At 43.4% G+C, this 120,008-nt stretch overlaps 3 protein-coding genes across 5 annotated transcripts; 2 read left to right on the forward strand and 1 right to left on the reverse strand.

Annotated features, from left to right (window-relative positions):
• The first annotated feature begins 2,230 nt into the window (after positions 1 to 2,230).
• On the forward strand, positions 2,231 to 5,773 carry LOC130132259 (chymotrypsin-like elastase family member 2A). The gene is made up of 7 exons (XM_056301757.1): positions 2,231 to 2,270; positions 2,673 to 2,761; positions 4,003 to 4,100; positions 4,220 to 4,348; positions 4,639 to 4,775; positions 4,924 to 5,069; positions 5,591 to 5,773. Exons 1-7 carry the CDS (start codon positions 2,231 to 2,233, stop codon positions 5,771 to 5,773), a joined length of 822 nt encoding a protein of 273 aa, XP_056157732.1.
• Positions 5,774 to 23,452: 17,679 nt separating this feature from the next.
• On the reverse strand, positions 23,453 to 90,913 carry dnai1.2 (dynein, axonemal, intermediate chain 1, paralog 2). The gene is made up of 20 exons (XM_056301759.1): positions 90,905 to 90,913; positions 90,692 to 90,757; positions 90,182 to 90,280; positions 89,761 to 89,841; positions 86,446 to 86,569; positions 85,936 to 85,991; positions 85,489 to 85,644; positions 84,786 to 84,845; positions 84,532 to 84,660; positions 83,025 to 83,109; positions 82,824 to 82,941; positions 82,556 to 82,599; positions 82,148 to 82,398; positions 77,254 to 77,343; positions 74,984 to 75,071; positions 73,459 to 73,538; positions 63,382 to 63,530; positions 53,641 to 53,740; positions 39,911 to 40,093; positions 23,453 to 24,797 (listed from the first exon to the last, which is right to left on the reverse strand). The coding sequence occupies exons 1-20, from the start codon at positions 90,911 to 90,913 to the stop codon at positions 24,687 to 24,689; spliced, it is 2,079 nt and encodes a 692-aa protein (XP_056157734.1). The 3' UTR covers positions 23,453 to 24,686.
• A 778-nt stretch (positions 90,914 to 91,691) lies between these two features.
• fam219aa (family with sequence similarity 219 member Aa) lies at positions 91,692 to 110,792 on the forward strand. Of its 3 annotated transcripts, none has more exons than XM_056275003.1 (6): positions 91,692 to 91,751; positions 97,884 to 97,983; positions 107,758 to 107,851; positions 108,977 to 109,057; positions 109,934 to 109,988; positions 110,504 to 110,792. In XM_056275003.1, exons 1-6 carry the CDS (start codon positions 91,692 to 91,694, stop codon positions 110,660 to 110,662), a joined length of 549 nt encoding a protein of 182 aa, XP_056130978.1. In that variant the 3' UTR covers positions 110,663 to 110,792. The 3 variants fall into 3 exon arrangements, with proteins under 3 accessions (XP_056130978.1, XP_056130979.1, XP_056130980.1); XM_056275004.1 differs by having other exon boundaries at positions 110,507 to 110,792; XM_056275005.1 differs by having other exon boundaries at positions 91,692 to 91,718; positions 110,507 to 110,792.
• The last annotated feature ends 9,216 nt before the right edge of the window (positions 110,793 to 120,008 follow it).

A 120,008-nucleotide genomic window follows, 5' to 3' on the forward strand; every position in this document is an offset into this window, starting at 1 on the left:
TGTGAGAAATGAAAAGACTGGTTTCATCTGCAAACACTTAGGGCTTAAAAGGTCAGCGATATCACTAATTAAATAAGAGACGAAAGAAGGCCCGAGATAGACCCTTAAGGAACTCCGCTGAGCAGCTTAGCTGTATTTGAACTACTATCTTTAATTTGAATAAACTGTTTTCTGTTGGTAATATACTAGATTATATGCTTTGGCTTGAAAACAATATTAGTATAATTTTTCCAGTACAATTTCATGATTTGCAGTATTAAATACTTCTGACAAATCAAGAAAGCACAAGCATATTCCTTGTTATCAAGAGCAGCAGTGACAATCTTATCACTAACCAAAGCCAAGAAGGTAGAATGATTTTTCCTAAGACCATTATGATGGTTAAACAATATGTCTTTTGAGTCTAAATGGTAGAGAACTCTTTTATATACTATCTTTAGCAGGATTTTTGAAAAACAAAATAAAATTCAAATGGTCTATAGTTGTTAAAATAATTTGGAATATTGTCTTTAAACACAGGACTAACCTTTGCTATTTTTAATTCAGTAAGCACTATACAAGTAGCTAAAGATAATGAAAAAAGGAAGAAAGTGGATTTAATATGGATCTAATATGTCATCTGCTTGATAAGGGTAGCAGTAGTATGGTCATGTCCAGCAGAGGAGTTTTTCAAGCTGTCTATAATGCTGGATGGTTCTTGAGCATTAGTAGGTTTTGGTCACTCTTGTAAGCTGACTATTCAACTCATCATACTTGATAGTAGACAAACATTTTACCCAATAAGAATAATTCATCATCATCATCAATATTATCTTCTTCTTTATCTTCTTCTTCTACCATCTCTTGTTCTGAAAAGGTCAACCAACAATAAAGAAGTGGCAGGATTTCAAAAAGTGTATTGTTTATACTCCTCCAAATTTGCTCAAACAGCATATAAACAGATTTACACAAAGCAACAAAATAGGAAATAACCTGATTTGATGTACAGGTATGTCACACGTCATAGAAAATTGCATGGCCATTTCTGTATTCAATAGGAACATCTCAGAATATTTATCTGTCTCAGCCAGAACTCTGCAAACTCAGCAGCACCTGTTTCTTTCCCCAAAATCAGCATACATGTATGTCTGTACATACAGTATCTGCAAATATTTAACCTTGAGAACACATTTGGACAATGTTTTGAGGCCATGGCAACCTTACTGAACTACCTCAGATTTCTATTCAGCAATTCTGCAAGTCAAGTCAATTTTATTTGTATAGCCCAATATCACAAATTACAGATTAGCCTCAGGGGACTTTACATCAACACAACATCCTGTCCTTAGACCCTTGCATAGGACAAGGGACAAAAACATAGGAAGTAATAATCCCGTATATCACTTCAAATTTTGACCATAAATGAATTGTAGAATACATAGCTGAGCATCAACTTTGTCTCTAGAATATATCCCAGAATGGAAATTTAAAACCCAAATTAAGTTAAGTGCCATTGAGAGTGTCTTGACAGGCTGTCTCACAGTGTAGTTTGGCAATCTGACTGCTCAGAGCTGCAGACCGCTGCAAAGGACCGTAAAGACAGCAGCAAAAATCACTGGCATGGAACCACCACAACCTCATAATATTTACACCACTCTCTGCAAAAGGAAAACCCAATACATCATTAAGGACATCAGCCACCCTTCTCATGTTCTGTTCTCTCTCCTTCCACCTAGAAAATGTTACCGGAGCATCAAATCACACACCACCCATCTCAGTAATAGTTTCTTTCCACAGGCAGTCTCAGGTTGCTGAACAGCTAACACACCCATATGCACCTTACATTGTTGTGTTATCGTGTACTGTATATTGTGTATATCCTATATAAATTCATGTGTACATATTCTATGTTGGGTTTTTTTTGGATGGCATGTCATTGTGTTCTTTGTCCTTGAGTCCCTTGTGTTACAGCCGAGAGAGCCAGAGCACAAGAATTGCATTGTATTTTAATACACATGACAACAAAGTTGAACTTACATTTGAACTTGCAGTCCCATGCACCTGTGCATAACCCATATTATCTCATAGTCTCACCCTGGTCTTTGGGGGAGTTTTTTTTTTCTTTTAGCTAAGCAGGACAATTTTTTTTCTTTTTTGGGCCAATTGGACAAGTTTTACTTATCAGCTCTAGAGAGACGGTCTCTATAAAGAGAACGTTACCACACAGTATTGAAGCAGCGACAGCAGCAACATGGCTTCAATCATTCTGGTCCTGGCTCTCATCGCAAGCGGTAAGATCTTTTCAAACCGTCTCCCTGTATATCAAGACGGCAGAAAGTTTTATGAAATACTTGCATTAAGTCAACAAAAGCTGAGCAGCATAACAAAAGGTTATTACAACATGAGTTTGCTTTGGCATTGAGCACCTATCATACAGTACCATCCTCAGTGATTTTTGTCACATATCATCTCAAAACAGGATCATACTCTCAGATTTCAGACTGCCTCAACAGAATTTTTAGTGAAATCTGCATAGCAACATGAAGTCCAGAAGTTGTGCACGTGATAGGCTTTATCATCTCAACTCAAAATGTATTGTAATCCTGAACCTTTATTTTTAATATACCCTTAAAGGAGTCAACATTTTGACACATCATATAATCATAAAGTGTGTCTCCTCTGTGTCTTTGCAGCCTATGGCTGTGGCGTCCCTCCTATTGAACCTGACGTGACCAGGGTAGTGAATGGCGAGGAGGCTCGTCCTAACAGCTGGCCCTGGCAGGTACTAACATGTGACTGGCTGACTGGCTCGGGTCTGCTGGGCTACACAGGCTGCCTACTGTCTGCTTGTTCATTACCTTAGCTTTAGCAATCGAGACATCCCAGACATTTACAAACATACCAATCTGTTATCATCCATATTGAAAGTGTATTTTATATCTAGTGTGTTTAATCACGAAAAAGATAATCTTTATGCTGCTCCCTTTATTTAGTCCTGTGTGTTTCATGTCATTAAAGCTGTAGACATTACAAGTACGGTGCTTTTTTTTTTTTGAGCACACTTGAGTTGTGAAATACAGTTAAGCTTAGTATACTGTTTTAGTAAGATGTATAGATTTTCTTTTTATATATACACACACACACATACACACACACACACACACACACATATATATATATATATGTGTGTGTGTGTGGGTATGAGGAGTTTGCATGTTCTCCCCGTGTCTGCGTGCTGTGTGGGTTTCCTGTGGGGGCTCCAGTTTCCTCCTAGAGTCCAAAGACATGTAGGTCAGGTGAATCAGCCGTACTAAATAGTCTCTAGGTGTGAATGTGTCAGCCCTGTGATGGCCTGGTGGCCTGTCCAGGGTGTTTCCCCGCCTCCTGCCCAATGACTGCTGGGATAGGCTCCAGCATCCCGCGACCCCATTTGGGATAAGCGGCTTGGATAATGGATAATGGATATATATCTATATCTATCTATCTATCTATCTATCTATCTATCTATCTATCTATCTATCTATCTATCTATCTATCTATCTATCTATCTATCTATCTATCTATCTATCTATCTATCTATCTATCTATCTATCTATCTATCTATCTATATATAAAATCAAGTGAGTCAAGTAAATTCTTTATGAGACAGTACAAGCCTGTTTCATGCTTTATTGACAGCTGATGATTGCTTATGGCATGAAACAGGCTTGTACTGTCTCATAAAGAATTTACTTGACTCACTGGATTATTTTGCTCCTTATTTGTTGAGCACTTTCCCTACTGTTGAGTGTCTCTTTTAACAAAGTTATGTGTGTGCGTGTGTGTGTGTGTGTGTGTGTGTGTATATATTCTATTTACATTCATCATTCATATATTTATGCTTTATTTTTGTATGCCTTTCTACATGGTTTTACTGAAGATGATGCATTTCCACCATTCAAGATGATGAAATCTTATATATTCATATACAAAAGTAATGACAGAGAGAGGATGTAAGTGTGTTTTCCTCCCTGTCTGCTGTAGATTTCACTGCAGTACAAGAGGGATGGTGCCTGGAGACACACCTGCGGTGGATCTCTCATCAGTACAAACTGGGTTATGACTGCTGCTCACTGCATAAAGTTAGTAATTAGCACATCGTTGTGCCACCTTTTTATGTAAATGAGCTTTACAAAGATATAGAAATATACCTGTATTAAATTGATATTCATATCAAATCCTTGATTACCTTTCTATGTAGCATGAAGTTGGATTATCGTGTCGTTGTGGGCAAACACAACCTGGAGGTGGCTGAGTCCAGTGCCAAGGCCTTCCAGACATTAAAGATCATCGTGCACAGACACTACAACCCCGTACTGCTGTCCATCGGGTAAGCCCCTCACAGATAAGAGGCCAAATCTGAGTGGTTGGAGTTTAGAGGGAAGTCATTTCATTCGCACCATTTTTCACGCCATCATTCTTAAAACTGGTATTTGAAAAAAAATGTTCAACTTTGTGAAATCCATTAACGAAGTTGTGAAATCTGATGATGATTTCTTTCGTGAGCCTGCATCACATTCTTGTCTCTCAAGCATGAATCGGTGATATAACAATAATGAAGAGCAGTACCATAACTACAGTAAAAAGGCAAGAACTGACAGTGTATTTCTGTATGTTCAGTAACGACATTGCCATGATCAAGTTGGCGGGGCATGTGACCTTGAGTGACCAGGTCCAACTGGCCTGTATTCCAGGCCCTGACACCATCCTGCCTCACAACTACCCCTGCTACATCACTGGCTGGGGCAGACTCTCCAGTAAGCTTACCAAAAAAAGGCGATGGTCATACTTTTAAAACCAGCGTGCATGATCAACCAGATTACCTTGACTGAAAATATTGCATCATTTTATTTTGTGAAGGAGAGACATGAAACAGAGGTGTGTGCGTCTGTGTGTGTGTTACAGCTGGGGGCCCCACCTCTGCCACTCTCCAGCAGGCTCTGTTGCCCGTTGTGGACCACAAAACATGCACCCAGAGTGACTGGTGGGGTGTGTCTATCCGTCGATCAATGATGTGTGCTGGAGGAGACGGTGTGGTTGGAGGCTGCAATGTAAGTACAGCCGGGCTTATCGATAGGAGGTAAACCCTTACTCCGTCACACCTGACTATTTATCAAAAAGCTGCCGTGGCTTTTTACAGTAGACAAATAATAAATAATTGTTTGTGCTAGGGCATCCGGATAGCATAGTGGTCTGTTCTGTTGCCCACCGACACGGGGATCGGTGGTTCAAATCCCCGTGTTACCTCCGGCTTGGTCAGGCGTCCCTACAGACACAATTGGCCGTGTCTGCGGGTGGGAAAAAATTTTTAAAAAAGAAAGAAAGAAAAGAAATTGTCTGTGCTATAGCACAAAACATAAAGCAATATTGGCTTTGTGTGTAAAATGTACCTTTAGAGGGCAGCGTAAAAACCGCCTTTGATTTCTGGCAATAACCTAAATTGATACCTACCGTATTACAACATAGGACCGGGATAAACCGGATCATTAGCTTGAAACCTCAGTGTAGTTATATAAGCGAGTTATATAACACAGGAAGCACATAACAAGGCGTGATACTGTTACTGTCTCAGGGGGATTCTGGAGGCCCTTTGAATTGTAAGAATGCAGAGGGGGTCTGGGAGGTCCACGGCATTGCCAGCTTCGTCTCTGGCTTGGGATGCAACTATGTCAAGAAGCCCACCGTCTTTACCCGTGTGTCCGACTATAATGAATGGATCGATGAGGTAATGGGTTCAGTTTTTCCCTCCCAATGAATGCTTCTCTATCACTTTTAACAATTCCTGGTCCTAAGTTCTTGCTGTATCATTGCGTATGTTGTGTTGATTGGGATACCTCTGTTGAGTTGATGTTTGTGAGATCTACAAGCTGTTGTTTCTGGAAAGATGAACATGTGCTTAAGAAGCATTTCTATTTGCTATGCAGTGTGGACATGATAAATGGTGGATATTAAAGCAACTGTATTCCTTTATTTTTCAGACTATGATGAGCAACTGAGACGTCAGCTGATCAAATAAAAAAAAAAAGGTCCATCAGACGAATGTGTTTGGACTCATTTCTTGTTAAAGTGTATGAGTGGAAATTCATGTGAATCAGCTAGTTTTACATTTAAAACATGTTAATTCAATGACATTTTAAATAACATGGACATTATAAGTGATCCTTGTTATAACAGCTAGCCCTAAAACTCTTAACAGTTGCATAAGTTGTAGATATTTTGATGGAGATCGCAATGTAGGTATGGAAATAAAGCACACATTAGCAGAAATCTAAATTTCCCCTACTGCATCTCATTATGAAAAATGCATCGCTTGTGTCACCCCCCCCCCCCCCCACACACACACACACCGAAAGCCCTCATAATTTTCTACGAGAACAAAAATGAATTCAAACATTTGTTTGGTGGGGAACTCTGCAAAAAGCTGGAAAGTTATAAAATAAATATTGAACTAATCAAGTGGGAAAGAACATTAAAATTAGTATTGTACCTGCTGTATTTCTCTGAGATGAAGAGAAGACTAAATAAGCAGAACACAAGCATAATCTCAACTTACTGTATCTTTGTCCATAATTTGCTAAAAAAAATCACAAGCTTGAAATAGATAAAACAGATACAGCTCCAAATGAACCAATATCATGTGTTTAATTGCTCTCTAAAAGTAGCCAAAGACCTAGTTTAATACATTGCAATACATAAGAGTGCAGCACAGGAAAATATTGATGTTCTGCGTTGCTGGGGGTCAGAATTGGAATAATGAGGCCATTGGTATTTTCGTCTTGTCAGGGACAGCCAGAAGTTTATCTAATCAACAGTTTATTTGTTGGATTACAAAAAGGGCCCTTTTCAAACTGGTAAAGAAAAGAGAAAGGGGGATGTTTTGAATTTGAAGACACTTGCATGCTTGAATGTAGTTCCTCAAACTTTGCACACAGTCGATGTGCACCATGGGCTCCTCAGATGGTCCCTTGCTCGACAACCAGAGTGCTGCACTAACCACACTGCCTGATGCCTGGGCTCTGACCTGTGACTCTGCCCCTTTCCAGTAGTAACAGAACGACTGACAGGTCAGCTGACCATGTTAATATAAAAGCCGTTCCATTTGCCAAGCATTTGGATATTGTTACAGGAACTGCGTGACAACTTGGAAATTCAAATATAAATAGGAGCCTCGATTTACCATTTTCATATGTGACCTGACATTGACATGGTGACAGGGGAGAACGTAGCTAGGCAGCATCGGATGGTGGTATGTAGGATGACTTTGGAGACCAAGAAGAGGAAGAGAGTGAAGGCAGAGCCAAGGATCAAATGGTGGAAGTTGAAGAAGGAAGACTGTTGTGTGGAGCTCAGGGAGGAGTTAAGACAGGCACTGGGTGGTAGTGAAGAGTTGCTGGATGGCTGGGCAACCACTGCAGAAATAGTGAGGGAGACAGCTAGGAAGGTACTTGGTGTGTCATCAGGACAGAGGAACGAAGACAAGGAGACTTGCGAGTGGGACGAGGAAGTACAACAAAGTATACAGAGGGAGAGGTTGGCAAAGAAGAAGTGTGATAGTGAGAGAGATGAAGAAAGTAGACAGGAGTACAAGGAGATGCAGTGTAAAGCAAAGAGAGAGGTGGCGAAGGCAAAGGAAAAGGCATATGGTGAGTTGTATGAGAGGTTAGACACTAAGGAAGGAGAAAAGGACTTGTACCGATTGGCTAGACAGAGGGACCGAGCTGGGAAGGATGTGCAGCAGCTAAGGGTGATAAAGGATAGAGATGGAAATGTGCTGACAAGTGAGGAGAGTGTGTTGAGAAGGCGGAAGGAATACTTTGAGGGGCTGATGAATGAAGGAAAAAGGGAGAGAGAAGGTTGGATGATGTAGGGATAGTGAATCAGGATGTGCGGTGGATTAGCGAGGAGGAAGTGAGGGCAGCTATGAAGAGGATGAAGAGTGGAAAGGCGGTTGGTCCTGATGACATACCTGTGGAGGCATGGAGATGTTTAAGAGAGGTGCAGTGGAGTTTTTAACTAGATTGTTTAACACAATCTTGGAAAGTGAGAGGATGCCTGAGGAGTGGAGAGGAAGCATACTGGTACCGATTTTCAAGGACAAGGGCGATGTGCAGAACTGTAACAACTACAGAGGTATAAAGTTGATCAGCCACAGCATTAAGATATGGGAAAGAGTAATAGAAGCTAGGTTAGGAGGAGAGGTGACAATTAGCGGGCAGCAGTATGGTTTCATGCCATGAAAGAGCACCACAGATGTGATGTTTGCTTTGAGAATGTTGATAGAGAAGTATAGAGAAGGCCAGAAGGAGTTACACTTTGTCTTTGTGGATTTAGAGAAAGCTTACGACAGGGTGCCGAGAGAGAAGGTATGGTATTGTATGAGGAAGTCGGGAGTTGCAGGGAACCATGTAGGCATGGTGCAGGATATGTATGAGGGAAGTGTGACAATGGTGAGGTGTGCGGTTGGAATGACAGATGGGTTCAAGGTGGAGGTGAGATTACATCAAGGATCAGCTCTGAGCCCTTTCTTGTTTGCAATGGTGATGGACAGGTTGATGGACAAGATCAGGCAGGAGTTTCCATGGACTGTGATCTTTGCGGAGGACATTGTGATCTGTAGTGAGAGTAGGGTGGAGGTTGAGGGGAGCCTGGAGAGGTGGAGGTATACACTGGAGAAAAGAGGAATGAAAGTCAGTAGGAGCAAGACAGAATACATATACGTGAAAGAGAGGGAGGACAGTGGAATCATGAGGATGCAAGAAGTAGAGGTGATGAAGGCGTATGAGTTTAAATACTTGGGGTCGACTGTCCAATGTAACGGGGAGTGCAGAAGAGAGGTGAAGAAGAGAGTGCAGGCAGGGTGGAGTGGGTGGAGAAGAGTGTCAGGAGTGATTTGCGACAGAAGGGTACCAGCAAGAGTTAAAGGGAAAGTTTACAAGATGGTTGTGAGACCAGCTATGTTATATGGTTTGGTGACAGTGGCACTGACGAAAAGACAGGAGGCGGAGCTGGAGGGGGCAGAGTTGAATATGCTAAGATTTTCACCGGGAATGACGAGGAAGGACAGGATTAGGAACGAGTATATCAGAGGGACAGCTCAGGTTGGACGGTTTGGAGACAAAGCAAGAGAGGCAAGTTTGAGATGGTTTGGACATGTGTGGAGGAGAGATGCTGGGTATACTGGGAGAAGGATGCTGAATATGGAGCTGCCAGGGAAGAGGAAAAGAGGAAGGCCAAAGAGGAGGTTTATGGATGTGGTGAGGGAGGACATGCAGGTGGCTGGTGTGACAGAGGAAGATGCAGAGGACAGGAAGAAATGGAAACAGATGATCCGCTGTTGCGACCCCTAACGGGAGCAGCTGAAAATAGTATTAGTGGTATTAGTGCATTTCTACTCTTCCCTCCCATTCCACGTTTCAAATAAACATGCATTTAGCTCAAAATGGTAAAATGGTAAATGGACTGCATTTTATATAGCAATTTTCTAGTCGACTGATCACTCAAAGCGATTTATTTTTACAATGTATGCCTCACATTCACCCATTTATGCAAACACCGATGAAGTCATTGAAACTCATCCATAGCTTCACTCTTTCGCCATCTGACAAGGGCTTCTTTGCCCTTGTCAGATGGCGAAACAGCAGAGGAGACCTTGAGAGAGGACTCCTGTGTAGACGTGGTTTGGTAAAAAGGCTCTACTGTCGATGTATTTTTCCTTTGAGGTCAGGATAGCGGCTCTGGCACCTCGGGCGGGTGTACGTGCCATATTTGTCTTTGTGCGTGGTGTAAGTTGAAATCCTTCATGGCTGATTTTGTATACAGGCACACTAAACACATACATACATAGGTTTACCTTTGAATTCCGTAAAAAGATGTTTGGATATTGGACCACATCTGAATCCTAGAACGAGCAGCGGTGGTGGGCGGGGCGCAAGGCCTGTGATATTTGCATATTCATCCTGAATTTCTCAATAACGGAGAAAGAGTAGATGTACTTCCAGCCCCATTTCAGAGTTGTTTTTTTTTTACCTTTTATTTGGGAAAACCATGTTAAACAATATGTTAATCATCTCAGAGTAGTTTAAATGTTAAAGCATGTCTGCAGGGGTACATTTAAAGAAGTCATCAAACCTACAATCAAATGTTATAAAATACACATTTGTTCTACAGTGAATATACTGCGAAATGAACATTCATCACTACATATGCAAGATTGTTTCAGATTTGGACTCATCTAAATGATAAAGGATAACTACAGTAAGTGGTCTTTGTTTTATATTTGCATTAGCTGACATTGAATATCTAAACTCATTTCCCACCCTCTACTTTGGAGTACGGCCACAACAGTACTTCACTGAATGTGTCCTTTGAATAGTGTTGAAGAAAATCTCTTAGCAATAACCTTCATAAAACCAAAATGGTGGAAAAAAAAACAAGCTGCTGGACATATAGGTGGTCCCCATGGCAAAGTTGAAGATCTGTGTAACCCGGGTGTGTGTTTTAAGTTTAAGATCCATCCATTGGTGGCCTTACACAATTTACGTTTTGGGGAAAATAACAAATTTGCTATTTACAGTTTTGAACTATATTTCCAAAAAACAAAACAAAAACATACATTGCTGTAGAAGATGGATTTGCATATTATGGGAAAATAGTAGAAAACTATCATCAAACTGAAGAAAGTTGTGAACACTAGGCTAACTAGCAAAACATATTTACGATCAGTTTCAGAGGTGGTTTATTTTCCTTCTTTTGAGAGAAGCTGCTAATGATCCCGGTAGACATCCAGCAATTGAGCTAAGCTAGGCTAAACTAGCCTTTCAACAGACCTTCAAACTGCACACAAAGACATAAAAACTGTTTGTCAGACTATGGAATTAGGATACATATAGTAAAACCCCCAGAAACCAAACTACCCTTTTAAATGACTTCATGACCACTTTGATTTTGGGGTAAACGATGTCCATCTTATGCTTTAACTCTAAATAAGAAGGCTTTTAACTCTAAATAAGAAGGCTGCCCATTTACATTTAAATTAAAACAGCTGCTAGCACAAATCTTTACAGAGGCCCTCCCTCATACCCCTTGTGGTGTTTTCTGTGTTATAATCTAAAGGCATAGAAGAGATAGAGAACCAGGCAGCAGACTGCAACGTTGACACTGCACGCAGACAGTACGAAGACTGCAATGTTTCCCCCACTATAGACTATTCAAGGAAATAACAAACGAACAACTGAATGACATAAGATTACATAAGTGACCTTCATCGTGTTTGATGGATAGAGAAGTCACCATAGGGAGCCATCAATGTGCACCAAAGAAATCTCAATTCAGAGCAGCCTCGTGGTCTTTTTCATTCAACAACTTAATCTCTTGGTGCTGCAAGTCAACGTGGTCAGTCCTAGATGTCCCCACTATTGCTCCATCAGTACGTGTCTTTACAGTTAAAAGCATGTGGTGGTCAAGGCATAGGACATGACAGGCGTAGAGGCTAAGCAGTAGCATCTTGGAAAGCGCCCCCACAGACGGCTGTGCAGCAGTCTCAGCTCTGAAATGGACCATGTACAGTATAAGAGGATCTGGTCGTAGAGGATAGTAGCGTCCTTGCTGCACCCGGCTGCAGCTTGTTGCCAGAAATCCTGACAGAAACGCATCAAGAGCTGCTTGGACATCGTATCTAGACCGGCACTTGAGACAGACATTACTTTTGAAATTATTTTGTTTTTTGATCTTGTACTTACTGGCAAGCTAGCACCTTTGCATCTTGCCAGTTGACATTATTACTTGACATGCATGTTACTTAACATCTGAAAATCACCAAAAGTCAAATGAATGGATGAATTACATACTATGGATTTTTTAAATTCATCTTTAAGATTTTGATTGTGCACTGAGTTGCAAATACAAAAAGGTGAAGACAACACAAACAAGACACAACATCAAGACAAATTACTCAATACTAAGAAAAAGAACTGACAGAAATGAAAGGTGTAGACTTATACGAAAACAGGAGAGGTCCATAGAAGGTAGATGTGAAACATCCATCCATCCATTGTCTCAACCGATTATCCCGCTCTCAGGGTTGCGGGGATACTGGAGCCTTTAAACAGTATCATTGTGTTTAAGCATATGTGTAATAGAGGATTATGTGTATCAAGCAGTATATGTGTGAATGTGGGTATGCTGTGGATGGGTGTGTTTGTGTGTGGGGTTTGTGATGTAGAGGAGAAGCCCTCACACCAGAGTCCATATCAGGAATCAGTAACAATTTATTGTCGTTTCTTTCATGTACTTGCGTACACAAAAGAAACGAAATTCCATTTTCCTCAGCCCACAGCAGTGCGACACAAAAGACAAAAACACACATCCCAAATTTCCCAAAAACACCACTAAAAATATGTAAAATCAGAGAGAACAAAGGCAAAAAACAAAACAAAAACAAACACAAACAGTTAACAACACAGTCCACTCAGTGCAACACAGTCCAAAAAAACTCCATCGTCCAGAGAATGAACACCAGCCAGGATGACTGTCGGAACCGCCGGTCTGCATGGGCTAGGAGTTAGCTTAGCCTGCCCCGCTTCCCCATCCTGTCAGACCCCCCTCGGTGTTTCCTCCTTGGTCACAGCTCCGGGCAGGGCCGTGGTCCCTGGGCCCACCGGACGCAGCAGACCAGGCTCTCCAAGCCAGACACCTTCGACACACCTCCCCGCATATAGCAGGCATCCCAGCACAGAGGCAGCATAGTCTGTAAATTCCTTTATCAAATGATAAAAACGGGACAATTCACCGATGGTGTGAGTAAACAGCAGTAGGTACATCTTTACTAGAGGAATAAAAGCATGTAGAGGGCTGTTTGGCTTGGCGAGAAAGGACCATTGTGACCAACCATTGTGACGCACAATGGTTGGTCTGAAATAGAAGGCCAGGTCAGTGAGTCTACAAACTTATCAAAGGAAAAGGTTAAAGATTTGTTTAATGTCTCAGTGTGCTTTAACGAGGCCCATTAACTCTGGAAATAGAGAGGGCCAGCTAGGCTGTGCTCTGGCGGTGACATTACAATCTCCCCCGAGAGTGCATCTTCATCAGGATGCAAACTGGAAGTCCAACTGGAAGTCATTAAACTGGAAGTCCGGCGAAGTGCTTTGATTGTTCCGTTATACAACACCCCTTAACCCATCCCCTCTGCAGCAGAAGCCCTGTCTGATCACATCCACGCACTGCTCCTCTCCAGCATGCTTGGTATCACCGCTGACATCCTCCGGCACGGCTCCTCCTCCCTCTCTGCTATTGGAGAACTCTCGCACCGGCAGCAGACAGCCCCGTCTGCCCTTCAGCCCGGTGTGTAGTGCAACAGAGCAGATAGTGGAGGAGGGAGAGATAAAGGGAGAAAGAGGAGAAACAAAGACGGCAGCACCGCCGTGGATTGCTGGAAAAGGAATTCGTTGCCATACAAACATTGGCGCCACATCCGATGTTGGAGGAAGACTGAATCACACACCGGAATCTCCTCAGATCTGCGGGGTAAGTGGGGAACTTGGAGCAAAGGGAATAGAAATGTCTGGTTGTGTTCATTGTGCATTGTGGATGCTCGGTAAAACACACTTTATGATTTGAAGTTATTCTTTTTGGAAAAAAAAACTCTGTGCACTATTAGTTTTGCAAGCTATTATTCCACAAGGGCTGAAAAACAGTTTTGGGGTTTTGCGTCCTGAGACCCGTAGGGACACCTCTAGGATATTCTATATTTTGAATACTGTTTCTCCCTTATCCCCGAGGAACCAAAGGGCAGGAGCTCTATGATCACCTCACACTAAAGTGGATGTGTTGGGTAGAGGACTACACAGAATCAAATGCTCTGTACCCTAACTGAAGCCAGCCGACATGTTCTCCTGGCAGCCAAGTGTGCCAGAATGAATCCTGTACAATGGGAGTTTGACCAAGCTGCTCTCTCTCGCTCTCTTTCTCACACAGACACAAGCAGGTGTAGGGCCAGGCGCCGACACAAAACAATGGATACATACACACACACACACACACACACACACAGAAGCACAGTGCAGCTCGACAGAATATGGGACGTTGTCCTGTAAACCTTGGGGGAAATCGGAAGTCCATCTGTTCCATAACAGTTCTGCCAGATTCAGGAAATCGATTGTGTGCATATGCATGGCACGCTTGACTGCCAGTCCTACAGCCTCGGGCAGAGCAACCAAAATTATTTCCTTTTATTTGGTTTTAAATCTTGTAAAACAGAGAGAGAGAGAGAGAGAGAGAGAGAGAGAGAGAGAGAGAGAGAGAGAGAGAGAGAGTGAGAGTGAGTGAGTGAGTGAGTGTGTGTGTGTGTGTGTGTGTGTGTGTGTGTGTGAATGATTCATTCAGGATAAAGCCGAGTGCTTGACTAAGGCTGTGGAGGAGTTGGGACTGCGTTGTCACAGGAAGTGGCAGTGCTCATGCCACTAACAAGGCAACAGGATTCAGCAGCAAACTTGAGATTCAAGTAGCAGGGCAAATCTGTGTCACTCAAAGAGAGGGAAGGGGACTCAAAAGTATGGGGGGGTATCATTTGCACAGCGTACGATGCTAATACAACCATCAAAATCAAAAGACTCGACTATTTCTTCAAAAACAGAATTTTTACATCCCAATTCAAACCTCAAAGGAAACCCCAACTTAAGTATTTTTATAAGGAAATTTTATTTGAGTGTAGGGTGATGTTTTGAGTCCATAAGTTTGATCATGGTCATGATGATTTCATGGCCGATTTTCAATTTGTCCATTTTATGGAAGGAAAAACCCACTTGATTGGTAGCTTTAATGTGGACATACTATGAATTCAAAAAATAATTAGATGAACACTATGCAAGAGTGATCAATTTGCAAATTTAAGTTTATTTATCTAAAAAAGGGACATTTCACATGAACATTACGTAAAAGTGCCAAATCAAGCCACGACGGTTTATTTTAATCTGTAGCCACTGGGCAGGTTGATAAAAACATTAATAATAATAAGTAACTATTTCCCTCATGTAGAGAAATTTCGTTTTAATTGTTGACATTACAGTTGCAACTATAACATACAGGAATACGCTAATTCATCAAGAACATTTGGAATAAAACTCACGGTATTGTGCATTCACTTCAGCGTATGGTTTGTGTGCGTCATTAAGGCATGGCTGGACTGCAGGAGTGCCAGGCATACGTAACCCCCCTTCTCCGCTGCCCCAGTGCGCTGGTCGAGCGAGCTAGAGGGCGAATGAAGAGAGGGAGCGGCGATAACGAGAACAAATGTTTTTCGAAGATTTTTAATCCCCGCAACCGTGAGAGGTTCAAATCATACAGTCATAGCTGTGCACAAACAAACCAAAAAAATTAAATAAATAAAAAATAGGCTAACAGGTCCTGTATTAGCCTAATAGGTCCTGAGATTAGCTGCGGGCACACACACACGCACGCGCAGCCAAACACAAACTGCAAAAGTGTGTGTGTGCGTGTGTGTGCGCAAAATGTAAAAAGTCTTGAAGTTCCGATGAGAAACTCAGGATTAAATGAGACATATTCATTCCATCAGAGCCATTAGGCCGACGTTACACATGAAACCTTTTCATTGTGGAGTTAGAAAACAACGAGACAGGAGACGTGAGAGTAGACGTAGTCGAGGTAGTTTACTAGCTCCAACTTTGCATGTCATACGTTCGACAACGACACTGAACTGACTGTGAACCGGAGGCGGAAGTGCATTATCCGACCCCTCGCCTCTTCCCTTAAAGGTACACCGTCCTCTTAGGTGAATGTCTCTCGATATATAGATGTGGGTCACCACACAGGCCCCCCCAGAGTTCACCTAAACAAAACAATGCAAAACAGCAAAAGTGCAAGTCATGAACATAAAAATAGACTCTACAACAGAACAGTCAATGACATAGTGCAAAGTCACGGGGAAAACAGGTGACGAGTCGGAGGGCGGACCCTGCGGCCATAACGGCTGCGCTTCACAGGAGGGGAAACAGATGGGGCCGAAACCCGGGCCATAGGTGGGGCCGAAGCAGGAACAGAGGCAGGTGCCGGGGCCGACCTAGGAGGGCGCCCCCGCCGCGGGGGTAGGGCCAATTGCATTGGCTCCCCAATGTCCAAGTGAGCGGGCTTGAGACGGTCTATAGCGACCCGCTCCGGCCTGCCCCCCATGTCCACCACAAAGTTCTTATCCCCCGCCTCCAGGACGCGGAAGGGCCCGTCGTATGGGGGCTGCAGCGGGGACCGATGGCTGTCGTGCCTAATGAAGACGTACCTCGCCGATGGCAGATCCTTGGGGACGTAGGACCGGTAGAGGCAGTGTTGAGACATCGGAACGGGAGCGAAGGCACCGGCAGCGCTCCGGGACGCACTGAGGTGAGAGGCGGCCGACCAGGGAGCCGTAGCATCCGGAAGAAACTCCCCCGGAACCCGCAGGGGCTGGCCATACACCAGCTCAGCGGAGGAGGTCTGGAGGTCTTCCTTCGGGGCCGAACGCAGGCCGAGCATGACCCACGGGAGCCGGTCCATCCAGTCGCAGCCAGTGAGGCTTGCCCGCAGAGCGGCTTTCATGTCCCGATGGAACCGCTCACAAAGTCCGTTGCTCTGCGGGTTGTACGCCGTAGTGCGGTGGATCTTCATCCCCAGGTGCTCAGCGACCGCCGTCCAGAGCTCCGAGGTAAACTGGGAGCCCCGGTCGCTCGTGATGTCACCAGGCGTGCCGAAACGGGCCAACCAGCAGCCGATGAACGCCCGCGCTACCTCTGCTGCCGTCGTGGAGGACAAGGGAATAGCCTCTGGCCACCTGGTGGCCCTGTCCACAATAGTGAGGAGGAACGTATAACCACGGGAGGGGGGCAGGGGACCCACCAGGTCAACATTGACGGGGTCAAACCGCCTCTCTGGAACCACAAACGGCGCCAAAGGGGCCTTGGTATGGCGGTGCACCTTGGCGCGTTGGCACGCCACACACGAGCCGGCCCAGGCTCTAACATCCTTACGGAGCCCAGGCCAAACAAACTTGACGCTCACCAGCTTGGTCGAGGCCTTCACTCCCGGGTGGGAAAGGCCATGGACGGTGTCGAAAACTCGGCGCCGCCAGGAAGTAGGCACCAGGGGGCGCGGTTGACCGGTGGAGATGTCACAGAGGAGGGTGGTGTTGGCCGCGTCGAACGTCACTTCCTCCAGCCGTAGCGCCGTAGGGGTCGACCGGTAGTCTTGAACGGTCGCGTCCTTGGCTTGGTCCGCTGCCATAGCGGCGTAGTCGAGTCCCAAGTGAACGGCGTTAACAACTGCCCGTGAAAGGCAGTCGGCGACGAAGTTATCCTTGCCCGACACGTGTTGTATGTCCGTGGTAAACTCGGAAACCGCCGCGAGATGGCGCTGCTGACGCCCAGACCACGGTTCTGAGGTTTTGGCCATACAGAACGTCAGCGGTTTGTGGTCCACGAAAGCGGTGAACTGTCGGCCCTCCAATAGGAACCTAAAGAGTCTGGTTGCGAGGAAGAGACCCAGTAGTTCCCTATCAAAGGTGCTGTATTTGCGCTCGCTCTCACGGAGTTGTTTACTGAAGAACGCCAACGGCTGCCAGCCCCCCTCCACCCACTGCTCACACACGGCCCCCACGGCGTAGTCGGAGGCATCCGTTGTAAGGGCTATGGGGGCGGCAGGCGACGGGTGAGCTAGCAGCGCAGCGTTGGCCAGCGCGGTCTTGGCGGCCACAAAAGCCTCGTCCATCCCCGAAGACCAGTCCAGCTCGTCCTTAGACTTCTTACCCCGCAGGGCCTCATACAGGGGACGCATGATGTGGGCGGCACGGGGCAGGAAACGGTTATAAAAGTTCACCATGCCCAGGAATTCCTGCAGCGACTGTACAGTGCGGGGGCGGGGGAACATGGTGACAGCCTCAACCCTGGCAGGGAGGGGAACGGCCCCCTGTGGAGTGATGTGGTGCCCGAGGAAGGTGATGGACGACTCCCCGAACTGACACTTAGCTGGGTTGATGATGAGGCCGTGTTCGCTGAGCCTGTCGAACAGCTGTGTGAGGTGCGTCATGTGTTCCTCCGCCGACGCGCTGGCCACGAGGATGTCGTCTAAGTACACAAACAAAAATGGCATGTCGCGGAGCACAGAATCCATAAGGCGCTGAAACGTCTGCGCCGCCCCTTTAAGGCCGAAAGGCATACGTAAAAACTCAAAGAGCCCAAAGGGTGTGATGACAGCCGTCTTTGGGACATCCAGTGGGTGGATCGGCACTTGGTGATACCCGCGCACTAAGTCGATTTTGGAATAGATGGCAGCGCCCGCCAGGTGGGTAGAGAAATCTTGTATGTGCGGTATGGGGTACCGGTCGGGGGTCGTGGCATTGTTTAGGCGACGGTAGTCCCCGCACGGGCGCCAACCCCCGTCGGCCTTAGTAACCATGTGAAGAGGGGAAGCCCACGGGCTGTCAGAACGGCGGACAATGCCGAGGCGCTCCATAGTCGAAAACTCCTCCCTGGCTATTGCGAACTTGACCGAGTCGAGGCGTCGGGCCCGGGCGTAAACTGGGGGGCCCACTGTGGTGATATGATGTTCCACGCCGTGCTTGGCCACCGCCGAGGAGAAGGTGGGTGTGGTGAGCTCGGGGAAATTTGCGAGCAGGCGTTGGTATGGATCCCCGGTGGAGAGTGTGTTAGTGAGGCACAGCGCTCCAGCGCCCCCAAGCGTGCAGGGGTATGACGCAAAAGAGACGGCATCAATCACGCGACAGTTTTTAACATCCACCAGCAGGTTGAAAGCACAGAGGAAATCCGCACCTAGGAGCGGGGTGGATACAGCAGCCATCACAAAGTCCCAGCCGAAACGTCGGCCGCCAAAACAGACGTCCACATGTCTGATACCGTACGTCCGAATGGACGTGCCGTTGGCGGCGTCCATCTGGGGGCCGTGACTGTCGGTCATCGTGTCCACAGCTTGTGCTGGTAGTATGCTGCGTTGAGCGCCAGAGTCAACCAGCAGCCGCCGGCCCGACAAGGAGTCTCTGATGAACAACAGCTTGCAGTCACGGCCGGCGCCCATAGCCGTTAACGAGCGCCGGCCTTGGCGTTTCCCTGAACCCTGTAACTGCAGGGTTTGCGACACCGTTTTGCTTTTGCCCCAAACCTGGCATGGTAATAACAGAGCCCGTCGTCAGGTTGGCGGCGGGCTGTCACCGCAGCCGCGGTGTCCATATAGTCGTACACAGGTGGTGGTGGGGCGGTCTGGTGGGGTAGCAGGGCATGCACAAACTGTTGCCGGTTGGCCAGGAAAACCCTGTCTGCTTCAGCAGCCAGAGAACGGTAGTCCTTGGAGGCGGCGAGAGGAGAACTGGCCAGTGCTGTGCGTACAGGTGCGTGGAGCTGCCTCAGAAAAATGTGTGTGAAAAGAAAGGCCGGATCAGCCGATCCGAGCACAGACAGCATTTTTTCCATTAACTCAGACGGTTTGCCGTCGCCGAGGCCATTCGGGGACAGTAAACGGTCTGCCTTCTCCAGCTCCGACAGTTCAAATAGTTTCAGGAGGAATGTCTTTATAGCATCGTACTTGCCAGCAGCTGGCGGAGCTTCCAACAGCGTCATTGCTCGCGCCGTTGTCGATGCGTCTAACGCCGCCACTACGTGGAAGTACTGCGTTGCATCCTGCGTTATCCCTCTCAGCTGGAACTGGGCTTCCACATGTTGAAACCACGGCCGTGGATTATGCTGCCAAAAGTCGGGTAGCTTCACAGTAGCGGTGTAAATGCTAGCGTTAGCAATAGCCATGTTGTTAGCACCGGCGTCGTCGTTGTCAGACATACTCGTATTAGTAGTTCGATCACGTCGGGGTCACCAATGTGGAGTTAGAAAACAACGAGACAGGAGACGTGAGAGTAGACGTAGTCGAGGTAGTTTACTAGCTCCAACTTTGCATGTCATACGTTCGACAACGACACTGAACTGACTGTGAACCGGAAGCGGAAGTGCATTATCTGACCCCTCGCCTCTTCCCTTAAAGGTACACCGTCCTCTTAGGTGAATGTCTCTCGATATATAGATGTGGGTCACCACATCATGCAACTTGGTTGCATCTATGAGTTGTGAGTTGTGCAACTAAACAGTTACATTAAATGCAATCAAAGCTACGTGCAACAGCCAATGAGATTAGTCAGAATGAATGTAATACTAATGAGTAATGAGTTATTATCCCCGTCAGGCGGTAGCCTGGGAGGGGATATTGCGTTTGGTCATGTGTGTGTGTGCATGTGTCTGTCTGTCTGTCCACGGCTAATCTCGCATACTACTGGGCCGATCAGCCTACAATTTTTTTTTTGCACAGTTATGACTGTATGATGAATAACCTCTCATGGTTGTGGTGATTCAAAACCTTTGAAAAATGTCTGTTCTCGCTATCGCGGCTCCCTCTCTTCACTCACTCTAGCTTGCTCGACCAACGCTGCTCTCTGTCGCTGCCCGATCTAAGTCAACCGTGCGCATGCGCGACTCACATCTATGGTTGACTTCGATCGGGCAGCGACAGTGTCAAAACATCACGTATTCGGGTACGAGTCTTGAAAGTAAACAAGAAGTCGATCATATTTCGTTAAGTCAGCAAATCATTCGCTGTTGATCTCAGCAGAAAAGAACTGGAGGAACACTGGATGAACCCAAAACAATAACCTTACTCTTTACTTTCATAATAACAACGTTGGATAAACTGTTTACGCTCGCGCATGCGTGACTCACATCTACGGTTGACTCAGATCGGGCAGCGACATGATCAAAATGTATTAAAAGAATTTTGATAATCCAAAGAATGCTAAAGTTATAAACGAACAACTTTCTCTACGTTGCAGTCAAAACAGGAAGTGTTGCTTATTCTTGTCGCCGTCCGATCCGAGTCAACCATAGACTCAGCAGACTGGCCATACGTCATATTCATAGTTTCCAGCTGCTAACTACCACCTCAGATAGTCACACAGGTTTAGAGGGATCCGTTTGAAATACAGGCCACATAATGTTACAGACCACAAGAAGAATGCTTCTGTGTCTGTGTTTTTAAAGAATTCATTCCTAATTGTTCTGTTTCCTTTTTTACATTGCAGGCATTGGAGAGCATATGGTCCTTCGGGCAGTCCAAGTCTTCTGGGGGTTGTGCACACCACCTTGGTGTCAAATTTGTCAGAAAAAAATGCAGCTAGGCTAACTTTGGGAATGGCAGTTTCTCACTTGTAAGAATCTGGAAAGGAAATCAGAATTTTGGAAGGTATCAACCTTTGTGTTTGCAATGGAACACACAAACAGACATCTCTTGCACAACCCCTGTCTGATCTAGAGATTTATAAAGAGACAAAATGAAGCGCTGAGCAAACAGCAAATTAAAGCAACCTTCTTGGAGTTCAAGTGAATATTTTGCCTTCTGGTGGGGAGGACATCTGTGTAACATAAAGACTTAGAAGCAGTGCGGTAAATGCAACAGATCCAATGAATTATTGTTGAACCATGACTTCTGTTTTTTTTTTTCTGAAACGTTTTACAGAAAGGCATGGATGATAATCTGAGTCGTCCTTGTTTCCCAATATTGGAATAAGGTTTTCATGGAACTCTTGTAAAATGTGGTGTTGCTGGTTATATTGATTGTATCCAAGCTAACCAAAGCTGACGAATCTGGGGTGCATCTTCCATTATGGAATTTGAGGAGAGAGCGACAGGAGTGTCCATAGCTGCATTAGTGGCAATAGCCTGCAACACATTTGTTGCCATTCTCCTTCTTCTCCTTTTTCTTATTCTCTATCAGGTCTGCAAGGTGCCCTCCAGCCAAGAGATGCTGCCAGTGCTGGCTCCCAATGCAGGACAAATCCAGCAAAAAAAAGAGCACAAATATCTATTGAACTCCTGACTGAGGAACAATGATCCAAATCTAGTGAGCGAAGATTGTCTCAGATCAGTCTGCCAGAAGAGTGAGGAAGAGAGTGAGGATAAAGGAAACAGTAAGACTAACTGCTTGGATCCAAATCCGGCAGTCATACCAACATGTACCCTGGCTCTGCCAAATGATTAAAGCTAAGCAGGTATGGGCTTGGCCAGTACTTGGATGGGAAACCTCCCGGGAAAAACTGAGTTGCTGCCGGAGTGGTGTTGGTGGGCTAGTAGAGGCCAGTCTTCCCTCTGGTCCTAATCAAAACAACAAATATCAAATCCCAATGCCCCAGTGCAGTGACGGGGACACTGTGCTGTAGGACATGCCGTCCTTTGGCTGAGATGTTAAACAGAGGTCCTGACTCACTGTGGTCATTAAAGATCTCATGGCACTTATTGCAAATAGTAGGGGGTTCCCTGGTGTCCTGGCAAAATTCAAAACCTGGCTCTCTCCATTTAATTGGCTCAATGATTCCTCCCTCTCCACCTCAAGCTGATGTATGGTGAGCATTCTGGCAAAAAATGGCTGCCGTGCATCACCCAGGTGGGTGCTACACATTGGTGGTGGTTGAAGTGAGTTATCCTCCTTCAATGTGAAGCGCTTTGGGTGTCTAGAAAAGTGTGATATAAGTTTAATGATTATTATTATTATTATTATTATAAATCTAGAGAATCGTTCCAGGTAGGTTTAACAAACATCAGAAATGGCAGTGTGTCAGAAAGGTAGCGAATGTGGCGTGGTGACATGACTGCTTTCACATCATCTTCACTTTCTCAACTGGTCCTTGTACTACTGTGTGAGAGTGTACAGAAGGATGCAGACGACTGTGCACTTTTTTCCAACACACACATCCTAAGAAAAAAAACCATGGCCACACGAAAGAATGAGAGGTAAATTTGAAGAGAAAGAAGCGGCGTCTGGGTAGCGTATCAGTGTATTCCATTGCCTACCAACACGGGGCTTGCCGGTTCGAATCCCTGTGTTACCTCCGGCTTGGTCGGACGTCCCTACAGACACAATTGGCCATGTCTGTGGGTGGGAAGCCGGATGTGGGTATGTATCCTGGTCGTTGCACTAGCGCCTCCTCTAGTCGTTCGAGGCACCTGTTTGGGGCGGGGGGAATAGCGTGGTCCTCCCACACACTACGTCCCCCTGGCAAAACTCCTCACTGTCAGGTAAAAAGAAGCAGCTGGTGACTCCACATGTATAGGAGGAGGCATGTGGTAGTCTGCAGCCCTCCCCGGATCGGCAGAGGGAGTGGAGCAGCGACCAGGATGGCTCGGAAGAGTGGGGTAACTGGCCGGATACAATTGGGGAGAAAAGGGGTGGGGGGGGAATTGAAAAAAAATTTTGAAGAGAAAGAAAAGGGAATGTTCAGTTTGCAAAGCTTGGTTGGCCTGTTGTTTGAGGGTGCTTCTAAATATAACCTCTTACTGATAGTCCTGGCAACAACAAAAAAAGAAAGAAAGAAAATAAAATCAGTCTGTTGCTGGGAGCAGTAACCTAGGGCTGCATGGAGTGTGTGTTTCAGTCACTCATAAAAACCAGTGCTCTATGAAGCACAGCGCCTTGCTGAGGGTGTTACATAAAGACTCGAGAGGCTTTGCTGAGCTGTGTGTACTCTTCAGTGCAGCCCTCACCCTCGTATCTATCTGCTTGTGGCACGTCACTGATGGCACACTCATTCTGAGTGAATGAGTCAACATCCACACCGAGCAGCAAGTTCACGGGATTTTACAAGCCCCCCAAATTAAGATACTTATAATTTGCTTTGTCATAATGATTAAGTAAAACATGAACAGTGCTGCTGCCTTCTCCTCATCTCCGCCCCGTATTTAGGTAGCGTTCTCATTAAGAATGACTAACCATGAATGTAGGAGTCCAGCATTTCCTCTCAAGGACACAGAGTTGCTGCTGAATTGAACTTGTGACACTTGGGTTAAGGGAGCTCTCTGACTGCTACATTAAAATCTCAGGCCTGGTTTACATAACAAAACATGTCACAATGTTAACCTACAAATTAAATTTAAAAAAAAAACGATGTTTTGAAAAATACAAAATACGGCACTTCACCAAACCCCGCAAAATATTTCCGGTTTCTGTAGTATTGTTGACATTGTTATAGCTGTATTCCCACTATTGTTACCCAGAGGCTACAACCATTTGTCATTGTGTGTGCATAAGAAATGATGTGGTTAAGATTCCCTCCAACTAAACTTGGTGAGATGAAGAAATGACTCACAGTTGAGCAGCAGAGTGCGAGACATTAGAGGGCGCAGAGCTGTCTCTGACAGAAAAACAGGACATTAGGGCAGGGTTTGATTCCAGTCGAGCCACAAAACACAGGGGGCACTTTGCTGAAGGACAAGACCATTAATAATGTCAGAGAGAAAAGGAAAAACAAGAAGAATGAAGATGGGGGAAAAAGTGATTAAAATCAAAATAGGGTATCAAAAGACTCTCTGCTCATTACTGGATGGGACCCGGGACTGTGTATGCTAGCCAAGATTAGTTGTCTGGATAGTGATCCATAAATGACCAATCATTTACTGGAGATGTGCAATGCTACTTTCATGCTAAGCATAACAGACATATGTGTATATATATATATAGATATAGATATTTCCTTGCTTAATGACTTGTGTATAGACGTATCTACTGCATCAATTTATTTGAAAACCATTGAAAATAAATACCGAACAAATAGTAACACTTGTGAACGGGCATTGTTGTCAGCAGCCATGTTAGTCATTCTTAGATGAGCCTGGCTCTGGTTTCCTCAACAGATTTAGAAGCTTCTCCATCTTGGCTACTTCCACTTCTGGACCCTTGGGCAGCTCCTGACCCTTCTTTCCCTACACACACACACACACACACACACACACACACACACACACACACACACACACACACACACACACACACACACACACACAGACACGATCAGAAATCACCTGACCTTATGCTCAGACAGCAGACTGCAACCCCAGCAGGCAGGAGGTAAACACTGCAACATGAAAAGTATAGCAACACAAGCAGAATAATGTATTCAATGGTGTGTGTGTTATCTCCCAATAAGACTATGTGCTTCTAATAAATGGAATCCATTACCAAATTTGAACCAAAAGCAAACACCAAATTCAAGATCTCAGAATCAGAATCATGTTTATTGGCCATGTAGGTTTGCACATACAAGGAATTTGACTCCGGTTTCGTGGCTCTCTCAGTGTACTTAACATAGAAAAACAACACTACAACAAAACAATCTTCAGATATATACAAAGAATTGACTTATACAGGCAAAATAAGAGGGGATAAAGTGCAATGACGCAGAGAATATATCATAGATGCTGAAATAGATGTTTGCAGGTTACTTACATACATGTCCGAGGTAGATGGACATGACAGAGTGTACCAGTATACATACAATGTACAGTACAGTATATACAAAATGGTTGGATTTACTTGACAGTGTTAAGCATTCATTTGAATGACAGCCCATGGAAAGAAACTGTTTTTATATCTGGTTGTTTTGGGGTACAGTGCTCTGTAGTGCCTACCAGAGGGGAGGAGTTGGAACAGGTTGTGACCAGGGTGTGATGTGTCTGCAGTGATGTTGCCTGCCCATTTCCTGACTCTGGAGGTATGCAAGTCCTGAATGGGAGGGCAGGTTGGCATCAATGATTTTCTCTGTAGACCTAACTGTCCGTTAGAGTCTGTCTCTGCTCTGTTTGGTGGCTGAACCAAACCAGACAATCATGGATGTGCATCTCCAAAACTCTAGGGTATGGATGTGTTCTTGTTACTGACTACAAACATGGCAAGAATAAAGGATTCTGTTAAAAACATGAAATCTTTCAAGGGTAGTGGCGACTCTTCAGTTTTAGTGGGTACAGGGAATTACCAGATCCAGACAGAAAGCTGCATGCACAAAGTGTATGAGCAGCAAATTGCTTTGTAACACAACATCTCTGCTTTGATGTCTGGCCCGCTAAGCCAGTCACACTTTACTATGACCCAGACAGAATTTGCAGCATTTTAGTTTTGTTTTCTGTGCCCACTGTTGATATTTTTGTTTCTTAGGTATATACATTTCTAGTAACATAAAAAAAATGTATTTTAGAATGTATTTTAGAAATGTTGTCCACTTTAAATATGTCAAATCAAGATGGGGGCACTTCAGCATCTGTGAAAACTTAGAGGGAGCGTACAATAGCTACGGAGTTTACAGTTTTTATTATTTCACAATCTCTCTTTAAAGTGTAATTACAATCAATATACTTTAAATACTTTAAATAGCCTCTCGTAAATCAGTGTTTCTCCCACACAATCTCTTTGCTAAGGTGGTGTCTCCTTGGGGCCCAAGAGGGTGGTGGTGGTGGGGGGATCGTCACCTTGTTGTGGTGGAGAAGCTTGTGTGTACCAGTGATCCCACGAGCTATGCTGTCCGGAGCTTGGCTCCTGGTAGGATCACCCAAGGCAAACAGGTCAAGGGGGAGGTTTCAGATGAAGTGCGATTCAACAAAGACCTCAATGGCAGATCTAGTGGTAGACAATGCCAGTGAAGGCGCACAAAGGCTGCAACAGAGGGTGGTCTCCAATCGTGTAGGTTCTCCATGCCATTGGACTCTGGCCACCCCCTGCCAAGAACCTTGTGGTGGCTGCAGGTGCATCAGCCACTCCACATAAAAAGCTGTCATGCGCAGGTGTCCTCCCACAAACATACCCACAAGGACCTAGGAGGAGGACAGTCATACTCGACCCCGAGTGACCGCTGATGATGAGTGATCAGTGTGCAGTCTCTGTTTCTCATTTTTTTGTATCATACAAACATCAACAAATATATGTATAAAAGTAAAAATCTTAGGGGAAAAAAACCTGTGACCCGTATTCTGATGCATCACAGGTGAAGCTGCTGGAGGCGCTGCTGTGATCAGGGTTTCGATTAAAGTGCACGTTGCAGAGCTTTACTTTGAAAAAGCAGATGTTATTTTTGACTGTTTTTTTCTCAGCCATCTTTAGTAAAAAAAAAAAAAGAGTCATAATTACCATCGTAGTTAGGTCACTGCACGTGACTAATACTCTCGCATAGTCAGACCTCTGTTTAGTTTTACACGGAGGTCTGCCTACACGACATGTGTGACAACTGGCCTACTTATGTTGCCTATTGGCTTAGCTGACATGGCTTGCTCAAAAGTCTTGAATGCACACCAACAGGGAATCGAAAATGAAAAGAAATGTTAATGACGTGAATGATGTTAAAAAAATACCCTTCCCAGTCTACTACTTATGGTACCACAAACATTTTATTGAAAGAAGAAATAATCCCAAATGCAAAACAGGAATATTAATAAGGCAAAAATTTGTTTCATTTTAATTTAATGTCTCCCTCCCTCTTGCGTGTTTGTGTGCGTGTACGCATGTGTGTCAGTGTCAGTGTTGGAGGTAACGCGTTACAGTAATATGTTACATTTAGGCAGTAACGGAGTAATATAACGCGTTACTGATACAATATCGGTAATATTATTACAGTTACTGTGCCCATGTAACGCGTTACCATCTTCTATTTCATGAGTTTCTGAACGAAATGCCACTTCCGCAGTCAGCGTCAACACCAGTCAGCACGAGATGCTATCAGCACAAAACAAGCTCATGGAAAGAAAGCACAGGATGTGGTTCTGAAGGCAGATAGAAACCTTTTCAGTCACATGATCCTGGTGGCTGAAAGCAGGAAGGTGAATCTGAAGGATGTCCTTGCCTACCCATTGGGCCCACTACCATGGGTACTGGCAAATGCTGATGGGTCCTTACGAAAAACAAACAAGGCTGCACTTGCCAGAGAGCTTGAAAAGAATGTATCTCCTGCAGAAGACATCCCAATCCCATCTACTTCCATCATTGATGGGATGAGCCTGGTCCAAAAAATGAATGGCAACAACAAAACCTTTGCACAGGTGGCAGAGTCAGCCTTGACCCAGGTCCTCCATGAGGGAGCACAGAGTGGGAGGATTGATGTTGTTTTTGATGTCTATCACCAGACTTCGATCAAAGATGCTGAACGACTGAACCGGGGTGGAGACATCACTCTCCAGTACAAGAATCTTGCAGGGGGACACCACGTCCAGCAGTGGAGAAAATTTCTGTGCAGTTCCTCCAACAAGACCAGTCTCATCAAGTTTCTGGTGGAAGAGTGGAAACTCCCACGATACAGAGCTATGCTGCATGGCAAGGTGTTGTACATGACCTGTGAGGAAACCTGCTACAAGTTGACAGAAGATGGGTGTGAGGAAGCAGCAGAACTGCACTCCACACATGAAGAAGCTGACACCCGTCTGCTCCTGCATGCATTGCATGCAGCAAATGCGGGCTCAAAGTCAGTTATCATCACAGCTGAGGACACTGATGTCATGGTGCTTTGTCTTGGCTTCCAGAAGGACATCACCTGTCCCATCTACCAGAAGTGTGGGACTCAGAACCGCACACGGTTTGTCGACATCACCAAACTGGCAAGTTCACTTGGAGACAGCATCTGTGACAGCCTAATTGGCTTACATGCCTTCACAGGCTGCGACACTGTCAGTGCATTCGCTGGTCAAGGGAAGCTGAATGCCCTGAAGATAGTGAGAAAGCACACTTCCTGCCAAGAGACTTTTAGTCAACTGGGACAGACATGGAATGTGAGTGATGAGCTGTTCCAGAAAATTGAGCAGTTCACCTGTCGGATGTATGTTGCTAATAGCAGCACTGCTGAGGTGAACAAACTGCGTTACCAGCTCTTCTGCACCAAAAGGGGAGAGGTTGAGTCCAGCCAGCTGCCACCATGTAGAGACTGTCTCTTTATGCATGTTCAACGAGCCAACTATCAGGCAGCAATATGGAAGTGCTGTCTGCAGGCTAACCCTGTGGTGCCAAGCCCTACTGAGTATGGATGGACAGACGATGAAGGCAAGCTGGCCATTTACTGGATGCGCTCCCCACCTGCACCAGATGTGGTCTTGGAAATGCTAACATGCAAGTGTGTGCATTCATGCAAAATGCCAAGCTGCATGTGCCTGTCAAATGGACTTCCATGCACAGACATGTGCAGGTTACAGACCTGCAGTAACCAAAAACAGCAGGATGGTCCAGAACTGGACTTTGAACTTGGGGAGTCAGATGATGAGAGAAACGAGCAGTTTGATGAATGACAGTGTGATGATTCTGATGGTATTACTGTGGTAGTAGTCTATTGATGCACAGGATGTTGATTCTGGACTTGGTTACCCAGAGCTTGATAACAATAATGTAACCATATTCACATATTCCCATTACCCTACCCATTACCATTACATATACCCACTAATGATATGGGATTACATGTATCATTGACTAAGTATATGTAAATGTCAATGTTGTTTAAAATATTAAAATAGTTCATTACCTCACTATGGTATTCCTTTTTATCATGTATTTTGATTGTGTATTTAAACAAATGTATAGAGACCATTTGTGACCTAACTGGCTTTGGTCTAGTTCTCATTTAAAGCTCACAATCACCTCACACAATGAAATAGTATGGGTATATTATACATTTCCTGAATCTTTACAGTCCTGTGAGTATTCCAGTGTTTGTGTTTTGTGTCCCTGATATTCCTAGATGCCACAGGGCTAAAAGAAAGTATATAGTTTAGGCGAAAATTGCAGAAAGATGTGTGTTATTGACGGGTTGAAGAGCTCAAGTGACCTCTATATTTGTGAGAAATATCCACAACAGGGCTTGAATGAAAGCTAAGAAGGTCCCCTTTAAAATGATACCAAAGACAATATTATAGAACATTATAAAATGTCCTGACCATGAGGCTAAACCAGGATATGCACCAGCGTCTAAAATGCAATTTAGTTTAGCGGGTGGTTAACTTCATGAGCTGATAACTGTGATACAGCTGCCACTCAGGAATGGTTATCATACCAAAATATCATCTACAGACATGGATCCTTTCAAAAATTATAAGTAAGTTTTGCCACCTTGAGTGTACCGAAATATCGTCTGGCCCATGGACTACTGATGCTAGAGCGCCGTGCGCATGTCTTGTTGATATAAATTCTATTGTCACTGAAGAATACTGTTCCTGAAGAAGCGCGCAATGGCGACGACAGCAGAGCCCGAGTCGACTTTTTCAAAACGGATATACTCCCACTACTTTCAGTTTGTCCGAGCAAAAGAGAAGAACATCACTGTAAAGTGCACTTTATGTATTGCCGATCAGGAGCCATCTACTGCTAGAAATAGCACAAGCAACCTGAAGAAGCATCTAGAGAGAGTGCACAGTAACGTGAAGGTAAAGAGAGTTGCTACTAACCACTGGCGTAACATAGTTATTATGGGCCCTGGTGCAGGCAACCCTCGTAGACCCCCCCCCCCGTCTCTCTCTCACACACACACACACACACACACACACACACACACACACACACACACACACACACACACACACACACCACCACCACCACCACCACCACCATAGGTGGGTTTAGTAAGTAATTTTAGTAATTTATTTGTATAGCACCTTTCACAGATATACAATCACAAAGTGCTTCACAGCATAAAATATAACAAATAAAATAGAAATATCAAAGTAACAGACAAAGTTTACACAGATTAGTTATTGTAAAGGTCAGTACGTCAAAGATTGGCTACACTTCAGAACCACGGAGAGCGGACGCACCACGGACAGAGTTCGGAAACCTAAACAGACGGTCTCTAAATCAAATCAATTGACAAGGCAATGAAACAAGTCAACAAAGCAACTAGGCTGTAATATAGCTAATAGCCTTGTCATTCGACAGTAACAGGGGAGCACACATCAGACTCAAAACCTGGTAGATTGCATGGTTTGGCACGCACGCAGCACACATTGCAGCGTTCCTTTTTTTCCTTGCTCTCCTTCTTTTTACATCCACTTTTATGTGTGTAACTCATGCTTGCTTGCTTGATTGTATTTGTCTAACATTACTTAGGTAGGCTAGATAGGTAAATGATATTGCACGCGCTAAACAAGCTATCATCACATGTTCAAAACAGACACGCACGTAACATTGGACTAGGACAATGCACGCAGAAATATTGACGCCCCCCAGCGACGGGCCCTGATGCCATTGCACCGGCTGCACCACCTATATTTATGCCAGTGCTACTAACGACCGCAAGCAGAGTGACCGGGAGGATGGCGCGAGTACATCGAAACAACTAAAGCTGGATTTTTCCAGACCCGAGTCAAAGTTGGTGGACCCAGGAGAAGTGCGAAGGCTGGTGGCGGAGTATGTCGTGGAGGACATGCTGCCTCTTGCTACGGTGGAATCACCAGCGTTCCGAAAACTTGCATCCATGATCCCTGTCAGATCAACTCACAAGGTAAAAACCCTGACATTAGCTAGCTAACGTAACGTTAGCTAGCTAGTCCCCCTAATGCATTGCTAAATAAGTCCTAATAAACATAGCCTAACGTTAGCTTAACTAGCTAGCTAGCTAGCTAGCTAGCTAATGTCACCCTTAATATTCGGACTTGGCTAAAATCAACTAGCTAACGTTAGCTAACCTAGCTGGCTAGCTAGAAGAGGGGATGAACTACTAGCTAACAACTAAAGGGATTGCAAACTGGTGTAAAACGGTAGCTAGCTAGCTAACGTTAGCTTACTCTAATGTAACCAAACGTTCATGCTGTTTCCAAAGAAGTGGGAGTTGGGTTGAGGTGAGGAAGTTGCTAACGTTAGTTGGCTAACTTGCCCCAACCAACACAGCGTGCAATGGAACTAGCCTTGTTGTGCTAGGCTAGCCAATGTTAGCTAGCTAACTGTAGCTGAAGGCACGGAGTTCTTGGGAAACAAACAAAAAGGGTAACGTGTAGTGTTTGCCATCTTCTTATTTTCCAGCATGTACTACCAGATCAAAAAACCTTTGCCAATGATTTGGACAAGGCCTATGCAGCGATGGAAAAACAGCTGAAGAATAAATTAGATGCCCAGGACTGTGTCAGCAACAGCTGATATATGGAGCAGCAATAACAAGAGTTTCCTGGGAGTGACTGTTCACTGGATCGATGAAGGTACAGTCAATGTATTTGGTTGTGATGAGATTTGCCCTTCCCCCTCTCCCACAGAGTTTTGAGCATCTTTTTGATGGAAAAGAGCTCTATAAATACTATACTGGTATTATTATTGTTGTTATATTATTATTAATATTTATGTTGATTGACAGGTTCATTGGTAAATAGCCTACTGTAGATAGTGATGTAGATACACAGCACGCATGTGAGTCAGTTCAACTAGACATTCAGGAGAGCAGTCACATGTTTGGTGTACAAGATGACTGGATTATTTTGATAAAGCAAACTCAACTATCTCTCCGTTTCTTATGACAGGTACCCTTACAACGAGAAAAGGCAGCTATAGCTTGTAGAAGATTCAGGGGCCGACACACGTATGATGCAATTGCAGCAGAGCTGGAGGACATTTTTTCCTAATATGGACTGACCAACAACAAAGTGACTGCATGTGTGACAGACAATGGGAGTAATTTTGTAAAAGCGTTCAAGGAGTTTCAACAGCAGCAAGCGCAGTCTGAGTCTGATGAGGAGGAGATGGAGGAAGGTGGTGAGGTGACCTTTACAGACCTGCACAGTGTGCTCTCCACCACCAATGAAAATGCTGAAAACAATACATGTGAACTGCCTCCCCACTTTAGATGTGCAGCCCATACACTAAATCTAATTGCAAACAATGAGGTAGATAAATGGCTGTTATCTAATTCAGAATCCAAGGCTGTGTATCGTAGTGCTACAGGCAAATGTTCTGCACTATGGACAAAGGCCAGCCGCTCTACAATAGCATCTGAGTACCTGGAAGAGGTCAGCAGTAAAAAGTTGATTGTTCCTACTGTAACCAGGTGGAACTCATTCTATGAGGGTTACCCTCACCTACCATGTAGGGTTACCCTCACCTACCGCTTAGGGTTACCCTCACCTAACGTTTACCCGTACCTTCACCCGAACACCTACAGCTCAGGCGGAACTTCTCCTTACTGGGTGACGTCATTCTCATACTGGGATGAGGCTGTGTATCGTAGTGCTACAGGCAAATGTTCTGCACTATGGACAAAGGCCAGCCGCTCTACAATAGCATCAGAGTACCTGGAAGAGGTCAGCAGTAAAAAGCTGATTGTTCCTACTGTAACCAGGTGGAACTCATTCTATGAGGCATATGCCCGCATTACAGAAATGCCCCTCACTGTCATCAATTGCCTCTGCACAAAGCTTCAGATTAAATGTATGAACGACAGGGAGGACCAGTTTCTAAAAGAATACTATTCTATAATGAGACCTTTCACAGCTGCTTTAGACATTTTGCAGGGCGAGGAGAATTCTTTTTATGGAACACTTCAGCCAACATTAGAAATTCTTATGGCCAAAACCCTCGCAATTAAACATGGCCTATCGCAGATGACCAGTGGACTGCCAGACATCATTGTGACTGCAATCAAAAGTCGGTTTGCAACAACTCTTGACTCCAAGGAGGCTTTGCTGGCTGCTGTCTCGCTCCCCAAGTTTAGGCTCCGCTGGTTGAAAGAGGAAACGAGAAAAGACAACATTAAGCTGCTGCTCTTTACGGAGTGCCGCTCCTTTACAGAAGAACCAGCAGCCCTGACGCCTAATCCTCATCCACCTGTTGCTGCCTCCAATGAGGATGACTTTTTTTCCTTTGACGCAGAGGCCAAGGAAACCAGTGCAGCTATGTCAGTGGAAACAGAGGTGGTGGACTATCTCAAATCTGATCCTGTGATGGAAAGCCTGCACAAGTTTCCACGAATTAAAAAAGTGGCACTCCGATATAACACCGCAACACCATCCAGTGCACCAGTGGAAAGACTTTTCAGTCTTGGGGGACTTGTTCTCACTCCAAAGAGAAACCGTCTCAGTGAAGCACGCTTTCAGCGCCTACTCCTGCTGCGTTTTAACAAGTTCTTTAGCAGTATGTAGTAAAGCCTTAGGTCAAGGCTAATTGCCTTCTATAGTTTATGTTTATTTATCATTTATTATTACTCTCAGCCTTTATAAGGCTGTATGTTTCCCTTGCTTGTACTGCAGGTCTACCCTGTTTGGCTGTAGTGTTTTTTTTTGTTGCTGAAATAATAGCCTACACTACAAGCTATGCACTTGTTTATTTAATGAAGTTGAGGTTATGTATTATTTTTTTCTTCATCCAGGACTGAAATGAACCATATTTTATAATTAATGAATGATACACTAATATTTGTTGCTGTTGGTCCCATACTATTTCAGGGATGGAAAAAATGAATTCCCTTCTGGTGGCTGTATGTTTAGTGACACTCTAACATGAAGTTGTTGAAGTCCAAGCAATTAAAAAAAGCATAGAAAAATATATTTTGTGTCTTGTCATGTATTTGTTTGTTGTGATGTAATTCTGTGTAATCAGATCCAGTTAATCCGAGCTTCTGTGCTTCCATTATTCGCCATGAAAGAAGTAGTATGTGCTTTGATTTTTTAATGCCTAGGTTTTGGTGTTTAGGTTGGTGAAAGTAACTCAAAGTAATATGTAATCAGTAACTAATTACTATACACAAAGTAATGTAGTGTAACTTATTACTTTTAAATGAAAGTAACTAGTAATATGTAATACATTCAATTTTGGAAGTAATTTGCCCAACTCTGTTCAGTGTTACACACAGTGTTGGGGAGTAACGGAATACATGTAACGGCGTTACGTATTTAGAATACAAAATATGAGTAACTGTATTCAAATACAGTTACAATTTAAATGTATGGTATTCAGAATACAGTTACATTCTTGAAATTAATGGATTACTTAATTTTTGGTTCTTTGGTGCCATTCTTATTTTAAGAGGATTGCGACACAAAATGCAATGAAAGTGATACCTAAACGTTAGTTCAACAGTAAATTCAGTAAAACAGTATGCTACATTTTCATCTTTGTCGAAGGTTTTTCATTCTAACAGCTATGGAAATAAAGGAAAGTACATGGAAAAGTTCTCTTCATTCTTTTTTTTTACCAGATTAAAAAAAATCATAGATCTTTTGTGTTTACATACTCTTCTAGCCTTTGTTAATATATATATGGTGCATTCAGCCAGTTGATACAGTAGAAGAAACAGAATAGTCTACTCAAGTAAGTATTGTGTGAATGCTAGTTATACTGTTACACAAAATGTAAAAAAATATTAAAGTAATCCAAAGTATTTAGAATATGTTACTCCCATTGAGTAATCTAACAGAATACGTTACAAATTATATTTCATGACATGTATTCTGTAATCTGTAGCGGAATACATTTTAAAAGTAACCCTCCCAACACTGGTTACACATATGCAATCTCATTGTTCTCATCTCGCCAGAGAAAAGATGAAAATATTAAATTCAAGGCAGAGGGGGAACTTTGCGCTCTAATTCAGCAGAATTTCTGAGGAGCTCTTGTTGGAGTTCTGCACGTGTCGATTCAATGTGGGCCTTGTGACTCAGCCTGCCATTTGGTTTCTTTTGTCTGTAGCTCTATCCATTGCCCTGTGTTTACAGTAACGCCACATCCCGTCCACTATCATCATCAGGGGCAACAGAGGGGGCATCCACGAGTCATCAAGACTTAGGATCCTAAAGGAGCCATGACCTAAAACTAATTGTTTTATTTAAGCATTCCATCCACTGTGCACAAGGCTAATTGTTAACTTTTCCAGAGTGATATGGAAGTAATGCTTAATTTCTCTATTTTTCTAGTGTTGTTAATTCTAAAGCAGTTTATCCAATTAGGACAACACTTGACTCCTTGTTGCTAATTGCTAACTTGTCAAATGAGAGGGGACAAGTGAAATAGCAGCTGCTAATGAGCTGCTGAGTAGAGGAGCAAAACAATGCAATCTTTATGCTATTATAATTTCGATAATTAAGTTCCGGGTCAGAACCATGCAGCCAATTAATCACTTGATCTGTTTGTACTGAAGTGGAAGAACAAGTATCAGACACAAATTATGCAAAAGTACAGAAATGCACAATTGCTACAGTTTAAATGGTTTTGGAAAATATTACAGCCAGAAAACAAGAGATTTTCCATCTCTGCTTATATCACATTAGAGTAGCAACTGTGGGGCTTGTATATACTGTCTGGCTGCAAAGACACAACACAACTAATACAGAGCTGTGTAGGCTTGGACTTATCTGTATTTTACAATGTTACAATTTCATTTAGCAGATGCTTTTATCTAAAGTGACCATCTAGTCAGGAGACAACAATGCAAGTAAGTGCCAAAAAAACAGGCTCAAGTCCAATAGGACATAGGTGTCAATAGGCAGTGCACAAAGGCAATGCATAGGGTGCATTGAAGTATTACAAAAAAATTAATACCATCAGGTGTGGAGGAGTTCGTGAAAAAGCTGGGTCTTTAGCTTCTTCTTAAAGATGAAGAGGGACTCAGCGGATTTAATGGTATTTGGTAACTTGTTCCACTACCGGGGAACTACAGAAAAGGAGTCTAGTGACTTAGGGCCCTGTTGTGGTGGAAGTGCCAGGTGCTTTTCATTGGTAGAGTGTAGTGAGTGGGACTGAGTGTAGCCCTGAATGAGGGAGTTCAGGTAGGCAGGAGCCGTTTTAGTTGCTGTTTTGTAAGTGAGCATCAAGGTTTTGAATTTAATATGGGCAGCAACCGGGAGCCCGTGGAGGGATACGAACAGCGGAGTGACATGGGCTGTTTTGGCTTGGTTGAAGACCAGACATGCCACCACATTCTGGATCATTTGCAGAGGTTTGAAAGTGCATGCAGGGAGACTTGCCAGTAAGGAGTTACAGTAGTAAATGCGTGATATTACAAAAGCCTGTACCAGGAGTTGTGCTGCATGCTCAGACAGGTAGGGTCTAATTTTCATGATGTTGAAAATGGTAAATCGGCACATCTGAGCAATCGAGGTCACATAAACTTTAAAGGTTAGTTGGTCATCAATCATGACACCCAGGTTTCGGGCAGACTTTGTGGGCATGAGTTAGGTTGATCCGAGGCTGGGATGACAAGGAGCTCAGTCTCAGATAGGTTAAGCTGAAGGAGGCATTCTTTCATCCATGCAGCGATATCAGCAAGGCATGATGATATCTGTGCCAAGACTGAGGTCAACTGGCAGGAATGATAGGAAAAGCTGGGTATCATCAGCATAGCAGTGGTATGAGAAACCATGGGAGCGGATGATTGCACTAAGGTGACGTATATCGAGAAGAGAAGGGGACCGAGCTCTGACCCTTGAGGCACCCCTGTGGATAAGCCGCGTGGGTTGGACACTTCTCTCCTCCAAGATACTCTAAAAGATCTCTCAGAGAGGTAGGACATGAACCAGCACAGGGCAGATCCTGAGATACCAAATTCAGTGAGTGTGAAGAGGAGGATTTGGTGGTTAACTGTGTCAAAGGCAGCTGACAGATCTAGCAGCAATAAAGCTGAAGACTGACGAGTAGCTCTAGCCAAACACAGTGATTCCATTACAGACAGGAGTGCAGTCTCGGTAGAGTGACCCTGCTTAAGGCCAGACTGATTCTGATCATACAGATTGTTCTCAGAAAGGAATTCAGAGACTTGGTTAAAGACCATGCGCTCAAGTATTTTTGGTAGAAAAGGTAGTAGTGAAACCAGTCTGTAGATTTCAACATGGGCTGGGTTGAGTGTATATTTTTTGAGCAGCGGGGTGACCTGAGCTTGCTTAAATGCAGTGGGGAACACACCCGTTGTAAGTGAGGAGTTGATGATGTGTGTGACTGTGGGGGAAATGGTCTGAAGGAGGTTGGATGGTATTGGGTCTGGTGGACAGGTAGTAGGACAAGAGTCCAGTAGAAGCTTGGAGACTTCCTCCTCGGTCAGGGGGGAGAATGAGGTGAGTGAGGCACTGTTAGCTGGCAGCAGCAGACAGAGTTGGTCAGGATCAGAGAACTAGCTACTGGTGGCAGAAACCTTATCAATAAAGTATGAGGCGAACATGTTTGCAGTGAGCAGATGGAGGTCGCAGGAGGAGGCGGATTGAGGAGTGAGTTAAAAGCAGAAATTTTTTTTGGAGCATCAGTAACGCCACAGATCTTGTTCTGATAGTAAATGGCCTTAGCTGTTTTTAAGCTGGAGTAGAATGATGCTAGGAGACACTGATAGTCACTGAGGTCAGTTGACTGGTTTTATACCATTTCTCTCTGCTGCTCTGAGCCTCGTCCTTTACTCTCTGATGACCGCAGTGAGCCATGGACTAGGAGGGGTGTTACGAGCAGGTTTGGATGCTAGAGGACAGAGATTGTTATGAGAGGAGGCTAGTGAGGAACAGAGTGTGTCTGTAGCTTCGTTGACAGGGAGCAAAGAGAATTCATTATCAGGAGGCATGGAAGTCAAGACCTCATTGGAAAGTTGGGTCGGTGTAAGGGACCAGATGTTTCAGCAGAAGCAGAGCATTTGTGGAGGAATGTGAGGATGTTCTAGTAAGGAGGCCATGAATTGAATAAAGAAGTGGTCTGACAGACGTAGGGGGGTGACAGTCAGATTTGCTATGGAGCAGTTCCGAGTCAACATCAGATCAAGAGTATTGCCCGCTTTGTGTGTGGGAGTGGTGGGGACCTGTTTGAGGTCAAAAGAGGACAGAAGAGACAGGATGTCTGATGCTTGGGTTCTATCAGTATTGATATTCATGTCTCCAATGAGAATCAGTCGTGTGTCATCATCAGGAATGGCTGAGAGTAACATGTTTAGTTCGACTACAAAGTTCCCCAGTTGACACCCTGGTGGGTGGTATATGACAACCACAAATAGCTTAATAGGAGCAGTAACCATGATTGCATGGTATTCAAAGGAGCAGTTGTTGCTTAGCGGAGAAAGCGTAATGACTTTCCAGTCTTTGGAAATTAGGACAACTGTACCGCCTCCACGCCCAACAGAACGGGGTGTGTGTGAGAAAGCAGAGTCAACAGAGAGTGTGGCCGGTGTGGCAGTGTTTTCTGTAAGTATCCAGGTTTCAGTCAGGGCTAGTACCTGAATGCCTGACAGATTAGCAAGTGCTTGGATAAATTCTGTTTTATTTACAGCTGACTGGCAATTCCATAAGTCAAAAGTAAAGGTGGAGTGAGTAGAGGAGGCTTTCCTGAATGAATAGAGGTTCTCAGGGTTGCATTGTCTGCGACAGATGCGATTTTTTTCAATAACCCTGAATGACAGGGATGTCTTTGTAGCACATAGTAGGTGAGGCAGGCAACAAGAGAAAATAGTAGAAAAGGGAATTACCAGTCAGTGTCATTGCTCAGTGGACTCACACATCTAGACTCGCAGGTCTTTACCCAAGTCGGTCTTAACACAATGAGGGCTGAAATGAGAAGATATTCTCATTGCCAATAGCCTTCTCTACTGATGAAAATTTAGTCTTGACCAAAGACACAGAAAAACCACATTCAGACTTCTTTCCATTCTCAATAAGTGTAGAGTCGACTCATTTTCCATTGTGGAAACATGTCCCTCAGCAGATAATAATGTCCACAAACAGCTGAAGTAGGCTATGCACTGCACTTGATGAAAACCACACTCGCTGGTATGATGATAGGTAACAAAGATTCATTTCAGCCTTCCTTGTATAGTTAAAAAAAATCGAGTCATCTCAGATTTAAAACATGGAAAATGTAAATGTTAGGCTTAGGATCATTTTAAATTTTTCTAACATTACACATGCTTGTGAACACAAACACTCTTCTAAGTGGCTGAACACGAAGAAGTTGGAGTCAAAACTGGTTCATCTGTCATTGAAGAATGATTGAAATGATTTAGCCTCAAGTACAGACAACCTTGATTTTTTGCATAAACCTTTTTGGCACAAGTTTCTTTCTTTTGGGCCAGGAAAAAGGCCATTTAGGCCCATACTTGAGCCAGACCAACAGATCTTTGATCACTACATCAAATGCTTACCTTAGGTGTCTTGCGAAGGTTAGGGGAGAGCTTGAGGCTGGTGACATAGCCCTTGTCATCCCCCACTATGAGGATGGGATAAACAGGGTTGAACTCGATGTGAGTCAGTTTGGTCTTCTTGGCCACCACCAGCTGCTGACAGATGGCCTTGTATTTGTTGATGCTCAGGTCAAAAACATGAACCTAAGAGAAGATGAAGGACCAAAAAGCTTTGCATGAGTTGGCTTAAGATCCCTGTTAACTGGTTTCTAGTTCTGTCCTCTCAGCGTCTGACTTCATATTTTGGAACTTTAGCTCTTCAACAACATACACAGAAGCCATGTCAAAAATATATTCAAAATTGGCCTAGTATATCAAGCAGTGTTTTTAGGTGGTTCAGATTTAGAAATAAGCTACAGACCAGCAAAAACCAAACAGACTATTACAGCTGCTCTGTAACTCTGCTGGTTGCATTGTACACTGTGTGTGTTTGTCTCCTGTAGTGTGAGAAAGAAAATGGCGTAACACTGGCCTCTGCAGGGATGCAAGTCTGACCATCTGGTTTGACAAAGTGTGTTCTCACTAATTCAGTGTGTTCAATCGTGTGTGTGTGTGTGCGCACATGTCCATGTGCACAAACATGTGTTTGTGTCTTGGCATCTATTAGGACAAAATTAACTGCATATTATCCAGAGAGAACCAAATCACAGATATTTTGGTTTTAAGCCAAAATCCATTTTAGGCAGAGAGTAGGCAACAAATGAAATCCCAGAGTGTTTTTAATTAGTTAAGCCTACCCTACTCATTTTACAAGAAATATGATTTTGCCTGGGCTGCTGCGTCTCTATATGCAGCACTATGCAGCACTGTATAGTGCCATTTGCACACTGTTGCGTACTGTTTTCAATATCATGCGAACATCTTTAGCAAATTTCTTCTGCTTTACAGATGCCTAGGCTTTCTGGCCCACTGAAAATTGGTCTCACCAAAAAGGAGTCTAGATAGTCAAATTTCACGTTATTACTCCTGTCTGTGCTCCTGACCGAGCCATAGTAAGAAGATATGGAGTTGGTCCTTGGGTGCTGCACGGTGGCTGCCCACTGCTCCTAGCTACATGGCTGCCCACTGCTTCCAGTGTGTGTGTTGGGATGGGTAAAATGCAGAAAATGCATTTCCCCACAAGCATTAATTTTCCCATGGGGATTATTCAAGTACATCTATCTATCATCTCAGCAGAAGTCATCAGCCACCACCACCACCACCAGCATCTGGACTCCACGAGGGGATTCATTATGCTGCTGCTGCTCAGGGCTGATGCCCCTTGATTAGAAATCTCCTCGTTGAGTCGAAGCACCAAAGACTTTCTTGACATGTATTTATTTCTGCTAAATCATCCATTATAATAAATAATTATCTTTACTTCGTTCACTGTCTCTCCTGACTGGAATAAGTTATGGTCCAAAAATGTAGCATAAACAGGCCTCAGGGTACATGATCTTATATCCCCTGCAGTTCTAGGGCTCCTCTCTCAGTACCCACACATTTGGAGAGCGGGTTCACCTATTTAACTAACTGGAACAGTCCTGGCTCTCTGCCTCTCAAGTAATGCTCAATCCCTGCCCCATGTATCAAAGTTGGCGATCAAGTTCAGCCCAATATTTTCCATAATTTTTATACTGGTATTCATATACTGCCTCATAGACTGTATCTCTTTGTTAATTATGATAAATATGCCATGGAGATGTTTACTTTATTGCCAAATGAATTTGAGATGCATATGTCTGTTACTCAGAATTAATGAAGCCATGAGAATATTTTACCTCCAAACATTCCCTGAGAAACTTCAAGTGCAAGCTCTAACTTAAGAGTGTATTTTAATCCTGCCCATACCCTTGCTCTTGGCTGTCAGTATTGGATCTGAAATTCCTAAAAAAAAATGTCCATTGAGCATGTATCAAGAATGACACACACACACACAAAAAAAAAATCTGCACGGCAGATCATACAAACAAGGCTTAGAGGATCTGAACAGAGAAATGAAGAGGATTTGGTAATCACTCAATGGAGGAGAAAGTTGGACCTCATATTGTAATACTTTACCAGTAAACTCAGAAGAAAAGAAGAAAGCAGAGGAAAGCCACTTTATTTTGTCATTGTACCTTACCACGAATTGGATTCTTACAATGAAATTGGTTCTCTGCATTTAACCCATCCTATTGTGTAACAGCAGTGGACAGCTGCAGCGCCCAGGGACCAACTCCAGTTCTTCTTTCCATTGCCTTGCTCAGGGGCACAGACAGGAGTATTAACCCTAACATGCATGTCTTTTTGATGGTTGGAGGAAACCGGAGCACTCGGAGGAAACCCACGCAGACATGGGGAGAACATGCAAACTCCACACAGAAAAGGACCTGGGATGGACGGAGAGAAAAGGACAGTGTCCTCCGCTCTTCATCTTAGAATATAGATGTTTACTTGCAGTATTCATCTCTTCCCTTATTGACATTCTCACACATTCACCTGCCAGTCAAGTCATTATCCTCATCTACACATACATTTAAAGATGTGGAGAAACACACACACACACACACACACACACACACCATTGTGTCTGACATTCTGCAAAGCAGCAGCAGTAGGCTGGGTTGTCATTAACAGTAAATACACGTCAAAGGAGCACACAACTCAAGCTGAGACAGTGGAGCTCCTTTGACACAAGTCGCAGAAACTGACAATGCAAAGCACAGCACAGTGGCACTGCAAAGAATGCACTGTCTATTTAAGGCAACTCAAAGCACCGGCCTTGCCATTCAACACAGGGTCTCTGTCCATTCTCTGTAATTTAATTTAATGTGTTGGTGACTGTATGCTACGGTAAGTTTGCTTCACCATAGAATAAATGTGAAAAATAAATTAGTACATATGCAGTTAATCAATTTCTGTACATCATTACTATAGTTACTGCTAAGGTTACAACTTACAAAAATGTTGACTTAACAGGTCGTGCTATTGAGGTTTATTACGTAAATCCCTGACTGGCATGCACTCAGAACCCGCTTTTTAATCCTCTAAAACTATTATAGCTTAAGAAACATCAAACATTGACAAGAGTTAAAGGCCACATTAAAATTACAGTGAAAGCTTGGGCTGATTTTAGCACACTGTTATATGAGAATGAGGGGGGGAAAAGTGCTGGCCATACTGAGCTTGATCTGCTTTGAGAGATAGGGATAAGTTTGCTACCAAGAATGTGTGCCAACTAATGAGCTTTTAATGAGATTTTTAATAGCTGATGATAACCGTTTTTGTTCCTGGTTCAGAGAATAAAATACAATACACTGGAGACTTCCTTTGCTTTCAAATAAAATCTGTGTATTGGGTTTCACTTCTCAGAAAGATGGCTATCTTTAATTTTATCTTTATTTTGGGGTTTCTTTTTTTACAACTGCTGTGCATTGGTAGCCAATGTCTTTATGCACGCTCAATAATCCAGGTAAGAAAATCACACTAAATTGAATTAGTTCATCTGGAGAGAAACGTTTCTTCACTCATCTAAGTGACCTCTTTAGCCTAAACTGATTACAGGTATCCCCACCCTTATAAACAATGCTCATAATGACCGAAGACAATGATCGGTTTCATATGCAAATTGCTGTGAATTTTCAGTGGCAATGTGTACTATTCACAGAGGATTTGGGAATGGTTGCCATCGTGGCATTGTAAGATGGCGACAGACGCCTTGATTGTGAGGAATGCTGGTTTGAACGGGGAGTCAATCAGAATCAGAATCAGAATACTTTATTCATCCCCGAAGAGGCCATTTATGCTAAGAGGGAATGACTATCCCCACTGCTAGGTTGGCAGTGTTGCCGGCTAGTGTATGCTGTGTGTTATTTACCCTTTTGTAATCTGTGATGGTCTAGATGTCATCCTCTGTGGGTTGTAGTTGCGGTTGAAGCCCTCCTCTAGCCGTAGTTGTGTTTTGCATCTGATATCTCTTTTAAGGTTTGCTCTGGCAACACCATAGGCTGAAGTGTCTCCTGATTTAAAAGCCACGTCTCTTGCCCTGAGCAGCCGTTTGACTTTGCTGTTCATCCATGGTTTCTCATTTGGGAACACTTGGATTCTTTCGCTAACAGTGACGTTCATAGGGATGGGCAACATGATCCGGAAGAGGCCTGTGTGGGTGCAGGTCTTTTTTCCAACCAAGCAGTTACACACCTGAGTCTACAAATTAAGGTCCTTAGCAAAGACTATTGGTTGACTTAATAGAATCAGGTGTGTAACTGCTTTGTTGGAACAAAGACCTGCACCCACACCTGCCCTTTCTGGATCATGTTGCCCACCCCTGGATGCAGTAGTTAATGTACGACAATTCAGATGAAGTGTACCCTTCCAGGTCTGTCTTATGGAAACATACTCCATTCTGTGTGTTCAAAACAGTCCTGGAGTTTAGCGATGGCTCCCTCAGGCCAAACTGAAACTATCGTGGTGGTCGGCTTGGCATTGATAGCAAGGGCTTTGTGTGTGTCGGGTCAAGAAACAAAGAGAGGTGGTCTGACTGTCCAAGGTTGGGGTGGGGCATAGCCCTGTAGGCGTCCTTTATGTTAGTATAGGCATGATCTAAGCCCCCCCCCCCAATTGTGCATTTGACGTGTTGATAGAATCTTGGAGGAACGTTTCTGAGGTTTGTTTGGTTGAAGTAGCAATGATGAAAACTCCATCAGGGTGTGTTGCGTTGTTGAGTGACGTCACGCAAGGGTCCATGCGCTAGCTTAGCATTAGCCTGTGGCGATACATATACTGCCATGACAACAACCTGGGCAAGTGAAACAGTCGGCACTTAAGCATTATATATTCCAGGTCCGCACAGCAGAATTGATCGATTACGGCCATGTTCGTGCGCCGTGCTTCATTTATATATGCAGAAAGTCCACTGCCTGGTTTCTCGCTGCAGTCAGATGTCCTGACGGCATGGCGGGGCGAGCGGCCTGCTAGCCCAACTGCGGCAACTGGTATATGTTGTGAGTCAGCCAGGTGTCCGTGAAAATCAGGACACAGCAGTCCTTTGTAGTTCTCTGTGTAGCGACACTCAGTTGGAACTCATCCATTTTGTTGCGAGTGAGCTTACATTTGCGAGAAAAACACTAGAGAGAGGAGTTTTGCATGTAGCAACCCTTAGCCGGGATAGCAAACCAGATCGCCTACCCCGCTTTTGTTTCTTCCCCCTCCCCTCCCCTCCCCTTGGGGATCCACGTTAGACCCAGTGGTCTGAGAATCTGTCCTGCAGTATTGTTTTTGAGTACAAATAGTGTTCTGCACAGTCCGTGCTAATCTTTAGAAGTTCTTGGCGACCATAGTTAATGTTTGCCCCCATCTCACTGACTAGGGAGATGATAACAGTCAATAATAACAAGAAGCACCGGAGGAGCACCAAGCCGCTGCAGCTGTGCGCGCCGCTGCTCCACTAAGGAGCTAAATCCAGGCCAATAGTTTTGCTAATTTGAAAAAAAAATTGTCATTGAAAAACAAAAATTCAAAACTGAAAGTTCAAGTTTTGATCTTGAACTTTGAAATATACAACAATGTATTCAAACTGAAAATAAGTGTAGGAAAAGTTTTTTCAGGTTAAATATAATTTTGATTCAGTTCTGGAATTTTTTTGAATAAATCATTTATTGTCATTTTTCACTTTCATATATATTTTGATATTTGAGGACTTAATTTTTTCAGTTGCAGATTTTATGTTTTCAGATTCAGATCTTATTTTTTTACAGTTTCAAATCTTATTTTTTCGGTTTCAGATCCTTTTTTCACTTTCAGATTGTATTTTTTCCAGTCTCAGACTTTTGGCCTTGATCTGGCTTAGGGGGCGTGGCATCAACTGAGAGGGGCGTGGAATCATGAGTGACAGCCTAACAAAGAAGGCTGAGGACCTGCCTCAATCACGTTGCCTTCAGGGGACGTAGGTACTGTGAGAAGTTTGACTCAACACTTTCTATACACCATATTCACGTGATTGGCAGTTAAAAAACTGACGCCAGTGACAAAGTTCCGTTTGGCAAGCTGTTTTAGACCGTACTTGGCACCAATCGCAGTATAAGAGCAATAAACTCTGCCAGATTGTGCAGTTAAACAGCTACACTTTAAGTATTGATGTTTCCCACTTCCACATATTACTGTGAACGCAGCGCAGTATCCGTTTGTGATCATGGCGTCCGCTCCACCAGGACAACCTGCTGACACCAGACAGGTAAGAAATGTTAGATATTTTTTTAATAGAAACTCTGGAAAAGCTAATTAATGCTAACGTTAATTCCCCACTTTTCCCTTCATATATGTCCCTATGTTACAAAAACTACCCATCATTATAATATTTAGGATGATTTTCCAGAGTTTGCCTTTTTTCCTATAGTAAATGTGCTTTCCCCCCCCTGATATCAGTTTCTTTTTTATCAAGACTGGTGTTTGGTTTTGATTCGATTTTAATAATGATGTGAAATAATTTTGTTTGTCTGTTCCAGATAAGTTCCAGATTCAGAGAAAAGAGGCGAGGACAGCTGATCATATAGCATGTCTCTCAATCTGCTACTCGGCTCCTATTTCTTCCCTGTCACTCTCAATCGGTTTCACTTGGCACATCAGGCAGGAAATGTGTTAGGTACAACACTGTCTGGTCTCATATCCCACTCGGCTGGCACGGGCTGGTGAGAATAGACTGATCACATCCATAAACAGATGGGGACAGCTGGGAGCCATACAAAAAAAAAAATTAAAAAAAAATACATGGAGATAAACAACACAACATCTCCGGAGTACAAATGACTTTTGGCTGAAATCAATCAAAAGTGGGGATGACTTGCCTTGCTAACAGAGTGTGGTGTTTAACAAACTTTGCTGCCAGAGGCTATTCTGCATTAATCTGAGCATAAACCCTATGCCCATACGAATGTTTTACTCAGCTGCTTCTCTGGCTTTACATTATTAGCGTCACATTGCGCTTTAGCAAATGAAACAGTGACAGGTGGCAGAAGCAAGTGCCTTTTTTTTTTTGTCATTTGCATGTGCTATGTAAGGTAAATGTTGTAACCCAGCCACTGAGGATGCACAAGCCAGTGCTTTCTTAGTGTCAGTCCCAAACCTGGATAAAGGGGGAGGGTTTGTCAGGAAGGGTTTACGGCATAAAACCTTTGCCAAATCAAATATGCAGCTCATAAATCAGATTTTAATACTGGATCGGTTGAGGCCCGGGTTACCAATGACTGCCACTGGTAGTTGGCCAGCAGGGTGCCGGGGAAAACTATGCTACTGTTGGGTGAAGGAGAAGGAGAGGTGGAAGGCATGTCCAGAGGCAGAGGGAGAGGGAGAGGAGAAAGGGTAGGAGTTTGGAGAAGAGAGTCGGAACCTTGGATGTTGGTACTATGACTGGTAAAGGGAAAGAGCTGGCTGATATGATGGAGAGAAGAAGGTAGATCTACTGTATGTGAGACCAGGTGGAAGGGGAATAAGGCCAAGAGCATTAGAGGTGGGTTCAAACTCTTCTAACATGGTGCAGATGGGAGGAAAAATGGGGTAGGGGAAATTCTGAAGGAAGAGTATGTCAAGAGTGTGTTGGAGGTGAAGAGAGTGTCAGACAGAGTGATGAATATGAAGCTGGAAATCAAAGGTGTGATGATGAATGTTATCAGCACATATGCCCCGCAAGTTGGGTGTGAGATGGAAGAGAAAGAAGAATTCTGGAGTGATTCGGATGAAGTGGTGGACAGTGTACCCAAGAAGGAGAGAGTAGCGATTGGAGCAGACATCAACGGGCATGATGGTGAAGGGAACAGAGGTGATGAGGAGGTGATGGGCAGGTATGGTGTCAAGGAGAGGAATGTGGAAGGACATGGTGGTGGATTTTGCGAAAAGGATGGAAATGGATGTGCTCAATACATATTTTAAGAGGAGTGAGGTACACAGGGTGATGTATAAGAGTGGTGGAAAGTGTACACAGCTGGACTTTATCTTATGCAAGAGACACGATCTGAAAGGGATTGGAGACTGCAAGGTGGTGACGGGAGAACTGAGCTAGGCAGCATCGGATGGTGGTCTGTAGGATAACTTTGGAGATCAAGAAGAGGAAGAGAGTGAAGGCAGAGCCAAGGATCAAATGGTGAAATCTGAAGAGGGGAGATTGTTGTGTGGCGTTCAGGGAGGAGTTAAGACGGGCACTGGGTGGTAGTGAGGAGTTGTCGGATGGTTGGGCAACCACTGCAGAAATAGTGAGGGAGGCAGCTAGGAAGGTACATGGCATGTCATCTGGAGAGTGGAAGGAAAGCAAGGAGACTTGGTGGTGGAATGAGGAAGTACAGGAAATATACAGAGGAAGAAGAGGCTGGCAAAGAAGAAGTGGGTTAGAGAGATGACGAAAGTAGACAGGAGTACAAGGAGATGTGGCATAACGTGAAGAGAGAGGTAACAAAGGCAAAGGAAAAGGCATATGGTACGAGAGGTTGGACACTAAGGAAGGCGAAAAGGACTTGTACCTATTGGCTAGACAGAGCGACCGAGCTGGGTAGGATGTGGTGCAGGTTAGGGCAATGAAGGACAGCGATGGAAATGTGCTGACAAGTGAGGAGAGTGTGTTGAGAAGGTGGAAAGAGTACTTTGAGGGGGTGATGAATGAAGAAAATGAGAGAGAGAGAAGATTGGATGATGTGGGGATAGTGAATCAGGGAGTGCGGTGGATTATCAAGGAGGAAGTGAGGTCAGCTATGAAGAGGATGGAGAGTGGAAAGGTGGTTGGTCCAGCTGACATACATGTGGAAGCATAGAGGTGTTTAGGAGCGATGGCAGGAGTTTTAACTACATTGTTTAACAGTCTTGGAAAGTGCAAGGTTGCCTGAGGAGTGGAGAAGAAGCTGGTACTGATTTTCAAGAATAAGGGTGATGTGCAGAGCTGTAGTAACTACAGAAGTTTAAAGTTGATCAGCCACATCATGAAGATATGTGAAAGAGAAGGGATGGTAGAAAAGGGATGGTAGGTTAAGAGGAGAGGTGATGATTAGCGAGCAGCAGTATGGTTTCATGCCATGAAATAGCACTACAGATGTGATGTTTGCTTTGAACATGAGATTTAGTTGTTGTTTAACGTTAGTCCTTGTATTAAGAGACCTATCAATCAATTTGGGAGTCATAGCAGTTCCAGTCCTGTGTTTTGCTTTTGGTCGTAGGGCAACACTTTTGTTTACGTTTGAATTAAGGATTGTACCTTTAATCTTGAAATATATCTTTTTTCATAATTCACTTATTTTACGTAGTTTAAACTTGCCATTAACTTGTGTCTGATATTTTAGGTAAATTCCTGTTACCAAAACCTGTTCCCCTTATTAAGAAAGTTCAACATTCCATAAATCGTGACATAATCAGTCAATTGCAAAATCTGGATCTCATCTGCAGCCGGGAGGCTTGTAAGCACTCACATTCTGTTTCCGCAGAAATCTCAGTATAAACTGAGTTTGTCAGCCTCAATTATATATATTCAACCGTGTTACACAAATTATAGTTGGAAAATTGATTGGAATTTAGAAACTTTTTCATTTATGGAAAATATAGTTTATCAGTACCTATCATACAATGTGTGGTCCCAAACTAGTTAGCCCCTTCTGAGTAATCAATTTTAGGCACAATCTGCAACCCTGTTACTTACAACTCTGTTACTTATTTCAGGGTAATGGAGTTGCAGAGCAGCAACAGCAACGTAATCGCAAATCTTTTTGTACATGACTGTATATGTATCTATGTAGCTATATGTCCTTTTGGTATATTTGTTTTTTGTTGCATTACAGTTAATTTAATGGCCAATTTAAGGATTGATCTGCTCAACCCTGTTAGTCCTTGCAACATTGTTAGCCAGGTTTCAAATCTGTTATTCAATAATTTTTATTGAAAATAGCCTTAAATAATTTAATATACTAAGTAATGTTTCTTGTAATGTCAATTTTAATGAGAATGATCATTTATGTCATTGTTATAAAGAAATGGGCTGATCAAAACTGGATGATCCGCTGTGGCAACCCCTAATGAGTCTTGTTTACGAAGAAAAACAAGTTATTAATATTAAAAAGTCACATCTAAGAGAAAACTCAGTTTTAGAATTTATTTGGAAGTTTTTTTTTAAGATTTCACAAGAAAAATGAATATTCTTTACTATAAAACTAACAAGTGACCCGCAACCAAGTTGCGGTGATCATGACGTTTATTAGCTATCCACCCGTCTAAATCTCCCTCCTCTTCATCCTGCCAGCTAACCGCCTTCCCCCTGCCCCTAACCCCCCCCACACTCCAACTCCCTCCCCCCAAATGCACAGAATCATCTGAAATGCCGAGAAGTGGTTTTTAGCCATTTTTAGAGAAATGCATATTTTGCATATTTATGCAAAATCATGCATAATTTTAATTTTCTGGGATTTTTCCCTTACTCTCTGAGACAATACGTGCCACCTCCAAAAAGAATTAGGATCATAAATGCTTTAGTTTTCGGACCCGCTATCTACACGAACACACACACACTACACTAACACCACACACACATTCCGAAAATATATGAGTAGAAGGTGCGAAAGTACTCACACCTGTGCGACACGTCACAGAGAGGATAGTATATCGTGCATGGATAAGAAGACACGCTGGCCGCTGGCTGGTGGATCTGACATTTTAGTCTAGCGGTTAGCGAAGTCTCCTGTGGTGCGGGCGATACGGGTTCGCTTCCCGGCCGCGGCAGTTCCTGTGGTTGCGTTGTCCCCTGAATTCGCTACATTGGTGTCAGAAGTGGGATGGAGCGACCGTAAGGCCATCGGAAGCGTATGCGCCCTGAGGCGTGAAGGAGCTGATATGCTTAAGCGCGGGGACGCGCTTCCCGAAGGAGGGGGGGGTAGTGTAACGTGCATGGATAAGAACACACGCTGGCCGCTGGCTCACGGGTCTGACCCTTTAGTCGAGCGGTTAGCGATGTCTCCTGCGGTGCGGGCGATACGGGTTCGCTTCTCGGCCGCGGCAGTTCCTGTGGTTGCGTTGTCCCCCGAATTCGCTACAATACATACCACCGTCTCTCCAGTTTATTTTCTTGTAGAGCCAGCAGGCAAGAGCATCTCTTCCACGTCGTCAGTGCAGGACGCCATGACAGAAGTGTAAACAATACGCAAGCATTGTGGGTAATGTAGTGTTTCGCGGACGGTTTTACAGGAAACTACAACGCGGAAGTGCGCTCGACCATGGAAGCCCAAATGACTGCGGACATTCCTCGTGGAGTCCACCTTTAAATGTGATTCATCAGATAAGACACTCGGACACTTGCACGCGCGCAACAGCGGCCAACTTTATTGTTCGTCAGACCCGCCAAAACCCGAACCGCCCGCACGCGCTGATTTCCATTCAAAAACAGAAAACTTTATTGAGTTCACTTCACGTGACAGCCGCCATATACGCCCGTGCTCGACCCATGCAAATGCGACTGTGACGTTGTGGCTTATTTCACGGACGCTTTCTATTTGCAACGCTGCTCGCCGTCTCCGACCGCCATCCAGCAACCCGTTAAAAACGCGAGGTTTGTGCGAACAGCGGAAAAAGCCGAGGCGTGACGTAGCCAGAGCCCGCCATCTTGTTGAACTGCTCAGGATTCTGAAGGGATTCCACATATTTTATGCATATTCCGCATGTTATGCATAATTTTAATTTTCTGCTATTTTTTATAGGTGCCCCTGATCATCCCCAATGCCTCCAAAAAGAATCAAGGCCCCAAGGGCTTTAGTTTGGCCGTTTATAGACTCCCACACAGACACACACCAGACACACATTGTGAAAATACAGGAGTCGATAATTAATTCATCTGAAACATGTTTTTAAATACTATTCTGACATGTCCCTAAATATTTGTAACAGGTTTGCAAAAAATGTTGTACTTGTTACCTCATAACATACACTACCGTTCAAAAGTTTGGGATCACCCAAACAATTTCGTGTTTTCCATGAAAAGTCACACTTATTCACCACCATATGTTGTGAAATGAATAGAAAATAGAGTCAAGACATTGACAAGGTTAGAAATAATGATTTGTATTTGAAATAAGATTTTTTTTACATCAAACTTTGCTTTCGTCAAAGAATCCTCCATTTGCAGCAATTACAGCATTGCAGACCTTTGGCATTCTAGCTGTTAATTTGTTGAGGTAATCTGGAGAAATTGCACCCCACGCTTCCAGAAGCAGCTCCCACAAGTTGGATTGGTTGGATGGGCACTTCTTTGAGCAGATTGAGTTTCTGGAGCATCACATTTGTGGGGTCAATTAAACGCTCAAAATGGCCAGAAAAAGAGAACTTTCATCTGAAACTCGACAGTCTATTCTTGTTCTTAGAAATGAAGGCTATTCCATGCGAGAAATTGCTAAGAAATTGAAGATTTCCTACACCGGTGTGTACTACTCCCTTCAGAGGACAGCACAAACAGGCTCTAACAGGTACTATTTAATGAAGATGCCAGTTGGGGACCTGTGAGGCGTCTGTTTCTCAAACTAGAGACTCTAATGTACTTATCTTCTTGCTCAGTTGTGCAACGCGGCCTCCCACTTCTTTTTCTACTCTGGTTAGAGCCTGTTTGTGCTGTCCTCTGAAGGGAGTAGTACACACCGGTGTAGGAAATCTTCAATTTCTTAGCAATTTCTCGCATGGAATAGCCTTCATTTCTAAGAACAAGAATAGACTGTCGAGTTTCAGATGAAAGTTCTCTTTTTCTGGCCATTTTGAGCGTTTAATTGACCCCACAAATGTGATGCTCCAGAAACTCAATCTGCTCAAAGAAGTGCCCATCCAACCAATCCAACTTGTGGGAGCTGCTTCTGGAAGCGTGGGGTGCAATTTCTCCAGATTACCTCAACAAATTAACAGCTAGAATGCCAAAGGTCTGCAATGCTGTAATTGCTGCAAATGGAGGATTCTTTGACGAAAGCAAAGTTTGATGTAAAAAAAATCTTATTTCAAATACAAATCATTATTTCTAACCTTGTCAATGTCTTGACTCTATTTTCTATTCATTTCACAACATATGGTGGTGAATAAGTGTGACTTTTCATGGAAAACACAAAATTGTTTGGGTGATCCCAAACTTTTGAACGGTAGTGTAAGTTGGCTTGATAGCCTGTCAGACCTCAATTCGTTGACACTGTTGAAAAAAACAAAAAACAAAAGAGTCCGCCCCCCCTTTTTTTTCCTCCCCAGTTGTATCCGGCCAATTATCCCACTCTACCAGCCGTCCCAGCTGTTGCTTCATCCCCTCTGCTGATCCGGGGAGGGCTGCAGACTACCACATGCCTCCTCCGGTACATGTGGAGTCGCCAGCTGCTTCTTTTCACCTGACAGTGAGAAGTTTCGCCAGGGGGACATAGCACGTGGGAGGATCACGCTATTCCCCCCAGTTACCCCTCCCCCCTGAACAAGCGCCCTGACCGACCAGAGGAGGCGTTAGTGCAGCGACCAGGACACATACCCACATCTGGCTTCCCACACGCAAACACAGCCAATTGTGTCTGTAGGAACGACCGACGAAGCCAGAGGTAAAACGGGGAGTCTAACCGGTGATCCCCATGTTGGTAGGCAACAGAATAGATCGCTACGCTGCCTGGACGCCCCATAGAGTCCATTTTTAAAAAGTTTCATAACCTATATGTACACAGACAGAAAGACAGACAGACAAACAATTTGAAATTTGGAATTACCTTGCCATTGGTGGTGACAGCAGCAAAAACAGTTGAGGAGTATGGAGACCAGGCTATGTCACCCACTGGCGCGTTGAGGTCAAAGGTGAACATGGGAGTGCTAAACGAAAGATCAAGAAGTCAGTAATCCTGTGCTACATTTCATCAAATGCTTGTCCTCTATGTTAGTGCTTCCCAACCTGGGGTCCGTGCACCCCATGGAGGGGTGCGCCTGAGAGCCCAGGGGGTGCGCGAGGCTTTGTCGGCTCTGAGGTTGTCAAAATGCACATGTTAAATAAAAGCATAATAACTCCCTTACTGGATAATTTATTTTATACAAAAGTCTGTATATACAAATATTTAAAAAGATAAATTTTTGTCCCCCCCACGCCTTCTCAAATGTAGTTGGTCTACACCTAGTAATCACACCTCTGTGACCCGTCAATCTGCACTATCAAACTATGAGTGGGCAGTGTTTTCAGGTAGCTACTCAGCTAGCAGCTAATGTTAGCTCATCTTGTTTTTTTCCTGCAGTCAGCAGCAGCACTTTATGAATGAAACAACATGGATGAGAAACGTAAAAGTGCAGATGACTCAGTGTCAAGAAAGAAAGTAAGGCTTATTTTGAGAGCTACCTTAACTTTGGTTTTATGGAAGGACAGGATGAGTCTCGGTTAGAATGTGTCATACGTGGTGAGAAACTAGCTCATGACAGCATGAAGCCAAGCAAAATAAAATGACACCAAGAGATGACACAAAACATCAAGAGACTACTGGGGAAAGTCAGGATTTTTTTGAGAGGAAAAATCAGGTGTGGCGCTATCAAGAAGATCCGTCGACATCAGAAAAGCATTTGAACGAGCAGGCAGTGATTTGCACAGAGCCAAGGAGGCGTCATGTGAGTGTTTGCTATGAATTGCCAAGGCTAAAAAGCCACACACTATTGGAGAGCAGCTTATCAAACCCACCTGTCTGAACATTGTAGAGAGGCTGTGGCCCACACGGTTGATAAAGTGAAAACCCTCCTACTCTCTGACAACGCTGTCAAAGACAGAATTGATAAAATGGCTGGAGATCGTCAGAACCAGCTGCACGAGAAGCTTATGAATGTTCCCTTTGCCATTCAGTTGGATGAAACGACAACAGTGTCAGACGAGTCCGTGCTCATCGTTTATGTTCAATATGTTGGCGGTGATGACTTGAAACAAGACATTCTTATGTCTACCAGTCTAACCACCACAACAACAGGCCAAGATATTTTTATGGCTGTGGACCCTATCTCTCATCCAACAATCTGCCCTATGAGAACCTTGGTGCATGCTGCACGGGTGGGGCTGCAGCTATGATGAGCTTGCTGACCTTAAAGCCGACTCGGTGTCAAAGAAATATTTCCAGGAGAATGGATACAAAAAGTTTTGGATAGCTAAAGGACACGCTGTTGCACCCAGACTGGCCAACCACGCAGTTACAAGAGTTATTCTCCCATTCATTCAGCACTACATAGTATGTGTCTGAGACAGCCTTCAGTGCCCTTGTAACAATAAAAACAAAAGCCCGCAACAGACTCCATGTACACCAAGACTTTAGGCTGGCTGTCACAAGCATCACACCTGACATCCCATCCCTGGTCAAAGGCATGCGAGCCCAAGGTGGCCATTAGTTTCTGAATGAATAGGATGGCACAGACTAAGTTAAAAAAAAAAAAGTAAGGAAGAAGGTATTGCTATTGTGTGTGCCAAAATAACACACACTGCCTGTCAAAAAAAAACAAACAAACATTGTTATTAGTTGATGAATGAACAGGATGGTACAGACTCAGTAAAAATGTTACTGTTAGAACCAAAATAACACATAGGCCTTCTGTCGGTCAAAAAACAGCATTCACAACTTTATATGATGTGCATGTGGGTGTCCAATGTCAGATTACAACAGTACTAACATGTTGTTTCACTAAGCCTGAGTCAGATGATAACAGTACACATATGATGTTTCAATGAGTCTGAGTCAGATGACAACAGGGCTACTCTGCTGGGTTGTTAAAAGAAAAAAAAAGTTAAACTTATACAAGACAAGAGACATTTAAACACAGATGTTCTGAGGATAGAAACGAGACATTTATTGAAGATAAAGGTGGAAAAAACTATAATTGATGTTAATTTTTCCAAATAAATATTTGGAATGAATCACTTTTCTCTTGGTGTGTGTGTGTGTGTGTGTGTGTGTGTGTATGTGTATGTGCGCGTGGGCCGGGGGGCTCAGCTTTTCTTAGAAACAAGTAGGGAGCGCTCCAAGGAAAAAAGGTTGGGAACCACTGCTCTATGTGGTCCTTTGTGATGCTATCATATATATCTCTAACAAAGTCAGAACAGTCGAAGCATGAGGAGTGACCAAGAATGCATATCAGCATTGCCTATCGGCATATGCCTGTCCTGTCTTGCTGACATCGTATGTATAATGCACCCCCCCCCCCTTGGTGGAAGCACCAATTTGATAACACAAATGGGTTATTTTCTGCTTGTATGTATTTTCAAGTGAAAAGCAATAAACGCTTTAAACACACAACGTAAGATGAGATGAAGCATGCTCTAGTGCAGAGCCTTTGTCATTACTCTTTTAAAAAGTCTTTGAATGGAGAGAAGGGCATACAAATCTATGGTTTCCAGTCATGCTACAAAGATTTTTAGTTGCAAGTGAAACATGTCTGATATCATCTTTCTTTCTAAAAACATTTCTCAGGTCTCCCTCTCTAGCTCCCTGCCTGGAGCTGCGCCTGAAGAGGAAACACTGAGGGCGGTCTGACAGGATGCGGAAGTGGGGCAGGCTAAGCTAACTGCTAGCCCATGCAGACCGGCAGCTCTGACAGCCATCCTGGCTGGCGTTCGTGCTCTGGATGGTGGATTTTTTTGGACTGTGTTGCACTGGGTGGACAGTGTTGTTGGCTGTTTTTAGTTTGTTCTCTCTTTTTGTATGCTTTTGGTGGTGGTGTTTTTGGAGGTTTTTGGATATGAGTTTTTGTCTTTTGTGTTGCACTGCTGTGGGCTGGGGGAAACGGAATTTCATTTCTTTTGTGTACGTAGTACATAAGATGAAGTGACAAATAAATTGTTCCTGATTCCTCTGTCTGGGAACTGCGTAAGGACATCCTTTCAAATAGAAGACTTAGTGTCCACACACCAGTGTGACATCCTAGCCTGGTAAAAGGAGGAGAAATAAAAAGGATGGCACTCACACACCTTATCTTGGTGGTATTAACCACAGTGAAAAACAGAGGTAGATGAGATGTTTGGAAGGGGTTGGACCCAGCACCTATAGCTCCTTAAAATAATGTGTGTTCCTGTGCATATATCATCTATGTGTGTGAAAGACAAATACACACACACACACACACAGCCAAAACATTAAAACCACCTGCCTAACATTGTGTAGGCACCCTCTATCTGGTCCAGTCCCACAAAAGAGCTATGATAGCTCAAATTGCTGAAAAAGTTAATGCTGGCTATGATAGACAAGTGTCAGAACACACAGTGCATCACAGCTTGCTGCGTATGGGGTTGTGTAGCCGCAGACCAGTCAGAGTACCCATGATGACTCCTGGCCACTGTCAAAAGCATCTACAATGGGCATGTGTGCATCACAACTGGACCATGAAGCAATGGAAGAGGGTGGCGTGGTCTGATCAATCACATTTTCTTTTACATCATGTGCGTGGCCGGGTGCGTGTGTTGTTTACCTGGGGAAGCAATGGCACCAGGATGCACTGTGGGGAGCTGACAAGCCGGCGGAGGCAGTGTGACGCTCTGGCCAATATTCTGCTGGGAAACTTTGGGTCCTGGCATTCATGTGGATGATACTTTGACATGTACCACCTACCTAAACATTGTTGTAGACCAAGCACAGCCCTTCTTGGCAATGGTATTCCCTGATGGCAGTGGCCTCTTTTAGCAGGATAATGTGCCCTGCTACATTGCAAAAATTGTTCAAGAATGAGTAACATAACAAAGAGGTCAAGTGTTGCCATGGCCTCCAAATTCCCCAGTCAAGCATCTGTGGGATGTGCTGGAAAAACGACTCCGTTCCATGGAGGCCCCACCTCACAACTTACAGGACTTGAAGGATCTGCTGCTAAATTCTTGGTACCAGATGCAACAGGACACCTTCAGAGGTCTTGGGGAGTCCATCCCTTGATGGGTCAGAGCTGTTTTGGCAGCACCTACACAATATTAGGCAGGTGGTTTTAATTTTTGGTTGTTTGGTATCTGTCTGTCTCTGTCTGTCTGTCTGTCTGTCTGTCTGTCTGTCTGTCTGTCTGTCTGTCTGTCTGTCTGTATCTATCTATCTATCTATCTATCTATCTATCTATCTATCTATCTATCTATCTATCTATCTATCTATCTATCTATCTATCTATCTATCTATCTATCTATCTATCTATCTATCTATCTATCTATCTATCTATCTATCTATCTATCTATAAGAGAGAAAGAGAGAGAGAAGGTCTATGCTTCTATTCAGACTAAAGCTATGGATAGGTTAGCCATGTTGTATTACATTTTGGAAAATATTTGTTTTGACATGTGTGGAGGAGAGATGCTGGGTATATTGGGAGAAGGATGCTGAATACGGAGCTGCCAGGGAAGCAGAAAAGAGGACGGCCAAAGAGGAGGTTTATGGATGTGGTGCGAGAGGAAATGCAAGTGGCTGGTGTGACAGAGGAAGATGCAGAGGACAGGAAGAGATGGAAACGAATGATCCGCTGTGGCGACCCCTGACGGGAACAGCCAAAAGTAGTAGTAGTAGTAGCAGTAGCAGTAGTAGTAAAAGTAGTACCTATCATACAAGGTATGGTCCCAAACTAGCTAGCCCCTTCTGAGTAATAACAAATTTTAGGCACAAGCTGCAACCCTGTTACTTACAACTTTGTCACCAATTTTATGGTAATGGAGTTGCAGAGAAGGTAATGGAGTTGTACCAGATACAAGAGGACACCTTCAGAGGTCTTGGAGAGTCCATCCCTTGACAAGTCAGAGCTGTTTTGGCGGAACCTACACAATATTAGGCAGGTGGTTTTAATTTTGGGTTGTTCTGTATTCATATATATATAAAGAGAGCAAGAGAGAGGGGAGGGGCCAGACTAAGAGCGATTCCCAAGAAACCCAAGTACATTACAACAGCAGAGCTACAGCACCTCACCTGAAAAAGGGAAACTGGGGCCCCCTCCTGGAGCCAGACCGGGGAAGGGAGCTTGCCGGTGAGCGTGAAAAAGCAACATGGAGCCACCACCCTGTGGACCCACCACCCACGGGGATGAGCATTGTGATAGGGTGCAATGCAGGCCTGACAACAGGCAAAGGTGGGGATTGGGGCGTGCCGACTTTCGGCATTGCAGACTGGTCCTCGGGATGTGGAATGTCACCTCTCTGGCAGGGAAGGAGCCTGAGCTGGTGCAGGACGTGGAGCGGTACCAACTACATATAGCTGGGCTCACTTCCACACATCGCATGGGCTCTGGTACCAAATTCCTGGAGAGGGGCTGGACCTTTTACTTTTACGGAGTCGGCCAAGGTGACAGGCACCAGGCGGGTGTGGGGATACTCACAAGTCCCTGGTTGAGCATTGCCATGTTGGAGTTCTCCTCGGGGAATGAGAGGGTTGCCTCTATATGACTGCGAATTGCTGGAGGGGATAGGCTCTGGCTGTTGTGTGTGCTTATGCATGGAATACAAGTTTGGAGTGTCCGACCTTCTTGGAGTCTCTAGGTGGTGTTCTGGCTAGGGTTCCACCTGGGGACTCTATAGTTCTGCAGTGGAACTTCAACACCCACATGGGCAATGATGGAGAAACCTGGAGGGGTGTGATTGGGAGGAACGGCCTTCCCGATCAGAACCCGAGCAGTGCCTTGTTATTGGACTTCTGTGCGAGTCATGGATTGGCAATAACAAACACCATGTTCGAATATAAGGTAGTTCATAAGTGTACTTGGTATCAGAACACCTTAGGCTGAAAATTAATGATAGACTTTGTGGTCGTATCATCAGATCTACGGCCGTTTGTTTTGGACACTCAGGTGAAGACAGGAGCAGAGCTGTCAACTGATCACCACTAGTGAGTTGGATCAGATGGCGGGGAAGGCTGCTGGACAGACCTAAATGTGTAATGAGGGTGAATTGGGGACGTCTGGTGGAGGCCTCTGTCCATCAGGTCTTCAACTCTCACCTCCGGAAGAAGTTCTTGTGTATCTCGGGGGAGGTTGGGGACATGTTCAAAACCTCCATTGCAGATGCAGCAGGTAGGAGCTGTGGTCATAAGGTCTTCGCTGCCTGTCGAGGTGGCAACCTAAGAACCCGCTAGTGGACACCGGTGGTGAGGGAAGCCATCAGGCTGAAGAAGGAGGCCTTTTGGGCTTGGTGTCTCATGAAGCAGCAGACAGGTGCCAGGAGGCCAGAAGGACTAAGGCTTCGGGCGGTTGCGGAAGCAAAATCTCAGGTGTGGGAGGAGTTCAGCGAGGCTATGGAGGAGGACTTTCGGTTGGCCTCAAGGAAGTTCTGGCAAACCATCTGGTGAGTCAACTCAGGCTGTGTTCAGCCGGGGAGGGGAACTGCTGATCCGGACTGGGGATGTTGTCAGGTGGTGGAAAGAACACTTTGAGGAGTTCCTGAACCCAGCTAACACATCCTCAGTGGAAGAGATAGAGTCTGAAGACTGGGGGAAGCCCCACCCATATCCCCGGCAGAGGTCTCTGAGGTAGTTAAGAAGCTCCTTGGTGGCAAGGTGCCAGGTGGGCATAAGATTTGCTCTGAGATGGTGAAGGCTAGGGACATTGTTGGGCTGTCTTGGCTGACACGCCTCTTCAGTGTCGCGTGGAGGTCGGAGACAGTACCTGTGGAGTGGCAGACTGGGGTGGTGATTCCCATATTTAAAAAAGGGGGACCGGAGGATGTGTTCCAATTATCGGGGCATCACACTGCTCAGCCTCCCTGGGAAAGTCTACTCTAGGGTGCTGTAAAGGAGGCTCCGACTGATTGTTGAACCTCGGATCCAGGAGGAACAATTCCGATTCTGTCCTGGCCATGGAACAATGGACCAACTCTTTACCCTTGCAGAAGTGCTGAGGGAGGCATGGGAGTTTGACCAGTCAATCTACATGTGTTTTGTGGACTTGGAGAAGGCTTTTGACCGTGTACCCCGGGGCACTCTGTGGGGGTAACTGTGGGAGTATGGAGTACCAGGGCAGTTGCTACAAGCCATCCTGTCCTTGTATAACCAAAGTGAGAGCTGTGTCCGTATTCTCGGCACAAAGTCAAACACATTTTCGGTGGGTGTCAGACTCTGCAAAGATTGTCCCTTGTCTCTGATTCTGTTTGTGATATTCATGGACAGGATCTCAAGGCGCAGCAAAGGTGGGGAGTGTATCTGTTTTGGCAACCTCAGAATTGCGTTTCTGCTCTTTGCGGATGATGTGGTTTTGTTGGCTTCACCAGAACGCGACCTCCAGCACATACTGGGGTCATTTGCAGCTGAGTGTGAAATGGTGGGGATGAGAGTCAGCACCTCCAAATCTGAGGCCATGGTTCTCTACTGGAAAATGGTGGATTGCTCCCTCCAGGTGGGGGATGAGTTGTTGCCTCAAGTGAAGTTCAATTATCTTGGGGTCTTGTTCACGAGTGAGGGTAGGATGGAGCGGGAGATTGACAGGCAGATTTGTGCAGCATCAGCAGTAATGTGGACATTGTACTGGACCGTTGTGGTGAGATGGAACTGCGCCGGGAGGCAAAGCTCTCAATTTACCAGTCAATCTTCATTCTAACCTTCACCTATGGTCATGAGCTTTGGGTAGTGACAAAAAGGGTGAAATCGCGGATACAAGTGGCTGAAATGAGTTTCCTCCGTAGGGTATCTGAGCTCAGCCTTAGAGATAGGGTGAAGAGCCGGACGTCCGGAGGGAGCTCGGAGTGGAGCCAGCTGAGGTGGTTCGGGCATCTGATTAGGATGCCTCCTGGGCGCCTTACATTGGAGGTTTTCCGGGCATGTTCAACTGGGAGGAGACCCTGGGGTAGACCCAGAACTTGCTGGAGGGACTACATATCCAATCTGGCCTGGGAATGTCTTGGGATCCCCCAGGAGGAGCTGGAGGGCATTGCTGGGGAGAGAGACATCTGGAGTGCCCTATTTAGCATGCTGCCACCGTGACCCGACCCCGAAGAAGCGGCTGATGATGAGACGAGGTGAGCGAGAGAGAGAGAAAGTCTATGCTTCCGTTCAGACAAAAGCTATGGATAGGATAGCCATGTTGTATTACATTCTGAAGAAAGCAAAATAATGCTTAAAATCAGGACAAAAGAAGGTGTGAATTTAGGTTTGAGTTTGAAGGATGTCTTCATTTCACAATCCTGAGCAGAAAAATAAAATCTGTGTGATATGTTGGTGTGCTTGATATAGTAAATTTTTTTCCTGGAAACAACAGCCCTTTTGTTGTGTTCACAGGATGGAAGTGTGGGTCACCCTTGGAACCCCCCAATCATGATTTGATGATTACAGTCATTATCCAGTCAAATCACTTGATCTGATAAGAAGTGGGAAGTACAGTGGATTAGTCAAATATGACAGGAAAATCAAAATGGGTTCATGATGAGGATAAAAAGGTGGTGAATATGAATTGCAGTTTGGTCATGGAAAGACTTGAGGCAGGATCATCATACATTACATAACTACTGGTCCCCACCTCCCAAACATTCATCATGCATTCAAAATTCCAATATGGAGGAGCCAGCTTTGCAACACAACTCTAAAGAATCCAAAAAGCCTCCTCATCTGAAATTACATGATGAATGGCGCTCCGAAAGTAGAATAAATATAAGTATTGATTTTGAGATAAGGTGAAAACTTCATGACTATAAAGGCCTAAAACCGATGCTGAGCTGACCATAATGTAGGACAGTTAAGCAGCATCGTCATTTAATATACATGTAGCCATATGTAATAAGTTATAAATCTTGTACAGTGTTTTACTACATGATTACCTCTTCACTCCACATTTCTGTGAGTTTTCTGCATTTGGTAGGTTGCGAAATCGTGAGATGTTATTAGGGTTAGCTGTGTCCCTTGTGGGCAAAGTGGCACAAAGAGTTGGTTGGTGTTGCTGTGATTCCTAGGTGTGTTGATATGGTCGCCAATAGTGGTCACTAGATACTTTTTTTTAAAAATGATTGAATCTTTAACCTTTAATAAACCCCAAAAATTAAATAATATCAGAAAGTTCAACCCAACTCTATATTTTCGAATATAGCTTGACAAAAATGAAGTTTCTAGTATATAGGGTCTAGATGTGGTGTCAAAGTTTTAGGAAGAGTTAAATTGTAACTTAACCCGAGACCATTTTATTGAGTTTGCTGACATCTAAAGGTTAAAAATATGCCAGGCTGCTCTTGATACTCTGTGACGTAAACTTAGCAGGATAAACACAGCTGCAGCTAGTGAAATTAATAATGGGTCTGTTGGATGTAGGTGTGTCAAAGAACCGGCACTGACAGTACTACTGACAATTGTTAGTGTTTGCTCTGTCTCTTTGTATGCCAAAGCTGTTGGGTGTGCTGGTACACCTGAATCAAAAATTGATATATAAACTAGGGCTAATATCATTAAGAGTCTGCTAACTTGCAGCTAGCCCACCAATAATACAGATAGATAACTTAAGTCATATTAAACCGGATCTGAGTCATTCATATCCTACAGTAGTCTCACCCCAATGTAAGCCACTTTTCTTACTTGATGGTGTGGTCCCACATCTTCACAGTCCAGTCGGAGCTGCAAGAGAGGAAAACCTTTTGGTGGAAGTAGTTCCACTTGACAGCGTCCACTGCCATGTTGTGGGCATCATATGTCTCCAGAAACTGGCTGGAATAGGCCTTGGAACACTGATTAAGAAAATACAATAACAATTTTCCAAAGGGCTGATATAAACAATATATGTGCCTTTTCTCTTTTACACAGTGTGCTGCACATTTCGTGTGCGATGCTGCACACAAAATGTGTAGTACATGCTCATTTGCCATAACTAGCTACTGCTGGCATTTTGTTGCAAAAAAAAGAAGAATTGCTCAAAGAAAGATTATTGCAACTTATACGAAATGCATAAATGATTGCATCAAAATGCTTCTTACTTGACCACTGTTGATTCACACTGTAGCTTTTTAATAGACCCATAAACTTCATTATTAAATAAAGAAGGTATGCTGCAACTAAAACCCTTGAGGCAACACAGTGACAGGTATATGAGCTTTCTTTTATGTAAACTAAGAAAATTTGATGTTTGCCTGCCACTGATAGAAATGAGGTTGCAAAAACAACTGTACTGCGGCAAAGCTAAGATTGCTGGGATAAATCAACTTGCCTGCCCAGGACAAAATGGCTTATTGGCCTGTGGGGACAGGTGTATTTCCAGGCAGATAGTTGCTCTACAACTCTGTGTGTGTGTGTGTGTGTGTGTGTGTGTGTGTGTGTGTGTGTGTGTGTGTGTGTGTGTGTGTGTGTGTGTGTGTGTGTGTGTGTGTGTGTGTGTGTGTGTGTGTGTGTGTGTGTGTCTGTTTCTGTACATATTGTGTGAGTATTTCTTTACATATTTGTGTGTGTCACAGACTTTGTGGAGTTGAGAGACGAGTTACAGAACCACAGGCAAGCTGTATATGTGTGGGGGCTAGCACTAGACAAGTCAGACAGTATTTCATTCCGAGTTTTGATTGTTTTGCTCATCTGTCTTGATAATGATGTAAAATACCCTGTTTGACATCAAGCCCACATTGTGCAATAAAGTGTTTCTAAAGTTTTTTCATGTCAATCCAAATAACTCTGGCATTCTGGATAGTGAATCAAGCTCATTTTCATCCATTTATATCCATCCATCCATCCATTATCCAAACCGCTTACCCTGCTCTCAGGGTTGCGGGGATGCTGGAGCCTATCCCACCGCAAATCCTGATGTAGTGAGGCTAACTTCTGTTTGTTTTGGAGAGAAACTGTGACATGGATATGATCATTGTTTTAAAGGTAATAGATGTTCACCAGGAGGGTAGAAAATTGCACCAGTCACACATCTTTGGTGATTGAGTACGGTAGTATCAATGACTTCTAAATGATGGTTGTGTGTGTGTGTGTGTGTGTTTGTTTGTTTGTTTAAGTGTATGTATTTATTTATACTTATGCATATGACTGGTAGACAAGAAAATAGCCTTGACTACCACAATCTATTTTTTAATTCAAAGCATTTTTCTCCCTTTGTCAAGTTATTTTGCTCCATTTACAGCCATGTCACACAGACCAACTTTGACAACCAGTTTCAATTATATAAAGATGGCTCTAGTTCAATAATGCACCCATTAGAGTCTTTTTCTTCTTTTGGATTGTTTCCTGTTTCTCAGGGGTTGCCACAGCGGATTTTTGGCCCCCATAGCTTTCTGTCTGACGAATCCCTCTCCCGCAGTCCAACCCTCCTCATGTCCTCCTCTATCTGGCCTCTCCATCTTTTCCTTGGTCTTCCTCTTTTTCTTTTGCCAGGTATTTCCATGTCCAATACCTTCTTTCCAATATAGTCTATGCCTCCTCTCTGTACATGTCCAAACCATTTCAACCTTGTCTCTCTCAATTTCTCATCCATTCCTCTGATCTTGAACATAGCTCTCACTCCATTTCTCTTCTGGTCTTTTCTAGTCACTCCCAAGGACCAGCGCAACATGTTCATCTTTGCTACTTGTAATGTAGATTCTAGCCTTTCTGTTGTCATCACTGCTTGGATGGAAATATATATATCCATCCATCCATCCATTATCCAAACCGCTTATCCTGCTCTCAAGGTCGCGGGGATGCTGGAGCCTATCCCAGCAGTCATTGGACAGCAGCATATAAATATTCTCTCTTTCCTTTGTATCTAGTCTTTTGTACGTCCTCCTATGCGTTTGTCCTTGCTATTGCTACTGCTCTATTAGTCCCTTTCTTAGCTTTCTTGTATTCATTCTTGTTTTGCTCACTCCTGTTTTTGCCCAGCTTCAGTTTTGCGAACGTTTTCTTCTTTATGCAGTGCTGCACTTCTTCCTTCCACCACCAACTTTCCTTTCCCTTCTTTTTACCCCTTGAGATTCTCCTAGCACTCGCCTGCCTGCTTCCCTTAGTCCTTCTTCTGTTTTATCCCAATCTAGTGGTAATCTATCCCCCAACAGCTCCCTTACCTTCATCCTAATGCTTTCTCTACAAGTTAATAAGCTAGATAAGCTTCCTTTATTAATACCCTTGTGGAAATTCAGTTCGTGCAAATTATCGCATCCTAGTTGTGATCTGTGTAGCTAGGAACAATGGGCTGCCAACTTCATGCTGCGCCCAGGGACCAACTCCAGTTCTTTTCCCATTGCCTTGGTCAGGGGCACAGACAGGAGTATTAACCCAAACAGGCATGTTTCTTTTTGATGGTGGGTGAAACTGGAGTACCTGGAGAAAACCCACTATAGACACGGGGAGAACATGCAAACTTCACTCAGAGGATGACCCCCCCCCCCAAGGTTGGACAACCCCGGGGTTCGAACCCAGGAACTTCTTGCTGTGAAGCAACAGCGCTAACCACTGGACCACCGCGCCGCCCATGGTTCCTCTTTCAGCTTCCACCATTGACTCTTCCGTGCTGCTGGTCTTTGTACTCCGAGTTTGTTTCTTGTCTTTATTACTAAATGAAATTGTAATTGTATTTGGCAGATCAGTGGTCTATGTTGTTTTGTTACACACTCGCTTGGTATTACTTTGCATTTCACTGCTTCCCTCAAGTGTCGCTTTCTACATAAAATGTAGTCTATCTGCGTAGTTCTGCCTCCAGTCTTGTAGGTTGCTGCCTGAGCTTCCCTCTTTTTGAAATATGTATTAACTATAGACATATCATTCCCTGTAGCAAAATCAACTGTTGACTCCCCACCTGCATTTTTCATTCCAAATCCGAATTTTCCCATGACATCCTCATCGCCACCATTTCCTTCTCCCACGTGTCCATTAAATGTTGCTCCAATAAAAACTTTCATCCCCTGGTATGTCTGTGATTAAATTATCCAGTTGTCTCCAGAAATTCACATTTTCTTCCTCATCACAACCCACCTGTTGTGCATATGAACTTGTATTTGCCAGATGTCCATACAAATCCAAACTCATCCAAATCAGCCTGTCCAATTCCCTCTTTACTTCTATGACTTTCTGTTGTAGCTTTCTGTCTAGGATTATCCCCACACCATTCCTTTTACTGTCTGTCCCATGATAGTATATCTTATAATCTCTTCTGGTCACTCTTGCCTTGCTTCCTTTCCACTTTGTCTCCTGAACACACATCATTTGTATTCTTCTTCTGTTCATCATGTCTGCTATTTCTCTCCCTCTGCTCATCATTGTCCCAACATTGTATAGCCATTCTAGTCTTTCTTCTTCAGTTGTTTCTTCTCTCTTTTCTGTCTTGCTTGTACCCCTTCTCTCCTCTGTCTTTTCCTATGTTCCCCAACAGGTGCATCGTTTTTATTAGTACCCTGTGAGGGCACAGCACCTTTGATGGTCATTGTTAGCCAGAGCCTCGAGCGGTCCGGTCTCTCATTCCTGATCTTATCAATCCGCATAATGATTTGACAGAATATTACATCGGATGCCCGTGCTGACACAAACACTAACCCTATGGATGGGGGCACAGGTAAAGTGCTGGAGACCATCCTAGTATTCAAGGATTTACGCCCATGCCTGTCGCCCAGATGCACCCATTTTATTCATTTAATAAGCTAAAAGTTTTTAAACTGCACACACTCTAATGGGGGAAGGGGTGCACCCATTTAACTCACTCAGTTTAAAAAATTTTAGGTTATCAAATGAATAAAATGAGAGCTTGGTATAAAACTGCATATGAATGAGACTTTTAACAGTGGGTTTCTGTCGACAGTACTGCAGAATAAACACATTGGGGAGAAAAGGGAAGCGAAGATAGGATGCAAGCCAAAAACAACAAGCTAACTGATGTGGCTGGAGAGAGGCTTTGCTTAAAGAGTCTCATTAAACGCTTAATGCTAAGCCTGAGGGTCACTCACACACACCTACACACACACCTACACACACACACACACAATCATCATCATCATTCTCCCAGGGAAAGGTTGCCCGTACCAAGACCTGGCCATCACCATTGACAACACCGTGGTGACGCCAACTCGGACTGTGAGGAATCTGGGTGTGATCCTGGACGACCAACTCTCGTTTGCTGAAAACGTTGCATTGGTTGCTCACTCCTGCAAATTTCTCCTCTATAACATCAGGAGGAGTCTCCCATTCCTCACCGACAAGATGGCACAGGTGCTCATCCAGGCTCTGGTCATCTCCCGGCTGGACTACGGCAACTCCCTCCTTGCTGGCGCCCCGGCGTCGGCCATCAGACCTCTGGAGCTTGTTCAGAAAGCTACAGCTCGTCTGGTGTTCAACCGCCCTAAGTTCTCCCACACAACTCCCCTTCTCATGTCTCTACACTGGCTCCCCGTAGCTGCTCGCATCCAGTTTAAGACTCTGGTGCTAGCCTACAGGGCAGTGCAAGAAACACCTCCTTCCTATCTCCAGGCCATGGTCAAGCCCTACACCCCCGCCCGACCACTTCGCTCTGCTGCCTCGAGACGCCTGGTTGCCCCGTCGCTCAGAAGCCCTTGCTGCCGATTGACCCGGTCACGGCTCTTTTCTGTCCTGGCCCCACAGTGGTGGAATGAACTCCCCACTGATGTCAGGACAGCGGAGTCGCTGCCCATCTTTCGGCGCAGGTTGAAAACTCACCTCTTCAAGAACTACTACCCTGTTACTTGTTCTTAGCACTTACTGTATTCACTCATTTAAAAAAAAAATCTCTTTCTTGAACTTTTATTTTAGCACTGGTTTTGCTCTTAGATGCTTGTTTAGATGCACTTATGACCTCTGATGACTAGTAGTTCTCCTGATTTCCTACATTAAATGCACTTATTGTAAGTCGCTTTGGATAAAAGCGTCGGCTAAATGACTGTAATGTAATCACCATCAGTGGCGGTCACTCGAAGTGAGTATGACTGTCCTCTCTGTTGGGTTGTCTACTTGTGGGACTTCAGATGGCTGGAGAGGCCGATCCGCGATCCACATACTTTGGCACTGTGTGGACAGGGGAAAGTGGTGGTAGTTAGTGGTGGTGATTGAGCCTTTTTCCTCTCTCTCCTTGCTGTGCTGTCACTTTTTCTCTGCGGCACAGTGGAGTTACATTCCATAACGTGCAGCTCCTTCTGGCATGGATTTCTTCTAGGAGCAATTATCCAGTACAATGTGTTCCCAGTTGCTTGATGTGATGTCGAATTTCTTCAGACTGGTCTTGATATTGTCCTTGAAAGATTTATTTTGCCCGCAGGGAGCTTGCTAACCTTCTTTCAGCTGGGAGTGCAGGATCTATTTGGGGAGATGTGTGTTGGACCTGCGGATGACATGGCCTGTCCATCGGAGTTGGTGCTGCATGATTGTGGTGGTGATGCTAGTCATGTTGGCTTCTTCCAGAATGCTGATGTTGGTGCACCTGTCTTTTTGTCCTTCCAGCTTATTCTCAGGATCTTTCATAAGGATCTTTGGTGGTATTGTTCCAGGGATCTCAGGTGCCTTCTGTAGGTGGTCCACGACTCTGCTCCATACAGCAGGTGGGGAGAACAACAGCTCTGTAGACCAGGAGTTTTGTTTGGGCCTTTAGGGCTCAGTCTTCAAAGACTCTTTTCCTGAATCTGGTGTAAGTGCCCCTGGCACAACTCAGGCAATGTGTGACCTCAGAGTCAAAGTCAGCTCTTGAGGAGAGAAGGCTGCTGAGGTAGGGGAATTGATCAATGTTTTCAATAATAATTTTGTTGCCCACTTTTATGGTGGGCTGGGTAGATGGCTGGTTGGGTCAAGGTTGATATAACATCTGGGTCTTTTTGACATTTAATGTTAGACCCAGGGCTCTGTATGCCTTGGCAAAGGCATTTAGAATGTCCAGGAGGTCTTCTGTGGAGTGTGCTGGGATGGCATTGTCATCTGCATACTGAAGCTCCATGATGGTGGTGTTGCAGACTTTGCTCTTGGCCTTGAACCTATTAAGGTTGAAGAGCCTGTCATCAGTTCTGTATCGGATTGGGATCCCTGTGGCAACTCTTCGTCGATCATGTGGAGCATGGCAGCAATAAAGATGGTAAACAGGGTGGGTGCGATGATGCATTCCTGTTTGACCTTTGTTTCCACAGTGAAGAGCTCTGTCTCAGAGCTGCTGTTGCTGAGCACTGTGACTGACATGTTGTCGTGTAGAAGTCACAATATTCTGATGTATTTGTCAGGGCAGCCATATCTTGATGGTATGCTTGACAGAGCCTGGTGGTTTACTGTGTCAAAGGCCTTTGTCAAGTCTATGAGAGCCACGTACAAATGCTGCCTTTGTTCACGGCATTTTTCCTGGAGTTGGCGTGCTGTAAATATCATGTTTACTGTACCTCTGGACGGGCAGAAGCCACACTGAGATTCTGGGAATACTTCCTCAGCCAGTGGTAGCAGTCAGTTTGCGAGGACGTGAGTGAGGACTTTGCCTGTTGTTGACAGGAGTGAGATGCCCCTGTAGTTTCCACATTCCACCTTATCCCCTTTCTTGAATATGGCCACTATTAGAGCATCCCTGAGCTCTGAGGGAAGTTCTTCTTTTTCCCAGACCTTGAGTAGGAGGGCATGAATGTGGCACAGGAGCACTGGTCTACCTTCCTTTAAACTCTCAGCTGGGATCCCATCTGAACTGGTGGCCTTGTTGTTCTTAAGGCTCCTGATAGTGTCTTGAACCTCTGTCATGGTGGAAGGTTCCCGAATGTCTTCTCTGATGGGACTCTGGGGAATGTGGCTGGCTGTCCTGTTGTGATTGAGGAGTTCCTGGAAGTGCTCCTTCTAACGGCATTAATGGACTCATTATCCTTGAGCAGCTCTTGCCCATCCTTTGAGTGCAGGGTGTTTAAGCTGCAGTTGCTTGGGCCATAGACAGCCTTAGTAGTGCTGAAAAAGCCTCTGGTGTCACCCGAGTCTGCCAGTTGCTGGATTTCCAGAGCCTTTTCTGTTTACCAAGAGCTCTTGAGCTCCCTCACCTGTCTCCAGACATCTGCCTTGGCTCTGGAGTGAGCCACTCTTTTAGCCTTGGAGGTTACATCATTTTGCCAGGCACAAAAGACTTTTCTTTTCTTAGAGATGAGCTGTTCTATCTCTGTGTCATTCTCATCAAAGCAGTCCTGGTGTTTTCTGGACTTGTACCCAAGGGTGGTTTTGCAGGTGTCGAGGATGGTGGATTTTAGCAGGCTCCAGTGCTTCTCAATGACATCAGGATATTCCTGTTGGAAGGTTTCCCCAAGAGAGGCCGGAAGTCACTGATGGGTGTTTGTTTCATTCAGGCTTTTGAGGTTCAGTCTTGGCCAGATCTGCTTCTTTTGAACCCTTTTCTTCCTTTTGAGTTTGATGGACATTATGGAGTGGATGAGGTGATGATCTGTCCAGCAGTCATCTGCATCGATCATGGCCCTCATGATGTTCACGTCGCGGCGGTCCCTGGTTCATACAATGACATAGTCAAGGAGATGCCACTGTTTGAAGCAGGGGTGTTTCCCTAAATTTGTTTTTCTGGTGAAACAGAGTGTTAGTGATGGTGAGGTCATACTGAGCTCATTTGCTAAGAAGCAGAAATCCATCGGAGTTGATGTTCCAGATGCCTTCCTTTCCTATACCACCCTTCCAGAAGTGTTGATCCCAGCTGACTCTGGTGTTGAAGTCTCCTAGGAGAATAATCTTATTCTCCTTGGGGATTCTTGACAGTGTCTCGCCTAAGCAGGTGTAGAAGGTCTCCTTTACTTTCTCTTCAGAGTCTAAAGTAGGGGCATAGGCACTCACACCGGTTGCCATCTGGTTGTTGGCAAGCACCAGATGGATGGTCATGAAACACTCACTAATCCCCACAGGAAGTTTAGACAGATGGCTGATGATCTGGTTCCTGAGGGCAAATCCAACGCCATGGATCCTGGGCTTATCAGCAGCTTTTCCTTTCCAGAAGAAAGTGTAGCCACCCTTCTTCTGCTTCAGTTGTCCTTCATCTGCCAGTCGGGTTTCAGAAAGGGCACCTATGTCACTCCAGCATCTCTTTTTAGTTCACTAGCAATGATCGCCGTTCCCCTCAAAGTTCATGTTTCTGCATGTGGTGATCCCTCTGGATACAGTGATCCAGTCAGGAGATTTGTGGCAGGCTATTTTTAGGGTGCCTTTTCTAGCCCCTTCCCCAGGTGGGGTGAGCAGAGTGGATCATAAAGAGGGCTGTTCAGTCATGGGGGCAGCTACTGAAGGGCTCTTTCTACCTCATTCTAAGAGCCCAGCGACTGAAACTAGCACTCACTGCCTGATGTGCTGGCTCATGACTAGGGGCTTCCAGATCTCACAATCCTGCCCCCATCACCACTTGCCAGTCACCATAGGGGTGGAGTCCCTTTATAGAGGACGCTGGTGTGTGACTTTGTTTAACATGGGGAGACTGGTGCACAGACAGCCACCACACGGTCCTTGACAGATCTGGGTCAGGATCCAGTGGCATGGAGTCCAAGACGACTGGGGGCCCATTTCTGCTGCAGCCTTCATCCGCCTTCCCAGACGTTGTGATGCTTCCCTAAAGTCAGCAATCATCCTTTGCCTGTTCCACTGTTGAGGTCTTGGTTGGATTGCTCTTTGTCAGGGACCTCCCCCTTGACCTTACCGCCATGGGTAACCCTACCAGGAGCATAGCACCAGATGGCATTGTTCTAGGGATCTCAGGATCATGCAAGCTTCTCCACCACGACAAGATGACAATCCATGGAGAACACACACACACATACACACACACATACACACACACACACACACACACACACACACACACACACACACACACACACACACACACACACACACACACACACACACACACACACACAAATTCACTCTTAATTGGAACTTTCTCCTTTATATAATCTTCAGGGTGTAATACGCAGCATATTTGGAAGCATACCACAAACAAAATGAGATTCTATTTTTCAAAGCAGATACTGTAAGACAGAAAGAAGCCTCAAGATGTTCCTAATCTAATTTAATGTGAAAGGGAGGGACAACTTAATTTAGGGCTTGCCCTTGCTTAGACTGCAATACTTTCGAATTGAAGTTTAATGAAAGCCATTCAAACCAAATGTTGACTTTTGATTAAAAAACATAATTTCCTTTGGTCATGTTATGATTTTGAGCAGATCATGATCTCTTAATAAACTAATGGATATGTATGGACAGAAGTCAGTTAAGGAAATTATTGATCCATTTGTTACAAAGGAAATTCATTTAGTCTGCTGCTTGCATTGTCCAGGGACAATGGGGACCAGCACAGTCTCAGCTACAGATAAGTTTTGCCCGAGCCAGTTGTGGTGAAGTGCCTTGTCCAAAGGTACATTGGCTACATCTGGGGAGCTGATAACATGCAGCCATCTGATTGTCAGTCCTGGCCAAACCAGAATAATTCTGGGATTTATACCAGTGACCTTCTGGATATCATTTACTACTACGGTACAGCCATTCCCCCAACCCTAACCCCCATAAAGTATAGCTATGATAAAGATAGCATGTTTGTCTGACTTTTGTTTTTAATGTCTTTTTAGCTTTCATGTTTGGTTGTGTCTTTTGTTGGCTCAACAGATTGAGTGCATTGAATCATTCAATAAACAGTACACACTAACAGTATGGTGGCTGAGCCAAAGTCAGGACTCAGTAGTCCCAATAACCTACCTTGTGTATTTTCCCCTCCTCAGTGCCAACTAAGAAAAGGTAGTCAATCTGCTTGTGGAAGTCAAATGAAGTACCGCAAGCTGTAGGACAAAGAAAACAGCAGCTTTATTCACACATGCAACTATATGAAGACTAACACGAGGCAGGCTGATACCAAACTAAACAGAGGTTATCAAAGAGGGATTTTACAAATATTAAAATCCAACACCAGGGAGCACATGTAGGAAGCAACTCTCTACCCCTTTTCTCATACAGATATGAAACAACATGTTTTGTGAATAACTCTTAGGGCCCTATTTTCATGAATCAAAGTGTGCAGCGCAAAACATAGTCAATTTCATAGTACACAGTGTGTATGAGGCATAGTGAGTGCACTTTTAATATTTTTGTGGCAGAAGTGCGCGGCACATTTGGGAACAGGGAATAATATATTATCAGCAGGTATGGCTGGAGCTGGTATTGAATGAACCAATCAAATCTCTTTTCCTTCCCTTGGACCACATGGTAATTTAGTGTTGGAAGCAAGAGAGCACAGTCCAGAGCTTTCCACGTACAGAAAATATTTTTCCCAAGGAAAAAGCAGATATAGCTGTAGGAAATGCAGAATCGTCTGGAAAATCAGAGACAACAGTATGCAATCTGAAAATATCTGTTTTTGTGGCAAGTACCCAAATAGCCTAACAAACAAAAAACTTAATTTTGATTTGAATATTTATAGGCCAGTGACACCACAAAGTTACAGTCTACAAGTGGTTGGATATTAAACATTCCTAAATAAAAGCATTGAGCTGGCTTGATAACAATATAACACAATATAGCCAATGTTATTTCATTACTTGGAGATAGGGCCAAGAGCAACACAGCTCAGAGCCGTCCATATTCTTTTTTTTTTTCTCAAGAAAGAGGTGTACGACACATTTTGGATTGAGTAAAAATAAAGTGAGAACACTTTTCATATGTTGAATATGAAAAAGCCACGCCATTGATTATAAAAATACAGATGTCATTTATATATTGAATACCCAACTATAAATTGAATGGCCAACTATGACATAACAGATATATTCAAAAATGTGGGGCAATATGTGTTTGTTATGCTGCGCATCTGAATAGATTTACTTGATTTATTTGTTGATTTTTGCTACCGCTTAATCATGTTGTGGGGGGCTTTAGCATATCCTCTTAGGAGGTAGAAACCTATGCCTCTGTGGAGATATGTAGGTCTATTTGCCTGTGCCTCTGTCAACTTAAGTGATGAAAATGAAAAGTGACAATAAAATTAACTGTGCCATATGTTGTGTGCTGTTAACCTGGTCTGAGGATGTGGGCAGCAGAATTAACTACCACTTAAGTGTCTCCCTTACTCTGATTCCCTTGCTATTTTTTACCATCACATTAATAATTTATTCTCTTACTCTGAATCCCTTGCTATTTCTTACCATCACGTTATTAAACAATAAAGATGAGTGGCCTGTCTTCTTTGTCTTTTGGGGAAAAAAAACACAAAGTGGAGGTGAAAACTTACCCATGCTGGGCTGCTTCATGTCATCTGGCCCTTCACAGACAGCACCCTCCAATGAGAGTTTGATGATGTCGGTGAAGATTAACTCATTCTTTGGGCATATAAGCACATTGTAACACAGTCAATAAAAGAAGTGTCTTGATGCATGCTCAATAATGCAGGTAAGGAAAGCCCAGAAAGTTGAATCAGTTCATCTGGACACAAAGTTTAGCAGGAGGAATGTTTCATCGCTCAACTAAATGACTTCATCAGTCTCAGCTGACTGCAGGTATCCCTAACCTTACAAACAGCACAGCTGCGTAACGACTAAAACCGGTGATTTCATATGCAAATTGCCATAAACATTAATTACAGTTAAAATGGCCACGTGTACTATTTACAGAGGATTGGGGAATAGTTGCAATCACAGCATTGTAAGATGGCAAGAGATGTACTCTTAGCCCCTCTGTGTAAGTGTGGTCATCCTAACTGGGCGCTTGTCAAAGCCAGGAAGATATCCAAACAGTGTACCACCTGAGCAAAGAGAAAGAGAACTGCTGTCTCTGCGTAAACCAGTGGTGCTAGAAATTGGTCCACCCACAGGATCAGGTGCCCTGGCACAAATGGAGCAATACAGTATATGCTGTTAAGTGCTGGGAAGATAGGCATGAATTGTACATTGGGGAAACCAAACAGGCTCTGGCGAAGAGGATGGCACAACTCAGAAGAGCTACTTTGTCAGGCCAGGACTCCGCGTTCTACAACCATCTACAGGCCAGTGGCCACTCTTTCAAGGATGAGGATGTGCACATCCTGGATAGGGAGGAACACTGGTTTGAACAGGGAGGCAAGGAATCGGGAATCAGGAATCAGACATTTATTTATAATTCAATTTCATGCACTTGCGTACATGAAATTAAATGAAATATAGTTTCCCCCAGCCCACAGCAGTGCAACACAAAGACAAAAACACATATCCAAACTACAAGAACACATATCCAAATTACAAAAACTATAAAACTACAAAAACACATCCAACATATCAAAAAAAAAAATTCACTGTCCAAGAGAGCAAACGCCAGCCAGGATGACTGTTGGAACTGCCGGTCTGCATGGGCTAGCAGTTAGTTAGCCTGCCCCGCTTCTGCATCCTCTCAGACCGCCCTCGGTGCTTCCTCTTCAGGCATAGCTCTGAGCAGGGTCGTGGTCCTTGGGCTACCGGATGCAGCAGACCAGGCTCCCCCAGCTGAGCCAACACCAGCTCTACCAGCCAGACACCCTCGACACACTCCCTGCACTCCACACAACAACTCCAAAAACACAGTCAACACCAGGCGAGGCTGCTGTTAGACCGCCATTGGTGTTATCAGAACTGCCAGTCTGCATGGGCTAGCAGTTAGTTTAGCCTGCCCCTCTTCCGTGTCCTGTCAGACCGCCCTTGGTGCTTCCTCTTCAGCCACAGCTCCGGGCAGGGCCGTGGTCCTTGGGCCCACAGGACGCAGTAGATCAAGCTCTCCCAGCCGATCCAGCGCCAGCTCTCCCAGCCATCAAACAAAGACAACTTAGATGTAGATGTGGACAAAGACACTGCATGGACGGTACTGGGTGAGGCTCTGCAAACGTAAGTTTGCGCCACCATCTTCCCGCACCGGAAGTGTAGGCAGCCATCTCTGTGGATAGGGAACAACCATCCCTGAACTGAGGAGGGGGGCTAAGAGTACATCTATCACCATCTTACAATGCTCTGATTGCAATTCTTCCCCAATCCTCTGTGAATAGTTCATGTGGCTATTTTAATTCTAATTAATGGTTATGGCAATTTGCATACGAAATTGATCGCTGATTTTGGTTGTTACACAACTGTGCCAGTTTTGGTCGTTATGCAACTGTGCTGTTAATAAGGCTGGGGATACCTGCAGTCAGCTGAGACTGATGAAGTCCCTTACTTGAGCGATGAAACGTTTCTCCCACTAAACTTTGTGTTCAGGTGAAATGATTCATCTTTCTGGGGTCGTTAAAAGGACCGATACAAATGCATCCACGCAAATATGAGCATACCTAACCAAACAAATGCACACACACACACACACACACACACACACACACATACACATACACCAATGCAAAACAATGACACTGAAAAAAAAAAGAAATTCAATAACAATTTCTACTGTTATGTTTGATTTATTCTTAACAACTGCATGTCTCATTTCATATAATCAAGAGAACTGAGAGATACTCAGTTATGGAGAAGAAATTACTTTTCTTGTTATGCCGGTATTTGTATGGCATACCTTGACCAAGGTCCACGACACCACTCTGCCATCAGATGACACAGAATAGAAGTTGCGATTGTTGTCCATATCGTCCTTCTGCCAGCGTACCTGAGTGGAAATATGACAGAACAACAGAATGCATGTTTAGAGAGGTCACTTGAAAAAAGTTCTGTTTCACACAGGTTTCTACCAGGATTCTTTTATTGCTTAACCACTTATTTATGTGGTTCAGCACACTTAAATTGGCATATGTAGTCGACTAATCAGGACGAACCCACTCACTCCCTTTGAAGTCCAGACAATAAAACAGAGCAATGGCATTCTGTATTTGCTTTTCTTCATTGCCTGAGAAAAGAGCAATTTTTTTTCTGATGCAAAAAAGCGTTTGTTACTAAACCAGCAACATAATAGTTGCAGGATGAGTTCCCTTGTTGGCCTCAACATCTGCCCCTCTTGCCTGGGCTTGGTCATTGCAGCAGATCTGCACCCAGCTTGCTATATCTGCCTGTGAGCAGAGTATGCCGCTGCTGTCCTAAAGTATAGACCCACTTGCCTGCACTGCAGGTTTATACCGGCAGCTTGCCACTGGCAGCACTGGAGCTACTTTCAGCTAGTCCAGCCGGTCAGCAGCTAATATAGTCAATAGTGCTATTCCACCAGAGTTGGTGGTTGTGTTAATGGCTTTGTTCAATAGGGTTTCAGTAGAAGAGACTTGTATGGCAGCATCTTGGATTATGCCTTGCCCATTTGTTTGCTTCTACTTGAGGGACATTTCTGGATCCCTCTCCAGATCTGTACTCACCATGTGTCCAGTGGACCCATAGAGTTTAGCTGGGACAATGTCTCTCCCTTCTGTGCTCAAGGGGGAAGAGTTTTTTTGCCCCCCACTGGGCATAACTCCTCTGACCTTTCCACGTCTTTGCACTTTGCAATTGTCTTGGTCAGTTTCCCAGTTTCCTTTTTGGCAGAGAGAATCTGGTAGTGTGACTGAGGCCATACAAATTGGCTGTACCCTGTCCACTGGCTTTGATTATATCATCAGGGAGGTGACCAATGTGAACACATTAGGTCCCTCACACAGATCCAAGCTCTGGCCTTGGTGGTTGAGGGTGTGGGCGTCTTTGGGACTATTCCCTGGAAGAGTAATTTGTGACCACCAACTTGTCTTCATATGATTGCTGGATTTTGGCCACTGGCCCAGTAGAATGGCATCTCTTCCATTCTTCCATATTGCCATCTTGGAAAGTCCTCCATAGACACACTCTCCAAGGAGATTTTCTGCAAGTAGTAAGGGTATATATAGCTTGTGTCTGATACAGGAATCTAAACCAGTAGGGGCTTGTCGGCTCACCCCACCCTCATCCTTCCTGATAGGGATGGGGGTCTATCAGTAACCAGTGCCCTGTATTTGGCCCAGTCTCATCTGGAGCTGATTCCAGCCTTCTTTGTGGCATGTACGTACCAGGAGTGCATTCCATTCTTTTGTGACAGGCACAAAATTGTTTGGAGAGCTTGGTTACAGCAGAGCCCCCTTAAGCAAAAAAGTGCTGTTAGAGGGTGACGCCTATGTAAAATTGAACACAGGTTACATATTGTAACCCTATCTCGATGATCACAGGCGGAGCCCTCTAACCTCTGACCCTGCTGTTACATCAAAGGTTGAAAACTAGGTGGATATGAAGTGCCATCTTGAATCCCATTTATGGACCATAATTCAAAAGGGGGGATTAGGCTTGTCCTCATTTGCAACTGTGTACATTTAAATTTCAGTGTGCTGAATCACATAGATTATGTGGTTTTGGCAATACAGCTCTGTTAGAGGGCTCTTTGCCTGTGATCATAAAACTGGGGTTCTAATACATAACCCAATTGATAAACAAACCCTTTGTCATCTAACAACTGGTTTGGCTGCAGTAAATTAGTGGATGCAGACCAACTTTCTTAAATTAAATGGGCAAAAAAAAATCAAAAAACAAAAACAATAATTTTATTAGTTGGTTCACAAACCAAGAGAGCTAGTTCTTGCCAAACTTTGGCCCCACACGTTAAATAAGAGGTCACAAGTCTGGACATTATCCTAGACTCAGGCTTAAATTTTAAATCCCACATAAAGAAGGTGACCAAAGCAGCCTTCTTTCATTTAAGAAAAATTGGAAAGGTACGTTCATTCCTATCCCAACAAGATGCGGAAAAACTTGTAAATGCATTTATTTCAAGTAGATTAGACTGTTGTAATGCCCTTTTCACCGGTCTTCCAAAACAATCCATTGATAAACTTCAATTAATTCAAAATTCTGCTGCCAGGCTTTTAACTAGAACAAGAAAGAGAGCATATCACCCCAGTTTTAACTGACCTGCACTGGCTCCAAGTGTCTTTTAGGATTGATTTTAAAGTTCTTTTAATTGTTTATAAGGCTCTTAATGGTTTGGGACTGGCGTACATTACTACTTCATTGCCGTTTTATAATCCTTGATGGATTCTTAGATTCTTTGATGCCGGTTTTCTAAATACGAACTATCACACAAATAAGAGTATCGGCAGCTCCGGCATTTTTAACTATGCACCAAAATTATGGAATTCCCTCCCCAAGGCTATAAGAGATGTAAGCTCTGTGAAGAGAGAGTTCAACAGGGTGTGAAACCATTGAGAGGTAAACTGGTGGGGTCTGCGCAGTCCGCTGGGGGACTCAACTCAGCGGGTTCAGGTACGGCGGCGTAATGCGTGGGGATCTCCCTGCCCTTCCCTTTCGGGTCATGGTGTTGTTGGCAAGGAGGGGCCAGGGGCGAAGGCAGCTACCTTCGCCCATTCGCTTTACAGACCCCCCCCCCCCCGGCCTGGATTTCAGTGATTCTCGGGGCCGCGGAACTAGTGCTTGCTACGCCTTGTCTCTAGGTTGGCTCACCTCTCCTCCTCTTCGCGGGTGGGGCGAGGGTTGGTCGGCTCGCCCAAGGCTGAATTAGTACCCCCAGGGGCCCCTGGGCACTGACGGTCATACCCCCCCCCCCACACACACACACGTACACACACACCATGCCCCAGCCATTAAACCTCACGCCCCAGCCATTAAACCCCACCTTAATTATTTTGAGCTCCCAGTCAAATCACACACCTATTGGTCAATGGCTGAATGACCAGTCCAGCTGAGCAGGTACACCTATACAGTTCAACAGACCAAGTACTGCCGTTTCACCCACAAATCACAAGACAAGAAACAATGGATTAAATCATCCCAAGGCAGTATATGACTATAGACTATGGCAATATTTGTGTTCATGGAAAACCACCCAAGCAGACAGCACACCAGTTATTACTGATACACAATAGTGTGACTGACTAGGAATAGGCTTACAACAATGCCACCCTAAGGTAATCACACAGCACAGCTGAATGCAGGTTTCAAAATAAGGCTCACTAGAAATACATTACTAGAACTTGGTTTTTCTAGTGTTAATGTTAATGCATCAAAAATTAAAAAATAAAATAAAGATTGTTCACGAGTCCCAAATCTTGACTCCGAGTTGAGTCTCAATTCTTTTGAGGATGAGTCTCAAGTCGCTGTATGTGTGACTTAAGTGCGACTCGAGTCCAAGTCACAAACTCGAGTCCCCATCTCTGACACACACACACACACACACACACACACACACACACACACACACACACACACACACACACACACACACACACAGACCCAATGCACAATACCCTCCAGGTGACTGCCTGGCAGTGATAATAAAAGTGTGCACACACTTATGCAATATACCTATATTATATTTTAATATTTTTCTACCCTAAAATCTTTCTGACTGTTACAATTTCACATTAAAGGTAGAAAGAGTCTGACATGATTTATCTTGGTTTCATTTGTTTACATCACAAAAACCTGCCATGTTAAAAGGGGTGTGTACTTTTTATATACACTCACTGAGCACTTTATTAGGAACACTATTCTAATAGTGGGTAGGACCTCCTTTTGCTCTCAAAACAGCCAACCAGATGTTGGAAACATTCTTTTGAGATTCTGGTCCGTATCGATGTGATTGCATCACGCAGTTTCTGCAGATTTGTCAGCTGCACATTCATGCTGCAAATCTCCTGTATATATTTAATGCTTTGGCTGATCGGTATGTGTGTGTGTGTGTGTGTGTGTGTGTGTGTGTGTGTGTGTGTGTGTGCACGCATGTGATTTATTGTGTTATTCCCTTGATAAAAACACTGCAAAAAATTAATTATGTCACTATGCTAGTTAATGTTACTGGCTATTGCATTGCTGTTTTTACTTGTCTTAACCATTTAGTGATGAAAAGGCAAAAATGAAGGAAGCCATTAGTTTGAATTTGGCTTTAGATAAAGCAAATTCATGAGTAATTCCTTGTCTCCTCTTTTCAGCATCTCTTCAATGATTGCCTATGTGATTTAGGATAGATTTTAAGATTCTAATAATAACTTTTAAGGATTTGCATAGTGTTGCCCCTGGTAGTTCTTTACTCCTTCATAGCCAGTGTGCACCCTAACATCCCCAGGCCACGCGTTTTAAGCCATTCTTGTGTCTAAGATGCAGATTAAAGTTGATAAGGCTTTTGCTGTCAGGGCCCTTCGGCTTTAGGCTGGCAGAGTCAGTATCTTCTTTAAAATCCTCTCTCTCAATCTTTGTAAGGCCTTTCCATAATTTTGCTCTTATTTAGTCAATTATCTTTACCTGTCTGTTATTTCACGTCTTTTCCAATCTGGGTGTAATTGTTTCATAACTGTTCCATCATTTTTCCGAACTGTTTTTCTTATATTCCTTTTTAAAAATGTTTGCATTTTAATAAAAACAACAACAACAATAATAATAATAATAATAGCTTTGTAGACCCATATAAATAATACACACACACACACAGTTACCACTGCCTCCCCTCCCTTCACCTGCCAGACGGGGTCAGTGTGCTTTCCACCCTTGGCTGTGCTCTTGCAAAATGGTTGTTGCACTGCTTCTTCTTTCATGTTATAGACCGCCACACAGCCATCGTAGAAGCCCACCACCACCAGGCAGGATAGCTGCTCGTGGATGTCGACGCACATGACACCAGAATCTGTGAGGTAGATGCTTTCTGGGTAGGTGCAGGACTTCAGTGAATATAAGACCAGCATGCCGCGCCCCTGTTTGCTGAAGTCATCTAGCAACAAGAGTTCAGGGTAAAATGGAACAGGTCAAACACAACACATACTTTATTTAGAGACAGTGAACATTTCAAGCCAGGACTCATGGTGAATTGTGTGTGAATAATTAATCCAGTCCCACCCATCAACCTTGTAAGTAGGTCCCTTACTTACATGATCCCATTCCCACAGCAAAAAGGTCATTGTATTTCTTATTCCTGTTGAGAATAAGAAAACCTTTAATCATTCTTTTTTTTGTTTTCAACTTGACAACTAAAACAGTTACATCTCACTTCTGACCAAAGTGGTTGAGTGGCACAATCACCAATATTGTTTTGATACAATGACAAAATTGAGGCGTTCAACTATGTTTTCATTTGTCCATCACGTTCACAGTCAACACAGGGACAGGGACAGGGACAGCTTTGGTGAGCATACTAACCAGCAGAGGGCAGTGACAGACAGTCCTTTGGCTTTGTCATTTTGGAACTTCCACAAAGGGAGGAGGGTGCCCTCCTGCTCCCTGAATTCATCGGAAAGATCCTCAAAATACTTGAAATCTGAAGTGAGAGGAGAAGAGATGGAATTAAAAAATCATCTTTTCGGCATTTTGCTAAAGGGAATGATAAAATGAAGTCCATACCTTGCGCTATGTCACCAAATGTATTTTGACAGACCATCCGCTCCATGATTTTGACCGCCTTGGCCAATTTGCTGATGTCAACAGTCTGTAAAGAAAACAGGTGGTATTGATTTTACTTACTGTACTGCAAAATGTGAGCACTGTTACAGTAGCTACCATAAATTTCAAACGACTGGAGGTCCCATCACACTAGACACTATATTCAGAACAGAGCAAAGGAGCTGAGAGGTCAGAGAACTTTCAGACATGCATCAAACTATGATGAGAACACAAGTCAAACAGATGGAAAGCAGCTTTGATGATAAGGTGCTTTTGAAAAAATGTATTTTCAAGGCCAGGAAAAAGCAAGACAAGGCGTTTATTACCAAAGTAACTTAAAAGTTAAGGTGTACATGTCTTTATGGTAATAATAATAATAATAATAATGCATTTATGAGTGCCTTTCAGAGCACTCAAGGACACCTTATAAAATAGTTTAAAAAAAAAGCAACACTGTATCAGACAGCATAAAATCAAACAAAGCAGGCGTATACAATAATAAGTTAATACAACAGATATAGGTAAGCAGGCATATACAGTAATAAGTTAATACAACAGATATAGGTAAGCAGGGGTATAAAATGATAAGTTAATACAACAGATATAGGTAAGCAGGGGTATACAATGATACGTTAATACAACAGATATAGATAAGCAAGGGTATACAATGATAAGTTAATACAACAGATATAGGTAAGATACACTTTATTGTGTATCTCAGTCAGGTGTAAATAGCCAAGATAATCATTACAAGATTATCCTAATCATTACTAGGCAGAATCTGAATCTGGATATGAAACACATGTATAATAAAACTGGGTTTCGGGGCGTCCGGGTAGTGTAGCAGGCTATTCCATTGCTTACAAACATAGGGAATGCCAGTTTGAATCCCCGTGTTACCTCCAGCTTGGCCGGGTGTCCGTACAGACAAATTGGCCAAGTCTGTGGTTGAGACGCTGGATGTGGGTGTGTGTCCTAGTCACTGCACTAGCGCCTCCTCTGGTCGGTCAGAATACCTGTTCGGGGGGGAGGGGGAACTGGGGGTAATAGCATGATCCTCCCATGTGCTACATCCCCCTGGCAAAACTCCTCACTGTCAGGTGAAAAGAAACGGCTGGCGACTACACATGTATCAGAGGAGGCATGTCGTAGTCTGCAGCCCTCCCTGGATGGGCAGAAGGGGTCGAGCAACAACCGGGACAGCTCAGAAGAGTGGGGTGAGGTGGAAAAACCCAGTCCAGGAAGTAAAAATCCTAACCATGTCTACTCCATGCATGTATTAAACCAGCTGATTTGGGAAACTAGTCAGCGCAATCTGATGGTTTAGTACATGGGTGGAGTAAAGACACAGTTGGGGTTTTTACTTTCTGGACTGGGTTTTTCCACCTCTGTGTGGGGAGAAAAAGAGAGAAAAATCCAAAATAAATAAATAAATAACGCTGGGTGTGAAAATGGGGAAGGAATTTACCTGAGTCCCTATTGGCATCATCTTCTTCTTAATTTTGTCATCATCTTTCTTCAGTGGTGTGGTTTTTTGTTTTTCTTTGTTCTTTTCTTGCTTCATCAGCTCTTCCACGTAGCTATCATAGATCTCCGACTTTATAGGGGGAAATGAAGCCATTATAGCCAGCTTCAAGTATTCCCTAATGTGTAAAATGTACCCATTGTTCTATCATTTACATTTCCGAGCTTTGGAATAATGGTGCGAAAATGTGCAGTCACCTGACTGGCGTTGGCAGAGAAGGCGCAGCGTGGAGGAGGTTCAGTTTGGCAGATTTGTTCCTAAAAGTGAATAAACAGGACAAATGCCAAACAAAATTGTTATAATACTAGGCTGAAACTGCTTGACAAAAGCATTGTAAGGTTAAAGCTATAATCCACATTGAAACAGCTGATCAATGAATATCCAAGTCACAATCGTTTCCGTTGTCGCTCATTTTAATCATTACTGTTGAACTGAATTTCTCAGTGAGAATGATATAGCGCGTACAGTTTTATATCTTCACCACAGTAGCCAAATGCAGAAGAACAAAGTAGGTATCAAGCAGCTTGCTTTGGCTAACAAGCATGTCTTCTTAGTCTGGTACAGTAGGATATCACTGCCAGAATGTCTGTGCCAAAGATGCCATGTCAGAACCTTCCCCACAGTTGGCGGTTCTTACATGACAGCTTTGGCAGTGAAATTATTTTTCATTTGGAATGGATCGCCAAGATTTGGGGTGGGGAAGCACCAATGTCGTTACCAGTATCACTACAAGTGTCAGTGAGTTAAACAAAACATCAATATTTTGGATTTTAGCGTGAAATATACCCTTTGATTTTAATTTTGATTGACCCCATGTCATCTATCATGGTAAAAAAGTGGTTGTTGTAAGATGTGATGGACTGCCAAACAAAGGTTGATTTTTTTCCATGCTTCTCCTACCCTCAGTGGGTTGTTGAGAGTCTGAGAGGCCCGCTCACTGAAGTTGAATTGGTTAGTAAGTTTTTGCTCCTTCTTGTCAGTCTTGAAAACTACACTGTCTGGCCTGTCTTCGTGTCCAGCTTCCTCAGCCTCCCCTCCATCATCTACACCTGTAGTCTTCGGAAAACCAAGAGAGACATTGGCAAAGGCCAAAAAAAAAAGCGAAACAAGACAAGACAAAACAAAACAATAAATAGATAAATAAACAAAAGCAAAACAACACTTAAGGAAGGTAAATTTTCAGTACAGAGGCTATCATACTTCATAAATACTAAAAAAGGAATAGCTCAACTAAGAGTCTGTGAACTATGAAAAGCCATATTGCGCATATAAAAATGCTTTTACATTAATATGTTACCGTTAAACCAGATTTAATTCAACACTTTTTTTGAATAAGACCTCTACTACTGGAGTCTCTGGTTTCTCTTCATTGGTTTCTTCCCCAGCATTGACGGTTGCTTTCTCTGAAAACATAAAAAATAAAGCATAATTTGCCCGGTTGGAAAGCACGGGTTTCTATATCCTCAGTGTGGTTGCCTCAGCTTCATGCACGAATGAATGACTGCATATCTATAGCACCTTTCTAGTCTTTTGACATAAAATGCTACAATGAAACGACTGCATTACGTTAGTTATAAGGCCCCTTGTATTCCAAATTAAGGTGATACTGCCCCCTTGTGGATAAAGTATATGCTACACCACAAGGAAGCCCTGTTACAAATGGAATTTAGTAACATTCCATAGCTCATTATGAAAACTAACAAGCTGCTAAGAAAACAAACGATGAAACACTGTTTCTAGTTAATAGAACTTGGAAGGATGATATCTATATGCAAATGGTAAATCTAGTATAGACAATATATTATTGTAAACATTTAACCTAAATTTAAAATTAATGTTATTGTAAAATTTAACTACCCTCAAAAAGACTGTGTTTGGCCATCTGTCTACGAGCCTCATCAGAGTCTTTGTGAAGAAGGTTGGCTTCCAAGACAAAGTGAACAGCCATCTGATCAACAGGGATGAGCTTGTAAGAACGCTCCTGGGGAAACAAAACACGCAAGGATATCAGTGAAAGTTAATGCTTGCTTAAAGCTAATTGGGATACACTGATGCAAATGGAAAGAAGTTTGATAAAACACACACGCACGCACGCACGCACGCACGCACGCACGCACGCACGCACGCACACACACACACACACACACACACACACACACACACACACACACACACAGTCCTTCCCATTCCCTCACCCCTCCTTCAGTCTATCATCATCCCCTCCATCTTCTCTTATCTGACCCACACTTTAAACTCTTCTCTCTTATCTGGGCTTTTTAAGCTTGCTTTGGTCACCCAACTGCTGAAAAACCCTCACCTTATTTTGGCTCATAATTTTCAGCGCATTGCTCTCTTAGCCAAAACACTCCAATGAAGCAGCATGCAATCAACTATCCTCCTACAAAAATCTACTTGATCATAATCAGTCTGGTTTTAAACGTGGTCATACCTCTGACACTGCTCTACTTACAGTTATTGAGGCACTCATCAAAGCAAAAGTGGCAAGCAAGTCCTCTACAGTCATCCTCCTTGACCTATCTGCCACATTTGACAGCCGGCAGCCACACCAACATGTAACCTGGCTCTGCTGAATGACTTAATTTAAGCAGCTATTGGCTTGGCTAGTACTTGGATGCTGCTGGAAGTGGTGTTGTTGGGCCAGTAGGGGACAGTCTTCCCTCTGGTCCTAATTAAAAACAACAACAACAACAAAATCCCAATGCCCCATTGCAGTGACAGGGACACTGTGCTGTAGGAGATTCCGTCCTTCGGATGAGATGTTAAATCAAGGTCCTGACTCACTGTGGTCTTTAAAGATCCCATGGCACTTATTGCAAAGGGGGGACCCCCCCACCCCCACCGGTGTCCTGGCAAACTTCTCAACCTGGCTCTCTCCATCTGGCCACCTAATCGTCCCCTGTGGGATTAGCTCAAGAATTCCTCCCTCTCCACCTCAAGCTGATGTGTGGTGAGCGTTCTGGCACCAAATGGGTACTGTGCATCACCTAGGTGGGTGCTACACATTAGTGGTGGTTGAGGTGAGTTTCCCTCCTTCAATGTGAAGTTCTTTGGGTGTCTAGATAGAGTGCTATATAAATTAAATCCATTATTATCATTAAATCACCAGGTTCTACTGTCAACATTGTTGGGTGTGGGTATTGTTGGCACTGCACTAAAGAGGGTAAAATTGTACCTAAGAGGGAGGTTGTACCACATATCATAGAGGGGTTGAGTGTTCACTCCTAGACAGGTGACAACAAGCATGCCTCAAGGCTTAGTGCTTGTCACTCTCCTTTTTACACTCTAGACTACCTCTCTTGGCCCAGTCATATGTGCACACAGCTTTTCCAACCATTCCTGTGCCGATAACATCCAACTTAAACTTTCTTTTGCTTTACTGTTTGCTTTACTGATACATCTCCTTGGATGGGGGAACTGCACTTGAAGCAATTTTTTGCAGATGAGAGCTATGGGTCATCCCTTCAAATTCTTCCATTCCCTGTGAAATATCAATGATAATATGTTGATAATCATGTCCTTCTGTTCCACAAGGAAGCTAGTCGTGATGATTCTCAGACCATATTGCAGACATCTCCTCTTATTGGCGCTTTGTATAACGTTTGAAAAATTAGATTTTACCTATCAGAACATGCTAGCCAGTTCCTGGTCTAGGCTCTAGTTCTCTTGCGGTCAGACTACAACAATGCAATTGTAACTGCCCATGCAAAGAATCTAGAACGATGCAGTGCACTTAGCTTTCAACCTGCCTCGATGCACACATGTTGACCCTGTCTTTGTTTTCTTGCACTGGCTCCCTATTGCTGCCCACATAAAATTCATAACCTTGCTGCTGAGGTTCCATGTAAGAAACTGCAACAACTAACGTGCAAGCCCATATTAACACATATACTCCAGCTCGCCCTCTTCATTGTCCTCTTTATTCTACCTCTGGCAGGTCATTATCTGTGCCCTCTACAACAGTAACAAGCTCAGGTTCAGACTTTTCTCACATTTGGCCCTAAAATGGTGGAACAAGCTCCAGGTCTCCATACTGACTCGCTTCCTTCAAGAAGTAAAAACTTTCCTCCCTCCAGGCCTACTTTAAACCCTAAATAGTCTCAAAGCAAGATCTGTCAATTACCTAGTGACACTTTCCAACAAATATGAATTATCTAACACTACTACTAGTGCCAGCTACTACTATTGTGCTCTTGCTTATTTAGACACGATTATTATTGGTATCTACTATTGTACTTTTCTTCAGAATCAGAATCAGAATCATGTTTATTGGCCATGTAGATTTGCACATACATGGAATTTGACTCCGGTTTCGTGGTTCTCTCAGTGTACTTAACATAGAATAACAACACTACAACACAACAATCTTCAGATATATACACAAGGATTGACTTATACAGGTGAAAAAAGAGGCGATAAAGTGCAATGGTGCAGAGAATGTATCAGAGATGCTGAAACAGATGTTAGCAGGTTACTTACATACATGCCTGAGGTAGATCAATATGACAGAGTGTACCAGTATATGTACAATGTACAGTACAGTATATACAAAATGGTTGGATTTATTTGACAGTGTTAAGCGTTCATTTGAATGACAGCCCACAGAAAGAAACTGTGGTAAGAAACTTTTTTTTAATATCTGGGGATATATTCTACCTGCACTTAACGTTTTATGCTTTTGTGATGATATGCCTGTTATACTGATAAAGTGTGTGGCAATGTAAAATCTACTGTGTATTTTGATTGTCCCATTCATTGTCTCTTGATGATATAAGATGCACTTACACTAAATGCACTTGGCATGACAAGCACTCTTGGCTATGACATGATTACTATTTAGCGCTCTATGATGCCAGTTGGTAACATTCAAATTTATCTGCTGATTGTTGACTCTCTTGTAAGTGGCTTTGGATAAAAGCATCTGCCAAATGTAAATGTTTATGAAAAGAAAAAAATGTGATATAGGTTTGGAGAGGATAACTTTCTGTTATGTTAAAGAAGGATGGACTGCCAGGGTGTCATACGTCATACACAACAACACAACATGACAGCCAGCAAAGCAAAAAGGTAACTCTTAATCATTAAGAGTTGAACATTCTAATAGATGGCTTTGATACTGCAGCAAAGCTTGCCTTACCTAGGAGATACCCTTACCTTGAAGCTGAAGCGGACAATGTTCTGTGGCGCATGTGGATTGTTTGCAGTCAAGACTCGTAGGAATTCCTCATTCAGCTCCTGGGGATATCAAGTCAAATGAAGGCACACTAATATTAATTGAGGTTGGACAAGCCTGAATCATTTGGCATGAATGTTGAGAGCTCAGATCCTCTGAAAAAATAGGTCAGTCTGGGAACAAGTTATTAGTTGCATTCACTTGGAAATCTGCTGTCTATTAGCTATACCTTCTGTTGCAGTGATCCAGGAACACATGTAAGAAAAGTTATAGCGAAAAAAAGTATAAATAAGGTAAAAGAAAAAAGTATAAAGCTTACTAAAGTGTTACCCAAAATCTGAGCACTGATCTATGGGCCTGTTTTGTATTTAGTCAGTCAGGGTCCCTGTGTCCTTGACTCACCGCCTCAGTGAGCTCCAGCTGGTCTGCAGGCTTAATCAGAGTTTTCCCATGAGACCCCTCATTCCATCCATCACACTGTTCCACCCCATCCTCCTTATCCTGAGGAACAAGAACAGGTTCATCTCCAATTCCATGGTCAGTAATTGCATAACATCATGTTGAACATATTGTAGTGACTGTTGGCGGTTCTGCGCTGGGGGAGCGCAAGGGCTGATGGGACTGTTAACATTCATGTTAAAATTGTGTTTTAGCAACGTTGTGTTCATGTTTTAGTTATTGTTGTGTTGTTTGTGTGGGGGGTTCGACTCGGACTAATTAGACGACCATTTTACTGACTGACTGTAGGACTGTGACTAAGATTGTTTCTAATAGTGACCTCGGGGGGGGGGGGGGGCAACTCGCCCCACTGTTTCTTGTGGTGCGTTCTCTCTTCTAGACCTTTGCATGTGCCTGACTGTCAATTTGCTGAGCTAAGCAATGTTGTTATGACTTCTGTCTCAGTAAACTCACCTTTCTTTTAGCAGCAGCCTTGGTGGTCTTTGCCCCTGGTGCTTTTCGAGACTGGGAATCTAACCCCTGTGAAAGCATACAAAAACCAATTCAGATGTCAAAAGATCATTTTCTAAAGTTGCCAGTTTACCATGAACAGTTATCAAACGTAATTCAATCAATATAAAGGAACTGTTTCCCTTATTTACGTTAGCTAGTTAGCTATACTCTTACGTTTACCATGTTAGCTACCTGCTTTGGTCTCACTGTAACTTCTTTGAAAGGCATCATGCACAGAGATGAACAAACGTCTTAAGTATTTGCCACAGTTTGTTACACCCGCATCCAACAAGAGACCTTTAACGGTTTCAACAAAAAAGGTGTTTTCTCCCCGGAAACTGCTGCTGAACACCGAGTTGGTACTACACTAATGGTTACCGCTCCGGCAAATGTTGACATGAGTTGCTATGACAACCACCCTGCGACGAATGGGTGACGATCGAGGCCCTTCGCGTCTGAATTAAACCCGTTTAAACCAAGTGATGCATACAAATTTGCCATAGATATTTGGTATAAAATTATTTAATGTGTAATTCTTAAAGATTGGGATAAAGAGATTAGGGTACATTATGAAACCATGAGGATTAAATACAGAAACCGATAAAGGAAGCATTTACACGTAACAAAAACAATTGGCAGAGTTGTCTCTATTGATATATTAGACTGTACTGGGTAAATAAAGAGTTTACTGCTTGTTTTGATCATATGTTTGCCTTAATTTTGAGCATTCTCCCCCTGCGCTATTAAAATCATTTCTTCTTCGCCGTGATTGGACGCATTATCAGGAATGGTCTGCAAACCCGGAAGTGGGGCGGTATCGCTGCTTTGCTGTCGAGTCACCTCTATCAGACCGGAGGAAACCAAACAGCTATAATGCAAGATAACCAAATGACCCTGGGATAATTAGATAAGGGTCGGTTTTTATGAAATTGCTCAATCGCGTCACTCGTACTTTGCCAAAATGATGGAAGAAATAGACAGATTCCAAGTACCTCCAGTCAACGGAGAAACGCAGCCTTTGGTAAGGAGACGACAACATTTGATTGAAACCATTCCCTCGGATTTGATTTATCGTCTCAAATGTGTAACTTTGCCACATAATCGGGAGCGTGTCGTAGAAAACTACAGCGATAGACCCAATCATACCCTTTTAAAAACTGGATTTTTGCTGCTGGTTTGTGGACTGATCGTTTGTGAATGGATCACTTACTTTTATCCCTAGTGTAAATACGGGCAACGTTATTGTGGCCTTTAATTCATTCAGCTGGATGGAATCGTATGAGAACCGTTTCATGATAAGCGTTTTGATATGCGTCTCCATGATAGCTGCGCTTGGTTGTGTCAGTGTCTGACACAGGTTGTTTACAGCTTTTACACGTCAACATTATTTTGGGACGTGATTCTGGTGACGCCTGTTGGGTCGAACCTAGATGATGGACGGACTGTTGCTCTACATCCCGGTATAAACTACAGAGAAGGAGCCTAATGGGAGTAGGCCTGCTATGTAAGAAAGGCGAGGTTCTGACAGAATGTGTCTCTAACTTGCTTGTACAAACCAAAATATATGATTACTGGAATATGAGACAGTCAGATCGCTATTATTTTCAGTACCTTATTCTCTGGGTCCCAAGAGCATCGGTCTCTGTGTGAATGAAGAGACCAATCTGCGCCCTCTGCAACAACAACATATAGGCTATGCCCTCCCATAAGACATTTATCAACTTCTCCCAACCCTTAGGTTTCTCATTGAGTCGAGCCTTCTATTCAAGTATTATATCCCATTATTAGCATAGCAATTCATTAATCCCTAAACCATTGAATATGCAGGTCTTCCTATCCACACATTAAACCAAGCTCTTTTCAACAGCTGTCCCTTTCAAAGTGTTGGCCGTAGGGGATACGTTCTGGGTTCTAGTGCTACTCACATGCTCGCCCAACCTAATACCCATGAGACTCTCTTGGGGGAAAAAAAACAAACAAAAAATCGCAGAGCAACACTTTCTCCAGCACAGAGACTGTTTTTATTTATTTATCCGGCAGCAGCATTAGCCTCTGCTTATCTAATCAGTCTATTTTATCATGTTTTATTCCAGTGAGTGGTCTTTGAGTTGAAGCCAATAAAAAAAAATTAACATTTTAAAAAGTGCATTGCTACTTCTTAGAACCACAGAATCATAGTTGGAAATGGCTCTGCATTTTAATGCAAATAACTACATTGTCATTCATAAAGCTTATGAATCAATGTAGCACCTGGCTCTTATTTCACTTGAATAAAACAGCTTTATCTAGATGTTTATGACATGATGCGTCTGTTATGCAGGAAAGTACCCTTTAAACCAGAGACTGTGCTAAGCAGCAAAAAAAAAAACAAACCGATTAAGTGTAGACAAGTGTGGAATCATGTTCCCTGAATGCAGGTTTAAATAGTTAACACAAATATATAGCATATTTGTTATGATTTTAATTTTGTAGTTGGTGAAGAAACTATCCTCTGCCCAGTGACAATCAAGTCACTGCATCTATGATCTTACATTTAGGTTGTGTGTGTGTGTGTTTGTGTGTGTGCGTCAACCTGGGGTACATGGAACAGGTTAGTTTTCATCCCACCCGAATTATATACAAGTTCTAAAATCCGTGCAATAATCCTGTAGCTGCCCTTCACAAAACATTACATTATTAACCAGTAAGGCAGATGGCCAAAGACAAATTGCTATAGCACAAGTCTCAGTTTGATAGAAGTCTTCGCAGCACATTGAGATTTTAAGTTAGCCCTGCTGCTGTTTTTATACTCCATAAAGACAGCACACCACAGTTCAGCTAATCACCTGATCTCAGTCTTCACTGCTATTGGCCCAGAGAACACTATGATAGATAATCCTTCCAATCGTCTTGTGCCTGTGCTGTGTCAGCAGCCTTGTAGCTTCTCATCATCCAAAGCAGTAAAACAGTCTCCAGCAAGAGCACAGACTGATGATACAGACATACTGAGATGTCACTTTTTTAGTAAGATTGTGATTGTGGTGTGTGTGTGTATATTGCTGAAGGTCAGGGCTGATCTTGTCAAGGCTAAATCATGAAATTAAACATCGGCAAGCAAGTCACCTAGAACAATATATCAAGTATGACTAATTTGTTTCCTAGCACTGACCAGTGGCCTTACTTTTCAGTGTACATACTTCTTTTGATATGAAAATTGGACAAGTACCTCATTAGTGGTTTTTGTAGACTTTTGTTACCTATTGACCTTGAACTCTGTGTCTTGGTTATTTCAAAATTCATATGTTTAACCTACAATGTATAATGATAACAATAATAATCATAATAATGATGAATTATATATCATATTTTAGGTTAGACTCTTGTTTTTTCTGGCTCTTTAGTCTTCAGTAGCTCTGTTCTATCTACCACACGCCACGTTTAACCACAAGCCTATTCTAGTTCAAACATTAATAAAGCCTGAAATTATCTGGTGGCTGCCAGCCACTAGTTATCAGTACATGTGTTTTATGTGTACAGAAAGTGGCAAGGAGCTTTGGCAATGACAGCCGAATCTTGAATCCCCTTAATTATTCATGACTAGCTCTGATAACATGTTCAAAGGGACTGATCCTGTTTCATTTAAATACAGCCTTCTCTGTTGTGGTTGCAGCGTATGAAAAACATGAATGAGAATACTGCTGGGTAAGCCTAATGATCCAGGAGAAAGTGCCCGTCAAAAAATGTTTAGTCTATTGTTGTCAGCTCTCATGAATTATTGCAGCTAAATGAGTAGGCTAATGCTTTATCACCAGAAGAGACATTTGTATCCAATGAAAGCATAACTCTCAATTTGTCATTTATCGCTGTTTCTTTTGAGGGCTCCAGGAGATTAATGGCTATAGTTGGCTGCTTTAAATGTCGACAAAATTTGCTTTTGCCTTAAATGACAATATCTAAAAAAAATAATAATAATAAAAAAATACGCAGTTTATAATTTCTGTTGAATTTTGCCTCTGTATGGGCTGGACATCATATACGTATGCTTTTAGCGTTTTGCTATACTGTTTTTCAAGACTGTATTTGGCAGCTGTGATTATATTTTGTCTTTAAGTACATTAGATGAGAATATGTGTACAAAATAAGATTTTCATTGTCATTGCTATATGGCTACACGCACATGAATCATTTTATCAAGATATGTAATTGACTGTAATTGGGTAATTGATTCTGTTATTAATAGTTCCTCCACTTCTCTTTTTGAACCTGAAGTTGAGTTGCCTGAAAAATGTGTCACTCATTTAGTAAATAAGGTGGAGAATATCAGGTCCCAAATCCAGCCAGGCTCTTGCATTTGTTCCATTCCACATGTTAATTCTGCCTATTTTACCCAGTTTCAACCTATTACAATTTCTGTGTTAGAGAGTACAGTCTCCAATATGAACTCCTCCTCCTGCATCTTAGACATCATTCCCACTAAGTTGCTCAAGGAGTCATTGTCAACTATTAGCCCCATTATTCTGCAAATTTTTAGTAATTCTCTGGCCTGTGGTTCTTTTCCAGACAGTTTCAAGCATGCCATTTCTGAAGAAACCTAATTTAGATCCCCTGTCCTTAAGTAACTACAGAACAATCTCCAATTTGTCTTTTCTAGCTAAGGTTCTGGAGAGAGTAATTTCATCTCAATTGATTTCTTTTATAAACACTAATAGTGTTTTTAACAGTTTCCAGTCTGGTTTTAGAGCACTTCATAGTACCAAGACAGCTCTAGTCAAGGTCACTAATGACCTACTGCTGACTGCAGACAGAGGTGACTGCTCAATTTTAGTTCTTTTAGACTTAAGTGCTGCCTTTGACACAGTCGATCACAAACATCGCTTAGAGAATTGGGTTGGCATCAAGGGCTCGGCTCTTAGCTTATTACGCTCTTACCTCACCCACAGAACTTTTTCTGTTGTTCTGGGTAACACTACTTCCTTGATGGCTCGGTTGAGTTGTGGTCTCCCTCAAGGCTCAGTTCTTGGCCCTCTTCTGTTTTCTATATACATGCTGCCCCTTGGCCAGGTAATTCAAAATCGCGATGTGCTTTACCATTTTTATGCTAATGACACTGTTATACACATGTCACTAAAACCCACAGATCCTAGCACCCTAGCAAATCTCACAACTTGCCTCTCTGACATTAAATCCTGGATTTCTGAAAATTTTCTTAAATTTAATGATGATAAGTCTGAGGTCATTCTGTTCGGTCCCGAAAATTGCATCAGCTCTTTTGTTACTAATCTTGGTCGTCTGTCAGGTAATCTTAAGCAGGCTGCTAGGAATCTTGGGCTAATGTTTGATGCTAACCTCGGTTTTGATAATCAAATCAAACCTATTGTTCAGTCATGCTTTCTCAAGCTCAAGGTAATCTCCAAAATTAGGTCATTTTTATCCATTGCCGATCTGCAAAAATTTGTACATGCTTTTATCTATTCTTGGCTTTACTATTGCAACACACTTTACTCTGATATCAGCAATGGCTCCCTCCACCATCTGCAGTTTATACAAAATGCCACTGCTCAGCTCATTACCGGGATAAAGAGGCATGACCATATCACTCCTGTGCTTGCCTCCCTACACTGGCTCCCTGTTATATTTTGAATTGATTTAAAAATTTTATTGCTCACTTTTAAGGCTTTAAATGGTCTTGCTCCTACATACACTTCTGATTTATTGACCTGGCATACGCCCTCTTGACCATTAAGATCCACAGATAGAGCCCTGCTGGTTATTCCTAGGTTTCGGTTTGTCATAAATGGTGATCGGGCTTTTGCTGTTAGAGCCCCTACACTTTGAACTCTCTTCCTGTTGAACTAAGACTAACCAAGGCTCTAGCTTCTTTTAAATCTCATCTTAAAATTTTTCTCTTTATGGAAGATTTTACAAATGTTTGATATTTGTTTTTATTTATTTATACTGTTTTTATTTTTACTCTTTACTTATTTGGTCATTCTTATTTTTGACTTGTGTTTTTTTTTCTTTGTAAAGCACCTTGTAACGTTGTTTTAGAAAAGTGCTATGTAAATAAAGTTGTTATTACTATTATTATTATTATTATTATTATTATTATAGTTATTATTATTATTTTATTATATGATTAACTTTGGTGATCTCGTTCAAATGCTGCTAAGATCATTTTGTATTCAACAGTTTTACAGTGAAAATGATTTGGTAAAACAGATCTGCATGAAGACATCTCCGTTTTAACATAATTTCAAATAGGCTTTAATGGTATTCGAGTGTTCATATTTTCAAGAACAGACCGAGCTATATTATAATATCATTTTTTTTAGGCAGCCAGTGCTTTCTTGAACTTTGTATCACATAAGGATGTCACACACTGCAGTAGCATACTATGGACTCTTTTATTATGGAATAGACTTTTTTTGTGCATAGACAGAATATTTCATGTGAAATTACAGGCCTGAGCTACAGTGATGTAGTTGCACTGAGGACCCTTTAAAATGTTGTGGCTAATTCCTAGAGAATGCAGGTTGATTGTAAGACACTCCCTGGCAGCCCCGTGTGGTCTGTGGGGTCTCCCAGTATGCAACAATGGTAGGCCTGTGGGCTGAACATAATGTTGGGCTCTGTCACTTGAGCAGGCCAAGCCCTGAGAGCAGCACAGCCCAACTCCCCTCTTTCTATCTGGGAAACCACGGCTCAGACAGAAACCCCCTCTGTTCTCACACAACCTCCTCTATATACAGTCACTGCTCATACAAGAGTGAATGCTCAAGCCTATTGAGGCTACAGACTTGGCAACTATGGTAGCATCACATAAGCTAATAAACTTGCCAGGGTATGGAAAGTAAGCAGGTCCTAAAAAGAGCCAGTTAAATGGGTATTTCAATAGATAGATAGATAGATAGATAGATTATGGAATATCTTAATTAGAAGTAAACCAAAGGGGCACTATTGCAGAGCTGACTGTACTAGCATCAACACTGTTGAATTTCAAGCCATCAAGGAAGTGAGAAGTTTGGATTGTATACTCTAAATTGCTGTGAATTGAGAATAAGGATGTATTAATGATATAAGATGTCATACAATATATTTGCTTTCTTGTATAATGTGATCTAATCATAGAAGGCTGTCATGCTCTTTAACATACAGTATGTGTTGTCTCATCTAGGACCCAACAGCATCCTCCACCTCAGAAGCAGATGCTGATACCAGAGAAGGAGAGACTGTGGTCATGAACTACAAGCCCTCACCATTGCAAGTCCAGATAGGTACTGTAACCCATACAATGCAAATGAATATTCAGTTACTGGTGGCTGGTGTTGGCACCTTGGAGTGGAAGAAAATTCATCAATGTTATTACTGGCTGGACTGACCAGACGGCCAGCCCCTACACACGTAAATGTCCCTGACTAACTGAGTGACCACATTAGCGTGACTGCCTGAGTGATTATGTTTAGCGTGACTGTCTGAGTGATCATGTTTGACACGATTGGGCTGCTGGATCAGGTGACCAACAACGTCACTGAAGTTACATGATTGATTTGCTGAGCGCTGAGAGGCATGAGGGAGAGCTCACAGTTAAAGCACCCCAAATAACAATCACTCTGAAAAAAATACTTACTGGCAAATTCACAGAGGGATTGCATGGCTTTTGCGGTCGTTAATCCTGCACAAATAAGTCAAAAAGAAACCGTGTAATTCTCAATGCACCCGCAAAGGGAGAAATACACCCCTAACTTCACTGTCAAGCAAATAATGTCTTGGTGCTCCGGTGCTTCTTCCTATGCTAAAGGTGGAGGTGCCAGTCAAGAAGAAAAGGAAAGCCAAAGAGGAGGTTTTTGGATGTGATGAAGTAGGACATGCAGGTGGTTGTCATGACAGAGGAAGATGCACAGGATAGGAAGAGATGGAAACGGATGATCCGCTGTGGCGACCTAATGGTGCTATTTGTGCATATTAAATTAGGTAATATGCATACTTTTGTTACAAAATTGGACCCTTTCCATGCAAATGAGCCTCATTGTAAAAAAAAGTCCAATTCACAAACACCAACGCTAATAGCTAGACACAGTTACAGTGAAAATTATTAGCATCTTCAGAGAGTTGGTGGTGACTGACGCCCTGACTTTCCAGTGATCATGGCAGCAGTGATTGTAGCCAGCCAAGGCATCATAATGCCGGGTGTGCTTGTGCGCGGATAGTTTGAAGGAGAATATCCCTTCTGGAAATCATTCGCAGATACAGGTTGCCAAGTCAGACAATTTTTGCTATATTTTATAACATCAAGGATGACATTGAACCTGCCTACTGTGTTTTTGGCGCAAAGCCACCATTTAAACTTTGCCACATGGGTATTTGCAATCAGATACAAACCAAGGGCATATTGCACCCAGCTAGAAAACTTTATGGGTGAGTTTGTGCTGTAATATCATTTGAGCAATATCTTTTCTAAATCGGACCTTGACATGGGGCAGATAGTGGTTGCAAGTCAGGCGCAATTCATGGTGCTATCAGTGGCCACAATCCATTCTTTGTGAAAATTGTGTTAACTTATATTTATTAGATTTTGAATTTTACAAATCACAGAATCGACATATGAAATAAATCCAGTATTATTCCCATCCCTCCTCTGCTCCCTAACATGCCCCCCCCCAACATTCTTCGAAATGACATCAAGTACAAATAAATATACAACAGATATACAACAACCTCATTCACATAAACACAGGCAAGGGAGAAAAGAAAAAAATCAGTTAATAATAATAATTTAAAAAAAATACACTCATTTTTGTTTAAATAAAACTCATTCCTAATTAGACTGCTACAGTTCGTCTTCATCCAAGAAATGATTAGGTTATGAACGATCCCAGTCTGTTATTTGGGTTAGGTTATCATAGTACAGGGGTGCCCAACTCCAGGCCTCGAGGGCCGCAGTGTCTGTGGGTATTTGTTCCAAGCATGCACTACACCACCTGATTTAACTAATTAGCTCACCTCTTGGACCAAGGAGGGAAAGGAATTAGTTAAATCAGGTGGTATAGTGCATGGTTGCAACAAATACCTGCAGATACTGTGGCCCTCAAGGCCTGGAGTTGGGCACCCCTGTCATAGTAGGTAAGACAAGGCCTCCTCCAGACTTTCTCAAATTTATTTGCATTCAATGTAAGTTTGATTTTTTTCAATCTTCAGGTAAAACATAACCTCTTTAAGCCATCTTGTATGGGATGGTGGCACCGCTCTCTTCCAATTGAGGAGGATGAGACGTCGAGCTAACAGAGCAGTAAAGGCAACCATATTGCACATTTCAGTTGACCACACTGCATCCTCTGGCCTCAATCCAAAGAGGGCAATAATGGGCTGAGGTACAATTGTCATATTATACATGTCACTAAGGGATTGAAAGACCTTTTCCCAAAAAGTCTGAAGGCTTGAGCATGACTAAAACATGTGTAACCAGTTTGCAGTGCTAGTCTTACATCGATCACAGGGGGGATCGATGTTTGGGTATATCCTTGCCAGTTTCTCCTTAGTGAGATGAAGACGATGAACTTTCTTGAATTATATTAGACCGTGTCTAGCACAAGGAGATGAGGAGTGTACTAGGTTGAGAATTGAAGTCCACTGGTCCTCTGCAAAAGACAGGCCAAGGTCTTGTTCCCAAACTGTCCTTAGGTTGTTTAGAGATTGTGGGTTAATAGTGTTAATTACATCATATATCCAGGAGATGGCCCGTTTGAGACTAGTATTAAATCCTAAAAGAGCATCTAAGGGGGTGCTTGGTGGTTGCTCTGGGAAATGGTGATGGCCTTTTTGTACCAAGTGCCTAATGTGAAGGTGCCAAAAAAAAAGGGAGCGTGGCAGGGCATGCTTTTCTGACAGTTGTTCAAATGATGCAAATACTCCATTTATATATAAATCTTTAACAACTCTAATGCCATTCCCATGCCAGGCCCGAAAAGCCAGGTCTAACATAGAGGGGGTGAAAAGGTGATTTGCAAAAATAGGAGCCTGAAGTGAAGTGTTTTGCAACCCAAAATGTTTGCGAAACTGTACCCAGATCTTTTATGTATGGGTAACTACAGGATTTTCAAAAGAGCCAGCACTAAGTGGTAAAGGGGCCGAGATTAAGGACGGGGGTTTCAATTTAAAAGATTCCAATTTTACCCAGAGTGGAGCTTCTGTACCATCCCTGACCCACATTATAGTGTTTTTGATATTGCTAGCCCAATAATAGTGAAGAAAGTGAGGCATGGCCATACCTCCTAACTTTTGTGGCCTTTGTAGAAATGACTTACGAATATGTGGGGTTTTGCCATCCCATATAAATCCAGTGAGGATTTGGTCCAGTGATAAAAAAAGTTTTTTAGGATTAAAAATCAGAATACTTTGGAACAAATATAGAAATCTAGGAAAAATATTCATCTTAATTAGGTTAATCCGGCCAGCTAGTGATAAGAGGTAAGGAGCGCCAGCGGTGTATGTCCTGCTTACACTGCTTGATCAGAGGTGTGAAATTTAATTTAAATAGCATGTGAAAGGAGCGAGGTACCACCACCCCGAGATATTTAAAGTGGAATGCCACTCTCTTGAATGGAAATGCTGTAGCTGGGATATTGAGGGCCACTGAGTTTACAGGATAAAGTTAACTTTTTTCTAAGTTCAACTTGTAATCTCAGAACCTTCCAAATTGTTCCAAAATAGACAGGGCATGTGGTAGCGAAGATGATGAGTTGGCAATATACAAAAGGAGGTCATCAGTATAAAGAGATCATTTATGCGTGGTATCTCCTCGGGTTATCCCTTCTATGGCCTGGCATTGATGTAAAGAAGCAGCAAGTGGTTCAATGGTGAGCATGAAGAGCAGGGGACTCATAGGGCAACCCTGTCTGGTAGATGTATGTAATGGGAAATATCTTGAATGTAAGTCATTCGTATAGACAGAAGCTAAGGGGGATGCGTATAATAGTTTAACCCATGATATATAGTTATTACCAAATCAAAAATTTCTCATAGTCCTAAATAAATGTTCCCACTCCATGTGATCAAAAGCATTCTCGGCATCTAAGGATATCACAAGTCCAGGAACATTCGACCGAGTGTGAGTGTAGATAATATCAAAGAGCCTAGGAATATTGAAGTAGGAATGCCTGTTTCTAATAAAGCCGGTTTGGTCAGGAAGTACCAGATCAGGAAGAACATTCTCGAGCCGCCGAGCAAGGGATTTAGCAAGGACTTTATAATCCACATTTAGAAGAGAAATTGGTCTATAAGATTCACACAGTAGAGGGTCCTTGCCCTTTTTATCCAGGAGACAAATAGAGGCCTGATTCAGGGCTTCAGGGAGATTCTTTGTGAATTTGCCTGTCAATACAGAGTGAGTGTTAGAAAAACTAGAGACATCCGTAGATAGAAACAGATGAAAGAGGAGGGGGACTTAACAGATAATTATAATACTTATAATTGCAATTAAATTAAGTTCTCTTTCAAATCAAACATCCCAAGATATGAGTGGAAAGTATTGTCCAAAAAATATAACCATTCTTTTTACTCAAACGTAGCTTAACCATATCATGTGATATGCTTCTTCAGTACACTTTAACAACAAATATTACTGGGACCCATCCATTATCCAAGCCGCTTATCCTGCTCTCAGGGTCGTGGGGATGTTGGAGCCTATCCCAGCAGTCATTGAGCAGCAGGCAGGGAGGACACCCTGGACAGGCCGCCAGGCCACCACAGAAAATTGCAGATGGACATTTAATGAGGGCGCCCAGGTAGCATAGTGGTCTATACCATTGGGATCGCAGGTTCGAATCAACCAAGTGTGTTGGGCATCCCTACGGACACAATTGGCCATGTCTGCGGATGGGAAGGTGGATGTGGGTATGTGTCCTGATTGCTGCACTAGCATCTCCTCTTCCTCTGGTCAGTCGGGGCACCTGTTTGGGGGACTGGGGAGAATAGTGAGATCCTCCTGCATGCTACGTCCCCCTGGTGAAACTCCTCACTGTCAGGTGAAAAGAGGCGGCTGGCAACTCCACATGTATCAGAGGAGGCATGTGGTAGTCTGCAGCCCTCCCCGGATCAGCAGAGGGGGTGGAACAGCGACTGGGACAGCTCGGAAGAGTGGGGTAATTGGCCGAATACAATTGGGGAGAAAAAGGGGGAACATAAAAAAAAACATCCAGGAATTCACATTATAAACACCACCATTGGTGGTGTCCCTGTAACAAATTCACCATACATGGTCCAGCCATATACTAGGTTTTGACCTAGTCTTGTTTTATTGTGTTTGCACTTGTGTTTACATTTCCTTTTAAAGCCATCACCCCTGTTTTGACACTAATTATAGAACTTTTGCCCATTGTTACTTGATCAAATTGGTGTCTGTGTCTAGCAGGGCCAACAACCAGCATCTCAGTTTTATCCAAATTTAAAAGCAGGAAATTTAGTGACATCCTATTTTTCACAGTAGCCAAGCAGGCCTCTAAATTAGTTATTTGGGTATGATCATCAGCCCTTATGGGCTAGGCATGTACAGCTGAGTATCATCCGCATGGGAATGGAAATTTATTCCATAACTCCATATAATTTGGGAGAGAGAAATACGCTTCTTTCACAGCAGATAGAGCACACATATATCAGTAAACACACGTGTCCATCCATTATCCAAACCACTTATCCTACTCAGGGTCATGGGGATACTGGAGCCTATCCCAGCAGTCATTGGGTGGCAGACAGGGAGACACCCTGGACAGGCCGCAGTCCATCACAGGGCACACACACACACACACACACACACACACACACACACACACACACACACACACACACACACACACACACACACACAACCACATTCACACCTAGGGACAATTTAGTATGGCCAGTTCACCTGACCTACATATCTTTGGACTGTGGGAGCAAACTGGAGCACCCGGAGGAAACCCACGCAGACATGGGGAGAACATGCAAACTCCACACAGAGGACGACCCGGGATGACCCCCAAGGTTGGACTACCCCGGGTCTCAAACCCAAGACCTTCTTGCTTCGTGCTAACCACTGCGCCACTGTGCCGCCAAAAACACACATGTCAAGATAGGTAAAAAAAACTTCCAATTTTGATTTTCGCTGTTTACATATACGTATTAGGTAGGTGGCACATGTCAAAGTAACATTCACATGAATGCCAGGGCCCAAGGTTTCCCAGCAGAACATTGCCTAGAGCATCACATTGCCTCCACCGGATTTCCTTCTTCTTATAATGCATCCTGGTCCATCTCTTCCCCAGGTAAACGATGCACACACACCCGGCCATCCACATGATGTGAAAGAAAACATGATTCATCAGACCAGACCGCCTTCTTCCATTGCTCCATGGTCCAGTTCTGATGCTCATGTGCCCATTGTAGGTGCTTTTAGCAGTGGACAGGGGTTGTCATAGGCACTCTAAGCGGTCTGCGGCTACGCAGCCCCATACACAGCAAGCTGTGACTCACAGTGTTCTGATGCCTGTTTATCATAGCCAGCATGAACTTTTTCAGCAATTTATGCTACAGTAGCTCTTCTGTGGGGTCGGACCAGACGGGCTAGCCTTTGCTTCCCATGCGCATCAGTGAGCCTTGTGTGCCCATGACCTTATTGCCGGGTCACCGGTTGTCCTTCCTTGGACCACTTTTGGTAGGTACTGACCACTGCATACCGGGAACACCCCACACGACCTGCCGTTTTGGAGATGCTCTGACCCAGACATCCAGCGATCACAATTTGGCCCTTGTCATAGTTGCTCAGATCCTTATGCTTGCCCATTTTTCCCTGCTTCTGACACATCAACTTCAAAAACCGACTGTTCATTTGTTGCCTAATATATCCCACCCCTTGACAGGTGTCATTGTAATGAGGTACTCAGTGTTATTCCATTTGCCAGATAGTTGTTGTTCCAACAGTCCTTGGCTGGGGTGGCTGTTGTCTCTGATAATGTTCATGGCCTTCTTCCTATACCTCCAGGTATAGAGGTCCTGCAGGGCTTGGGTAGACAGGCTGTTGGACAGACAGTCAGTATTACTATAGAACTATAGTTTGATGAATTTTGTAATACATTTGACTACTGGCATTAGCTTTGGTCCAAGGATCTTATTTTTACAAGGTTGGGAACATTTTACTGCCGAGCTGACGGCACACAAGCGAAAGTGGCTGCCTCACCTTGTTTGTGGTCCGGTTGCTTTACACTAGATCTATTTCTTTCTGTTTCCTACATCGAACTACACTGCTCAAAAAAATAAAGGGAACACCTAAAAACACAATATAGACCTCGGATCAATGAAATATTTCAGCTGAAAATCTTTATTTATTAGACAGAGGAATGTGTTTAGAGCAAAATAACCTAAGAATGATCAATGGAAATCAAAATCATTAACCCATTAAGGTCTGGATTCAGAATCATACTCAAAATCAAAGTGGAAAATGAGAACATAGGCTGATCCAACTTCTGTGGAAATTCTTCAAGACGATTCAAAATGAGGCTCAGTAGTGTGTGTGGCCTCCACGTGCCTGTATGCACTCCCTACAACGTCTGGGCATGCTCCTGATGAGACGATGGATGGTCTCCTGAGGGATCTCCTCCCAGACCTGGATCAGGGCATCGGTCAACTCCTGGACAGTCTGTGGTGCGACATCGCGTTGGCGGATGGTACGAGACATGATGTCCCAGAGGTGCTCGATTGGATTCAGGTCTGGGGAACGTGCAGGCCAGTCCATAGCATCAATGCCCTCGACATACAGGAACTGCTGACACACTCTGGCCACATGAGGACGAGCATTGTCATGCATGAGCAGGAACCCAGGGCCCACTGCACCAGCATATGGTCTGACAATGGGTCTGAGGATCTCATCCCGGTACCTAATGGCAGTCATGGTACCTCTGGCTAGCACGTAGAGGTCTGTGCGGCCCTCCAAGGATATGCCTCCCCAGACCATCACTGACCCACCGCCAAACCGGTCATGCTGGAGGATGTTGCAGGCAGCAGAACATTCTCCACAGCGTCTCCAGACTCTCTCACGTCTGTCACATGTGTTCAGTGTGAACCTGCTCTCATCTGTGAAGAGCACAGGGCGCCAATGGCAAATCTGCCAACCAAGATGTTCTCTGGCAAAGGTCAATCGGGCTGCACGGTGTTGGGCTGTGAGCACAGGCCCCAACTGTGGACGTCGGGCCCTCATACCATCCTCATGCATTCTGTTGCTCACTGTTTGAGCAGAAATCTGCACATTAGTGGCCTGTTGAAGGTCGTTTTGTAGGGCTCCGGCAGCGCTCCTCCTGTTCCTCCTTGCACAAAGGACCAGATAGCGGTCCTGCTGCGGGGTTGTTGTCCTCCTGCGGCCCCCTCCACGTCTCCTGGTGTACTGGCCTGTCTCCTGGTACCTCCTCCATGCTCTGGACACTGTGCTGGGAGACACATCAAATCTTCTTGCCACAGCACGCATTGATGTGCCATCCTGGATGAGCTGCACTACCTGAGCAACTTCTGTAGGTTGCAGATACCGCCTCATGCCACCTCTAGTGGTGAGGGCACTAGCAAAATGAAAAACTAACCAAAGATCGGCCAGAAAAGATGAGGACAGGCAAATGGTCTGTGGCCACCACCTGCAAATCCATTCCTTTTATAGGGGTTGTCTTGCAAATTGTCTAATTTCCACCTGGTGGAAATTAGACAATTTACCAACAGGTGAAATTGATTCACAAATTAGTGTTGCTTCCTAACTGGACAGGTTGATATCTCAAAAGTGTGATTGACTTGGAGCTACATTGCATTGCTTATGTGTTCCCTTTATTTTTTTGAGCAGTGTATATTAGCATACTTGTAACATTGTCTGTCCAAATTAATCACCGCATTGTCGTCACGTTTTTTGGGTGGATAAAATAAAGGCACTCTAAATTAAAAATAAAATAAAAGCACTCTAAACTAAATTAATGCAAGAAAAGTCATGGGTTGCAGCTTTTAGTTCAAGTTATGAAACTCTATGGTTATGCTGTAGCACCTTCCAAATACTATTTTGTTCACAAACTAACAAATGTTAACGTGCTTGAACAATGAGTTCATGCAGAGTTACATCTTTCACTACTACATCAACCATTTAAGCAGCAATTCCCTTGTTTAATTTAGCCTTAAATTAGATCCATCCTCTTTGACAAGTGACAGGTTCGAGTTTGTAATTGTGTCTTTAGGCCATTTTGAAAATGAGCAACCAGGATGGAGCAAAGAGGAGGGAAGAAAGAGACAAGGTAATGCTGTGATCTCATGAATACCTCCAAGTAATAGATTGGTGCTGTTAGGCTGGATCATGATTTACAGACTCTTGCCAGCCTGTAGGGCGGAGGTGATACTAACATCGTAACCTAAACTACCATATAATTAGGATGTACAGGTTATTTTGTGTCGAGGTCAATATTAGGTCATATACAGTCTTTTAATTATTACAAGTTAGTTTTATCAAAATTTCAGAAATGTAGCAGCGTAGGGTTGGGAATCGGCAGATACCTCCTGATTGGATATTAAAACACTATTTTAAAGCAGATTTGATACGTATTGCAATTTTTAAAGAATATCACAACATTATAAATACGTATTGCAATTCAGCGTTGCAATTTTGTAGGGCTCCATCCCTTCTGATCTACAGTAAAATGTGAAAACTGCAGTAATCAAAACAAAATATACAACAAAAATGCATTTATTTTTAGCCGCGTTGGAAAAAGCTGAAAACACGAGTATGCTTCCCCGAGTAAACATTGAAAAAATTCAAATTCGAACATTCAGAGATGTAGAAGTCATTACATCAAACCCCTTCACAGCATCTGTTAGTCGTGCTTCATTGCAGTGATTCATGGGAAGTGCTGCAATATTGAAAATGTCACAGCTTAGTGTTGTGATTTTGAAATGAATCATGTTTTTGTTTTCTCCTTCACCCCCATTAGCAGTGGCAGTTGAGGTGTTTAACCTTAATTAAGTGTAAATTACAGATCTCATGTCCTCTGGTTTCCCAGATAAGCAGAGGGATCTTGTCAGAAAGGGATCAGTGAAAAACGGCACCGTGGGAAGCCCCGTCAACCAGCAGCCCAAAAAGAATGCCCGCACAAGGTAACGACTTCACCAGGCTATTTGTTTCTCTGTCATGTTCACCAGCTCAACTGAAAATTACTTTTGCTTAATTTATTTTATCTTTTTGTTGTTGTAAGTGAAGTCTTTTTTTTTTGTGTCTCCCATTCCTAAATCAGATATTGTATTTTGGTGGTGGTGGGGTGGGGTGGGGTATGGATCTGTCTCTATTCTGTTCTGTTTGTTAGTTTGTTTGTTACACTGTTGTACTATGTTTCTGGCACAAGGTGGGGCTCTACCAAAAAGTAACAAATATAGAGAATAACGTGACGAAACAGTTCAGTCATTTTGGCTGCTGTGTTTCTTATACTACGTGGGAAGGAGGTTTATAAGCACTTTGCTAGACTAATCATGGAAGCTGATCAGCGCATCATGGGTGGAGGATGACATGATGCTGTTGGCTTGTTGTTCGGTTGAGTTTTGTTATCTTTTCATGGAAAATTGTGCAGCTAAAATGCAAAAATATACATAAATATACATAAAACTTAGTCATTATGCAACAGAAACACAAAAACCATCAAGGCCTTGAAGATAAGAGGAAGTTTCTTGATGGTCCAAGTGCAAATAATGATAAAGCGAGTTAAAAGCATTTGTCCTTAACCCATTAGAACCCACAATAAAAGAACTGACTCATCTGTATAATCCCAGTCTCTGGTGGATTAGTGGAGATGTAAGCAGCCATTTTCTGCAGACGTGTCTGGACCCAGAGCTTCAGGGGCCAGAAGATTATCTAGCAACCCCTGCAGTCTGAGGGCTGCGGATCAGCCCCAATTTCTCTCTCTTGTTGTAATGATTGGAGAGTGCCTTACCCCTCCCTGGTTGTGTAGAAAACAAAAATAAAATAAAAAAAATCTTATTCAGAACACTTTGAGTAAGTGCAAGTAGGCCTACCTATTCAGGGAGAAAATCTGCAGGACACGGGGTACTTGAGGACTGGGTTGAGAAACACTGCTCTATAGTAATTTAATTTGTTTAATAGTATCAACAACAATGCATGATATTACTTTTTTTGTTGGTTATTGCTATGTACAAAGTTTTCATCCGAGTCCTGTTTTATAGTTGTTTTTTTTTGTTCTCATATGTACTGTTTTCTCACTCCTCTTTCAGGTTGGTGGTGCCAAACAAAGGTTACTCCTCTTTGGACCAGAATCCAGATGAGAAGCCCTTGGTAGCCTTGGACACTGATAGGTAACTATCTGATAGCAACATGTTAATGTTTCATTATTTTACAATATTCAGAAATGAACCAATATAACCAGAAACGTAGCTGGTCTCATTGTTATGGTACAGTAATCTATAGGCCTAGTGCAACTTTAGGGTTTTCTCAGCAGAAGGGGTCCTAAAAGCCTTTCCAGAGCACAGAATAAGAGGATAGCAGGGTTAGGATTTGAACAAGGAAAAGCAGCTCAGAGAGTTCCCTTCTGGTCCCTGAAGTTACCCTGCACCCACATGTCTGCTTGACACAGATGAGGCCCTCCCACTGTCTCACACCCTCTATACACTATGATGCTCTCGCTCTTTCTCTCCCAGAAGGCGGTCAAGATTACATCACATATTACATCATTTGTTCTTTCTGACACACTTTCTGACTCAGTCACAAGGGACATGCGATTGTTTGCTGTACACATTTCTCTTGTTTCATCTGCCAGCGCTGTGTGAAAGGCAGTTTAAGGGAATTCAACGGAAACCACCAAGTTTCGTTAGCACGCCATCGTTGTTCCTTAGACCGACCGTCCTACAAATTGTCTGTTAGTATTTAATATGCTGTCCTGTGGCAGCATGTATTCTGTCTGCTTGTTCAGCCTCACTAATGAGGCCAGTCATTTCTGCACCGATCAATGGACTAGATTGTGTCCGCTGGTTAAAATGCTAAATCAATTCCCTGGAAATGTCAAGTCCTTAAGTTCCGTAATTGCCTTCCATGCTGATACACAGATAAGAGATCCACCTGCTAACTTCTGATGTTTAACTATTCAGCTATCTCATTTGTTTCCCAGCCTTGTTGTTTGGATGTTTTGTTTTCTGGGTGGCCTTGCCTGACTGTCAGTATCTGCTGTGTTTCAGTGATGATGACTTCGACATGTCTAGATACTCCTCTTCAGGATACTCCTCAGCTGAGGTGAGATGTGTGAGGGAACAGGTACCTATAAACTCAATAAAATATATAACCTCACCCCATAAACAGTGTCACTTGGTGTAATCACCAACATCCCCACCATCGTCTTGTGTCACATCCTCACTTCAGGTATTTATATACTTAATAAAGTGAAATTCATGCAGCATTCATATTGGTCATTGAGTGTCATCTCTACTGATGTATCCCTAGTAACAGTAGTCCTCATAAATAGTTCTCCAACTAGACTGAGCCCTCTTTGTGTCCTCTCCATAGAATACAACTGGTCTTTTTGTCATGTAAGGAATTCAGTCTAGCATGATTTTGAATATAAAGTACATGCTTTATCTACAACATTTATAGAGTCAGCATAGTAAGCAATTGTATTTTCTAACAATATATATATTCTTTCTAACAATATAATTTTTATACCATAAGCAATATAATTTTAATACCATATGCATGAGAAAAAAAATATCTCTCAAAATTGCACTGATGTTTCTTGCCCTTGATATATGCAGCAGATCAACCAGGACCTGAACATCCAGCTCCTGAAAGATGGGTACCGACTAGATGAGATCCCAGATGATGAGGACCTGGATCTTATTCCACCTAAAGCAGTCAACCCCACCTGCATGTGCTGCCAGTCTGCCCCATCCACAGCCTGTCAAATCCAGTAACGAGGCCCACCCTAGAATCTCTTCCCTGCTGCAAAACAGCAAGTAGCAAAACATCACTCTGGAACAACTGTTGGCTGGCAGTGGCACAACAGGGGAGAAAAAAAGATTCGATGAAAATGGATGAAGTTTAGAGAAAAAGGTCAACGTGTACAATACCTCTCCATGCATGTTCCTCCTATGGCAGGATTGGTGCATCTTACTTCTGCAGTATGAATTACGGAGGGGACTCCTCACTCCAATGGACAGTAATAAGGGATTTTTTTTTTTAATCCTTCTTCCTTTTGGTTTAATTTCATCATTGTGAATATTCTGGTACAAAAGGACCACAAAGGAATGTACCATGTACAAAGGACAAAATATATAAAGTTTAACAAAGGCTAGATTCTACCACATCTTATCCAATACTGTGGCAGTGCATCAACCATGGAGTCGGCTCCAGGCAAGGCATCATTAATGGTCAAAATCAACGAAATGAATGTGATGGTTTTGAGTTGAGTGGGTTTGCGGCACCCATCGGGTCTTTCTTTCTTTATTGTTACTTTCTTATCAGTCTGCTCTTGTCTTCCTACCTATATCAAACATGGTAATGGTGCGTGTGTGTGACTGCGTGTGTGCATGTGGGTTGGCTGATAGTGCTTAAACACTGCTATTGATAAAACACTAATGCTCACCATTACCATACTGGTGTTGTGATTGTGGTTGTGCCGAACATAGAGCAATATTCTTCTGGACAGCTGTTACTCCAAGGGCGTACTCAGTGCTTGAAGTGTGTGGAAGCTCACCCCATCGGCACTTCTACGTTTTGATCTTAGGAGAACTTGGACTTTTTCCTGTATACCGCCACTTCTCATAAGCTCCAGGTACACACAGTGTTAATGACCCTGACAGCTTCTTTTGCTGACTTGCTCTCTCCCTCAAGTCACGGTCTGTTGTAGTCCACAGCAATTAATTTCAGCGAGCCCTCGCTAAACATCAAGCCAAAGGACTTGGGAGATAAAGATGATTGTTTTTGGATGAAGGATCAGACATAGATACACTTTCTTACCCGAGAGACTGTACCATGGCAATACAATATTGGGGTCATTACTCGTAGCTTATTAATTATAATTAGGGCCCGAGCACCAGAGGGCTGGGGCCCTAGTTTTTCTGTAAGGTTTATTATTATACTTCAAGACTTGGCCATTTTTGAGGTGGTTCCCATGGGTGAAAACTCATCAAATTTGGTACACACATCATTGCTTGTGACAGTTACTCAGGAACAGAGGCTTGGCACTGGGTGTGGCCCAGGGACTCCATAGCGCCCCCATATGGCTGAGGCTTGTGCCTGGCATATAGTTACACCTACATGCACCAAATTTGGTAGGCATGTGGGTCTCCCCAAGATGAACAAATTTATATTGTACATTTTATTAGCCAAACAGTACAGGAAGTGAGTTATTTTGGATTTTGGGCATTTTGACACGGGTTACATTTTGAAATACACTTTCTACATGGTTCATCAGATTCATGTCAGATTTGGTAGATATGACGTCAAGATGTTGGTGATCATAAATTTCAAAGGGATTTTTGATATCTTGCAAGTTGTTGAAGTGGCGAAACAATTAATTTACGTCTTGCCACGCAAACAGGAAATGTGTCATAAATTCGCCATGCATTGCTTGACACGGCTCAAACTTCACAGGTTATAGGTTATGATGATATTCATATGCCCAAAGTGACTCTGTGGTAAAGCACTACCATTTGGAAGCTGTTGGAGCTTGACTGTACATTGTCCAATATGCAGCAAACTTGACATGTATGTACATGGTGTGGTCTACAGTTGATACACAGTAACATCTGTTGATGTGTCGAATGGGGTCCCCATGGCAAATGCATGCTACCATGCCAAACAGGAAGTGAGAATAACGCAGCAATGTTTCAACTGATTATCCTTAAACCACATGTGGTTATTGAAGGACCACTCCTTATCACACCCATGTGACATTCATGAAGCATAGTTATGGTGCCACCCATATTTTTAGAGGTAAACTGCACTTCTAATAATTCCTACAGGTATTATGTGATTGACTTCAAATTTGAGCTCCACAACTTACCTGCATGCCTGACACTAAACTGGAAAGGTATATTTGATGTCCTAACAAGGATGACATGCCAGGCGCTTGATGAAATGCCAAAGAGAAAGTGGGAATAACTTTGCAAAGTTTTGGCCAATCAGCCTTAATCTTTGTATGGTCAATGAAGGACCATTCCTGGTCAAACTTACGTGGCATTTATGATGCATAGTTATAGTGCCACCTACACTTTAATAGTTGTACTACACTTTAAATTTCTGCGCAAGGTTTTTTTTTTTAATTTTCAAATTTGATCACCACAAGCATGTCTGATTCAGAGTTGAAAATACATTCAGATGCATGACATCATGCCAAACATGAAGTGGGAATAACTCAGCAATGCTCTGGCTGATCACTTTCATACTTCATATGGTTATTGATGGACCACTCCTGATCACACGTATGTGACATTCGTGACTCATAGTTATAGCGCCACCTACATTGAAGGGGTTTACTACACTTAAAACTCTAAAATTTAAAGAGGTTTAAAGCAAATTTAACTATTCCTGTGATGTGTTGGCCATGTACCGAGGCTTCCCAAAACAGTTTGTTGCAAAAGAGATGGTGTTTTTGCCAAACAGGAAGTAAAGCTCTCTCTCTGCACCAATATGATGTATTGCCATGGAAATTCATATTTAAATTGTAAACCCCAGCCACACAGTGTCCGATAATCCTGAAAATTCAGAGCCGTGTCAATGGACCTCCAGTAGTGATACCACGGCTGCCACTCCCTCCGACACACGCGAGGTGCGAGGGTCCATTCAACGCTGCTTGCAGCTTTAATTTAATATTGAATTTCATGTCATTTGTATTGCAGTGATGCATGTTAATAACATCAGCAGTTTAATAGTACTTTTTTTTATTTTTATTTTTTTTTATTTTGATATACTCTATTGATCCCCGAAGGGAAGTTCAGCTCTGCATTTAACCCATCCTAGCTGTGTAGCTAGAAGCAGTGGGCAGCCGCTGTGCTGCACCCGGGGACCAACTCCAGTTCGTCTTGCCATGCCTCGGTCAGGGGCACAGACACGAGTACTAACCCTAACGTGCGTGTCTTTTTGATGGTGGGGGAAACTGGAGCACCCGGAGAAAACCCACCGCAGACTCCGCAAAGAGGACATGCAACATTTTTTAATCACTATGAAAATTGCAAACTTAATATTAAGAGTTCGCCAGTACGCACGGCAAAATACAAACAAGGAAACTCCCTACACTTGTTTTTTTCCCCATTTCAAGCACTGGACATACCTCATGTTTCACATTAATTTACATCAAGTGTATCAAACATGAAAAGAAGCAATCTTGAATGTGGCTTGTTTCTTTTTACAATCTACTACTACTAGTAGTACTACTTTCAGCTGTTCTCATTAGGGGTCAGCACAGTGGATCATCTGTTTCCATCTCTTCCTGTCCTCTGCATCTTCCTGTCACACCAGCCACCTGCATGTCCTCCCTCAACACATCCATAAACCCCCTCTTTGGCCTTCCTCTTTTCCTCTTCCCTGGCAGCTCCATCTTCAGCATCCTTCTCCCAGTATACCCAGCATCTCTCCTCTGCACATGTCCAAACCATCTCAATCTTGCCTCTCTTGCTTTGTCTCCAAACCGTCCAACCTGAGCTGTCCCTCTAGTATACTCATTCCTAATCCTGTCCTCCTTTGTCACTCCCAATGAAAATCTTAGCATGTATTGTTCTTGTTTCTTTTTACAATAACAAGAAAAATAATTCTATTTATAAATGTTGAGTTGTCACCCCCAGTTGTTTACTCCATTAGGTCCCCCCCCCCGACTTAGCCCCGACAGGCAACGGATTTTTCATTGCATCCAGAAGGCCATAACCACTAATGAAGGTGGTCACAAAATGTCATATGTGCAGAGATATAATTCATCAGTGGTTGAAAATATGTAATCCTGATAACTTTTTGCGTGAAATTTATAAATGCTGTGCAAGTTTGACCAGTCAGACATACATGGTATAAGTTAGTATCACTGTCATTGCTTGTGGTCTGTGTGGTTTCAAGTTGTCTGGTTGAGAATCAGATTACACTAGTTTATATAGCGTTGGACACTGCCCCATGTTTCATATCACCGAAAGTCTGCAAGTGCTTTTGTTGTTTTTATCTTCTTTTTTTTTTATTGGTTTTGTTTGGTATGTTTGTACATTTGCACACATTATCTCTGACTTTCATTATGACCAAGTTATCGAAGTCATACAATAACTATTTTTGGGAAAGGAATTATATGTAGCACCTGAAGCAGATCTACTTTTTTTTTTTCTGACGCTGCTATGTTTAAAATGGATTTTTTTCTGTGATGGTAAAGTTACATTTTCTTGTCTGTTTTAAGTTTGTCTGCCAAATTTACACAACACCTATGGAGCACTTACGATGTGAGCTGTTTTCTAGTAGATGGCAATAGTTATTTATTTTGTGTTAATCTATTTTATAACAATATGGCAGACAGCTCTGGCCAGGGTTTCCACAAAAACGTCTTGATATTGAGTATGCCTAAATAAGCGACATTTATCTAGATGAAATTCCAGATATTTCATGACGGACTTTACTCATTAAAACTTAATATCATGACCTGGATAAACTCTTATCCTTACTGTGGCAAATCCCAGTATGATACCTGGAACACAGTAAAGTCAACCACATTACACACAATAGGCACATACAGCGCTACATGTGTACACCTGTTTTTGCTTGGTTTATCGATTTGTAATACATAATATTCAAAATATCACTTTTCATTCATGTATATGAGGATATTTGCGAGCAGGACTTGAGGATTATGTATAACCAGGCCAAGCCTCTGACAGGATTACCTATAGGAAAGATAATGTAAGTGTCGTAGTGTTGCTGGAAAATCAAATAATCAGGCATCCAGGTAGCATAGCGGTCTATTCCGTTGTCTACTAACACGGGGATCGGCGGTTCGAATCCCCGCGTTACCGCCAGCTTGGTCGGGCGTCTCTACAGACACAATCGGCCGTGTCTGTGGGTGGGAAGCCAGATGTGGGTGTGTATCCTGGTTGCTGCCCTAGCGCCTCCTCTGGTCGGTCAGAATGCCTGTTTGGGGTGGAGGGGGAACTGGGGGGAATAACGTGATCCTCCCACGCGATACATCTCCCTGGCGAAACTCCTCACTCTCAGGTGAAAAGAAGCGGCTGGCGACTCCACATGTATCGGAGGAGGCATGTGGTAGTCTGCAGCCCTCCCCAGATCGGCAGAGGGGGTGGAGCAGCGACCAGAATGGCTCGGAAGAGTGGGATAATTGGCCGGGTACAATTGGGGAGAAAAAGGGAGGGGGGAAAATCCAAAAAAAAAGGGGAAACTCATAATCATTAAGAACTGAATTCCTGCTTGTATCGTCACTGTATTTCAAACCTGGAGGGTTAGACTTTGTGTTTGAAAACCTTAGCTCGGGCTGTCAAGTGGGAGATCAAAACAAGCAATATTTTATAGCCTGTTGTTGATCATAGATCCATCACTGTCATTGAGAAGACATGCCATATTGTTATCAAACCACCATGTGCAGGAGCCCCCCACCCCCCATCAGTAGTTTATATGTATTATGTCGTTTTTAGTTCGATGGTTGCCATATCCAGAAGTAATGTTTGTTGCTCATGAGGAAAAATGGATCATTTGGCCCTAGTCAAATGAATTTCATCGTACCTACAGATTATACTGAACTCGAGAATTTAATGCAATGGGGAAAAAAGTGAAATGACTTTTGTCTCTCGCTTCTTGTTTTAGATTTTAGCTGTTTGTTGGATGAATCCCATCAGTATTAGTTTAAAATGTACATTTGCATAAATCTAAAAACGACTGCGAGACAGTGGCCTAGCTGTTTTTTTTACACTCGTGTGTAATTACAACCTGACTCATGTTGCCTCCATGTTTTTTCTTTTGAAGGGAAGCATTTTTTTTTGCATTAGTTAGAAAAGTACAGCTTAATTTATTTAAAAATCTGACCGATTTGCATCATTTGTGAAATAAGGTGCCACCAGTGCTTGTGTAAATAATAAAAATTAAATTGCATTATTTCGTTAAAGGCTAGTGTATGTAGTGCAATAGCTCATGTGACTTGGCCGGGACAGCTTCTCGTTGAGGTGAGCGTTGTTGGACAGGCAGATGTGCACAGCAAACATGCAGATTTGAGTCATTAATTTAATGTTCTACTGGTGCCAGCTGTAATGTGTAGATGCTATTGCTTTGCATATCATTCTCACAGGTTTACACAATGACAGGTAGTCTCTGTCCTCTACTGTTGAGTGCATTACTTTTGGCCAATAGGATGTAACCTTTGTCACCTCTTTAGTTTACTTTAGTAGATTCTGCCTTAAGTAGTGCATTGTAACAAAGTATTTATCATCATTGTATGTTTTAATTTATTTTTGAGTTTGGGAAATAATCCATTTAACATGGATAAAGAGATGCTTTTGTTGCCAGATGCTTATTGTTATGATTGTGAATACAATGTGAACCGTTTCCATTTAGTATTTAATTGTATTAATCTTCTGTGTAGTGTAATATATCAAAATATAAATATCAGATATCTGAAGTTTGCAGTTGTCCTGTGTGTTCATGATGAGTTCCGTTTTTTTTTTTTTTTTTTTGTGGTTTAAAATTACCCCAGCACCAGTTTAAACTAGTGCTGGGGTAATTGCCGGGGAGCAAATAAAATAATGTCAATATTTCTAAATTTAATTGAACAAGTGACAGGCACAGCAAATCCAATCTCTTGAAGATCAATCAAAATGAAGGGTCATGTGTCACATGGAGGGGTGATTAGGACTTCCTATCTGTCAATAACAGAAATTGTCTCTCTGCAGCTGATTATGAGTTATAGCATTGTGAAATCCCATAATGAGTTTGACCTTTCAAGGACACCCAGAGAATTGGAAGCAAATTGGACAAACTGAAGCTGAGGAACTATTTTTTTCCTGACGTCCCCATTTTGAGTTTAGCCTTTTTCTGTTTCTGTGCAGTCACTTCTCTCGTGCTTATTCAAACCATCCTAATCTGATACTCCTGTACACAATGAAATGAGTTGCTACTGTACCGAACAGTTGTTGGCATCTCCTGCAGCATATCTCTATTTGGGATGTGTGATTAGGTGCTAAAGGGAATATATGTGGCGTCACAGAATAGGCCAGGGAGAGGGGGAGGAGAGAGATGGCAGGCGGAGTGATTAGCCTTGAGTTGATCCTTTGGGAGCAGATGGTGAATGATGGCTTACCAAGACATCCCAGGAGCTAATTTGTGCATGTTGCAAAGGAGTATCGCAAAACTATTGGAACAGAGAGTGAAACGGCACATGCGGCAGGACACCATTGGGACAGGTGAGTAACCTTTCCATGTCCAAAAAGCTGTTGGTAAGGTGACTTAAGGGTTTTGGTTGGAGAATATAGGTCAAACAGGTTGTCGTACTTATAAGCTGCAGGAGTTTCTTCAGAAACATCCAGATTGTTGGGCTATCTGTGACATAATGCTACAAATGATGCTTCTCAGAGAAGTATATGTAAGATGGTGAAGGTGACACACAATTTACACTGTAATGGTTTATTTTTGAGATGTCTCATTCCTGGTTCAATTTACAAGGTAATCTAGGAGTAGCCACTGGGGGGGGGGTCAGTTTGTTGATATGCCTGGTTGAATAGCTGTTTGGGCTGCCGTCGTTGGTCGTGGTGGCCATTTTAGGTCACAACGTTTTTGATATGTTAAAGGTAAGATGTTGAAACGGGGTGCTCTGTTAAATCCATCAGCAATCCTATGTTTAAATGGTCATCCATGCAGTTTTATATGTAAATATGTGTGCCAGAGATATCGTTTTATGTTTTAGGTTGTTAATTTGTGAAAATGGTTTTGTTTTATGACGTTTGATGCCCATGTGGCTAGCAAACTACTGAGAGCTAACCCGTAAATGCTAGGTAGCTGCTCGTTCTGTGTGGCACCAGGCCTACTGTTAATTTAAAAATAAGCTGATTTTAGGACACAACGTTTTTGATATGTTAAAGGTGACGAAAGACAGCCAAGAGAAAATAAATTCTGCACTGCTTGGACCAAAGAACGCCGACTCCTGTCCGTTTTCTCCTGACTCCAACCACACCAATCAAATAACACAACGCAGAGGGAGACAGGGAGGAGGCAAAAAATACAGGGCTAGGGAGCCGGCCTGCAGAACCAAGGACTACATTTGGTGCTGTGACCCGGATCTGATCCTACACATTAAATCCATGTCTTTTCCCACTGGGAATGCATATCTTGCAGCCGGTGTACACAGCGGGACCCACTTTGTCATTTATGTCACTCTGTCCTGCCTCTCCAACCTGCAACACTGCCGTGTACCATTCTGGGTGGCTTTCTTTGACCTTGTGCAGGAACTGCTGGCCATAGGTTGCTTCCAGGTGGCATTTAAAGGCACAGATGACATTGGTTCCCAACAGCAGGGGGACTGTGGAGCGGTAATCAGAAACAGGGACAACAAAGGCTGGCACATTGGTGAATTCTTTTCCCAGTACCTTAAGTTTAAGGTCTGTGACACCGCAATAGGACACACTCTGGCCTCCTATACCCTCTAAGGGAACCCTAGAGGGTTGGAGCTTTTGCTCTCGAAGAACGGGGTGGTTGCGCCAGAACCCATGGGTAATACTAGTGATTTGTGAGCCAGAGTTGACAAGAGCCCTGCATTTTAGTCCATTGACCTCCACCTCCCCTTCATTTCTGGGGCCCACCAAAGGTGTGGCCTCCCCTCCATCACTATGTCTTTTTTTCTGCCGTTGGGGGTCTTGTTGCCTGCCCATGGTAACCCCAGCTACCACGGGCCCTAAACATTTAAAGGCTCTTCGGCCAGTGCTGTATTACCATCTCCAGGGAATGCTGCGGGCGGCTGTGGGTGTGGCACCTGGTTGTTGTCTGGCATTACTGCTCTACAAACTCTAGCTACATGTCCTGCCCTCCCACATCGGTAACACACAAGAGTGGCAGTGGCACCCTCACTCCTCCACGCTGGCTGGCTTCTAGTTGGGGCCGGCGTCTGTGGGGGAGCCATCTTCGATTCCAGCTGTGTAAGCCTTTGGACTTGATCCTGTTGACTTAGGGCTAGCTTCTTAACTATCTCTGTTAATTCGGAGAGCTCAGAGGTGGGCTTCACTGATTCAGCCCTGTCTTTTGTACCCCCCTGCTGCTCTCTCGCAGCAACATGAACCTGACAGAATGGTTTCTTCGGTT

This window comes from Lampris incognitus, chromosome 2, assembly GCF_029633865.1.
Source record: "Lampris incognitus isolate fLamInc1 chromosome 2, fLamInc1.hap2, whole genome shotgun sequence".
Lineage (NCBI taxonomy): Eukaryota > Metazoa > Chordata > Actinopteri > Lampriformes > Lampridae > Lampris > Lampris incognitus.

What these genes read in the sequence shown, in the direction of transcription:
- LOC130132259 (XM_056301757.1), top strand. Translation starts at nt 2,231, where the DNA reads ATGGCTTCAATCATTCTGGTCCTGGCTCTCATCGCAAGCG. An exon ending in CTAACAGCTGGCCCTGGCAG is followed by an intron (nt 2,762 to 4,002) that starts GTACTAACATGT and finishes TGTCTGCTGTAG; the next exon opens with ATTTCACTGCAGTACAAGAG. An exon ending in CCCGTACTGCTGTCCATCGG is followed by an intron (nt 4,349 to 4,638) that starts GTAAGCCCCTCA and finishes CTGTATGTTCAG; the next exon opens with TAACGACATTGCCATGATCA.
- dnai1.2 (XM_056301759.1), bottom strand. An exon ending in AGCTGGAGCTCACTGAGGCG is followed by an intron (nt 89,842 to 90,181) that starts GTGAGTCAAGGA and finishes TGATATCCCCAG; the next exon opens with GAGCTGAATGAGGAATTCCT. An exon ending in ATGTGGGACCACACCATCAA is followed by an intron (nt 53,741 to 63,381) that starts GTAAGAAAAGTG and finishes TCTTTCGTTTAG; the next exon opens with CACTCCCATGTTCACCTTTG.
- fam219aa (XM_056275003.1), top strand. Translation starts at nt 91,692, where the DNA reads ATGATGGAAGAAATAGACAGATTCCAAGTACCTCCAGTCAACGGAGAA. An exon ending in ACGGAGAAACGCAGCCTTTG is followed by an intron (nt 91,752 to 97,883) that starts GTAAGGAGACGA and finishes TGTCTCATCTAG; the next exon opens with GACCCAACAGCATCCTCCAC. An exon ending in CAGGATACTCCTCAGCTGAG is followed by an intron (nt 109,989 to 110,503) that starts GTGAGATGTGTG and finishes TGATATATGCAG; the next exon opens with CAGATCAACCAGGACCTGAA.